Consider the following 144,179-nt stretch of genomic DNA (forward strand, 5'->3'; position numbering starts at 1 on the left):
CTAGGAATCCCTCTGGCTTTTTCCAAGTCGAACAGTGGAGCGGGGGGTTGAAGGGAATCACCAGAGAAGAGGAGGAATTAAGAACCTGAAGCAAGAGGGAGAAACCTTCCACTGAACCCTCTTTCTCTCCCAGTATCGTCCAGCTAAGATGCGGGGCCACGGGGAAGGCAAGAGTCTGGCGCTGTCCGCGGTGCTGAAGAGCCCGCCGCGCCCACTCACCGGCCACCATCGTGGCTCCCAGGAGGACAAGAAGCACAGCCGGCTGCATGGCCCGGCTCGCCGGAATCTGCGCGGAGAAGATGGGCAGCTGGTCCAGTGGAGAGAGATGCGGACCGAAGAAGAGATGAAGATGCTCCAGAAAGCAGTCGTGTGTCTGTGGTGCCCGCGGTGTGGCGCAGGCCCCCGCTCTTTTAAAGGGCAAGTCCGTTTGCTGGGCCGGGAGGGGCGGGCACCTAGGAGGCGGCGCCCCCTCGCTCAGCCATGACGTCACGAGGCAGCCCCGTGGGCGGTGGCACAAGTGGGCGGCAATTTGCGCCAGCCCAGTCGCCTGGATGCTCTGGGTCTGGAGCGGGGGTGGGGAGAAAGCCAGATGAAGGAATGGAAGGGTGAGGGGAAGTGATGCCAATCTGGGACCCGGGAGAGGCGAGGTCCCACTTAGATTGCCCAAGATTGCTCCTCATTACCCGCCCCCCAACCCCCTGCACTTCCAAGTCTAAAAAAGTGTGTTGGAGGCTGTGTATGGTGTGCGGTTCTGTTCAGAGTTTGTCTATGAATGACTAAGTCTGTTTTGTGTCTCCACTACCCAAGGAAGGAAGGATAAGACTCCTGCTAACAAGAGAGAACTAAACCGTGGTGAAAATGGAAAAAGGAGTGATGGCTTTAAAAACAAAAGGTGCAAAATAAAAATAAAAACAAAAGGTGCAGCTGGAGAATATGGAACCTGCTGTTTTTTCAAACTTTTGGTCTTAAATCTACTTACCCACGATTCATTCATTCTATCTATCTATCTATCTATCTATCTATTCTATCTATCTATTGATCTATCTAATCATCTATCTACTATTCTCCCAACACATTACATATACATATGATAAAAATGAAAAAAATCAGATGCTACAAAAGGGTTTACTATAAATGTTTCTCCTCCACCTCTAATTCCCCAAGTTCCCCAGTTCCCCTCTGCAGAGTCAAAATGACTTAACCACTTTCTGTTGTTAGGCTTGATTTACTTGGGGACCATATACAGTTGCATCTTCATTTGGATGGTTGCACAGTATTACATTAATTGTATACACTAGAATTTCTTCAGTCCTCTTTCTGATGGGCATTTATTTAGGTTGTTATCCTTTGGCCTCATTACTCCTTTACAGCAGAGTCATAGTCTCAGGGACTGGGAATGAAATGACCTGCTTGTAGGAACTAGTGCATCCTACATGCCATGTGTATCTCGATTTAAAATTGAAATAGGAAATTACTTTGTTGTAATGTATAAGAGGAAAGCGAAAACATCTTCCAGGATATTTTTTATTTCAGTTCTCTCAGTCTAATGAGGAATCAGGAAAGCAGCAGGCAAATGCCCTGCACAAAAGAGAAACAATTCAGAAACTCCTTCAATAACACAGGATTCGGGGAATAGAGTGAGCCTTCATTTGGGGTCTCTTTCTGGGAAAACAGCTGTCTGCATGCACAGCTAAAAGGAGGTTTCAGTGTCCTTTTCCTGAAAATCAATGAGGCTTAAATTATTTTGCATGTGCTGTGTGCAAGGCTACATCTTCCTAAAAAGGCTGAGAATTATTTCACCAAGATGACAGCCACAGAATATTTAAAAGAAGAATCTTAAAAAGAATATTAGCAGAATAATTGGAAAAATTTGAATAAGACCTGTAGATTACATAATAACTGTTGTATCAGTGTTAATTATCTGATCTTGAGAATTGTACTGTGATTATGTAAGAAAATGTCTTTGTTTTTAGAAAATACATTTTCAACTATCTAGAGATAAAAGGGTGCCACATGTACAACTGATTCTAAAATGTTTTAGAAAAAATATAAAGGTAGAGTTAGGGAAAGGAAAAGAAAGAATACTAAGGCGGGCAGGACAACATGATAACATTTGGGAAAAGTGTATGAAAAATTTTAATACTATTTTTGCACTTTTTCCAAAATCTGACATTATTTTAAAACAAACAAAAAATGTTCCTGGCACAAAAGAATCTGTTTAAAAATCTCTGAAAGCAGTGGGTTCAGAAAATAAAGGTGTTGCATTAAGGCCCTTCCTTGGGTACTGATCTGGGAGAAGTTCTTCCTTTACGGTTGAAATTTATATAACGGTTCCAACCGCTCTCTTTTTTCAAATATGTTTTTATTGATTTCAGAGAGAGGAAGAGAGGGGGAAAGAGAGATAGAAACATCAATGATGAGAGATAATCATTGATTGGTTGCCTCCTGTACATCCCCTCCTGGGGATGGAGCCTGCAACCCTGGAATGTGCCCTGACTGAGAATGGAACCTTGACCTCCTGGTTCATGGGTTGATGCTCAACCACTGAGCCACACTGACTGGGCCCAACTGCTCTTTTAAATACACTGATTTCCAGTAGGGCTTTGAAATTGTCATCTTCCAGGAGCATCTGCATTCCAGTTTTCTAATGGGATTTCCCTTGTTGCCTTGAAAAGCACAGGGTTTAAAATGTTAACATCATCTGTGGCTTCTCAGACTGAACTTGCTCTGAGTTCATTACTCATCAAGAAAAGTCTTTTCATTGTCAGTTGGCCCACAGCCATTTCCTATATTCAGACTTACCTTTCTTTTTTCTCATTATTTAATAACCTTCTTATTATTTTGCCTTCACATTTAGCTCTCCATGTACCAGGAGGAAAAGGGCTTTGTGGAGGAGCTTTTCTCAGGAATTTTATCAAACCAGGATGATGGAGGAAAACCAGTATTTTTCTTAGGAGCCAGGGTTTAGAAAAAACATGGTATGAGATAAGGATATAGTCAAGTTTAAAAAAAAAATTTTTTTTTTACCATATCACCACCTAATTACCTTGGTATTTTTTTAAATTGAAGTGATTATCCTTTCCCACCTGCTCTGCCATGTCACTTTGAAAAAAATCTAGTCCACCTGTGTACAGGTATGTTTCTGGACTCTTCCAGAATATTGATTCATTCCATTTCATTGGTCGATTTGTTTATCCTTGGAGCACTACCACACTTACCACACTTCCTCTATCACCATAACTTTTTAATGTCTTAATATCTGATGGAAAAGATTGCATCTTGTTTTTCTTCATGAGGGCATTGGTCATTCTTGGTTCCTTGCATTTTCATGTAAATTTTAAAATTAGTTGTCAGTTTCCCTGGGGGGAAAAAAAACTGGTTAGGATTTTAATAGGAATTGCATCAAATTATAGATTAATTTGAGAACAGGTGACAGCTTTAATCTGTAGATCAATCTGGGAACAGATGACATCTTTACAAGATTGAGCAAACTTGGCTTTTTGATTGCTGATAATATTCTGGGTATAATCTTATCTCAAGTAGCACACAATGCCATTACCACAGGAAAAGACAAAAAGCCATAGGGAAGAGAATGTCTCAGGAATGCTCTCAAAGAAGAATTGAGGAGGAAAACATATCTCCTTTAGGAGATTAACCATGATTTCGTACAAAACTCCTGAATAGATTATCCATCAGGGTCTGGCCAGGAAAATGAAACCACTAGAAGGAATTTAACACAGGAAATAATGTCCAGGGATTAGAAAAGTTAAAATAGGAGAAAATGAGGAAACCCAGAGATTAGTAACTACAGGCAGCTGCTGCACCCCTGGGAAAAGGAGAAATAAAAGAAGGATGTGTCCTTACTGAAACCCAGAAATGTGGGCCACTTACTAGGAGTGTAAAACTCTTCAGCTAGGAAGGTGGGATTCAGGGGCAGCTTTGGAGGAAGGTCTATTTGGTGGGCGCTGGGACCATGGAAGAGAAGCAGCCACTGCTAGAGATGTATCCCATCCTTCCAAGAAAAAGGGAGAGAATCACCCTGGCTTCTTCCTTTTTTTAGTGTCAGTGCCTCTTAGTGGCTGAATGTACCTGGAAATGACTGTCAGGGAAGACTGGGAAATAGCATTTGCAAAGGCCAGTCCGGCCAGTGAAACAGAACAGAGGAAGGAAGGAATCATCAGAGAGCAAACAGACAGATGAATGGCACATAAATCAAAACTACTTAGCAGTATAGGTACTGAATTTATATTTTTCTCTCAAAATTACTTTTATTTGCATATGTAAAAGCTTATTATGTGTCAAGCACTGTGGTAGACACATATCCTTTGTCTACAAGTCACATGGTCAATCCCAACATTAATGATGAAAGGAAACATACTCCATCTGCTCTAGCAGAGTTCACCAGCCAGTCAGGGAGTAAGGGTGGGAGAGGTGTGGGGTAGACCCCAGGTATACAGAGGAGGGTGAGAGACAGAATTATCTGTGTTTGAAGCCAATAAGACAATTATGTATTGCTTGGGACTTCAAGGTGTTTTTTTTTTGGTGTGTGTTTTTTTGTTTTTTTCCTAATCAATAGGACCAAGTCAACAAGTAATTTCCTTAGTAGTTTGGTCCTAGAATATATTTAGTACCTGGTTTCTTATGTCAGGTCAGATTCCTAATACACTTTGACAAAATTAAGAAATCACAATAAAATCTTCATCTTAAGAGAAGAGAGAAACTATTTTTTAATCCATTTAACTGTAGGTAATGTAACTACTTGTAGCTTGCAGGTAGATACATATTAGTGGGGCAAGGGCTGGGTGGCGGTGGTCAAAAGATGGAGGACATGGGGGATATCTATAATACTATCAATAATAAAAACACATGTTAAAATATAATAAATAATTTAAAATAAATAAATAAAAATTAACATTTCTCAAAAGAAGTCAAAAGATAGAGCCACAACCATTTAGGTTTGACAAAGCAGGGGCTACTCCTCTTCATTTTGGAGTTTGCAGAAAATTGGATGTGACAGATAAACAGATTCAATTATTTGTTTATATATTGGAGATAAAGCAAAGAATGGATTTTGAACTCTGTGGGATAACTGTGGTTGGGTCTGATGAGTTGATAAGACCAATTTTGACAAATCTATTCTAGTTAGTAACATGTCACAAGGTAAAGATCTAGAATGGATGAAGAGTGCCTCCTGATCTCTCATATGTCCCTCCTCTCCCTCCCCCTCCCCGCCCCCTTTCCCCACTGCAGTAAATGCTGCTGGTTTTCTGCTCATTTCCCTCATTCTTACCACTTCGGAGCACAGTGGTTTGATTTACAATGATCAAGACCAACATTCCTTTGCCCGATGGCTTTCTCTGGTCACCGGAGCTATGCTGAGGAAGTAAGGCCCCAGGAGCATCCCTCACTCACAGACTGCCAAGAGTTGGTGTATAAATACCCCAGATCCGCCCTGGCTGATGTAGCTCAGTTGGTTGGGCATTGTCCTGTGCACTGAGAGGTCACTGATTCGATTCCAGGTCAGGCCACATGCCTGGGTTTTGGGTTCGATCCCTGGTTCGGGACATGCAAGGGCAGCCATTAGATGTTCCTCTCTCACATAGATGTTTCTCTCCCTCTACCTAAAAAATCAATTTAAAAATATTTAAATACTCCAGATTCCCAGATTCCTCTGGGATGTGTGTTCTGCATAGGCTCTGAGAATTTCCCAGTGGCACTGCACTTTAGTTACCCACAGTGGAAACTTTCTTGATAGCAAGCTCTTTATGGCTGCCTTTCCTTCCCCAAATCGTTTCTCCACTCCCTATTGCTATTTCTTGGAATTATGTCCAAAATAAATTACTTGCAGTCAAATCTTTGCCTCAGGGTCTGCTTCTGGGAGAAATTGAACTATGACACATAGATTCACAAACCTATAACAGGCTGTTAAATAGAGTTTTTCTTATTATGTCTGAGTTTTGGCTGAGGCCTCAGAGCTAGAGAACATGGTTTTAAGTGCCCAACTGTTCCAAAGAGAAGAGCCAGTCTCTACAAGACTTATTAATATGGGGCTGAATTGGTTAGTGGCTCTCACTCACAACATCTGTGTAAGGCCAAATGCAAAAGGTCAAATTAGAGAAAGAATTTATTTGAAGGGAGTTTGTAGGGAGCTCTGTATTGTTTCATGATGCTTCTTCTTTTTTTTTTTTTTTTTTCCATTAATCCTCACCCGAGGATATTTTTCCATTGAATTTTAGGGAGAGTGGAAGAGAGAGGGAAAGACAGAGAGAAACATCAATGTGAGAGAAACACATCAATTGGTTGCCTCCTGCATGAGCCCTGACCAGGGTTCAGGCCTGGGAAGAGCCTGCAACCCGAGGCACATGCCATTGACTGGAATCGAACTCAGGACCCTTTTATCCGCAGGCTGACGTTCTATCCACTGAGCAAAACTGGGTAGGGCTCATGATGCTTCTTTCTAACTGCCAAGTGAGCGGTAAGAGAACAGCTCATAAAAAGTGGGGTTGTCTGCAGGAAAGCAGACTGATATCCCATTTCCTGGCTGGGTGCTTGCTGAGCTACAGAAATCCAAAGACACCCTGTAATTCTACTAGAGCAGTGGTTCTCAACCTTTCTAATGCCGCGACCCTTTAATACAGTTCCTCATGTTGTGGTGACCCCCAACCATAAAATTATTTTCATTGCTATTTCATAACTGTAATTTTGCTACTGTTATGAATCATAATATAAATATCTGTGTTTTCTGATGGTCTTAGGCGACCCTGCTAGCGGTTCTCAACCTGTGGGTCATGACCCATAGGTTGAGAACCGCTGATGTAGTTAACAGTAGCAAAATTACAGTTATGAAGTAGCAACGAAAATAATTTTATGGTTGGGGGTCACCACAACATGAGGAACTGTATTAAAGGGTCACGGCATTAGAAAGGTTGAGAACCACTGTACTAGAGGAAAGTAGGAAGGAGTCCATTGGGCAACTTAATTTGTATCCCCAAGGGTTGGAGGGTTAAGTGAAGAAGGTGGAGGTGGGTGGGAGGTCAGCTGGAGCAGCCTGCAATGAGCAGAGAAGACAGCAGCTGGAGTGTCCCCACGTCCAGAGTTTTCCCCTGGGCCAAGTGGGACTCCATGGAATGTTACTAGTCTCAAGTTATCCGAAAAGGTCCCTTCTTGATGGAGCAAGTGGACCCCTTGAATGTACTGACTGACGATGGTAGCTGAGCGGCTTTGTGAGAGACCAGACAGCATCACCCTTGTCAGGGATTGGTGGGGTGAGGAGGTTGGCATGGAGAACTCTGAAGAACTGGCAAAGGTCTCCTGTGAAAGGGCAAGCCAGAACCTAGAGGTATGCCTGACAGAGGGCATATGCTATTCAGGAGAGGATGGCAGAGGACACTGGCAGTGATGACCTCTGATCCCTCCTCTGTTTTCTCTGATCCTTGACCTTCTTCCAAACTAGAAGGAGCTAGGGGTGCAGCGGGGAGGGGGAGGAGATGGAGGTAAGAAAGAAACAAGGGAGCAAAAGAATGGGCAGAATTAGCCACCCCTTCCACCTTCCCCATGACTGGTTCGAGGTCAGACAGCATCTGGGAGTTGGAGGAGCTTTGAATTGGGTGAAAAATAAAAGTGTGAACTGTTGTAATGGTCCAGAGTGAATAAAAAGCTGGCATCTCTGCTTCAGATACTGTTTAAGGATCAGGGAGATTTGTCAGAACATGCTGGAAAGCAGTTATGAGAGAAGATGAAGTTGTCTCCTGAGTGTTACCTTCCAAGTTCAGCATGTTCAACTGGCATATGTGTAATATAGGATTGAAAAATGCCTGCAGTCCTGGCTGGTATGGCTCATTTGTTTGGAGCATCGTCCCATGCACCAAAAAGTGGTGGGTTTGATTCCCAGTCAGGGAACATACCCAGGTTGCAGGTTCAGTCCCCGGTCAGGGAACCTGCAGGAGGCACCCAATCAATGTTTTACTCTCATGTCCATGTTTCTCTCTCTCTCTCTCTCTCTCTCTCTCTCTCTCTCTCTCTCTCTCCTCTCCTCTCACTAAAAATTAAGAAAAAGAAAAGAAAAATGCTTACATATATGAGTGCTGCAATATGAGAGGGAATACTCTGGGACAGAAATCATAAGGAATCTCAAAGGGTAAAAGCAGATAGTTTCAGATTGAAGGAGAAAAATCACAGCCCATACAATAGGACTAATGAAAAAGATTGGAGGAGCTTTGGGATTCCTCCAAGCCCAGAAGCAGGAGGGAACCTGGGGGTGACTGTTGGGGACTTGAGTGGTACCTGGCAGAGGCACGCAGGTGGTGTGGCCCTCCCCTTCTTCAGCCCTTGTGCCAAGCAGTGGGTAGCAGAGATGTCGGGACCTGCATCCTGTTCTGTTGGGTTCCTTTCACCTCTTAGTAGTAACTTTTCTCCATCTCTGATGCTTTGATACCCACAGCCTCTTTCTCCATTTTCAGCCTTCTCTTGATGGCACTCTTCATAGAAAATTTTGAAATTTGGTCTCATTCCAAAATATGTATTTCCATTTGTGGAATTTCCAGTACCAAGCCAGAAATTGTGGTCATGACCTTGAAATCACAGCATGTTCAGATCGATATGGCTGATACTGGGAATCAGAAGCAGTGCACTGCTGGTTGTTTTGAGATCTCCCTCCTGTGTTCTGCCCGCTGAACTCCCCTGGCCTTTCTCTGTGTGTCATCCTCGGGAGTAATGAAATGTAACTTGGTTCTGCCTCTGTGATTCTGAAAGAGCTGGTGGACAGTAAGCTCCCTCTTCTCTGAAAGGAGGTATTCTGCTGCTGCTGACTTTTTAATTATTTAGGTGAACATTAGAGCATAACTTCCAGGCAGGCCTCTCCTCAACAAAAATGTATTCGTAGATGTAAACTCCAGGAAAACTCTGTAGGCTAATTTCAGTTTTACACTATGAGTATTTTATTTCCCAATAATCCATAATGGTCCTGGAGGAGCCATTATTGTTAAGTAAATATGCATAGCCTGAAACCTCCCAAGATGTCATGGCCCATATTTTTGATGTGGGTAACAAAGATATATATGTAAGTAGGCCACTTCTCATCAGTTTTATTAATGGATTGCTCTCTGTTTCTTTCTCCATCTCCCCTTGCTGCCTTTCCTTTCTTTTACATTCACTCACAAAGCTGAGAGAAGAACACCAACTAATACAACACTGCCAGACAAACATGGTACTGTTTATTTTTTAAATATATTTTTATTGATTTCAGAAGGAAGGGAAAGGGAGAGAGAGATAGAAACATCAATGATGAGAGAGAATCATTGATCAGCTGCCTCCTGCATACCCCACACTGGGGATCGAGCCTGCAACCTGGGGGCATGTGCATTGACCAGGAATCGAACTGTGACCTCCTGGTTCATAGGTCCATGCTCAATCACTGAGCCATGTCGGTCGGGCAACATGGTACTGTTTAAATTGTAAATTACCAATGGATGAGACAGTCTCAACTCAAATATTTTTGTCTTTTAGCAGACAAACCTGGTATTCTATCAGGTATGAAGAGAGATATTGGAAAACTTAGTAGATTTGGCACTTCTTCCCATAAGTACAGTGGATGCAGAATTCATAGCTAACTTAGGAAAGGAGAAAGTACCTTTGCAAGATATGACCCAATGGGCAAAGTGGTACCTCAGGTCCTGCAGACTAAAGCAGAAACCTCAGGATTCATCAGGCTCGAGTCTATTGGAATAAGGGGCAGCTTCTAGCTTAGAAGCAGATGAAGTAAAGGGGCATCCAAAAAACCCCACTGAATCTAAAGCCCAGAGAAAGATTAAAGAAAGCTCAGAGCAGCCAGGGGTGATGGGAGTGACCTAAAGGGAAATGGTTTAGTCACAGAAAGGTGAACCTAAATTACCCCCATTCCTGAATTCACCCAAGGACTCCGTGAAATGGATAGACAACATCGCCAAAAGCTGGAGCAATTTGCTTGCATAATTATTCAGTGCTTTATTGTGATCCTCTGAACACTGTTTTGACTGTGGGGATGTACAGAAAGAAAGGAAACAAAGAGTGTATAAGAGGCAGAGTGGCATACACACACGTAACGATTCTCTGCTCTCTCCCTCCCTTCCACTCTCTTGAAAAGTCAATGAAAAAAAAAAAAAGATCCTTGGGCAAGGATTAACAACAACAACAAAATAAATAAATAAAAATTAAAAAAATAAAGGAATCCACCGAGGGATCCATTAATAAGCAAGATCAGGAAAGGCTAGCAGCAGAGTTGAAGGGTGAGGGAAGGTTTCTGGGACCAAGACAGGAGCTGGCCACAGATGTCACACAGGGACTGGTCTGTGTGGCTTGTAGCTGTTGCCATGTTGTAAGGATATGTTCATGGTCCTGTATAGCAAGGCATTCTCCCAAACAAAATAAATATAAATAACTTTATAACTTTTTATGACATACTTTATGCAGATCCTAAGCGTGATGTTCCAAAAAATAACTTTTGGAAGCAAAATAAGTTCATTAATTAATGATTTTAAATTGTGATTTTTTGTGTGTAATGCCGTTAAACTTGCGAGGTTAGATTTGAATGTTAAATTATTCAAAACCATGTCCGCTGGAATTTTACATTTGGATATCTGCTATAGGGTACAGTTCTTTATAAATACTACTAAACTGTTATTTCTTATTTCTTGAAAATATTTTAATAAATCCATAATAATGAGTAAAGAATTTCTGATGTTTCACTTCCAAGTCCCAAAGATGCATATTTTTTGAGAATTTAGAAACACCGCAATGAATGAGAGTCTGCTTTGAAACTTTGCCTAGGGCCAGTCTTTTTCCTGCAAGAAAAATACTGGTCTCTAAGAGGCACAGTTCCTACAGGGAAGCGAAGTTATTTAGTAAATGTCACAGGCTGAAGAAGCCGCAGGGATTTGCTCTTATTTTGTCTTATCTCCCATGTTCTCAATTTCATCAAGAATCATCATGGTACCTTTGTCTTGGCCGAGAAGTCAGCTCATATGCTTAAGGAGGCTTCAATGAATGTGGCAACCTGAGCTGCTGTTTGGTCTGGAATCACAGGTCTTGTTAACTACTGTGAGGCCCAAAGAACCCAGGGCAAAACCACAACAGCACGTGTCAACTGCGTGTTTTCCAGCCCAGCCCAGTTCAGATGGAACAAGATGTGATCAAACCACATCAAGCTCTCAAAGAACAGTGATTGCTTCTCTGAGAATAAATTATTTTTATCACCATATCAGAGATAATTGGGCCTGCTTTCTGGTTCCGGGAGGCTGGCCAGCAAAGACAGGGCATGAATGAAATTCATCAGGCCCAGGCTTAACTTCTCACTTCAATTCATGTCCTTGGAAGTCAGAACGAAAAAGCTCATCCTCTTACACTTTAGGGAGTGTGATTAGCAGTGGTCAATCTCTGTTCCACTCACATTTTTGGATGTGGCCAGAGGAGGGGAGAATTACAATTAAATATTCACTTTAGATTAAATGTACTCCTCGTTCTGATGTAACGAACATTTGTGTATGTGGCTTGTGATATTATGATTTATAACAAATATGTATTTGGTCTTTGTCCCCGTTTCTGGCACAGAGCTCCTAAAACCCGTCAAATTTCTAAAGAGCGATGAAGGCGTCTTGATATTCACAACAGACCCCTTTCAATCACACCTGAATTTATGTTAAGAGGGTGACTTTTAGAAAGCACCAAAAATGGGGACTGGTTGCCAGAGGAAGCAACCATGTGATTGGAGGTTTGGAACTTTTAGTCCCATCCACCTGACCTCCGGGGAGGGGAGAGGGGCTGGAGGTTGAATAAATCACCAATGGCCAGTGATTTAATCCAGAGATTTTCAGCATTTTTTACCTTATGGCACACAAACTAATTACTGAAATTCTTTGGCACACCAAAACATAGGCATAATCTTGACTCATTCACGCTGACAGCTCTTGTGTTGGCTGTTGTCTTTTTTAATCTGACAATCTAAGGGGAAAGAGGTCAGTGCCCCTGACCAAATGGTCAGTTATTGCATGTCTCAAAAGTTCTTGTGGCACTCCCGTTGAAAATTGTTGATTAAATCAGCCAGGCCTATGCAATGGAGCCTCCCTAAACACCCAAGAGGAGGGCATTTGGGGAGCTTCCAGGTTGGTGAACCAGAATGCATCCACCTGCCACCATGCCAGGGCCCAGGCTCCATGAAGACAGAATCTCCTTTGTTTGGTACCTTGCGATATGTATCTCTTCATCTGGCTGTTGATTCATTTCCTTTGTAATAAATTGGCAATCTAGTGAATAAACGGCCCCCTGAGTTCTGTGAGTCACTCCAGCACCTTAATCAAACCTATGAAGGGGGTTGTGCGAACCTTTGATTTATAGCCAGTTGGTCAGAAGCAAAGGTAACAACCTGGGTTTGGGATTGATTTCTGAAGTGGAGGGCAGAGGAGGTGATGGGACGGAGCCCTCTACCTACAGGATCTGATGCTATCTCCAGGTAGATAGTGTCAGAATTGAGTTGAATTGTAGGACACCCAGCTGATGTCTAAGAATTGTTTGGTGATGAGGGGACCACCCTCCCACACCCCCAAATACACTGGAATTGGATGATCAGAATTGTTATGGTCAGATGAGGGAAGAATTAAAATTTAATTTTATATTAAATAGACCACTCATTCTGATGTAACACACATGCTCTGAGCTGCTAATTAGATATTCAGGTAGATGTAGATGTAATGTAGATGATGGACATGGTGAAGTAGATGATGTGGTTGATGTAGATCCTGCATTTGTTGTAGATGTAGCTGTCGGTGACACAGATGTAAAGGCAAATGTAGATGATGTAGATCTAAATACAGATGTAAGTAGATATCAATATAGAAGCAGATGTGCATGGCATAGTTGTAAACATGGATGCAGATGATGTACATGATATTGATTAGGGTTTCTCAATCTCAGCACTATTGATAATTTGGGCTAGATAATTCTTTGCTGTCAGAGGCCATCCTGTGCATTTTCCTAGATGCCAAGGGCACTCTCTGCACCGCAAGTTGTGATAATAAAAAATGTTTCTGGATGTTGCCAATGTCCAGGTGTAGATGATTGAAGAGTGCATACAATCATATAGCTCTAAACATAGATATTGATGACATTCTATGTAATAAAAGGCTAATATGCAAATTGTCCCCTCGACCGGAAGTTCAACCAGGAGTTCGACCAGGGGGCAGGGCCAGCTGGCCAACCACCCGTGGCCCCTCTCCCAGGCCAGCCTGGGCCGATCGGCCCCAATTGGGGCAGGCTGGCCGGCCCCCACCTATGCACAAATTCATGCACCAGGTCTCATTATCTACTTGATATAATGTAGATGGTATAAATGTCAATTTTATTATCTGGGCTGGAAGCTGTAGATGTTAATGATGCAGATGACATAGGTTAGATATCAGTTATGAAATAAATATCTAGACAGATCAATATGAAAATAATTTTCCCAACTTAAATTTAAGTTATTTGAAGGTAGGAACCATGACTCTATAGTCATATCTCCCAGAGCAATTTGGAAATATTCTTTAATGATCTGTTGGTTATTTAATTAGTTCTACCTCTTAAGAGCCAAAAAAGTTATCTTTTATATTTCAAGTATGTTTTCTATTAAGAAAAGGGATTGTCTTAGGAACGTTTGTGGTAATTTAAAATTTCAAGTTATAAATGTATGTGGGTAGATATTTAATACACTTAAAACCTATCCTGCATATATTTCCCCAACATTTTATTATGAAAAATGTCAAATATGCAAAAACTTGATAAAAATTTACAAATAAGACCTGCATCACCACCAGATTTTACCATTAACATCTACCATTAGCTCTTAAATATCCATCTACCCACCATCTATCCATTCATCAATCAACCTTATTTGTTAATGGGCACTGTTGAACTTGCATGGTGAGTTGTGTGTTGGCATTGGTCCATAACTGATTGGAAACTAAATAAGGGTCCTTCACTACTGATCACTGAAGAAGCTATGCTTTAACACACACACAAAGAGGAGAGGGGAATGATAACAAGAATGGCAGAAAGCTGATTGCTGTTGAACCTAGGTAATGGGTAGGTAGCACAATTCTCTCTACTTTTATGAAAGTTTTAAAATCCACATCCTTTGGTTTATTAAAAAGTAAAAAAAAAAAAAAAAACAAAAAACTCAGCCTGTCCATGGAGATATTTTAAATATACACATTTTCAATGCATATATTTATATCTAAACATAAAATGTATGTGTGTGTGTGTGTTTTGAATAAAATAATATAGAAATGACACATAGAATACATAGTTCACACAGGGATTTTATGTAATGGTTCAAGTAAAACTTTACAGAAGTCTTAGGTGGGTAAACAAACAGAAAGTAACTTGCTGGATCATGAGCTTGGTGAGCTTTTATTATATAATAAATTCTGCTTATGTAATAAACTCTTTGAGGCCAAGGATCCTGTGAGGTACCACTTCTGTGTCTCCACACCACTTAATCCAGGGTACTGCAGAGTAAATGGTACTTAATAAACATTGGCTGATGGGCTAAACTCAGGAAATGAATTGTGATGAACAGTAGTTTAATTCTCTATGCAATAACGCCACACGGCTCAATCAATTGGAAAATCAGTTTCCTGAATCCGCCCTCATGGAGATTTGCACAGAATGTTTGAGCCTGAGGGAGACTCGGAGCTTTGCTAATGTCCTCATTTTGCAGAAGGAAATGAGGCCCAGAGGGATTATATGAGCCTCACTGAACATCCCACTTGTTAATGGCCGAGTTGTTGCCTCTGACACCTACAATTGGACTCTTGCTTTTGCCATGATGTCTCTCAGAAGGTACCAATCCACCTCCCATCCCCACCCCTTGCTCCTGGCTTAAAATTCATGGCTTCGGTTACAGGAAAGAGAAAGAACTTGTCAAGCTGGCTCCACCAGGAGGCTGAACAGGAGACGTGACTGCAGAACAAGCTCATGATCAGTGTTGCCCAGCACTGTTCTGTGCCGAGCCTGGGGAAGATAAGCGCTCTGTCTATTGGAAGGAAGATGGACACATGTTTATAGAGGATGGCCCTGCTGTGTAGGATTAAAGCATACATTAGTAGAGCAGAGCCGTGGGGGCTGGAGAAAGGATGGAATGTTTTGGAGGCCATAGAGCTTGGATATAAGGTTCTAGGACTGAGGAGAGGGCAGGACAGCCAGGTTAGAATAGTGTGGACCGGGTCTGTGCTTCACCCTGTGGGTGTTAAGGAGCTTGGGAAGTTTCTGTGGGGGATGGGATGGGATCCAGTACTGACTGGATTTAGGAAGACCAGTGTGTGAGAGAGGCTGGCAACAGGGAGAACCTTGAGGAGGGCTTTCAGAAGATAAAAGCTTGGAGCAGGTGACAGCAATGGCAAGAGGAAGAAAACATGTAAGAAAAGATGTAGAAATGGTTTGCTCGGGCCAATGTTTCTCAAAAAGCAATGAGAGAATAAGGCCAGTGGGTTGCAAACAGGCAAACATGCCTGAGTCTGGTCCACAAGCTTCTTGGACTAAAGAATCATTTCTCCCAGAGGGCTGTTGTTTGGATCACCATAGCATGTTCTTTCTCTGAATGTGAACTTGTAGGGAACATTGAGTTCTCTGACCCATAGGGAGAGTGATGTATGTTCCCCTGGAGAAGAAAGTGGAGGGAGGCACCATTGCAACGTGACCTGAGAGAATGGAAATAGAGGGAGGAAAAGATGATTAAAACACCAATAGTGTCATCTGCAACTCTTATAGTCTTATTTTTTACATTTAGATCTTTAATCCATCTGGAATCTGTGTTTGTGTATAGTGTGATATGAGGATCTGTTGATTGACTGTTTAGGAATTCAAACTTTACGAGTGTTTTGAAATGTTATCCTTAACACATACTAAATTTCCATGAATATTTTCTTATTCTATTGCTTAAAACCCAGAAATCATTTCCCATGGTCTTTAGAATAAAATTCAAATTCCTCGCCCTGGCTTAAAAGGCCCTTGCCTGCTTCTGAAATTCACCTGCTAGTCTGCCCCTGCATGCTGTGCTCCAAACATGGACTTCCTTCTGTCCAGTTTGAGCTCGTTTCAGGCTGAGTTTCGCACCAACTCTACAAATGCTCGTTCCTCTTCCTGATGCTCCACTCCAGCCTTTGTGCAGCTGGTTCTTGTGAATCCTGCAGCTCTCGGCTCAAAGGCTACGTCTTCAGTCTTTCTCGGACCACCCAGCCTCAAGCGCCCACCCAGGCACTACCATCTCATCCTTGGTTACCCCAGAGCATCTACAATTCATTTTGATATCAGGAGTGAGGTGAGGAGTCAGGCTTTTTTATTCTCCCCTCCAGTGTGGGAAGCCAGTTACTTTAAGACCATTTGCAAAAAACAAACAAACAAACAAAAAAAAACAAAAAAAAAAACAAGAAAGAAAGGAATAGACCATTTGCTAAAAAACTTCATCTTTTCATTATGCATTTGAAATGCTAGCTTCATCATATACTCAATTTCCTCTTGCATTCATATCTATTTATGGACTGAACTCTTTTTCTTTTCTGTTTTATGGCTGCTTTAATTATTGTAGAGTTAAAATGTTTTCATATTTCATAAGGCTAGACATTGCTTTTTAATCTTCTGGCCATTCATGCATGCTTTGCTTTTTAAAAAGATTTGCACTATGGGTGCAAGGTAAAGAGAGGCAAATATAGATGTGGGTTCACTTGATGGAAGTTTCTCACAGTATTCCAGGAGAGAGATGGTGGGAGACTACAAGATAGAATAGCTTATCTAATCCATTGTATTCTGAATTTCAGTCATTTCCAGTATACCACTTTTATAATTTTTGACACATCTATATGTCACCTGAGCTATTATTAACTTAACACTTTCAGTAATTCAATTCAGTTTTATATTTTAAATATTTATATTAGGCTTATCCTATGTAATATCTGAAAAAGAACAGATTAGACATAGTAGTTATATTTCTCTAATATATTGAACTGAATAGATCACACTGAAAATAAACATTGTTTGTGCATGTACATTATTTTGTGTACTACCAGCAGTTTGAGAAACACTGGTCTGAGCAAACCAGTCTCCTCAGTTTTCCAGATGAAAATTTCCACTCAGAAGGGGACTAGCTGTTCATAGCTGTTGATTGCACAGGTGGGTTCAGTTTATGAAAATCATCAAGATGTTTACTTATAAACTCTTTCTACAAGATTATTGTAATCCAATAAAAAGTTTTCCAAGTAAGCTTTAAAGTTTTGAAAGTATTACTGTGTTGTTTTGGGTTAATAAGATCTATTACATGTGGCCTGACCAGTATGGCTCAGTGGTTGAGTGTGGACCCATGAAACTGGAGGTCATGGTTTGATTCCTGGTCAGGACACATACAGGGGTTTGGGGCTGAATCCCCAGTGGGAGGCATGCAGGAGGCAGCTGATCAATAATTCTCTCTCATCATTGATGTTTCTATCTCTCTATCCCACTCCCTTTCTCTCGGAAATAAATAAAAAAACATAACTTTAAAAAATCCATTACATGTGCCCTTACATAGGTCAAGCAAAGAAATAGACTAATGAAGTGAATAATAGTTTCATGAAGTTAAAACATGGCAGCAGTTCTTGTCTTTGGAGTTACTGCAAGCAAATCCATCCTCCCCAAGACCAAAGGGCCACAGGTGGTATCACAGGCCAGTCAGAACCTTGGCAGGATGATAATATGTCAGTGAGTGATGTGTAGGGCAGAAATAGATAATAATGCCAAAGGCCAGAGCCTCAATGCCGTTTCCTCTTAGTCTTTATTGAAGGTAAACAGAGATAAATGGAAAATGCCATCCTGACCCCACGAAGATCAAATTAAGGCACGAGATTGCAGGGAATCAGATATCTTGTTCTGACCTGTCACAAGCACTTACTCAGATACAAACAGGCCACACTCCTTTTTTTTTTTTTTTTTTTTACCATCAGGTGCTTCTGGCTTTTAGACTTGTTAATTCTCTGCTTTTAGAGTCTAACTGCTGGCTGAGAGCCCATAGCACTGATGAAATTAACAAAATTATTGATACTGAAATCTCACTGCCCAAGAGAAGCTGCTGCCTCCGGGTATGGAGATTCAAATAGCTTATATATTTTGTTCTTTAAAAACAGTATAAAAGAGCAGCTTGGGCGGCGGGAGACTGGGCAGCGGCCTGGCAGCCCAAGTTCACCCAGACACTTAGGGGTGCCCAAGCCCTCAGGCACCCAGCACACGCCCAGCCCGCCGCCACGATGCCCAAGAGAAGGTCAGGTCTGTGGAGGGGGCAGCCAAGGAGGAGCCCAAGAGGAGGTCGACCAGGTTGTCAGCCAAAACAGCTCCTGCAAAAGTGGAAACGAAGCCCAAAAAGGCGGCAGGAAAGGATAAATCTGCAGACAAAAAAGTGCAAAGGAAAGGGAAAAGGGGAGCAAAGGGAAAGCAGGCGGAAGTGGCTGACCAGGAATCTAAAGAAGATCTACCTGCGGAAAACAGAGAAACTAAAAATGAGGAGAGTCCAACTTCAGATGAAGCAGGAGAAAAAGAAGACAAGTCTGATTAATGTCATACACCATGTCTTATCAGTGGTCCCTGTCTCCCTTCTTATACAATCCAGAGGAATATTTTTATCAACTATTTTGTAAATGCAAGTTTTTTAGTAGCTCTAGAAACATTTTTAAGAAGAAAGGAATTCCATCTCATCCCATTTTTTAAAAAGTATAAATGCTTTTTTTAAGTGGTGAAATCATTTGCTGGTTGTTTATTTTTGGTACAACCAGAAAATAGTGGGATATTAAATATGAGAGACTTTGATTGTCTTGGGTGTCAGCTTAACATTCCATAGATGGGGTTAGTTTTTATATCCTACTAGAGGCCCAATGCACGAAGATTCGTGCAAGAATAGGCCTTCCTTCCCCTGGCTGCCAGCACTGGCTTCCCTCCGGCACCCGGGACCCAGGCCTTCCCTCTGGCCACTGCCTTCTGCCTTGGCTCCGGCCCTACCACCCTCCTGTAGCTCCCTCCACCCCCAGCCCCCACTCAAAGCAGGTGTCCCGCCCCGCCCCGCCCCGCCCCGGCCGCTCCGTGCCTGCGCTGTCACCGTCACCGTCGCCATGGCAACAACACAAGTGTCCTGGCCTGGCTGCTGCCATCTTTGTCACGTCAATTAGCATATTCCCTCCTTATTGGCTGTGGGCGCCACCATCTTTGTCGTGGAGTGACAATCAATTTGCATATTCTGTCTGTATTAGATAGGATAATACAAAGCATACTAAATGGCATTTTGGAGTCAGTCATGTGTTTGCTATGTCTTGAACATTTTAAATTACTTTGATTTACATGTTTTTGGTAGAATTGTTTCCTAAAGAAAACCACTCCTTGATTTTGGCTCTCCCTGTCAGAATTCTGTGCATCTGTAATATCTTTGGTGGTAGTCCAGTTTTCCTAGTAACTTTGTTAGTATGCTGTGAAAGATTGAAAATTTAATTATGTAGTATATATGATATTAAATTGTGAATTAGTGGGACTTTGATGTAACAGCATATCAACATTTGAAGATATTGGTACTTGATACTCTATTAAGGAAAGTTAGCCTCTAAATTTTAAGCTGGAAAGTCACTGAAATAACTGTTTAGGAAAGAATCACAACTACATGACTTTACATTTTTGGTATGTATGCTAAGAATTGTGTACAAATTGATATGTCTGTGTACTGATCCTCAAAACAAACAATAAAATCTCAATTATGAAAGAAAAAAATAAAAACAGTATAAAATAAGTCAGCTTCTTTCTGTTGGTAGCCATGGAAACTAATCTCCAATATTTCAGTGACTGCATGATACTGAGAACTACAGCATTCTTCAAGGGCATCTATTAATTTGCTTCACATTAAAAAACAATAAAACTAGGATGACCTTCAAATTAAAGCTGTAGATTTTCTATTGTAAGTCCCATTGGTTTCATGACTATGTGGGGACCAGTTGAATAGGAGAGGCCCATGGAGGAAGACTGCTGGTCGGAGGAAAATTGGGAGGCTTGTTTTTCCAAGTCTCTCAGAGGCCTGTTCATTTCCTGTTTCCTACCACTTAGGTCTCCTTCCCATGGTGCCTCTGCACGTCAATGTGGAACTGTTTCTTACGTCTGAAATGTTTCTTATGTCTGACCTTCCTGACCTTTAAAAGCCTTCTGTCTCCATCCAAGAGTCCCCAAGGAACCTGCCTGCAAGGACACATTCACTCTGAATGTACATGGTTAGGCTGATCTAGTTGCTTAATACGGAAAGCTTAGGGGATCTTATGCCAATTAAATTTCATCAGAAGTTTCTCCAAATCTAACTGCACAGCATTGCCAGCTTCTCTTCTTGGTCCCCCCGAAACAACTGATATAACCCTTTCCTGTCACTGCAATTTGTTTGGCGAACTGTCTAGGTAAGGATTACTGCGAGGCTTCCAATGACAGTTGCAGGGAGCTTAGTGCCAGGTGACGTCATCTACCAACTGAACTCTCAAATGGGGGTTCAGGACAGTCATGAAGCAGAGCACCTGCCAGCACAAGCCTGCATCGGAGATTTAAAGCCACAAGGAATATAGTCAATAATATTGTATGATGTCAGATGGGTATCACACTTATTGCGGGATCACTTCACAAGGTACATAAATGTTGCCCTCGCTGGTGTGGCTCAGTGGATAGAGCGTTGGCCTGTGGACTGAAGGGTCCCAGGTTCAGTTTCAGTCAAGGGCACATGCCCGGGTTTCGAGCTCAATCCCCAGTAGGGGGCAAGCAGGAGGCAGCCAATCAATGACTCCCTCTCATCATTGATGTTTCTATCTCTCTCTCCCTCTCTGAAATCAATAAAAAAAATATGTTTAAAAAAGGTACATAAATGTCTAATTACTGTTATATGCCTGAAATAATATAATATTGTATGTTAACTATAACTAAGAGATAAATTTAAAAAATAATCTAAAAAGCAAAGGTAAAGCCACTCCCTGGTGAAGTCAGGACAGGGTAGGGGTGAGGGGGTCGACCATTCAGAAAGTGGCAGAGGTGCTGGCGGCAGGCAGAAGGCAGAAACCACCAGAGGAAGGAGTGCACCTGGGCAAAGGATTCCTCTCTCTCTCCCACCACAAGCTGACGAGGCCACCGGCCTACCCAGCCTATCATAACTGAGCTTGCGCATACCTGGGTGTGTGGAGATGAAGAGACTTTATTTTTTTTTTTTAATTTGTGAATCCTAGCTGTTATTTTAGGAGGTCCACATGCCCCTTCCTCTCCCAGGTGGTGCTATAAAATAGGCAGTTCTGGATTTGGAGAGGCAAGGGTCTGACTAAGATGCGATGCACTTTTTTGGAAGCGTATTTAAATCTTTGTATTCTTCTGGAACATACGCGCTCAATCGCGTGGTCACAGTTTTACGACATGGTATAATTCTTTACTTGGTTCAGCATAGTTTTATTCCCTTCAAAAAAATTCACCTGATGCTAGCCTGTTCCCTTAGGTCTGGTTCTCCCAGAAGCAGACTCTGAGTCAAGGATTCAACTACAAGCGATTTATTGAGGAAAGGCTCACAGGTGGCACCAATAGGTGCATGAATGGAGGGACAGCATCGGCCTGATTCCGAGTGGAGCTCCAAAGAGTAAATTATGCCACAGAGCATGTCTTCCTTTGAGACAAGGAAGCTGGGCTTTCTGAACTCCCAAACCAGTCTGTCACTGGCCTCTGGCCAAAGGGAAAGGTAGGAGGGCGTGTGGCCATGGGGGCTGTAAAATTCCCAGGCATCGATGGCTCTCTACTTGGGCTGACCCAGCCTCTAATACTTGGTCACAGATGCCAGCTGTTGGCTGCAGAGCACTTAACTGGGGGCGTGGCACAAAGCTGGCAAGACAGACCTGAGGGGACCTGGGTGGTGCACTGACAGCGTCAGCCCCAGGGCTGCCCTCCAGATCCAGCCAGCCTGCTCTGGCCACCAGGCACCAGTTATGGGTCTTCCATCACATTCTGCTGTAAGAGGAAACGAATAATGTCTTTGGAAAGTCCTGGGGTCGGCTTTTCGTCATCCAGAGACTGACTTCCTTCTCCCAGAGGGTAGAACCGGGCGTCCCTGGAATACCTCTGTAACAATGAGCAGCCATCCCGGTTGAAAATGACCCGGGCCATTTGAAAACTGCGGAGGGCGTACTTCTGGCTCTCCTGGCCCTGCAGTTCGTGGATTTTCTGAGACAGGCACTGGCAGACAGATGCAGAGAGTGGGTTTCGAGAGGCTGGTTGTGGGTGGCCAAACATCTCATAGAGTCTATCCAGGGATTTCCGAAGTTCCTCATCCTCTGTCTTGGTCTCTGGTTGGCCATTCACAGAAGGGTCGAGCCAGAAGTTCTCAGAGGCCCAGGAATCACTTGGTGTAGTATTTAAGTGACCGCTGTCTGTAAGACAAACACATCCCAATACTCAAACACTTACTCAAAAATATCAGAAAGCCAGCCCAAAGTAGGTGATGTCTCTTTTTAACTCAACACACTTATTGCTCCCGGGTAACGGACAATGGGCAGAATCAGATGATTTCTGATTCTGTTCCCACCATCCTGGGGGTATGCCACTTGTTTGCCCAAAACAAGAACATGTTTCAGGGGTTCTTGAAAAGAAGTTCAAAGTGGCTGTGAACTTGGATGGGAAAAATATCCTATCTTTATTTTCACTAATCTCTACCTAAAATCAAGCATTTCCTTCCATGATGAATGTAGGCAATAAACCCATTAGCAGCAATACCTGTGACTTTATCACTAGTAGATCACAGCTATTTTTATATCACATTATAGTTTGTTGAACATGTTTTGAAATATCACGTATGCCCATCACTATGCTATGGACCGAACTGTGTTTCTCCAAAATTCATATGTTACAGTCCTAATCCTTAAAGGAGATGGGCCTTTTAGGAGGTTACTAAGGTTAATTGAGGTCATAAAGGTGGGGCCTCAATCATAAAAGATTGGTGGCCTTCTAAGAGGAGGAAGATCTCTCTCTTTTTTTCTTTCTCTCTCCCCTCTCTCTCTTCATGTGCAGGAACTGAGGAAAGGCCATTGAGGACACAACAAGAAGGCGGCCTTCTCCAAGCCAGGGAGAGAGTCCTCACCACACATGACCATGCTGGTTCCCTGACCTCGGACTTCCAGTGTCCAGAACTGTGAGAAAATAATTTCTTTTGTTTAAGCCATCCAGTTTACGGTATTTTATTATGGCAGCCCAAGTAGACTAAGGTCACTACTATGAAATCACCACAGTTATTAGTCCTGACACTAGATCTTATTATTTAAACATTAATTTAAAAAACACATATTCATTATAATATCACACATTTTGTTCTTTACGTATTTTAATAGCTACATTTCAGTGTTTTCCCTTGGTAAGCTTATATGTTTTACTTCATGCAGTTAAAACCTTTATTCTGCATTCATGGACTCCACCAGATGCCAAAGGGATGCACTGCACAAACACAGTGCAGACCCCCAATGCAGACAGTTCTGGGCATTCACACAGCTCAGATATTTCTTTATTTACTCCCTACTATAATCCCAAAGACTCTTTATCTCTAAATTAAAACCACCTTTTTGCTTTTTAAAGGAGGAGTAACAAATACACTAAGAGATTTAATAATAGACAGTAAGTAACCAGAATTGGAGCCAAATCCTAGTTCTTAATCTAACTTTCTGTACCTCTCTGGGCACCCTAATTCTTAACATAGGAATCTCTTAAGTCTTTTGAAACAAAGAACTTTCGTATCATTTTTTTTAGAAAAGATTTTAAACAAATAATTTGTAAGTTGCTGAATTCCTTATACAGCCACCAGCTTTATGCTTTAAACTTCTATACTTTAAATCAAAATAATATATTTTCCCTTTTTTGCTCTAATATATGCTGTAATTAATTACTAGTTTTAATTCTACACACCCACTCCCCAACCACTTACTCAATTAATAGTTATAATAAAAATATCTGTATCCTGGCCGGTGTGGCTCAGTGGTAGAGTGTTGGCCCATACACCAAAGGGTTTGGGTTTGATTCCCAGTCAAGGGCACGTACTTGGGTTGCAGGTTCAATCTCTCAGCCCCTGTTGTCCTGCCTTATGGCCCCCAGACCAATCATCTGTGTGGAAGCAGATGGGTAGGGACCCCTCACCCTGCCTAGCAGGACCCCTTCCCCACTCCCCTTGGCTCTCTAACAGCAGTACCATTTGTTAGGCGAGTACTATTTGCCAAGCCCTGAGCTAAGTCTTTTGTTTGTTTGTTTTTTGTTTGTTTTAATAATAAAGTAAGCCACCAAAAGAAATTTTATAATTACTCTCCAGAGGTTTGTTTTAATTTTTTTCTTGAAATGATTTCAATCTCATAGAAAACTTGCAAGTACAATACAAATAACTTTTTCTCATTAATTATTTGAAAGTTGCCAAACTGATGCCCACCCTGATTTTCCTACCAGCAAGGACATTCTTCTACATAACCCCAATGCAACCATCAAAATCAGGAAATTAAGAGGGACAACATTACTGCCATCTAATCCTAGCCCCCATCAAGTGGTCCCGATCATGTTCTTTATAGCAAAAAGATCTGGTTGTAAATCATGTGTTGTGTTTAGTTGTCAGTGGGAAGAATGAAAGAGAGAAGGAGATGCTCCATAGTAACACTGGGAAAGTTGGAGAGTTCCTGAAACTGCCCACCCAAGGCAGACATCTATACAGAACATTCCATGGAGCATAGCATGTACTTACTAAGTAACTGGTCAACAACTTTGATATGCGGAATTTTAAATTTTCATCAGAGTTTCATTAGTATATTTAATTTTTGAAATTAGGTGTCCTAAACTCAGTGTCCAAAAGAACCAAAAAAAATTAGCCTGTCTTCTCTATTTTTCTTGCAAATGTCAAGCAGACTGCAATTCATCTTCAAAGACACCCCCCTTCCCCCCAATCTCTTTCCAAAGAGCCAATAACAATATGGGTTGAATCATTCACTGCTTCAGTCAGTTCTTTTGAACCTGCCTCCAGCTCATTTCAGTCTTTGATTTCCTTTTGAAATTTGCATTACTGCCAACTACAAAGCCATCTCTTTAATCATGTGTCTGGTGTGGCCTTTTGGACATCACTGTTTCTTCACCAGCAAATAAAGCTAATTGCTTCTCTTTTCCTAATGCACTAAATGTAGACAGAAGGATGGATCTTTGATAACTTAGCCAGTTCCTGCTCATTGTTGCATTCTTACAGCTATGTTCAAGCCCCACCTATTCTACCTGTTGATATAGCCCTGACTTGTAGGGTTCTCAGTTTGGGACTATAATATCTATTCTAGGGAGAGACTGGGGATGTTTTTGTGTCAGTGATTGAAAGTGCTACTTGCATTTAGTGACCCATCCTTGGCTCTCTAACAGCAGTACCATTTGTTAGGCAAGTACTATTTGCCAAGCCCTGAGCTAAGTCTTTTGTTTGTTTGTTTTAATAATAAAGTAGGCCACCAAAAGAAAATTTACAATTACAAAATTTTACAAAATAATGGATATAAATATCCTACAATGTAGAATAGTGACTTTCAACCGGCATGCCAGGAGAATTTTTAAAACATGCAATACCTGACTATTTTAGTCAGGAGCACTGACCTCTTTTCCCTGAGATTGTCAAATATAAAAATGACAACAGTCAACACAGCAATAGTTGTCTGGTGTAAATGAATCCAAATTATACAATTTTTTGGTCAGATTGGCAAAAAATGTATTTTTTGGTGTTCTGCAGAATTTTAGTTATTAGTTTATGTGTGCCACGGGATGAAAAAGGTTGAAAATCACTGATGTAGAAGATAATTCCATAAACCAAGAATCATACTGTCCCCAAATTCCAGTAGTGCCCCTTACTCTCTCAGGAACTCTGGCTCAAGGATGGATTGTGGAAGGAGTGGGAAGTGAAGGCTGAATCCTACTGCATCGCAATATATTGATTTGCCCTGAACTTGCCTTTGCTGTTGATTCTTGCACAATGGATTTCTTGCTGGTACCCATTTGCACTATGCATTCCTGCCTTCTCAGACCTTGAGTTTTTTTGTGTTGTTTTTTTCCTAAGCAAGGGCCTAACCACCAATCCTAATTCTGGCATTACTTAAATTGGAACTTCCCTTTTCATTTCAACAGGCTTTCAATTACAAATAAAGTTTCTTTAGGAATTAATAAGAAGAAAAGGAGGACAGGGCTTCCTATGACAATGCTTTTGCATGCACTTTGTTAAGGCCACCTATCTACCAGAATATCTGTTTCTTAACTTTTCTTTTTTGTAATCCTCACCCAAGGACATGCTTTTATTGATTTTAGTGAGATAGGAGGGAAGAGGGGGGAGAGAGAGAGAGAGAGAGACATTGATGTGAGAGTGAAACACTGATTGGCTGCCTCCTGCAAGTGCTCCTACTGGGGACTGAACCCGCACCCTTCAGTGTGCAGCAAGCATGTCAAACTTGAGACCCGCGGGCCACATGTGGCCCACAACAAATATTTTTGTGGCCCAGCCAATATAACGGTATGAAAGAAATGTTTTAATAAAAATTTTGTAACTTAATTTTTATAATATCCTGTTATACATAATTATTAATAACGAACTACAATGTTTGCTAATGACTGACTACTATAATCCTGTTGCATTCATTTCCCTTATGTGCCTTAAGCGCAGGCACACCATTTCTCTCCACTAATACTAGCAGCGAGTATTTTAGCAGCCAATTGCCACGTCATTAGTCTTGGACTGACTTGTTTGGTGTGCGCAACAGGAGATATTTCGCTTTCGGAGAACAAGAAAAATAAGTTTATTTGCGTTATGATTATTTATTTGTACAGTTATTCAGTGTCTGGTAAGTTAATGTTCAAGAAAAAATATTAATTTTTATTAAAATGTCCTATTATTTTATGTTAATGATTACTCAGCCCTGTGTATTCAGCATGTCTCTATCGAAATAAACCTATGTTTCTATTGAAAAAATTGAAGCTTTTGTGTTTTTGTGGCCCACAGAAACTTAAACCTTGTTCATTTGGCCCGTGTTAGCCTTTGTGTACAGGACAATACTCCAACCAACTGAGCCACATTGGCCAGGGCTGTTAACTTTTCTTCTGACCAAAGAGAGAAAACATACAGATATTTGAGATTCTTATAGACCTATTTTTATATCTTTAGGAGTTATAGATGCTAATTTGAGTTCAATAATCTGAGACAACCAATTAGCATGGAGCATTTGAGATCAATGGTTGTGTTCTGCGAGAGACGCCATTAGCTTTTAGAAACCCAAGTGGCTAATACAGTAGGGGTTTCTTCCAGAGAATCTTCCTGGCTATTTCTGTGGCTGATACACACAGCAGGATTTTACCTCTGTGAAACATTTTAGCCTGCAACTCTAACAAGTTTCCCCTGCATAAATTTGATATTTAGAATTCTGTCTCCTTCTTGCATCAGCATCAATCACTGCCCACTCGGCCTTATTTGCCCAGAGTTTCTTTTACTAACAACTGCTAATTGGGAGCATCTGTGGTTTTAAGTCTGCACAGAGCTGAAAGAAACCTACGACTCGATTTTAAAACATGGAGAATTACCAGGATTTAAGGAAAGAAGTAATATGTGGCATGTGCAGTCTCCTATGTTGCTCAGAGGGGAAGCTGCCCCTTTTGCTGGGCACTGCCCAGCACACTTCTCAGACAAACCCTGCTGCCTTGGTTTGTCTGCTGGAGGTTGCCTGCATTCTGTGTGGCTCTGAGAAAAATTCATGGGCATGAGAAGAACAAAGTGAATGGGGGAGAGGGATGTTCTGGTTATCAATGGTCACTTATTAGTGCTCTTTGGATGCAAGGACTCACTTCCTTTATGGCAGTGGTCAAACTTCAGAGGCCTCATAAGTTCTCTACATGGTGACACCACCAGTTTAGTATATGAGGGGCTGTGGCCCATGGATCTGGGGGTCCTGCTCTCCTAGTCTGCATCTGCCTGCTCCAGATCTCACTTTCTTTTCCTTTATCCCCTCTTCTATTTCTCTCACTCCTGCCTTCCCACTCCATAAGAGGAGTGAACAGGATCAACAAGATTAAGCCCTATTTCCAGCCCTACAGGCTGTGCGAAAGTCTGACTGGTTGCTCACATTTCTGCGTCATTGCCTTGAAAAGTCTGGCTTCCTTCCAATCCTTGAATGCATCAAGAGAGCTCCCTCCCTTCCTGGGGGAATGTGGTAGGAGTCAGACATACTTGAACAGAGCAGATAGGTCAGGTGCAGAAGGTCACCAGGGCAGAACTTCCCGGGTGCCTAGCAACGCCCAAAACAAGGAAAACAAGGACCTCGCCCAAGGGTAACCTTCCCTCCCCTAGCATATCTATCAGGTCATGAGGTTCAGACTCCCCTGACCTTTCCTCCCCTGGCATGTTGCTAGTCATGACAGTTAGACCCCTTAGAGGGGGACCGAATAAAAGGGCCAGAGAATAACCCTTAAGCATTAAGCCCCCAGGACAGGACAATAGGTTCTGACCCACATCAAATACATCTAGGCCTCAGTTGTGTTTCAGCTCCAGGCCCAGAAAAGCAGCAGCATCAGACAAGTGATGCCATGGCCGCCTCAGGACCAGCTGCATTGACTAAAGACCCCCTGTGCTGGTGCCTACCTGTCAGTAGAGACCATGACTCTGAAAAGACACACCTGAAAAGCTGATGAATATTCTATTAAGATTCTCCCCTAAAACCCCCACCCTTAAAAGCTCTTAGGATGGAAACTGCCCCAGTCCCTGGCTTCTTCCCCCCAGGGTGTGTACCTTTACCTTTCTCTTTCTCCTAAGCTCCAAGGGCCTTTCTTTTGCCTCTGTAACTTGTTTCCTGAACCCATTTCTTCTACCTCTGTGACTTTTAAAGAAACTTTTGCTTATTTAAAAAAAAAAAGCAAGCTCCCTCTTTGGAACCTTTGCACTTGCTGTTCTCTGAGTGGAACGTGCTTTCTCCACGTATCTGCATGGCTGGTCTTCTCTCCTCCTTCAGGTGTCTGCTCAGATGTTACCTTCTCAGTGAGGCCAGGATGGGCTAGCTTATGACACATAGCAAGCAAGCCCCAAATCCCAGGGGCATAAAACAACAAAGGATTTTTCTCTCATCCTCCAGCTCAGTGTCATACAAGTAGATCCGAATCATCTCTGTCCTTAGCCTGGAACCCAAGCTGATGGGGCAGCCAGGGTCTCAACTACAACAGAGGGAAAAGAGTGTGGTAAAGGAGGCAGTGACTGGGAAAACCGTGTCACTCTGTTTACCTATCACTGGCAAATGTTAAATCATGTAGCCAAGCCTGATTACAAAAGAATGAGGAAGAAAAATTCTCCTACAGGAAGAAGGTTTACGTTGAAGCTCCTGCATTGGAGTGTTAAGACACTTTGCTTCCTACGTTATCAATACCATAAAATTAATGACCCCTCCCCCCCCCCCCCCACCAAAAATCAATAAGCTTAAGTTACCTTTTGCCTGATAGTAACCCTGCTGGTGTCTACATTTTAGAATGTGCAACTGTTCCTTTAAAGGATAGAATCCATATACTTACAAAGGGGGAAGGGAAAGGGTGTGGATATCAAGATATTTAATTCAACTTAACATTTCAAAAGGATGGAAGATCTGGTCAGATGCTTTTGAAACCACAGTCTCTGTCCTTGTTTACATCTGAAGCTAAAACTGAATGAATCACCCAAGGGGAGGTGGCATATGCTGTCACCTTCATCCTAATGACTAACAGATGCAATGGTCAGAGGACAGGGTCCTGCAAAATGCAACTGCTGAGAAACAAAATGAATGCTGGGGGGAAAAACAAAGATATGTGCGACAGCCCTAAAATTAGGTGCCTAGGCCAGTTATATAAGGCCAGGTTCCACTGTCTGATCTGTAAGCTATCTTACTTTTATCTTGGCATATTATACTTTTCTTCAGAAATGGAAATACTCTGAAATTTACAGGGAACCCTAATATCCAAACTTATACCACCTCAAATTGGCAAGTAAGATATCATATTTGCTTCTTTTTTCTTAGTAAAAAATTAAACATTTCAACTAAAGTTGACCACTTCTACAGAAACTTATTCCTTCCAGCCCATCTTTATAATATATATATATATATATCCATAAGCAATAGAATTGTTACTTTGTGTGTGGTGGTCATTTTAATTTTAAGTTCAATGAACAAACTTGCTTTTTTCACTCAACATGACTTTTTACTTCTAGCTAATTATTATGATCTCTGAACTGGCCACTCAGTGTATATCCTATATAATAAAAGGCTAATATGCAAATTGTCCCCTCAACCAGGAGTTCGACCAGCAGGCAGGCTGGCCAAGCACCCATGTCCCCTCCCCCTGGCCATGCTGGCTGGACCCCATCCATGCACGAATTCATGCACCGGGCCTCTAATATACATATACTAGGGGCCCGGTGCACGAAATTTGTGCACTGGGGGTGGGGGTTCCTCAGTCCAACCTGCCCCCTCTCACATACTGGGAGCCCTCAGGGGATGTCCTACTGATGACTTAGGCCCGATCCCCATGGGAAGCTGGCCTAAGCCGCAGTCTGGCCTCCCTTTGTGGGAGGCAACCAGACTGATCAGGGGAACGCACCAGCCCCATCACCCCGCTGCTGCAGCCACTGCCAGTCACCACAGCCACCAAGGTGTTTTCATCAACAGGACTCCAGTCCCTTCACCATAAAAAAATGACAACTTTTTTTAGGCATTTTCAAGATGTGTCTTTCATAGAATATGCCTTTCTTTCTTTCTTTCTTTCTTTCTTTCTTTCTTTCTTTCTTTCTTTCTTTCTTTCTTTCTTTCTTTCTTCTTTTCCTCGCCTAAGGATATGTTTCCATTGACTTTAGAGAATGTGGAAGAGAAAGGGAAAGACAGAGAGAAACATCAAAGTGAGAGGAACACTTTGATTGGTTGCCTCCTGCATGAGCCCTGATCTGGGACCCGGCCAGGGAGGAGCCTGCAACCTAGGTACATGCCCTTGATCAGAATCAACCCAGACCCTGCTGTCAGCAGGCCGAGGCTCTATCCACTGAGTCAAACCGGCTAGGGCAGGATATGACATTTCTTAGCCCTCCAGCAGCGGACCTTCGTTTTTATCTCCAGAAGTGTGGTGGAAAAACCCTAGGTCACCTTTTTGGATTCTTATTACCCAAGTTACTAAGAATATTACCAGTGGCATACAGGAAGCTTAGCCAATGTGCAGTCAGAAAAGGTGTTTCCTCTATAGTTCACACCAATCATGGGCTGTGCCCTGCCCAGGCCTAAAGCCTCTGGCCAAAGCTTTAGGCCTGGGCAGGGGACCTCCAGCTCCCTGTGATCGCAGACACCGCCCATTGGGCAGGGGACCCCAGCTCCCTGCAATCCACCACAGGAGCAGACCCCCTCGCAGGAGTGGACCCCCAGTTGCCTGCAATCCATCGCAGGCTCCCCGCTGGTGCCCAAGGCTGGAAAAGCCTCCAGCAGGATGGTTTCCTGGTGGGCGTGGCTTGTGGGTGTAGCGAAGGTATGGTCAATTTGCATATTACTCTTTTATTAGGTAGGATATACACTGAGTGGCCAGATTATTATGTGTTCAGAGATCATAATAATCTGGCCACTCAGTGTATATGAATCTGCCTTATATAGTATTCTAATATAGGAACATACTGTATTATTTTTCATCCATTCCCTTGCTGATGGGTATATAGCTTGTGTCTAATTTTTCATTATCACAGACAAGGCCTCAGTGAGTCCCTGGTGCCTGCCTCCTGGTGCACTTGTGTGAGACTTTCCCTGGAAACACAGCCAGAAGCGGAATTGCTGAGTCAAAGGGAATCTTATCAATTTCATTAGGATCCAAATTTACCTCATCCAAAGTGGCTATAGCATTTACACCCCCCCCCCACCCCCGCAGCAGAGCCTGGGTTTTCCTATTTCTCCACCACTTTGCCAAAACCTGATACTGTCAGACGTTTCAAATGGTATCTTCTCATCTGGGTTCTCATTTCCTTGATTCCTTGTATGTCTGAGCTGCTTTTCATACATGTGTTGGCCACTTGGGATTCTGATGCTGTGAACTGTCTACTCATATTCTTTACCATTTTTCTATTGGGTTTTGTCTCTTTTCTCTCTCTTTTTTAATGACCTGCAAAATGAATTACAAAGAAAGCAGTCTCTGACTTTTCTTTGCTTTATCTCAGTCTGAAGGGGATTAAAAAGAATGGGAGAGTGAAAAAAAGACTTCATGAGAAGCCTCAAGGTTTGTTTTGGTTTTGGTTTAATGGCAAATCTTCTCAAGCAAAAAAACCCAAAAAACCTCACAATGTCAGCTTATCACTTCCAAAATGTAATATTGTGTATGGGTGTGTGTGTGTTGTGGGGGTGTGTGGGTTGGGGGGGGTGGTGGTGGTGGAGAGGAGAGCATCCTGGCCTCATTCAGACAAGAAAACTGAGACAAAGGCCAAATTTCCAGAATCACTTGATGAAGGGATTGGCAAATAGAACCGGAAAAGGCTAATCTTATTAATTTTCTGAGTTAAAATTATCTCCATCTGGTTATCATTTGCCATAATTAGGACCAGCGATAGATTTGCATGTTGGTGATGATGAGCCAGGCAGGGATGCTCAGAGCCTCCCTAGCCAATTCAGATAAGTTTCAAATGGTATCTTCTCATCTGGGTTCTCATTTCCTTGATTCCTCGTATGTCAGAGGGGCTTTTCATGGATCCTAAAAATGCTTAACAATTCTTTCCTTTACCGTGAGATTGAGGCTTAGCCTGAGGCTGAATTTAAAACAGCTTCGTTTTGCACTTTGTTAAGTAGGAACCAGTTAAAGGATCAGAATCTGACCCCTTTACAGCTAGGAAAGCCATCGGGAATTATTTGCTCCAACTCACTTTCTGGAACAGAACCTTACAGCTGGAGCGGGAGCAAGAATAACGATCCCTGCTGACCCCATCAAGCCCTGAGAGGGGACAATGAGGAAGGCGAGGCTGACAGACAAGGAAACCCGATAGACCGTCCTCCTCAGCAGCCATTTGGAATTAGGAGCTTCGCCATAACCCCTAAAGTAATCATTTAAAATGTTTCCCCCAAAACGGCTTTTTTTTAACATTTCATTTTACATGGGAGGTCTCAGCAAATTTGTTTCATATCCTGGCCTAGATAGTAAGGAACGCTTGGGAGTAGAAAGGCAAAGCAAATGATTCAGATCTAGGTTTCTATAGCAACATTGCTTTTTATTTTTATTTTTTTTGAATGCCACTGTTTACTTCAGCAGAGTTAAGTTAAATGTGAGCAGCTAATTAAGATGATGCTGGAAACTTTGACCTTAACCTTCACTATAAGAAAAAATAAGCACAGTAAAAATGTTGCTTGGAGTGTTGCTGGAGACATACAGCAGGGAGATCATACTCCTTTGCTGGGAAAGCAGAAACCTCACAATCTGACCACATCCACAAGTCAATATTTCTTTTTTTTTAAGATTTAAAGAGGAATGGGACAGAACTACTATCCAACGTTGACCTCAGCAGTAAGACGTTTTTTCCATACACAGGATTTTTGTTAGATGCATATTTGTGTAAACAGATTTCACTCTACATCAAATTGATGATAAGTACACCTCTGAAGTAACAGATTGAATTGTATACCAAGACCAGAATGTAAATATATAGCTGACTGCTTCCTCTTCAAAATATTGGGGGGGGGGGGGGACTCTTATTTTGAAACCACTGCCATTGCTGAGAGCACATTGGAGTCTCTTAGGAAGTGACTTCATCCCCTCTGTCAGTGTCCGTCTGCTGGATGTCCTCATTAGTGGCAAATCGCCATCCTCAGAGGGCAGAATTACCTTTTTGGAAACTGTCAAGAGGCATTAGGAGTGAAATTTGATAAATAATGGAGGTGATCAAGCATGGGATAAAAAGCAAGGTTTGGAATATAAATGTCTAATGGCTATGCTTTTCACCTGAAACTAATATAATATTGTATGTCAACTGTGATTGAAAAATAAAAAGGTATTTTAAAAGAAAAAATATATAAAATCAAGGTTTGTCTCCAAAAGGAAATTGCTTTTCTTATGTTTTAAAAGTTGGTTCTGAAAGCATTTCTCATGAAGGAGTTCCTAAACCAGTTCTGTGCTAGGGCAGGCAGCACGGTTTCGATGTGTATATACTTTCAGATGTGTTACCTTAAAGGACAGACCTGACATGGATTTAAGTTCTGGCCTTTGTAAAAGGCTCAAAGCCATCAATCAGAACGTCGAATGCTTCTATCCTGACAGATGAAATGTGTGTGAGCATCGACTTTGCATTTAAAGGCTTGAGTTTGAGTCCCAGCTTGGCCTCTTACTGACTTAATATCGCTGAATTTCCAGGTCCTCACCTGTAAACTGGGGATGATAACAGCTCCTACTTCATAGGGCTGTTGTTAGAATTAAATGATTTGTTAGCATAAAGCCTAGCACATACTAGTAGTAAATAAATAAAATCTATTTAAAATCATTACCATGGTGACAAGAGTAGTATCGGCTGCAGAGTTGTCACAGGTGAAGTAGGTCTTTGTCATTTAACATCTGGGATTTTTAAGAGTGGATTGCAAATGCTCCTCTATGTCCACTATTCAGTAATAGACGCCTCATGAACAAGCATCCATTCCTGACTAGAAGGAACATCACTTTTGCCAATAGCTACTGCCCCATCCTGGCATCAGAGCGGATGGGATGAGTCACAGTGAACATTACCCATCTCACAGCAGTAGGGATATGACTACAGAGAGGTCCCAAGTGCACGCTCTGCAAAGCAAACATGATCCCAGTGTGGGTGGAAACAGCAGGTGGCTCCGTGTGTGGGAGAGTCAAACACAGAAGCCCAGGCTGCAGGGCCCTCCAGCTGTCCCCCGACGCGTGTCCCCAAGGGCGACCAGCACCGGAGTGTAGGTGGGACTGAAATGACTCAATCTCCAGGGAGCCTGATGCTGGTGGTGGTTTTTTGGAAATTGATAAAAACTGTAAATCAAGCAAAAAGCCTTAGGAAAAGTTTCGGTGAGTAAATATATTGAAGAAGGAGAAATAGGCTGCATAAAAAAAAAAAAAAAAGGTTGGGAAAATAGAAAAGGTCTAGGGTCACAAGATGACGGCTGGCTGAGTCAGAATTGCAGTGCTGAGTTAAACTTAAAAAGGTGATGTGAGCCTGGCAATAAAATGAGAACAGTTCTAGGAGATAAGTTTCGATCTCCTTTCCTCTCGCTCTCTTCCCCCATTTACAGCTGAATCTGAAGGAAGGCAAAGCTTTGAGCTTTCTCTCCTGGACCAAAATCTTCAGAGAACATGGAAAACTCAGAGAAAATGGAAAAGTCCACAAGCAAAATTTAAAATAGCATAATATGATACAACCTATGCAGAAAGGCCTATAACCAGCAGAGAAGTGGAAGCTGGGATTGACTGAACGACAGAAAACATGGGACATGAGGGATTTAGGATGTACTTGTATTGCAAGTGTTTCTAACATGGATTCATTATGAAGGCTAGAAGTGAGTGCAAACATGGAATTGAATTTCCACCTTTACAAAGGATACTTCTCGTAGGATTGCAGAGATAGCTGTATATTTTTGACGAAAGAGTATGGTTTACAAGATATTTTGAAAATCCTCACTTTTACCAAACATCTAAAAATGCTGGGTAAAATATTATTTTTAAAATCTTGAAAAATGCATGACTGAGCTGGAATAAAGTAAATAAAGTCCTTAGAGACCAAAAACAAAATGAGAGTAGGCATTCCAAGAGGCAAGTGAATATAGGAGACCTAGCACAGCAGCTTTAATGGCCACACAGGGGTCTGGACACAAAGTCTAGGGACATGGTAGGATGAGGTGCTCGAAAGATCACTGCATAAATCTGAGAGCCCTCTGAGAAAAAATGAACTAGAAAAAAATACTTGTGCCTTACAAAGGGTCACAGTAAGAAAACTTGTTTGTCTTGACTTTGGCTCAATTGGTAGGAGCGTCATCCCATGCACCCAAAGGTTTTGGGTTTGATTCCCGGTCAGGGCACAGACCTAGGTTTTGGGTTTGATCCCCCAGTTGGGGTGCATATGGAAGGCAATCCATCGATTTTTATCACATCGATGTCTCTCTCTCAAATCAAGAAAAACATATCCTCAGGTGAGGATAAAAAGGGAGAGAGAGAGAGAGAGAGAGAGAGAGAGAGAGAGAGAGAGAGAGAGAGAGAACATCTCTCCTAAGATTTAACCATAAGCCAAACCTCACATATGTTTGTAGCCTCAGTTGGGACTATTTTTGTGGTCTATAAACCTCAAAGCCAGGTATTTATTTTTATATGGTTCCAGATTGATGTGCCCTCCTATGTTTAGAGAAACCAAATGCAAATCCTCTTTAGAGAAGTATACTCGCAACCCAAACTTCAAAAGAAACCCTACACATAAAGTTCCATTGAAGATGACTCACAAAATACACACTGAACAGGACAGGACCCCTTTATTGCGAGTGAGAAAACAAAAAGAGCCAGCACCAAAAGAAGACTCGCAGAACATTAAGTATTGCAGAATATAAAACAAATGTGCTTAATATGTTAAAATATACAATAGGAAATAGAAGGTTTAAGTGAACAGGTGAATTAGAAAAAGAAATACAAATAACTAGAAAAATGAGAAATCATACTAGTGGGTAAAACAAGGTTAGACACTGCTAAAAAATCGAAAATCGAAATAAAATTTGAAGATACTATGTGGAATTTAGCACAGAGAGACAAGGAGATGGAGCAAACAAAACAGAAAAAAATAATAAGAGATGCAAGTCAAAGTGAGATGCTCTACTATGCATGTAACTTGAATTTCTCAGAGAGATAACAAAGAGAATAGGGGCAAGGCAACACACAATGAATTAATGGGTAAGAACTTCCTAGAACTGATGAAAGCATGAATACTCAAATTTAGCAATCACCATGTTTTAAAAGCAGGATAAATAAAAAGAACTCTATAGCTAGGCACAAGATAAAACTGCAGATCATCAAAGGCAAGAATAAAAAGTCTACAACCACCCAATAAGAAAATACAGATTACCTATGAGTAAATGATGATTAAGTTGGCTGCTAGCTCAATAGCAGCAATGTAAGCAGGAAGGCAGTGGAATAACATCTTGAAAGTTCTAATTGAAAAGAATGGCCAACTTAGGGCCATGCAGGAAGTGGTAAGGAAATTAAGATAGCAGTCTCTTAACTGGCCAGATTGACAAAATGATAAATGTCAGGGCCAGATTGCCTTCATATCAAATCCTTCCTGTTACCAAATATATAAAAATGCTGGGTAAAATATTTTTTTAAGATCTCTTAAAATGCATGACTGAGCTGAAATAAAGTAAATAAAGTCCAAAGTTCATCCTCTAAGACAGTGGTTCTCAACCTTTCTAATGCCGCGACCCTTTAATACAGTTCCTCATGTTGTGGTGACCCCCAACCATAAAATTATTTTCATTGCTACTTAATAACTGTAATTTTGCTACTGTTAATAAATTGTAATGTAAATATCTGTGTTTTCCGATGTTCTTAGGCTCTACAGCAGTGGTTCTCAACCTGTGGGTCGCGACCCACAAGTTAAGAACCACTAGCAGGGTCGCCTAAGACCATCGGAAAACACAGATATTTACATTACGATTCATAACAGTAGCAAAATTACAGTTATGAAGAAGCAATGAAAATAATTTTATGGTTGGGCGTCACCACAACATGAGGAACTGTATTAAAGGGTCGCGGCATTAGAAAGGTTGAGAACCATTGCTCTAAGAGTACTTAAAATGGACAATATTCATATCACCTAGGTTGATTTATGGAGATTTTGCCTGAAGACAGAGAAATGAATTTTCATGTTTTCTATCCCTTTGATGACATGAGTTGGTTTGATTTATTAATATGGCCCAGCTATCTTTTAACTGTATTCCAATACTAGACTTTGATCCCAAATCACATGTGATCATCTTAAAAGTATAGTTCATGTCCACCCTGTATTTTGCTTCTGAAAGTTTTATTCCATAAATCACCAATTATACAAAATCATTCAAAAATCAAAGTTGTTATAGTTGGTTTTATTTTTAAAAATAGGGAAGATGTGCTGAAACCGGTTTGGCTCAGTGGATAGAGCATCGGCCTGCAGACTCAAGGGTCCCAGGTTCGATTCCGGTCAAGGGCATGTACCTTGGTTGCGGGCACATCCCCAGTAGGGGGTGTGCAAGAGGTAGCTGATCGATGTTTCTCTCTCATTGATGTTTCTAACTCTCTATCCCTCTCTCTCTTCCTCTCTGTAAAAAAATCAATAAAATATATTTTTAAAAAATAGGGAAGATGCTTTTAATGTTTTGCAGATGATATTTTCTTTCTCTGCAACCAACTATTTCTATTTACTTTTCAAATAATTACAAACTTTATCTTCCTAACTCAGTTCATGACTGCCTCTCTGGTAGCCTCAGAATTACAATACTAATTGTGCAGCCAATGGCCCACAGAAGAAGATATCTGCTCCAAACACTCTTTTGGAAAAAAAGAGAAAAATAATTATTTTTACTCTCCCACGATAGTCACTCTCTTTGAAGAGATCACACAAAAGAAGCCATATAGCTTAGTATTAAGAAGGTAGCTAAATCTCTTTTAGCAAATAAACCAAGCCAATCATGAGAAGATAAACAGAGTCAAAGATTATTACTCACAAAGTTATTACTGGTAACATTTACTACCTTATTGGTATCTTAGAATTTTCTGTTACATAAGGTCCTCCTTAAATTCATTTTATTTCACATATAAATAAAACTGTCTTATTGCCTAGAAAGGAATACAAATTTGTAGGGTATTATGAAGAAGAAAAAAGAGAAAGATGACCTAATTATACTGGTTATTCCAGGTGACTACATTTTTTTGACCTTTGAGTGGCAAAACTTCAAACGCATTTGTAACTTTAGCTCCTAAAAGTAGTCCTTAATAACCCATGCACACAGTAAATCTTCCATGCACATTTCTGTTTTTCTGAATCTTGATCTGAACACTGGTTAACCGGGTATGTACATATAATCTACCAGGCTGTATATAACACTTAATATTTGTGTACTTTATATGAAAATTGTATCTCAATTTAAAAAATATCTACACACATACACACACTTCCTGTCTTCACTAAGTCTTGGATGTGGCATAGAAATTAAGTTTTCAAAAAAAGATTCCTGAGGGTTCTAATGTTCAGTTAGGTTGGTAATCACTACCCTAAGGCAACTAGAACTTGTCTTCATTAGAGTAGACATTCAGCAACTATTTCTTTTAATGAATGAATGATCAAATCAACAAACTAATATATACCTACTAGGGGCCTGGTGCACGAAATTTGTGCACTGGGGAGGGGTCCCTCAGCCCAGCCTGCCCCCTCTCACATACTGGGAGCCCTCAGGGGATGTCCTACTGATGGCTTAAGCCGCAGTCTGGCCTCCCTTTGCGGGAGGCGACTGGTCCTATCAGGGGAAGGTGCCAGCACCATCACACCGCTGCTGCAGCCACTGCCAATCACCACAGCCACCAAGGTATTTTCATCAACACGGACTCCAGTCCCTTCACCATGAAAAAATGACAACTTTCTTTAAGCATTTTCAAGATGTGTCTTTCATAGGATATGACATTTCTTTTTTTATTTTTATTTTTATCCTCACCTGAGGATATGTTTCCATTGATTTTTTCCCCTTCCCTATATTCCAGGCTCGGCCCCTTCCCAAGCCTATAGCCTCCGCCTCAGGCTTTAGGCTTGGGAAGGGGTTCCCCCTGGCACCTCAGATGCATTAGAATGATGGCTGTTTAACCTCTGCTTGGAAAGATGGCCATTATACAGCTCTTGTGGACTGGAAACTGTGAGACCAAACTTGATGTACCCTCTGTTATCTGAACTGTATTTCTACACACTCTTAGTGTAGTTTTGTTTATCTATCTATATATCTATCTATCTCCATTTATTCATCCACCCACCCACCCATCTCTCTATGAGAATGACCCAGATAGCAGAATAAAAACATTAACTGCATCCAAAATAAATATATCAGTAAGTACAGACTAAGGTTGATATGAGTGAGAAGGGTCAGTTCCAAATCAAAGGATGGAAATGTTAAAAGTTCCCCACAAAGGAGAATGTGTCAGCTATTTTTAAAAGACCATAATTTTGATCAGAGATCCTTCTGGGGGTAGGGGAAAGAGAAAATGCTTCATTTGACATGACAAGTTATGAACTGCAAACCTGCCAGTTTGGGAAGGGTAAATATTTGCTGAAGATTAAGTACATGGCAAAGGTACATCATTAAATCTAAAGTAATTAAAAAGCTCAATTTAGTATTGCATGCATCTCTCCATTTTTAATGAGCATACAGTCTCAACAGCCAGGAGCCATAGTCCAATCTATTTCCATGGTGTAGAAGGAAATGATAAATGTCTTCAGCATGACTTCCGATAAAGAGAGTCTGACTTAATTACTCCACGTGCAAGTGAAAGTGGATTTGGTTAAACAAATGAGCCTGCCAGTGGATTTAAAACAAATGAGCCTGCCAGCAAAGACATCAGTCATACTGCTGGACTACGTTTCAAATGTACATCAAATGGCATCAGTGACATGTGCACAGAAGAAGGGCTGCTGAACACTTACATTTTATTTATTTATTTTTTTTAAATATATTTTATTGATTTTTTACAGAGAGGAAGAGAGAGGGATAGAGAGTTAGAAACATCGATGAGAGAGAAACATCGATCAGCTGCCTCTTGCACACCCCTTACTGGGGATGTGCCAGCAACCAAGGTACATGCCCTTGACCAGAATCGAACCTGGGACCCTTGAGTCCGCAGGCCAACATTCTATCCACTGAGCCAAACCGGTTTCGGCAACACTTACATTTTAATTCCTAACTAATGTTTGTTTATCAAAGTAATATATGCTCATAGCTTTCAAAAGGGCAGATGAGGCTAAAAGTCTTACAATGAACAATGGTGCCCTGCCTCCTCCATCCTCTTTCCCATTTCTAAGTCTACATTTCAACTTGCCCTTCCTTCTGGTTTTTTAAATCGTATCTGTCTAATTGATATAATCACGTATGATAACTTATCAGCTTTAGACATTATATGTTGACATCCCTAGGCCTTATATATGCACAAGTACCTTCACCTATTCTCTACGGTTATGTCGATTTTTTTTATTAAGTCAACATTCAGTGTTTTTTATTATTGTAACTATATAAAGTTTATCACTGCTAAACATACTAAGAATGTTTCCTTTGTTTCTGTGATTAATAGTTATTTTTTCTGCTTGCTTTGCTTTGTAACTTTCTTTTTAAAAAATTTTTTTAAATTGATTTTAGAGAGGAAGGGAGAGAGATAGAAACATCAATGATGAGAGATAATCATTGATTGGCCGCCTCCTGCACATCTCTATGGCGGGGGGAGGGGGGTCGAGCCTGCAACCTGGGCATGTGCCCCTGGCCGGAATCGAACCTGGGACCCCCCAGTCCGCAGGCTCTATCCACTGAACCAAACCGGCTAGGGCTGCTTTGTAACTTTCTTTATCTGTATCCACACCCTCCAAGAGCCTCTCAGTATAATTCTCTACATGTCAAAATGACAGGATAGTCTCTCAAGTCCCCAGCTGTCCTGGTCACTTCCCTCTGAGAGCCCTCGGCCTCTTTTCCAGGTTGCTCTCCAGGCCTGCTCCATAGCTGTTGACCTGGGTCTTCCATCTGTTGCTCTACTAAATTTCTTGTATTATTTCTATGACAGTTCCTCTGCCCCATTTCCTTCCTTCCTTCCTTCCTTCCTTCCTTCCTTCCTTCCTTCCTTCCTTCCTTCCTCCCTTTCTTCCTTTCTTTTTCCTTCCCCCTTCCTCCCTCCCTCCCTTCCCATCCTCCCTCCCTCCCTCCCTCTCTCCCTTCCCTTCCCCTTCCTTCCTTCTTTCCTTCCTTCCTTCCTTCCTTCCTTCCTTCCTTCCTTCCTTCCTTCCTTCCTCCCTTTCTTTCTTCCTTTCTTTTTCCTTCCCCCTTCCTCCCTCCCTCCCTCCCTTCCCACCCTCTCTCCCTCCCTCTCTCCCTTCCCTTCCCCTTCCTTCCTTCCTTCCTTCCTTCCTTCCTTCCTTCCTTCCTTCCTTTCTTCCTCCCTTTCTTTCTTTCTTTTTCCTTCCCCCTTCCTCCCTCCCTCCCTCTCTCTCTTTCCTTTCCTTCCTTCCTCCCTTCCTTCCTTCCTTCCAGATTTTTTGTGCTCCATCTCAGTTTCTTTAGTTTTTATTAGTCTTGGTCTCTATATTTTCTGATGTAGGATTTCCACAAATATCTGGTGATCACTGGCTGTGAGTTCATAATTTAAGGGTGAGGCATTAAAAAGCTAATTTGGAAGCCTTTGCCATGGGTAGGGCTTATAGAGTGGTAGAATTAATATAGGGTGACTGATAATCATTCAGGTTTTCCAGAGGTGGCTCCTCTCATCTCTGCACTGGCCAGAGAAGGATGGATAAGGGTGCTGTTTTAGACAAGGAAGTGCAGAAAGTCCTCTTTGAGGGGGTGGCATTTAACTGGAGCCCTGAATGCAATGAGGGGAAAAGTGATGCAAATATCTGGGGCAGCCAGGTTCCAGAGAGAGGAAATGGCAAATGCAGAGTCCCTAAGTGTCTGATGTGGAGTGAAGGTACAGTGACCACTAAATCATGAAAGTATCTTGAGACCAGAAAACGATGCAGGCAATACCATAAATGATCACCGAATGTATTGTGGGGTAAGTTAATTTACAAGCGGTAGGATTAGAGGGAACAGGCAATGCAGCAGTCTATGTGCAGCTAATCTCTGCTAAATGCTTTATAGTATAGCTAAAGCATGAAGTGATTGACAAGACAGCAAGACAAAGAATGCAGTATGAGCCAGGAACCATACCTCCCAGAGGTCTTGTGATGGGTAACTGCTTGCAGTTGACACTAACACCTAGTTTGATATTTATCTCAGTTGCTGTGCCATTCTGGCGGTTACTGACAGGAATCTCTATGGTGACACTGTAAGCTTACAGCACACAGCTAATCATTAACGATAAGGCTTTGGTATGCTTGCTGAGAATAGTTAGGGTAGTCCGAGTTCACAGCATGAACACAAACAGAAAAGAAATTAAGGAGGTACAAAGTTGAAGTCAGCACCACACACAGAGATGGGAACAAGATTTAGTGAGGATGAGGACCAGCCAGAAGGCCACTGTGGCTACAGCAGAGTAAGCAAGGGGGAGACCGAAGGAGCCTGTGCATTTATCATTTACGGAAACAATTTTCACACAGGCCTTGTCAGAGACATTAAAAAACCAAATATTACAATATTTAGACATAGTTTATAAAAGTAAATCTGAATAAAACTATGTTCTAAGGTGTTACTTGTAGTGGAGTCACTGGTTTGCAGTAATAAGTCATGCCTTCCCACTTAAGCAGGGAGGGTCGTCATCCATGAGACCAGTTGTTAGAAGAATTCCTTGATCAGAACTTTTAGCTTTGAGTTTTGTTGTTCTATTTCTTGAAAATTACTTGGAGATGCTCCTGTGTTGTCAACTACCTCTTTGATTCCTTGGATCCCATCCATTCTTTCACTTTAAGAAAATACAAGTTGTCATTACAGAGGTCTCTGTATTTTACAGCTGCTCTTTTTTAAAAATATATTTTTTATTGATTTTAGAGAGAAAGGGAGAGGGGAGAGGAAGAGAGATAGAAACATCAATGATGATGATGATGAGAGAGAGAGAGAGAGAAGAGAGAGAGAGAATCATTGGTTGGCTGCCTCTTACACACCCTACACTGGGGATCGAGCCCACAATCTGGGCATGTGCTCTGACCAGGAATTGAACAGTGACCTCCTGGTTCATAGGTCAATGCTCAACCACTGAGCCACGCTGGCCGGGCACAGCTGTCATTTTTAACAAGCATGTTTCCTAAATAAAACCATTTTTTAAAAGTGAATCTGAATCATTTCTACAGTATTTGACATCAGACCAAAAAAATCACTACCACTTGCCTTTGTTTGGAGAATCAGGCAGGCTAACAGTAATGTGCAATTATCTATCTCTGTTCAACCCTGTGAAGACTCTAAAAATTAAAAAATCTATAAACATAAACACTTACACTAGAGACTCTCTGAATACGATCTACACACTTCTAAGCTAGTTCAAAAGGAAGCAGCTCACGTTGTTGAGAAAAATCAAAAGTTCGGAAAAAATCACTAGTTGCCAAGGCAATGAGAAAAAAATTAGACAGAAAATAGAGTTTCCATCTCAAGCACTACCACATTCAGAAGCTGAGTGTCTTCTGGGCCTGCTTCAGAAGTTGTATTTAACCTCCACTCAGTCATTTCTGGAGATAGGGCAAGACTCGAGAATCCAGTCTTGCCCTATCTCCAGAAAAATTAGACAGAAAATAGAGTTTCCATCTCAAGCACTACCACATTCAGAAGCTGAGTGTCTTCTGGGCCTGCTTCAGAAGTTGTATTTAACCTCCACTCAGTCATTTCTGGAGATAGGGCAAGACTCGAGAATCCACAGCACAGGGGCCTTTGTCAACGCTGGGCCATGGGCAACTCACTAGTAAAAAGCCTGCAAGAGGGTGAAAGTAAACCCTCTGCAGGCTAAGGCATCAGAACCATTTTTCTTTATTCTGCAGCTTTTCCTGTGTGACACTTTTACAGAGAACTTCCATTTATGAGCTAGATAGGAAATGGTTACTGAGAGATTAGAAGGTCAATTTGCTGGAGGGTTTCCAAACCCTTCTCCTTGAATTTCTATCATTTCATAGTGACTCAGAGCTGACTTTAAACACCATCTGTGCTCCTCCACTAGCACCCTGCTAAAAGCCATGCCATTTGCCAAAGTCGTTCTTGACCCTCCCCTCCCTGGCTTTCTCCACCTGGAGATTCTACTGCTCCTTGGGGACCCAGTGTCATGCCCCTATTCTGTGAGGCCTCCTCAGTCTTCCAGGTGGAGCTGGCTGTCCCCTACCCCAGGTCCTGCGCTCAGTACACGGTATTCAGCAGCATTTCCATCCTAGTGACTAGTGAAAGTTTGTGTGTGGCTGTTTTCTTATCCAACTGTGACTTCCTAGAAGCAGTGGCCCTGTCCTGTCTATGGTGGGACACCAGAGGGGCACAGTGCTGACGTAATTGGTTTTAGTGAATGAGGCAGAATGAATTAATACGCTGCTCTAGCTTTTAATGCTGAAGGACAATCCCAAGACATCACTAGCACAATTAGGGGGAAGAATCTGGAAAGCTGGCTGTGGGTTGAGGGAGGCAAGTGCGTCTGGTCCCAGCTCAGGCCCTGTGAGGCTGTGAGATGACTAAACCTCTCTCAGTTTCCAAGCTCTGTCATCCAGAAGGTAGCAGGTGTTCCATGTAAAGGGGGATTTGATTTTCCAATAAGTTCAAGGTGGCGGGGTTAAAAACATTAACTAGGCCTTTTTCCCAAAGGCCTTTGCATAGTAGAATCTCACCCACAGAACTGGATGGAATGAATGATGCAGTGAAGTTCTGCTGAGTGCTTGAGAAATGCTAGCTGCTGTTTCCTTATTGTTACTCTTCTCACCCATCTACACTCTGCAAGTTTTTCTCATAGATTTTCATGGATCTCACAGACTGCAGATTACTTAAAACTTAAAAAATGCTATTTTACTAAAGGAATTAGTCAAATTAGAATGCAACCCAGCTGGATGAGACTGTAATATTCATTTTCCTGTATTATTACAGAAACAATCTCTTTCCTAGTTTTCCCTCTGCATAGAGTTGCACACTGTTAATTTCTCTAAAAGTTTTGTGTGTTTTTTCTACTTTGGAAAGTTATGTTTGAAGGAAAGGACTCATGGGATAGGAGAACCACTCACCTAGAGGCAGAGCTCTATTCCCCGCCTCCAGGAGAAGGCTCAGACGTGAATGGTGGCTTTCTCAAAAATTGAGCATTGCCTTCCTGATAATGATAACATAAATATCACATCAATAAACTCACCCATAAGCAGATATCTGTATTCTAAGGTCACAACATTAAAGGGAATCAAATGTAAACACATATGAAGTGTTGTCTCCTCAATGCCAAACACAGCAGGTGCCTCCTAGATGAATGGAGTCCCAGGAGAGAGGAGTATAGGGCCACTCCAGGTAACTGAACATAGGCCAACGGTTCGACAAAATGGAAATGATGAAGATACAATCCAAGCTATATATCTCTTCCTCTTTTCTGGACAACTATTCTCTCTCTCTCTCTCTCTCTCTCTCACACACACACTCACTCTCTCTCTCTCTCTCACACACACACACACACACACACACAGAGTAGGGTACTCACTTTAGACAGACTCTGTTCAAGACAAACAATCATTTATAGCAACATGTTTAAGCAGAGCCTAGAGATAATGCAAAGGTCACATGGCCCCCAACCAGAGCAGAGTCGAACAAACAAAACAATACTCCCATTAAGGTATTTTAAAGGTCAAGAGAAATAGTATGTCTGTTTACAGGGGAGATTTTTCTTCTTACCAATGAATAATCTCACTTAAATGAATGTCATGTAAATTCTTAAGGAGTCTAAAGAGAAACTAGGGACAAAGCTCAAAGTAATCTGGGGGAAAAACCTGAAACAGGTCAAGGAGAAACAGGAGTCTATTTTAAGACTATTTTAGGAGGAAAGCAAGAGTACAAATACCGTATGGTATGTGCACCCAGGAGCATGACAGACCTGGAGCTCCAGGTCATAACAAGGAAGACAGCCATGGCAGCCACACAGCACTGGTGAAGGTAGTTACTGTGCAGTTCCAGAAACATCAAGAACAGCACAGCCTTGTGCAACCACCCAGAAATCTCAGCCCAGAGAGGCAAATCTTCTGTTAAAATTCTCAGGCAGAGAACTAGGATTAATGGGATTTTAAGGTCTAAAACATGTAACATCTAAGAATCTGAAAGATCTCACCTGCTTTCAGGATGTGATTGAGGACAATAATAGTAGTCAACACGATGGTCTATCCTAGAGGAACTCTTGGATCATGTCATGTTATATTATTTTTTAGCAAGGCATGAAAAGTCCAGCTCTTACTCTAAGTTACACCTTCACATATGGAGAGTAAAGAAAACTGAGGCAGTAACACATACGCTTTCTACCCTGCCAAAAAATCCTTTAAAAATTTGGAGAAGTTTCTCCCCTAGACTCACTTCCATCATTCTTAAGAAATAAAATAAAAACAAAAAACAGGGGAGTGGGAGAGGAGGACAGGGAGCATGCAAACAGTGGCATTCTAAGAAAAGCAGGGGGGAAATACAGCAAAATAATAAAAGTGTTGCTCTCTGAGTGGAAGGATTATGGGGGTTTATCTTCTACTTCTTTGTGCCTTTTCATATTTCCCAATCTTCTACAACAAACACGTGACCAAGAGAATTTTCAGAGAGAAGTGGAGAGAGATCAAAGGAATTAGAAAAATCAAATACAGACAGCTCAAAGGAACCAACCAGCACAACTATTGCCACTTAAAAGCAAATGCATGTTCTGCCTCAGGCAGAGCTTCTGTTCTTTCCTATTTCTTCAAGGGCAACAGTCATTTGTCAAATACATATTAAATGTCCACCAAATGCCTGACCCTGGATGGAGAAATGAAAGGTGGGGCCGTTGGCCTGGATCAACTTGCAGTCAAGAAAGAATCCAAAGAAATAAAAACCCTAGAGCACTATCAACTGCTAAAACATGTTCTGTTTCTGTTTTTGTTTTCAAAGTGGCTATAATCGGAGCTTGTGGAGAACAGAGGTCAGAGTGCCATGAAGATTTCACTGAACCGGAAAAAGAGCTGACCCCTAAGGGAGATGGGGGTTGGATGAGCTCCCATGGTCCTTCACAAAAGGATCACAGCTGAGTTGAGTGTCTCAGTAGTTTCTGTTGGTAGATAACATGGGCTGCTTAAAGACAGTGTAGTACTGCCCTAGCCGGTTTGGATCAGTGGATAGAGCATCGGCCCGAGGACTGAAGGGTCCCAGGTTCAATTCTGGTCAAGGGCATGTACCTCGGTTGCAGGCTCAATCTCTGGGCCTGGGTGCATGCGGGAGGCAACCAATCAATGTGTCTCTCTCACATTGATATTTCTCTCTCTGTCTCTCCCCCTCCCTTCCACTCTCTCTAAAAATCAATGGGAAAAATATCCTCGAGTGAGGATTAACAAGAGAAAAGACAGTGCAGTGCTCGTGTGCCTTTTAACCTTCAGTCAAAGTGTCAATGTAAACGTCTGCCTTTTCTAATGAGTCTGCGTGAAAATTATAGCAAGGACCTGTTTTTAAATTGATATATTTTTAACTCTTTGGAAAATTATAATATCCATATATGAAGGTGCCTAAATCATAGTTCTATTAACTTCCACAAACTGAACACACTCGAGTATAACCAGCACCCAGATCAAGAAACAGAAGAGCACTGGAGAACCCAGGAGCCCTTCCAGTGCCCCTCGAGGTTACTCCCACTACCCGCCAAGCGTTTCTGTTATTTTGACTTCTAACCTCTAGATTGCTTTGTCGTTTTTATGCTGAAAACAAGTGGAATCACAGTAGGTATTCTTTGGAATCTGGCTTCTTTCACTCAACCTTGTGAGAATCATCATTTTGTTGTGTAGAGTTGCAGTTTGTTCATTTGCAGTAATATATAGAATTCCATTGTATGAACACATAACCACTTATTTGTCCATTCTACTGGTGATGAGCATTTGAGTAGTTTCTAGTTATGGCTGCTATAACTGGTGCTGCTATGACTATCTCAGTGCATGTCTTTCCATGAAAATATGGATGCATTTCTCTCAGGGCTGTGCCTGGGAATGGAGCTGCTGGGTTGCAGGGTATACAAATGTTCAGCTTTTAGAGATACTGTAAGTACGTATAGGTTCATCTGAGGATTAAGGACCCATTTCTGTTTTTGCCTGTTCCTAGCTCTACTGATGGTATCATATACCACAGCGGGTCCAAATCTCATCTTCTATCACCCAAGATTGAGAGTCCCCAAACCATTCCATTTTCATCTACCTTAAAAATATTTTCTTCATAGATATTGTCTATGCTTTTGTGTGTGTTTTTCCTAAAGAAGAGGCTATAAACCAGAAGGGTAGAAGAAATTATGCTGTAGTTAAGGCAAATGATATTACAAGGGACAAGCTGTCTAGTAAAACACACTTATAATTATAATTATCCTCAAAATAAATCAAATTATCCATATAAATCCAACCACTCACTGGTAAATTAATGAAAAATATGACAGTGTTGAGCTTTTAATTGCTTCTATTGCAAAACCCCCAAACTTCAACTTCAGTTATCAGGCAGAAAAGAGGCAATTAGTTTGCAACAGATGTGTCAGTGAAAACCTGTTACAACATGGGCCCAGAATTAATATTCTCTAAGTTTTGAAGTCCATCTGTCCAATTTTGTTATGTTTTCATTTTAGACAATCCTACTTAGTCCTTCCAAATTAATTGCTTTTTGTTGTTTTTGTTGTTTTTTTTGGTCAGGATCTTTTTCAATCTTCATTATATAAGTTTCATAGGAGCCCTGTTATCTCAAATACCAAGTTTGATTTCCTTTTCAGAACATTTATTTTTTCAGAATATTAAACCTCAGAAAAATGGCAGATGAAAAGATGATTGAGCAATGGTAGGGCTTAAATAAATTATGGCTTCCAGGCTGTGTTGCTACTTCCTGTTTCTAAAAAGTAAAATCTTTTTTTGAGGATATTAAACATCATTTGTGACCTTTAAAAAGAACTCCCTGAAGTCATTAGTTCATAATAAAATCTGGTTAGACTATCACAATAGTGAGTAATATAAAATGATGCCAATTTTCAATTACAAGTCCCAACAATGCCTATTATACATTTTCAAAATGACTGAATAGATTTGAAATGGTCCAAATAACAATCAAATATATTTTGGTTGGCAGCATTTGGGAAAGAGAAATGAGAAATAGAATAATTTCAGATAAATATTTCCCCAAATATTATATTCCCTATGGTGACTCAAGGAAAAGGGAGTTTGTTTTTGGTCCAAGTCCTGCTCCCACACAAGTGGAAAGGGTGGCTGCTCTGATGATGGGCGAGCGGGGTCATGAAGAAACGACTCCTTTGAATGACAAGCAATGAATGACTTGGGAATGGAAAGGAACTTCCTGGGTCCTTCCATGGCATCTAGAATCTCCACTCTGCTGGCCTCCTGAGGTTGTGACATGCCACAGAGTATTGTGACCAATACATTTATTCATTCAACAGATATTTCTATTATGTGCCATATACTGCTCTAAGGTCTGGAGCCTTTGTGATGAATATCACAGATATATAGTCTCTATTCTCACGCAGATGAAGATTTGGAAGAGAAGGTAAAACAAGGAATAAATAACTACACAGATAAATTCTCACAGTCACACGTAGGGTGCCCCCACAGTGAATGTGACAGCAAGTAAATCTGGATGAGAGGGGAGGGTGTCAGGGAGTGACCTGGGTATGTACAACATGTGGTATAGTTAACCAGTGTTAAATGTGCTGAATCCATGATCATAACTAGCACCATCTTTAGCCAGGTAAGTGATATTTATCACATCTTTCCATTAGTCATTTCAATACAACTAATTTTTTTTTTCAGCACTCGTATTTATTTCAGCCACTTGAAGGTGCCACAAAAGAATGCCTAGATAACAGTGGTGGCTGAATGCAATGTGTACAACACAGCACCTCTTCTGTCATAAATACATACATACATACATACATACATACATACATACATGCCAAGATGAGTATGGTGTGGTCCGTCCTCAATAGTGGATGGTCTGGCCTACAGAGGAAGCAGTCCTACAAACAGGCCCCCAGACCACAACACGCAATGCAGCCTAATGAAGTACATGTAGAGTCAGCTGTCAGGGAACTAACAGGAGGCAGGGTATTTTGGGCTGGATCGTATGAATAGGTAGCATTCTCTAGGCCAAGACGGAGGGAAGGGGACTCTAGGGAAAGGGGATGGTCACAAAAAGTTGAAAAGAGGTGCAAATGTCAAGACGTGTTGGATGAGCAGCCTGCAGACTGGCTGAATGGTAGGGGAGGAGATCAGAGGGCAGAAATATGGCCGGGTGCCCTGGCCCTCTGTCTTGGAGTTGGGAACCACAGGGAGGCCTGGCAGGAGATGCAAGGAGGGAGAAAGGTGATGGACTATTTACTTCCCTGGCTCCTTTCCTGGGAGGTTGCCATATGGTGGCTGCATCCCTCCACAAGCTCACGGCTCTGGTCAGGCAGCCCACGCGACACAGCTCTTGTGGACGCGCCCGCTCCAGGTTTCTAGGCCCAGGTCCTGTGCTTCCCATGTGGTTTCCTCCCAGCTGCTCAGATCTCTGCACATACTCTATTTATTAAGCTTCCCTCAAATTACCTGGTTGGACTGTGTTATCTGTTCCCCACCAGAACCTGAACTGATACAGTCACGCAGCAAGGAAATCAGGGTGAGCTGATGAAGGCATTAGAGGCAAGTGCAGAGAGGGAGATGCCTGTGGGAGAAGGAAGGGGCAGGGGGTGGCACTATCCACAGGCTTTAACATCAATCCTTTCAAGGCAGCCCATTTAACAGATGAGGAAACTGAGACACAGAGAGATCTAGTGACTTTCTCAAAGTCCCAAGCTAGTAAGTGGTGAAGCTCAGATGCAAACCCAGGGAAGTCGAGTATCAGAGTCATGTTCTCAGCCTCTGTGCTAGACTGACTCTCTGGCAGGGGCAGAAAAGGAGCCTTCAGAATTCAAGACCTTGCAGGTGGCAAGGCACTGGTGATGACGCCTCTTGGGGAGGCCATGTGTGTAGATGCTGAAGTAAGGCTACTTGGAGAAAACCTTGTTACCTTATACAAACTCTGCCTTGGGGACAATGCAGAGCTCTGTGCAGGTATCAGAATGGCAGAAATCCTTTGAAAAATGACTGTCCAAATAAATTAGTTAGGTCTGCTGTAAAACCATAATTACATTTCTACAAAACCTCGTATTATCGAGAACATATCACAAGAGTCATTTCAATATGGGAAAAGAAGGATTGTGGTCACAGAGTCCATAAGACTAGATTATTTTTCCTGTAGGAGCTTACATATTATATTTTATTTTGTTAGCATCTACAAGAGTTCAATTATATTTTGTTATCATCTAAAAATACTAAACGGCTTGAACGGCACAGAAATATAACCTGCAGCCACGCTCCTATCCACTGACGGTAAAGAAAAACCCTTGGCGTCAGCTGGCCTCTGCGGGCGGCCGCTTCCTTCCGCCTGGCCCAGGGCTCCCTCTGACAGCGCTCACATCACAACCCACAGTGGTCCAGAAAATGCAAATTGTGCTTCCCACATGGTCAAAGGCCTAATAACCAGGTCTCTTGCAGCAGATAAGACCATGAAAACTACAGTGCTCTGGAAAATCAGGAGTGCTAGGGGCATCTCCCTTACTGTGACTTACTCTAAATGGCATCTCACTCCATTAGCTCAGGCTGTCTTCCTTTGGCCGGCAAAGCCATGACAACATGTTCCTATCAACATCAGAAATAACTTCCACAGCAATCACTTTCTTTCCTTAAGGAGAGAGAACAGGAAAACGCTCCCTAGTCAGACGCACATTTTCCGTTTGCACTGCGGGTTGCCAAGCGTGCCAGCCCAGCTGAGGCTGTAATGAGGAATCCAATATCGAGTTCTAGATGCGTCGGCTGGGGGCCTGCAGGCACCCAGTGGGAGTCTGATAATAGCTTCTGAGGGTGCTGACCTGCCTGCGCCTTATTCTGCTCATATCCTCAGGCCGGGTCCCACGCACAGTTAAAGATGGGACTACGGAGGCTGGTCCGTTTCTGCAGTTGTTCACTCAACACCAAAAGCAGGTTGCCGTGATCATAGGTACACGCTGGTTTTCCGTGCAAGAGCGGGCAGCCAGCAGATGATGCTTATCAGTCAGTGATGTTCCGTACATCTATATTAACAGGAGCCAAGAAAAACTGACACTAGTGTGAATATCCTCTGCTAATTTGTTTTAAAAGAGTACATCCTTGCCCTGGTTGGGTGGCTCAGTTGGTTGGAGCGTCATCCCGTACATCAACAAAAAGTTTGTGGGTTCGATTCCCGGTCAGGGCACATACCTACCTAAGTTTTGGGTTCGTAGCGGGGGTAACCAATCAATGTTTCTCTCTTTCTCTCTCCCTTCCTCTATCTCTAAAAAAATTAAAATCAATAGGCTTATTCCTGGGTGAGGATTAAAAAAAAAAGTATACCCTCTCTTTGGGTATAACAAGAGAGATCTCATAAAGTGTTTTGAAAGAGACATGGTTCAGCTAAGTGTATTGTCAATGTTGAAAACTTCAGATTTTCCTGATGACTCAGCATCCCCATAAATAAGGTGTGAGCGCCTGCCACGTGACTAGGTGCACTGGTGCCATAAGGCTGGTTCCTGCTATAGTTTGTTCCTCTTCTCACCCTCCCCTGTGACCAAGTGACAATTAAATACACCAATAAAATCCCCTCATGCCTTTTGCTTGTGTAGGGATTGTACCTGACCCAATAGAGGCACCTGCCCACGGGTATTCACTCTCTCAGCTCCCTTCCTGCTTGGTTGAGTCTGCTTCCTGGGTGCTCCTCCCATGCGCCTCCCTCCTCTAGGACCTGTGAGTACAGTAAATCCTTTCATTTCACATGCCTCTCCAAGTAAAATTTCTGCAGCTGTGTTGAAATCATCCTTAAAGACCCGACGAGGGGGACTTAATCCCATTTACAACATGCTAAGCCATCCAGTGGTTTCTAAAAGGAAGCTAAGGCCTCGGATGACCATAAAGGCCAAGGTCTGTACACTGAGTACCAGATTATTATAATCTCTGAATGCATAATAATCTGGCCACTCAGTGTATATCCTATATAATAAAAGGCTAATATGCAAATTGTCCCCTTGACCAGGAGTTCAACCAGCAGACAGGCCGGCCAACTGCCCATGTCCCCTGCCCCTGGCCAGGCTGTCCGGACCCCACCCATGCACAAATTCATGCACCGGGCCTCTAATATATATATCTTATCTAATAAAAGAGCAATATGCAAATTGACCATACCTCCTCTACACCCACAAGCCATGCCCTCCAGCCAATCAGGAGCAAGTATGCAAATTAACCCAACCAAGATGGCTGCAGCCACGGAGCAAGCAGGAGGCTTGGGTTTCCCTGGCAATGGAGGAAGCCAAGCTTTCCACACACCCTGGCGGGCCCAGGCCTCCACTCAAGGCTACAAAGTTTTAATTATAGAAGATAAATAAATCCCAACAAAAATGGCTGCAGCCATGGAGCAAGCAGGAGGCTTGGCTCCACTCAAGGCTACAAAGTTTCAATTATAGAAGATAAATAAATCCCAGATCCCAGGGCCTCCGCTTTGGTCACCGGGGGGCGTGGCTGGCCTGCAAACCACCACAGGCCCCTCGCCCAGGCTGCCCCATGCCCCAAGGGAACCCCCACCCTGATCCAGGACACCCTTCAGGGCAAACCAGCTGGCCCCACCCATACACCAGGCCTCTATCTTATCTAATAAGAGTAATATGCAGATTGACCATCACTCCAACACACAAGATGACTGCCCCCATGTGGTCAAAGATCCTGCCCCCATGTGGACACAAGATGGCCAGCAGGGGAGGGCAGTTGGGAGGGACCAGGCCTGCAAGGGAGGGCAGCTGTGGGTGATCAGGCCAGCAGGGGAGGGCAGTTGGAAGGCACCAGGCCTGCAAAAGAGGGCAGTTGAGAGGGACCAGGCCTGCAAGGGAGGGCAGTTGGGGGTGATCAACCCTGCAGGGGAGGGCAGTTAGGGGTGACTAGGCCGGCAGAGGAGGGAAGTTGGGGGCAAACAGGCTGGCAGGGGAGCAGTTAGGCATCAATCAGGCTGGCATGGGAGTGGTTATGGGGTGATCAGGCTGGCAGGCAGAAGCAGTTAGGGGCAATCAGGAAGGCAGGCAGGCGAGCAGTTGGGAGCCAGCAGTCCTGGATTGTGAGAGGGATGTCCGACTGCCGGTTTAGACCCGATCCCAGCTGCAGAAATTTTACTTGGAGGGGTCCCAGATTGGAGAGGGTGCAGGCTGGGCTGAGGGACACCCCCCTCCTGTGCACAAATTTCATGCACCAGGCCTCTAGTATATATATATATATATATATATATATATATTAGAGTGTGTCCAGATTATTAGTGTTCAGATATCATAATAATCTGGCCACTCAGTGTATATGGACCACAGTGTGTAACTGATCCATTTGGAAAATGCAACCTGAACATTAGGATTTGGAAAGGCAGTCTAAATTTAGGATCTTCAAATGAAATCAGGAAGACTCAGACTTCAATCTACATTGTAGAAAATTGGAGATTTTGTCATAAAATTGTTCCATGGGTGCATTTTCCCCTTAAAAATGCAACCTCATTACAACAAATGAACCAGCTGCATGTACCGGTATCTTAGGTGCAAGTTGTAAAGCAAAATATCTGTGTTCTAACCAATGATATAGAAGAAAATTACCTTCCTGAATAGCAACATTCATGGATATCACTAATAAAGAATTTAATCCTTTACATGAAACAAATTTCTAAAAAAGCAACCTCCATCTTCTAAAGTCAAGGTTGGGGGCCGGCTGCCGCAGGAAGCAAGCATTCTGGTCTGTTCCTCCAGTCTCTGACTACACAAAGGGCAGCCCCTCACTGGTGGGCAGGGCCTGCATTATTCAGAATCATCTCTGGTTCTGGAAATTCTTCAGTTCTGGTTGACATGGAGGAGAGGGAGCATTGCTTCCTGCCCCGTTCTGCTACAAGTAGCAGCTCTGAAAGGGTCCCCTTTTTCTCCTTTGCATTACCCTATCTGTCCCCAAGTCTGACTTCCCCTTCCATGAGCTCACAGGTGGGTGGCATTTGCCAGCTTCCCTGGCTACCAAGTGTGGCCATATGAGTAAGTCCATAACAACAGCAGTGGTGGAGTGTCTGGAGGGGTGGGTGGGAAGAGAGGAAAAAGGCTGGATCGGGTTGGAGAGAAACCAGGAAGGGAAGAATGGAGAAAGTGAGTATCGACAAATTAGATTCATCTTTCACAGCCCTTGGCCATAAAAAGGAAGAGAGAAATGGGGAAGCAGAGCATACTGAAGAGCAATATGGAATCAAGGGAGGATTTCTTTCTTTTTTAAGATGGGAGATATTACAGCATGTTGTCACTAAAAATGAGCCAGTCAAGAGGGAGAAATCAATTAATTCAGGAGAGAGGAGATAACTGGAGGTGTGAGGTCCGTGACTAGGAGAGAGGAGATGGGGATTACATACAAGGGGAGGGATCAGCCTTAAACAGAAGCAGGGGCAACTCATCCAAAGAAGAACTGGGAACCTATTTTATGGGGCTGCAGGGGAGCTGCCTTCCCAGCAGGTTCTCCCTGTGCAATCCGCTGCAACCCTCCGTGTGGCTCTAAGTCAGCTCCGGATCTAGGACAACACGTCAGGCTCTCAGGCACGGCCTGGCTGGCTTTGTCGTCCCTGGCCTCTTTCTCCAGAACACTGTAAATCAAAGGCCCGGGCTAAAGCTCAGACATCAAACCTGGAGATGAAAAGAAGACGAGCCCAAAGGAGACAGATAAAACCTTCCTCCTGTGAGACAGTGTGGCAGCTGGCCAGCCTATCAGCTAACATCAGCCCCAAGTATCATTTCCCCTTCTTTATTTCAGGAACTCTACCTGGTCTTTCACAGCTATTCTTTTTTAAACCTTCTCATGACAAACAACTCTCACTGTGGGAGGACGAATGTCTTCTATTCTGAACATTTCAGAGGCCAGTTTCTGGGGTTTTCTATCACTGGGAGGTAAATCCCAAGAGGGCAGAGACTGCATCTAGCTCTCATTTCATCACCCCAGGAGCTAGCACAGTGCCTGGCACATTGTAGGTGCTCAGTGAACATTGGATGAATAAATACAGTGAACTGACTTTCCATCTCTAGAGTCTATCAATCACTCAAAGGATACCTGTTGAGTGCCTATGTGTATAGCATGGTGCAAGGAGCTATGTAAGGGGCCATGAAACTTAACTTGGCATATGCCTGATGCACTTAGAAAGACAATCAAGTCCTTATTCTGTATCCACTGGGATCCAGGAGTTCTTTAGGCCTAAACACAAAGGTGTAACTGTTTCAGCCAGTGTGATGTTTTAAATATTCTATGTAGTTCCTATGGTGCCTGAAATTAATAAGCGTTCACTGAGTACTTGCCACATGTGATGAAGGCAAAGCAGTTATAAAGGTGAGCATTACCGTAAGCAAAGTTTGGGACTGGAAATAACAGATAAGGATAAGAAAGATTATAAGTGATTTTTTTTCCCTTCTAATATTCTGTATTTTCAAATTCTCCTACAATTAGCATGTATTGGTTTTAAAGCCAGAAGAAAATAAATGGTGCCCCTGAAGAGGTGGAATAAGGTGGGGAAAATATTAGGCAAGTCAACAAAAATGAGCCAGGAAGAGGCAACCCCCGTGGGAACCCACAATGGAAGAGCTTTGGAGCCTGCAGATCTGGCCAAGTCTCAGCACTGCAGCACATTAGCTGTTTCTCTGGGCCGTTAACGTTGCTTCTCTGCGCCTCCGTTTCCTGATCTGTACACTAAGGGTCAGAGTTTCTTCTTTAGGTAGAGAATGCAGATTAAATGAGATAATACAGCGAAGGCTCTCAGCACAGCGGTAAGGGAGAGTAAATAGTGGCTATTATTTCAGTATCTTATTAGGTGACAGACAGTGGCATCTGATGCACTCTTGGGATTATTATAGCTGTCCCAAATTTCTCTCCTAATATGCAGCTGCAGAGCCCCTACCCCATTCTTTTACCACCTTTTTTTTTACTGTCGTCTCTTTTGCTCCACTGCTTTTGTCTCTGCCAGGGTTACCAGTAACACCCACTGGTGTGCTCAGCTCTGCAGGTGGGATCTAGTTGAATGAGGCGAGGACCAGGTCACGTAATCCACGGTTCCTGCCATCCTGACAACTCCGTTTGTGATTTCAAGCGTCTTATTCACTCTTGACAACTCTGTGTCATCTAATCTATAAAGTGGGGACGGGATCCCTGCCTTTACTTACTGCAGAAAAATACCAAGAGAGAGAAAAAAAAATCTGAGTAAATAGCCTCGGGCAATGACAAAGTAACTGGTGCCCAACTTGCCCTCCTGCTGTGAACAATAAGAAAACCAGACAAAATGTATGGAACGACTGTTTTCAGGTACTAGACACAGGTAGTATAGGACTTTGCTCCCTGAGAGGAGGGGAACAGTAAGATGTCTGATTGCCCCAACTTTCTGCCTAGGGGTACTTTCTGGTCCACAGTGCACGGAGGAGGAAGCCAAGCAGAGGTCAGCGGTCTCCTCGCTGGGGAGACAGAGACTGGAGCCTGAGGTGCCTGGAATCTGTGAGGCAGAGTGCTGGAGGAGAGGGAGCTCACAGAGAAAGAGGGAAAGGGGGGTGGTTCTGTGCAGAGGAAGGTGTTTAAGGCATGCCTGGCCTCTGCCTCCTTGGTGCCAGTAGCACATCCATAGCTGTGACAACCAAACATGTCTCCAAACATTGCCAGATGTGCCCTGGGGGGCAAATTCATCCCTGGTTGAGAACCGCTGTTGTAGAGTAAATACTGAAGTTATCTACACAAAAGAGGAAGGATGGAGGCAGTTGTTATAAGATATACATATCATGCCGAAACCGGTTTGGCTCAGTGGATAGAGCGTCGGCCTGTGGACTGGAAGGTCCCAGGTTCGATTCCGGTCAAGGGCATGTACATTGGTTGCGGGCACATCCCCCGGTGGGGGGTGTGCAGGAGGCAGCTGGTCGATGTCTCTCTCTCATCGATGTTTCTAGCTCTCTATCCCTCTCCCTTCCTCTCCGTGAAAAATCAATAAAATATATTTAAAAAAAAAAAAAAAAAAAAAAAAGATTGATAAAAAAAAAAAAAAAAGATATACGTATCAGTAGTTAGAAGACAACTTGTCCTGGGCTGGAGCAGACCTGCCAAGGCCAGATGCACTGGGCCATTCTTTTGGCAGGGTGGCAGTTCCCTCTGGAATAAGCTGGGCTGTGACATTGGAGCCCACCTCCTACGAGGCAGATAGCTTTTTTTTTTTAAATGTTTTTACTGATTTGAGGAAGAGAGAGGGAGGGAGAAAGAGAAACAGAGAGAAAAACATCGATTAGCTGCCTCGCGCCCCCTACTGGGGATCGAGCCCTGACCGGAATCAAACCTTTGACCTCTGGGTGCATGGGACAATGCTCAACCAACTAAGCCACACGGGCCAGGGTGAGACAGATAACAGCGTTTTCCTGCATGGATGCCGCTAATCAGACACATGGCCGTGGGAATATGCCCATAAAGGGAAAATAGAGATTTAGCTGTGTACTCAGAGCAAATGAATCTGATTGTATGGGTTTATTTAAAAAGAGCCTTATCTATTAGTGCTATCAAGATTTACTCTAAACAGTAATTATTCATTGTCTAATATTGTGCAAACATGTACGTTCAGATGCTTTCTACTGTTTAGTCAGACATTTAGTTCTTAAGTGATTTTTTTTAAAGCCATCATTTAATCACTTATGAACACAGTTTTAGAAAGAAAAACACACCCCCAACATTTCTCACCTCCTCTTAGGAGAAATTATTCTTTTTAGTTTCACCTCTGGAAGTACACTCCAATGATGTACATGCCACAGCTCTGTATCTGCGACTATGGCAACTCATTAAAAAGGCCACCCCCATAAATTCCTTTATGGCATATAAATTTGATGTTCTAAAACAAATATTTTACCATGAATTAATTCTTAGCAAATAATAAGATTAACTTAACTCAAACTGATTTCCATAATACTTCCATCATCTGTAAATATTTCTTGCACATTTTTAAGAAAATCTTTTGTTATTTAATCATTAGGCTTCATCATAAATATTAACTAATATGTAATCCTCACCTGAGGATATGTTTTATTGATTTTTCGAGAGAGAGGAAGGGAAAGAGAGAAAGAGAAATATCAATTGGTTGTCTCCCATATGCACCTATGTGTGTTCTGATCAAGAATTGAACCTTACCACCTTCCGGTGCACGGGATGACACTCCAACCAACTGAGCCACCCAGCCAGGGAAATATTAACTAATATTTAAACAGCAATATAATTCTCAAGATATAATTCAACTAGTGAGACTATTCACTCACCAAATGCATTGGGTAAGATATGTACAAAGAGAGCCACAAGATTGAGAAAGAAAAGTGGCAACAACCTAAACAGACATCATGCTAAATAAATTATGGATCAGTGATAAAATGGAACACTATGCAGCCACTGAAAATATGAGAGATCTATATGTACTAGCTTGGCAAGATGCCTTGATATAGCATTAAGTGAAAAGAGCAAGATTTAAAAAATTGGTATATATGGTAAAATTCCATTTGTATTTCTAAAAAATAGATATATGTGCTGCTTGTGTGTGTGTAATATGTGCATATATATGTATATATATATATATATATATACACCTGTATGTATGCATATAATTATGTAGAAAAAATACCTGGAAAGATATACAGAAGTTATTTACATGGATTACCTCTAGGGAGAAGCACTATGGAGACAAGGCCTTTGCTTTTCACTTCATACCCTTCTAGTTATTTTTTTTAAAGAAAAGAGTGACTAATACTTTTATCACAAGTACCATAACTATCATACATATACCAAATTGGGGACCTCCCCCCAAGACTAGTTGTGGTAAATATACAAAAAGAACAAAGATGTACTTTGGGTTGTTCTCTATAGCTTGTTGCCTGAAATCACCAATGAATTCTAGAGAGCATGAATCCTGAGGCTTAGCAAAGAAAGGCTATGTCCTCAAAAAGGAAATCTAAGGAGTACCTTTTTTTTCAGCAAAGTTAAAATAATTCTAGGGTTTGCAACTTGCCAAATCAGAACATTCCACAGAAATAAGACTCTGCAACTTTGAAACTGCTTTGCATAACTAGAATGAGCACTATTTTCAGAAGTTGGGAGTTTAGATTGTATTTCTGGATTTATTTTTTTTAACCGAAGTGAAACCACTGTGCCGATTCTGAATCACAATTCAAGCACAGTCACATGTAGGCAAGAGCTGCCCTTGGCCCAGCACAGCAAGGGACACAAAGCAAAGGCCGACTGAGAAGAGGCACAGCTCTGCAGGGCTCCTGCGGAATGCTGAGGGCACTGTCCTGACCCTCGGCTGCTGGCCAACTGATTTCTAAGCCAGTGTGTTCATGAACAAAATGAGAATTTAAGGCAGAAAATTACAGGCAATGCTTACCAGGACACTCACTCTCAGGTGCTAAAAGCAAGTCTTCTCAGGGGAAAGATACATGTCATTCTAATAGAGAAGGTGGTGACAGATGGCTGGCAGCTATCACTGCCTCCACTCTGCACCTCCCCCCACGCCAGGATACTCAGGTCACACCCCCCAGGCGCACAGAAACAAAAACACGGGATGTAAACAAGGAATGTTGGGATCTTAACTGATCAGCATACCACGGGCAGGCGAGATGGCCAGGAAAGCCAACTTTTCCTCCCTTCGGCAGCGACATGGTGACGTTGACTTTGTCAGGGGCCAGAAGCCGATGCCAGGAGCCTCTCCAGCTCCTGGGACAACACCATGGCTTCTGTTAGGCCTAAAGCTAATCTCTCCAGAACTTGGGAAGTAGTTTATCAAAACGCATGCCTGACTGCGGAAGTGTGGAAATGGACACAGGGCACTTGCTGCAAATAATCCGCTTCCTCACAGTGAGTGAAAATGATCAGTGCTTTGTAACCTTCACAAGGTATTTGATATATGATAGAAGAAAAGAGATAAGCAAATGTTCTAATTTTCAACAGGGAGGAAGAAAGGTACAATTCATAAACCCATACATTATGCATCATTGAGCCTGGTGGTTAAACAGTGTGGGGGTGGAGACGGTCATTTGTGACACCTATTGTCTACCCAATTCCATTACTACCCTTATAAAACAGATGAAAAAAATGAGGCTCAGAGAAGTTCTTTAACACATCCGAGGACACTAAGTAGAAAGTGATAAAACCCCTCAAGCCCCAAAGGCTATGCTTTCTGCCTGGCCCAGCCCTCAGCCCTGTCACGTTGGGCCCACTGCTGTCTGGTCACAAATCTAGTACAGTTCAAGCATTTACATTCCTAGTTTGCTGTCTGCTCCGTAATAGCTACCTTTTACCCTTTCTAAGAAATTGAAAAATGTACCACTTGTATAAAGGTCTAATTTCTCAATTTAGAGAAACCAAAGGGGAGATTGGGGAACCGACTGAGAAAGGAGACTAAGAAATAGAAACCCAATCAGATTACTGCGGCTTCATGAGTGCTAGACCAAGAGTTGGGCATTAAGGTACAGCTTTCCTAGGTCAAGGCAATACTGTCTTCTGGGAGGGAAAAGGGCATTTGGGGTTAGGATTTTTGTTTTCCCCGCAGCTGATCACTGCGGAAGGTTGCCAGGCTTCCTGCTGCCTGGACGCCACCGAGATTTCCTGGGCAGGGCAAAGGCTTTATTTCACCCCCAGCGGCACACAGCCCGCTTCTCAGTAAACAAACTGCCGAGGAGTCTGAATACATAGAATTTCTCAGGTTGTTTTTTCTGCCCCTGCCTTCAAACATATCAAGTTTTCTGAGTCAACAGGAAACATCGCATGCAACATTGAACAAGATCCTGCTTCAGAAGGCCAGGTCCTGTCCGATGCACCAGCACATCTTTCCGTGCCAGTCACAAAATGTCAAGTGGCACTGGGATATATCGTTAGGTGACAGAAATGGCTGCTGGACACTTTCAGCAAGTGCAGCTTCTGCAATGGAATTCCTGGGGTACACCTTGGCCATAATTGCAGTGTCTTTGCACAGTCACAGATCACTCTAAGATAGTGAAAGAGGAAAGGATGTGGCAGACACTGAACCAACAAAACTGGCCTGCAGGTTAAAGTCACGTAAAAATAACATACAGGAGTTGGAGTGGTAGCTGGACTCTTTGTTTCTTGCTCTATACTGTTTGGCATTGGTTTATAGATCCAGCTATAGGAGCAGGCCGCTTCCTCTTTTGATAAGGAGGCAGGACACAGGTGCCCAAACTCTAGAGAGCAAGCCCACTACCACCTCCTCTTGTCGTTCTTGTTTTATTCCTTCAAATGTTAAATTCAGGTCTAGGATACAGGGGGAGGGAGTCCCTGAAACCTCACACTATATTTAACCCTTCCCCTTTTTTTCTGGGGATAGTTTTCATTCTATCAGATTCTCAAAGGGATCTGCAATCAAACAAGGTGAACAAATGCCTTCAAGCCTTCAGGAATGTCCTATTGAAACAGCCACACAAAAAGATGAAATACTGCCTTTTGAAACAATGTAAACTTTCATTATCTTGATGGTATCATGCTAAGTGAAATAAGGCAGACAGAAAGGACAAAAATCATATGATTTCACTCATCTATGGAATATAAATCAAAAAAGTAACAAATGAACTGACAAAACAAAACAAACAAACTCGCCCTGGCCAGTTTGGCTCAGTGGATAGAGCATCGGCCTGTGGATGGAAGGGTCCCAGGTTCGATTCCAGTCAAGGGCACATGCCTGGGTTGCAGGCTCGGTCCAACGTGCAGGAGGCAGCCAATCAATGATTCCCTCTCATCATTGATGTTTCTATCTCTCTCTTCCTCTCCCTTCCTCTCTGAAATCAATAAAAATATATTTAAAAAAACAACAACTCACAGATACAGACATCAGAATGGTGGTTACCAGAAGGAAAAGGGATGGGGGAGGGCAAATGGGGTTCAAATATAAGATGACAAAGGAAACTAGACTTTGGGCAGTGAGAACACAAGGGCGTATACAGATATCAAATTATAATGATGTACACCTGAAATTTACATAATGTTATTAACCAATATTATTATCTCAGTTAAAAAAAGGGACCGTCACCAATACTTTCCACCCACTAAACAATGGCCTTGAAATACAGTCCCTCTTGAGTTTTGAGTGTTGTGGGCTAATCAGGTGTATGCCAAGGAGGGTGAGAATAAACCCAGGACAGCGATAAGAGAAGGCCAGGGCTGGCAAACAAGCCAGATAGGAGCCAGAGCAAAATGTAACCCCTATTGCTTTGTCCTGGCCCTGGCCCTTAGAGTCACCCTCAGTCCATCAAGGACTGAGGGTGACTCTAAGGGCACTGAGGGTGACTCTAAGGGCACATAAAAGTTGACGAGACAGCATAAAATAAAGATTAAAATCAAGGAAGAAAAAAAACCCAAATCCATGGTGTAAGCGTTAGGAGAAACCTGGGGAAAGCAGTGGGCATTACAAGGCTGTGGCCGGGAGGACCCACTGGGTTAAGGCTCAGTATCGACTACAGTGGCCACTGACAAAGCTCTGGAGTTAGACTGTCTAGTCCCACCGAACCTTGCTTAAATAACCTCGCTGGGCCTGTTTCTCTGCTGTAAAATGGGGATAAAACAGAATGTCTCCCTTTGTTTATTCAAGGATTACCTGGAGAAAGGTCAAGTAAACATTCAGTAAATATCAGCTAATTTGTAAATGACTCCCTACTCCCTTTGTAATCACTTTTGTGTGTGACATTTGCAGTGAGTACTTGCTGAGGCTGAGAGATGTATTATGACCTCTATGCTAATTCTTGCATTTAAGAACTTGTGGCCACATGTGTTAAAAATATATTCTTAGCTTTGCTACTTAGCTATTTCAGAACTTCTCTCTTCAAAGGATCCAAACAAGTTTATCTCCTCCATATTTTTTTTATATCCCACTTTCTGGAGATATCACACAAAGTCTACAATAATTTGAACATTTCTAAACTCAACAGACATAATGACAGAAGGGACTTTCTAACATCTGCTACTGATAACACTTACTGGCTAAAAATGATGTATGATGCTTTGAACTTCTTTCACAGCGACTCTTTATTTTACTTACTAGAGGCCCAATGCACAAAATTCATGCATGGGTAGGGTCCCTAGACCTGGCTGGAGATCAGGGCTGATCTGTGGGGTGATCGGTGGGGCGATCGAGGGGGTGGCAGGGGGAAGGTAGGGGCAGGTAGCACCGGCCCGCTTGCCAGCTGCGGGGCAACTGGTGGGGTAGTCGGGGAAGGGGGGGGACCCACTGGCATCTGCCTTGGCTGGCCTGGGGCCTGCGGGCTGGGGGCAGCTCCTGCATTGAGCATCTGTCCCCTGGTGGTCACTGCACGTCATAGCTGGTTGTTCTGCCGTTTGGTCAATTTGCATATTAGGCTTTTATTATATAGGCTGTGTTTCTTTATTTATTTATAACTTTACCTTTCCCCATCAAGGACTGAGGGTGACTCTAAGGGCACATAAAAGTTGACGAGACAGCATAAAATAAAGATTAAAATCAAGGAAGAAAAAAAAAACAAATCCCTGGGAATTAGGAAGAAAAGGGTATTATTCCTGTTTCACAGAGAAAGAAACCAGGGCACAGAGCTAGTAAATGACTATTTGAAGCTATGTGGGTTAAAAGCTAGAAATAACCTGAGACTAAGCCAGCCCTAAAAATGACATCCTGGGACTCTGGAGTATTGGGAAATTACAAAACAAACTAATGTCAAAGAGACCACCATCCTGGTTGGCAAAGCTGGGCAGAGACATGGAGACTCCTCCTGGGAGAAGGAGCGGAGCTGATGTGGTTGGAGATTGGAGGGTTGGTGGTGCTGCTGGCAACAGTGTAACTCACACATTGGTCAGGTACTCACAAAGTGCCCGCACCATCCTAAGAATGTTCCAAGCATCACTTCATTTGATGCTCACCACAGTGCCTTATGATGTAGGTACCAGCATTATTCAAATTTTGCAAATGAGGTAAACAAGGCCCAGAAAGATGAAGTAACTTGCCCAAAGTCATAGAAGAAGTACATGACAGATTTTAACTCAAGATGGGTCTGACTCCAGAGCCCGCTCCTCACTTCTAGTATCTGCAAAGTCCCGATGCAGACAGGAAAGCTGGGTCTGGAGGAGTAGGGACATCTCTTTACAAAGCTAAGAAGGTGAGAGGGGCAGGATGGTGGGTGTGGGTCAAGGAAGTTGCAAAGGAAAATGAGGACTCTGCTAAAAAACAGAAAGTCATGAACTAATTCCCAAGCCTTTTATTTGGATTTTGCCAGCTTGTTGGGCAGGAAAACTTCCTTAAAGTGATTTCACAAGGGGTCAGGACACTGATCTGTTTCCAAAACCAATCTTAACTCTGAAATAGAATAACAGGATGATGATGATGATAATTTAAAAAAAGTGTTTGCTTTTTCCCACAGGAAGATTAGAGCTATCATTCAATTTAGTATTTACTGAGCACATACACTGAGTGGCCAGATTATTATGCTCTCTGAACGCATAATAATCTGGCCACTCAGTATATATATATATATATATATATATATATATATATATATATGGATATATATATCAGAGGCCCGGTGCATGAATTCGTGCATGGGTGGGGTCTGGCCAGCCTGGCCAGGGGCAGGGGACATGGGCGGTTGGCTGGCATGCCTGCTGGTTGAACTCCTGGTTGAGGGGACAATTTGCAATATTAGCCTTTTGTTATATAGGATATACACTGAGTGGCCAGATAATTATGCGTTCAGAGATCATAATAATCTGGCCACTCAGTGTATGTAACAGGCACTGTAGTAGGCACAATGATTTCGAACACAAGACTTTATAGGGAAGAATTTATATAATTTTCACAGCACATTAACAATTTTTTAATCAAAACTTGCTAAATTTTAAAATAGAGCACTTCTAATTCTTCCATATCTGGGATATACCTGGGTATCAATTTACCAGGCTATTCCTAGTACAGTACTCTAATAAATTACTATTGTTGGTTTTTTGTTGTTTTTTAAACCTTTAGTCTCCAGAACATTATATTTTTATTTTTTAAAATACGTTTTTATTGATTTTTTTAGAGAGAAGAAGGGAGAGGGATAGAGAGAAAGGAACATCAATCAGCAGTCATGTGCCCTGGCCGGGAATCAAACCAGTGACCTTTTGATTCATGGGCAGACGCTCAACCACTGAGCCACAAGGACCAGGCTAAATAACTGTTTTTTGAACAGCGTCCCTCCTGCTCTCCATATCTCCACCCTCCACAGTTCTTCCCTGTGCTCACTTCAAGCTGTGGCTTTTTCCTTCCATCAGATCCCCTGTACCCAGGCCTTTGAAGGAGTCAGTAAAGCTATCTGAGAACTATTTCCAGTTGTCCCCTCTCCAGGCCACTGACAGGATTGCACCTCCTGGCTACATTGTGGAAATGGGGCCATGTAAATAGTTCTGGGCAGGGGGGTGAGTGGGAAGAGATCAAGAGATCAACCAAAGAACTTGTGTGCACATATGCATAACCCGTGGACATAGACAATAGGGTGGTAATGGTCTGGGGGGGGGGGGGGGGCAGGCAGGGCGGGGCTAGAAGGGGTCAATGGGGAAAAAGAGGGGCATATGAAATATTTTCGACAATAAAGATTTAAAAAAAAATCAATGGAAAAAATATCCTCAGGTGAGGATAACAAAAAGAAATTTAAAATAAAAGAATAGTAAAAAATAATAATAATAAATAGTTCTAGGCAATGAATATGAGTAGGAATTTAACCTGAAGAATAATTTAACATTTATCAAATTTTTAATTCTATAATTTCCATTTGCTTCTTTTTTTAAAAAAAAATATATTTTATCGATTTTTTTACAGAGAGGAAGGGAGAGGGATAGAGAATTAAAAACATTAATGAGAGAGAAACATCAATCAGCTGCCTCCTGCACACCCCCTAACTGGGGATGTGCCCACAACCAAGGTACATGCCCTTAACCGGAATCGAACCTGGGACCCTTCAGTCCGCAGGCCGACGCTCTATCCACTGAGCCAAACCAGTTAGGGCTGCTTCTTTTCATAAGCTGTATTTCTTCGCTGAGGTTTTTCCATTTTTTCACTTGTTTCAAGAGAATTTGGAATTGATTGCTGAAGCATTTTCATGGTGGTTGCTTTAAAATACTTGTCAGATGATTCCAACATTTGACTCATCATGTTGATGTCTGTGACTGCTTTTTCATTTGTGTTGTGATCCTCCATTCTTGGTGTCAAGATAGGTGATCTTTGATTGTATCCTGAGCATTTTGTCTATTATGTTTAGAGAATATTACATTTGGAGAATTTTGGTCTTTTAGTTCAACACCCAAATACCCTGTTTAGGTTTAGCATGCAGTCCGTGGCCTACTTTTGTGGGCTGTGGTTCCAATGACAGTGTGATTTTCAGAGCCTTTGCTGTTTCTTTTGGTCTGCGTGATTTATCTGGCACTGCTGAGGCTCCCACAGGCCCCTGCTGGGGCTGCCTGAGGACTGGCCTGGTCCATGGGTGTCGCGTGGTGGAGGAGGGAGAGCTCAGACCTCCTGCGGGGAGGAGGCTCCCCAGGCTGGGCTGCTTATTTAGGTGGGATCCCCTTTTCAGTGTCCCCAGAGAATGTGCGAGGGGGCGGGCAGTCGCAGGCCCACCGGCATAAAGGCACTTTCCAGACCAGGTCACTGTTCATGCATCGGCAGAAACCCCTTGCTTGTGCCTTCTGGCTGCCAAAGTCTGGCTTAGCAGGGGATGTGAGTCTCAGGCCACTTCCTGTGGCCACTTCCTGTTGTGGGTCTTTTATCAATTCCCTCTTTCTGGGTGCTAAGCTAGCCTAGTGATGTTGGATGGACAACAGGTCAACCCCGGGAAGAAATGACTCCTTCCTGGGCCCCTTCTTGTTGCTAGATTTCAGCTCGGGATGCATGAGGTCCTGGTCATCTTATTTCATGTTGTTCCTTCAGTCTGGGGCTCCAAACCAACTCATCTTCTTACCCCTGCAAAATGTTCCCCTTTAGTTGCCTGTTGTGTTTCCAGGGTCTACAGTTGTACTTAGCAGGGAGAAGCAGATACTCCATCTTGTCAGATTAGAAATCCCAAAAGATTTTAAAATTTTCATTACCCTTTAAAGCTACTATAATTTTATCAGATAAAGTAAATTTAAACCCTTTGGTCTTATCCTTGCTTTGTTTCTTTTTTTAAAAGCACAACTTTCACTTGGCAAATGGGCAGAGAAAAACCAGACATCATTCTTTATGTCTGCATTAGCCTGTAATCAATCTAGCCGGATAAATGAAAAGGTATCCTCAGGTTACAGAATGCATGTCCAGTAAGTAGACCTAACATTGCTGGCCTTAAGACAAGTTAGCTTCTCAGATTTCAAGAGTAAAATAAGCTCCAACAACTTTTAGTCTGATTCCTAGTAGGCACAAAATTCTGCAAAGAATGAATTACAAAGGCTTAAGGCATGTTACATTTAAATTCTTTTTCTTGGTAAGGCTCAAGAATGTTTTAAAAAGTAGCCACTAGAGGGCAGTAGACTCACACTCTGCCCAATAGCAAGAGATTGCCAGGCACATCTCAGCTCTAGACTCAGAGCAGCTGTGTAGGTACTACCTAAAAACATGGGATATTATTTTAACCCATTTCCCCCCAAACTCTTATTTCTAACATGTCATTGGCTCATAGGTAACTTCCCCATTTTTTAATTCCTAGTATTCCCTAGTATTTTCCAAGAGTTCTGTGTAAAAAAATAAAATTCTGGATATAACTACTAAATATATTATACAGAAACTAGAGGCTCGGTGCATGAAATTCGTGCACGGGTAGGGTCCCTAGGTCTGGCCGGTGATCAGGGCCAATCTGTGGGGCAACCGGCAGGGCGATTGGGGGGATCCCTGCTGGCTCCCGCCTTGGCCAGCCTGGCGCCACCCACTCACCAGCCCTGCCCCCTGCCGCTGCCGCCGCCGGTCGCCACCCTCTGTGGGGCGACTGGTGGGGCAATCGGGGGGCCCCACTGGCACCCAACTTGGCTGGCCTGGGGGCAGCTCCTGCACTGAGCATCTGCCCCCTGGTGGTCAGTGCGCATCATAGTGACCAGTCGTTCTGCCATTCGGTCTATTTGCATATTAGGCTTTTATTATATAGGATGGGACTCAGTACCTGTGATTGTTTGTTTTTAAAATTTATTTAAATGTTCCACTCAATTGCATTATTTTGTAAGCAGAAAAAATCTTGTATGCTATTGAGTGTGATAGGAATACAGTTTTCTTAAGAAAACTGCTTAAAAAAAAAAAAGTCTTAGGTATCTTACAGCCATAAGCTTTCACTCTGTAATTAGAGAAATGTTTGCTGAATAAATTAAAGAAGCATCTCCACTAGTAACATGCTTTCTTCATGATGGAGAAATGTAGTGACAATTTTCAACCCTTAGTGGCATTTTGTCTCCTCACAGATGTTCATTTCTCTGCTGGTTATTTATTTATTTATTTATTTACTTACTTATTAAAGCTGGGGGCTTTAGAGAGACCAGTTCAAGCCAGCCTGAAGACTTTTTTTTTTTTTTTTTATATTTTATTGATTTTTTACAGAGAGGAAGAGAGAGGGATAGAGAGTTAGAAACATCGATGAGAGAGAAACATCTATCAGCTGCCTCCTGCACACCCCCCACTGGGGATGTGCCCGCAACCAAGGTACATGCCCTTGACCGGAATCGAACCTGGGACCCTTGAGTCCGCAGGCCGACACTCTATCCACTGAGCCAAACCGGTCTCGGCCAGCCTGAAGACTTTCCCATTGAGTTGAACAAATCTGCAGGGCTTATGTAAGAGTATATTCTATTTAACTTAGAAACTTTCTCATCCTTAATACACATAAGATCAATCACAGCTTAAATATAATAAAGTTATAAACTGGCAATCCAGGTACTGTGATACCTTATGTCTATTTTAAAATCATATCAAATTTCACTTATACGTGTTTTTTATTTATTCATTCAACCAGCCTTTGCTGACCACCTACTATGTGCCAGGTACTGTACCCTTATTCTCTACTCACATGTGAGGGTCTAGGTTTAGAAGGCAGCAGCTGCAGACATTGTGATTAGATAAGACAGAGAACAAAACACGAACCCTGACAGACAAAGAGGAATTAATTTAAAAGCATTTACCCTTAAAAGTTATGCTTCACCCAGCCAGCGTTGCTCAGTGGTTGAGCATCGACCTATGAACTGGGAGGTCAAGGTTTGATTCCTGGTCGGGGCACATGCCCAAGCTCAATTCCCAGTGTGGGGCATGCAGAAGGCAGCAATCAATGATTCTCTCTCATCATTGATGTTTCTAACTCTCTCTCCCTCACCCTTCCTCTCTGAAATCAATAAAAATATATATTTTTTAAAGTTATGCTTCAATAACCTGGGTTTTTCTAACATTAAGCATGTTAGCAAAACCCAGCTCTATCAAAAATTTCAGGGAGCTTGCTGGTCTGTAAAGGGCAGCCACTCAACAGACAAAAAGCATGATTTACAACTTCAAAGGGCAAAGAGCCAAGAATAAGAAGAGTTCCCAGGCCAGATGAGAACATTTCTTCTGAATAGAAAAAGTTATCAAGGGTTTCATTCATTCCAGCAAACAGAGTTAAAACTCCCAACTTGTTTTCTTCCCTTGTTTTTGTGGGTTTTTTCCCTTGGGTTTTAACATAAGAAGCTGGTGTGAAAAATTTAACTGAGAAGGCAATGCCTTCTCTCTGACCAGCCTGCAGGTAGGTAGAGTGTCTTCAACAATGGGAAGAAGAGAGGTTGTAAGAAAAACAGTGGGCAGTGGACACAACGCTGGACAAATGAACCCGAGTCCTGGTCACTCCTGAGAGGGTGCTGATATTGAAGGTATCCTGAGTTAGTAGAAAGAAGCTCGCAGAGACTGAAGGAGGTAGCTGTAAATGTTTAAGACTTAATACTACTTAGTACTTACTCATTCCTGGATGTTTGCAATTTCTTTCAAGTTCTGCCTTTGAAGTCAGCCTGACCCAGATTTGAGCCTCAACATTCCACCATTCCTTAGGTAACACATTAACACCGAACCTCACTCTAAAGCTCTATTTCCTCGTAGGTAACATGGCGATTATTTCTTGAGGGCAGAGGTGAGAATTAGAAGGAACAGTGTATATAAAATGCATAGCACAATGTCTGTCTTGTTTGTCCTATAAATATATAACAGTGAATGATAGTACTGATGGTGTGTATTTACCGACTTTAATCAAGCTGTTTTCCCATATTTTAAGAAGACATGGCTGAGTGGCAAGTCATGAATGCATGTTCACGTGGGGAAGCCCTGGAGGAGCTATCGGGTCAGACCAGTGGGCATTGCTGGACACCTGAACTGGGAAGATAAATGCCTGGAGGTGTGGCTCTCAGCAGGAACACAGCCTGCTTTTCAACTCAGCTGGGATTTCCTTTTAAAACTGTGTCTGCAGTAAAGTACAGAAGTAAACAAGTCTCTTCTCCCACAGCACATGCCCTTGAAACTCAAAAGTGAGCAGAGATGAGAGATGTCACGGTTAGCAAATAGCATTCTTGAGCCTTTAAAAAGAATTCTCTTAAACTATTATCATCTCTAATGACTGTTTACTGTTACCTACAGTTTAGCAGCCTAAACAGAGAAATATATGTATATTTTAAAAGGGACAGAAAAGTCACAGTTAGGAGAAGTCTGTACAGAGAGTCACCTAAGAAACAGGAGTTGCCAGGTTATTCTGTGACCTTGATGGTTTTCTTCATTTCCTGGGGTTCAACTTCCCTTTGCAGAAAATGAGACAACTAGGTGAGCTCGGTGGTTTTCAAACCCTTTTTGGCCCTGACATACTTTCTTTCAATGAATGCTTATCTGGAATACAATGAATGCTTATTTATACACAGTAAATAAGAAAAAATAACTTTCTTTCAATGAATGCTTATTTACACACAATAAATAAGCTGACATGGATGAGCAAGAGTGGAGAGTCCAGGGCCCCCATAAATTCACTACTTCCTCCCAATCTCGACCCTGTAGTCCCTACACAGGGACTTCTGCCTGAAGTCCAGTTTGAAAACCCCTGGCCCAGAAGCTATGCCATTCACTAACTCTATGGACCTTAATCAGATACACTTAATGGCTTATCCATCACTACTGGAGTCACATAATTAGGACATATTGCTGCCTTCGTAAGCACAGAGTTCAAAATCCCATTTTGGACCTGAAAATGAAGTCTAGGTGGCCGAATCCACATAACTCAATCCGGAAAGTGGTGACAAATGCCGAGATGCACTGTCATACAAAATACTCAGACTTTCCAAAAAACAAGACAGAACAAAAACCCGTCAACCTGACCAGTGACGGGAAGTACCAGGCTCTGTTGTATGATTTCGCAGAGACGTGGGTCCTCACTCTCCTTCCCCTTCCTCGGGATCTCATTTCCAGTTTAGAAGGTGCTGGGTCATGAGCCACTCGGTTGGATATTGTTTAATGTACCTATAAAAATGTATTTTAATTCAATGTAAAAGAAACTTTAATATGGAAATTGTCTGTTTTATGAGGTTTTATTTTCATTTTATTTCACTTTTAAATTCATCCATATTTTAAAAGTCAGTAAAACCCAAGGAGAAAAAGTTAATCTTTGTACCTGAAACTTAGCATTGCTCTTTTCTTTAAAGAAGGGAATCAATCATTACAATGAGAAAGTATTCTTCCGAAGGGCTTGCCTGCCATGTGCTTCACAAATGTATTTTGTATCTTCAAAGAATCACTCAGGAATATTGTTAAAGTGAATAATTTTCTATCTATTTTATTTCACTCTTTTCTTTCCTCTGAGTCATTTTCCCCATCCTATCTTAAAATTTATTTCTAATACGAAAAATGATAAGGAGAATTAAATATAATTATGATTTAAGATGTAACAGGATATTTTATATGTTGGTAAGTATTTTTGTTGTACTTTTATTATCCAAGTTTTTATGTATTACTTTTTGTTTACCACATTGTATTTTGAAACTTTTATTTTAAAAGTTTCTTATTGTAAATACTTGGATTTTGAATGCTCATAGAAATGTATTTTTATTGAACTATTTCTTTTTTCTTCTTCTAAAAAAACAAATGTCTTTAACATTATTCTCTGTCTAAAATATATCCTGCCACCTATTCAAAATGACAACACATCCAGAATTGTACAAATTCTATTTTGAGATTCTGGATTTAAGAGTTTATTATTTCTAATGAAAATAAAATTTTCTAGAATTACAAATAGATACCATATGATCATTAAAAGAAAATAAGGCATATTCATTCTACTCTTAAATATCAAATTTCTTGAGTGAAATGCCTAAATACACAGATTATAAAACAGTCTTTGAAGTTTGGGATGTTGACAGATTTCATAAGAAGAATAAGGAGGCATTAAAGCACTATTTACTTTAGACTATAGCTGTCTATCAGCTAGAGCCTTTAGTCATCAAAGACTTAATTGGGTTTAACATTCAACTTGCTGTGTAAATGCAACCAATTTCTCCAACAACTGACCTTAGAAGTTCAGGTTGGAGGAAAGGCCTGAGATTTTCCACCTCGTATTATAATGTCTGAGCACAACCCCAGAGAAACCCTTTGTCCTGTGCTAGTATGTATCTTGGGTGCTTTCCAGGACAAAGCCTTCAGAAGGCCCTGATGAGATATGCCACGTGAGCCACCCAGAGTTTGTCAAGCTGTCGTAATGCACACAGGACGGCCCCTCCAGGAAACCTTTGTGACCTGGCTTTTGAGAGGTTCATCCAAGACCATTTGCCATTTCACATGAGGCTTCTGTTCCGTTTACTCTGTGCTTTTCTTAAGCCCGGTAACAAAAGAGGAAGGAAAGAAGTGTCATAGAGGCAGGAGTTCATGTCCATCAGCAGCGATGTACTCAGGACTAATTGATGGGATTCAATTCAGCAGTCTCTGGAGTGGACTGGAATAGACCAGGGAGAAAGGGGCACACTTCAAGTTGGAGAACAGTGCAGCTCAGCTGTGGCATTAAGGTCTGAGTCAGCATAAAAACAGGCCCAACAGGAGTGGCAGGCCTGTGTTAATGAGTAGTTAGACACCAGGAGGGTCCTCTGCTCAGCTGGCGTGCACCAGTACAGCCTTGCCGTTTGTTAAAATATCGCAGTGCTGCCGAATTGCTTGTTAAATATTTTGAACAAACACCCTAGAGCTAGACACCAGATAACACAGAGTCCTGACAAGGAGGCGCAGGAGTTTTGACTGGAGTTGGCAGGAAAGTGGAGGTAGAAATCTCAAAGGCACTGAGAGGAAAGGGATGGAAACGGTGTTTCAGGAAGACCTTCTTGGGGTGTGGGGCGTTTGCCTTATCTCAGCAGGACGGGGAGAGGGAGGGCGTTTCGTAATCCTGTGCCTGGCTTAGGTGACAGGTTGTTTACTTCACCAGCACGTCATGAGAAGTGGCTCGCTGGTCATTTAAGGACAGCTGAGCTCTATTTACTTAAACAAATATAACCCGGCCTCGCCTACCTTTGGGTACCTAGGCTGAAATGACAAATGACTAAGGCTTCTGAGCTTTTCTGACTAATACTTTCAGGTTCTTATCAACCCACTAGTTTCTTAGAAAGTGCTATTAAGTCTCATGTCCCTTGCCACTAATGTCCTCCTCCAGGGCATGAACAGTAATGTGGCAGTGAGCATACAGATAAGGGCAGAAAAGTGTCCATTAGGCGTAGCTTCTGGTGAAGGTCACTGGCATCTGAGCAAGAGAAGGCTTAGTCTAGTGGGTACTGGGGATGGAGGTCACGTGCCCAGGAATGAGGAACAATCATAAGATGAAATACTAGAATGAAGGAGTGTAGGCAACTCCTTCAAAAAGACTGCCTGGCCCTGTCAGCATGGCTTGGCAGTTGAACGTGGACCTATGAACCAGAAGGTCACGATTAGATTCTGGTCAGGACACATGCCCAGGTTGCAGGATCGATCCCCAGTGTGGGGCGTGCAGGAGGCAACCAATCAATGATTCTCTCTCATCATTGATGTTTCTGTCTCTCTCTCCCTTTCCCTTCCTCTCTGAAATCAATATATTTAAAAAAAAAAATCCTGCCTGGAGTCTTCAGGGTTTTCTATGTACAATATCATGTCATCTGTAAATAATGACAGTTTTACTTCCTCCTTTCCAACTTGTATGCCTTTTATTTTTTCTTCTTGTCTGATCTCTGGGGCTAGGACTTCCAATACTGTGGTGAATAAGAGTGGAAGTGGACATCCCTGTCTTATTGCTGTTCTTAGGGAGAATGCTTTTAGTTTTTGCCCATTGAGTATAATGTTGGCTATAGGTTTGTCATACATGGACTTTATTATGTAGTAGGGGCCCAGTGCACGAATTCATGCACCTTGAAAGGAACTGTGGGCCACAAGGCTGTGGTGGGCACAGGGGTGGGTCTTGGCCCATTCTCCGTGCCCCCACCCTGCTCCTCCCACCGTAGCCCCCGGTCCCCTGTTTGTCAGCAGCCCTGCTCCTGCCGCCACTGCTCCCATGCACTGACGGCACCGGCCCCGCTCACACCGGCTGACGGCACGGAGCAATTGGGGCCAGCACCAGCAGTGGGTGCAAGTGGGGTCAGCACCATCAGCAGGTACAAGCGGTGGCTGCTGCCCTGATTGCCCCTCAGGAGCAGGGGGAGTTGGAGAAGCCCTCAGGGGCGATTGGGGCTGGCAGCTGCCGCTCACACACACTGATGGTGTCGAGCAATTGGGACTGGCGCTGGCAGTGGGTGCGAGCGGCAGCTTTGTCACCAGCAGCGGGTCCAAGAGACAGTTGCCGGCCCCAATCATCCCTCAGAAGCAGGGGGAGGTGGAGAAGCTGTGAGGGGCGATCAGGGCCGGCTCCGGCGCTGGCAGTGGGTGCGAGTGGGGCCAGCACCAGCAGCAGGTGCAAGCGCCCAGCGGGATCGTGGCACACGGGAGCAAAGAATTTTCAATACCCACCAGAGGCTCGCCCCGATGACAGCAACCGGCGCCCCACCTTGGTCTGGTGCCCCCGCTCCCCTGCTCCACCATCCCGCCACGGCCGATGCCCGCCATGTTCCATGCACGCCCCCTGGTGGTCAGTGCACCTCATAGCGACTGGTTGTTTGGTTGTTCGATTGTTCCGCCATTTGGTCTATTTGCATATTAGGGTTTTATATATATAGATGATCCCACTATTCCCACTTTGCTGAGAGTTTTTATAAAAAATGGGTGTTGGGCCCCAGCCAGTTTGGCTTAGTGAATGGAGCTTGGACTGTGGACCAAAGGGTCCCAGGTTTGATTCCAGTCAAGGACATGTACCTCGGTTGCAGGTTCCTTTCCGGCCCGAGCCCTGGTCAGGGCATATGCAGGATGATGTGTTCCAATTGATGTGTTTCTCTCACATTGATATTTCTCTCTGTCTTTCCCTATCTCTTCCACTCTCTCTGAAAATCAATGGAAAAATACCCTTGGGTGAGTATTTAAAAAATAAAATAAAAAGAAAAGAAAATCCTATATAATAAAAGCGTAATATGCAAATCGACTGAACAGCGGAACGACTGGTCACTATGATGAGCACTGACCGCCAGGGGGCAGATGCTCAACATAGGAGCTGCCCCCTGGTGGTCAGTGTGCTCCCACAAGGAGAGCGCCACTCAGCCAGAAGCCAGGCTCACGGCTGGCAAGCACAGTGGCGGTGGTGTGAGCCTCTCCCGCCTCTGCTGCAGGCAGTGGTAAGGAGCGAGGGGTCCTAGACTGCGAGAGCCCCGGACTGCAAGAGGGATGTCTGCCTAAACTGGCAGGCGGACATCCCCCGAGGGGTCCTGGACTGTAAGAGGGTGCAGGCTGGGCTGAGGGAATCCCGTTCCCCCCCCTCCTACTGCACAAATCTTGTGCACCAGGCCTCTAGTAATAAAATAAAATAAAATAAAATAAAATAAAATAAAATAAAATAAAATAAAATAAAATAAAATAAAATAAAATAAAATTTAATTTAATTTAATTTAAAAATGGGTATTGGGCCTGGCTGGTGTTGCTCAGCAGTTGAGTGCCAACCCATGAACCAGGAGGTCATAGTTGAATCCCAGTCAGGGCACATGCCTGGGTTTGGGGCTCAATCCCCAGTAGGGGGTATGCAGGAGGCAGCCAATCAATGATTATCTCTCATCATTGATGTTCCTATCTCTCTCCCTCTCCATCCCTCTCCCTGAAATCAATAAAAACATATTTTTTAAAAAATGGGTGTTGGGCCCTAGCCGGTTTGGCTCAGTGGTTAGAGTGTTGGCCTGCAGACTGAAGGATCTCAGGTTCAATTCCGGTCAAGGGCACATGCCTGGGTTGCGGACTTGATCCCCAGTAGAGGGTGTGCAGGAGGCAGCTGATCAATGATTCTCTCTCATCATTGATGTTTCTCTCTCTCTCTCCCTCTCCCTTCCTCTCTGAAATAAATAAAAAAAATATATATATATATTTTAAATGGGTATTGAATTTTGTCAAATGCTTTTTCTGTGTCTATTCTATGATCATGTGGTTTTTGTTTTTCAATTTATTTATGTGATGTATCACATTTATTGATTTATGAATATTGTACTAGCCTTGCATCCCTGGAATAAATATCCACTTGATCATGGTGTATGATCTTTTTAATATATTGTTGGATCCAATTTGCTAATATTTTGTTGAGGATTTTAGCATCTAAAACAAATGGGGCTACATCAACCTAAAAAGCTTATGCATAGCAAAACAAATCAGGATCAAATTGAAAAGGGAACCCACTGCATGGGAGAACATTTTGCCAACAGTACATCTTATAAAGGGTTAATCTCCAAAATATATAAAGCACTCATACAACTCAACAAAGGAAGACAAACAACCCAATTGAAAAATGGGCAGAGGACCTAAATAGACACTTCTCCAAAGAGGACATACAAAAGGCCAAGAGACATGAAAAAATGCTCAATGTCACTAATTATCTGAGAAATGCAAATTAAAATGACAATGAGGTACCACCTCACACCTGCCAGAATGGCTATCATCAATAAATCAACAACAAGTGCTGGCAAGGATGTGGAGAAAAAGGAATCCTAGTACACTGCTGGAAGGAATGCAGACTGGTACAACCATTATGGAAAACAGTGTGGAGTTTCCTCAAAAAATTAAAAATGGAACTGCCATTTGACCTAATGATCCCACTATTAGGAATATATCTAAGAAGTCTGAAACACCAATCAGAAAGAATATATGCACCTCTATGTTCACAGCAGTGTTACAGTAGCTAAGATATGGAAACAGCCCAAGTGCCCAACAGTAGGTGAATGGATTATAAAACTGTGGTACATTTACACAATGGAATGCAGCTGTAAAAAAGAAGGATCTCTTACCCTTTGAGACAGCACCGAGGATCCTGGAAAGTATTATGCTAAGCGAAATAAGCCAGTCAGAGATCTCAACTTATATGTGGAATATAATGAACAGAATAGAGCAAGAAGGATGAGGTTTGAGGAGTGTCCATTGGACTTAACAATGTGGAGGTCATCAGTGACCTTGACAAGAGCCATTTCCATGGAGTGATGGAGACAGAAGCCAGGTTGGAGGGTTTCAGAAGGAACTGGAAAAAGCAGTTTTTCTGTAGTAAAGAAGAAAGAAACAAGACTATAACTAGAGGAAAATTTTAGATCTAGGGTGGATATTTTATTGTTGTTGTTTTTTAAGTATATTTTTATTTATTTCAGAGAGGAATAGAGAGGGAGAGATAGAAACACGAATGATGAGAGAGCTAGGGTGGATGTTTTTTAAAGATGGGAAATATGATAGCTTGTTTTCGTGATCATGAAAATGACCAGTAGAGGGATCGGATGACACAAAAGACTGCCAGAGCCACGACCTTGAGTAGGCAAGAGAAGCCAGGATCTAGTGCAGAAGTGAAGGATAAAACAGGATAGGTCTGCCATGGATACAGGAGGAAAGGAAGCTGGTGGGTGTGCAGTGTGTGTGTGGTCATTCTCTTCTGATTGCTTCTGGTTTTTTGATAAAACAAAAATCAGCCATAGGTGGTTTGGCTCAGTGGATAGAGCATCAGCCTGTGGACTGAAGGGTCCCGGGTTCGACTCCGATCAAGGGCATGTGCCCGGGTTGTGGGCTTGATCCCCAGTATGGGGCATGCAGGAGGCAGGCGATTGGTGATTCTCTCTCATCATTGATGTTTCTATCTCTCCCTCTCCCTTCCTCTCTGAAATCAATACAAAATATGTATTATTTTTAATAAAAATCAGCTCACCAGATCACCAGCTAATCAGGTATCAGAGAGGCTGAAGGAGGAGGTCACGGAGGTTTGAAAAGACAGGAGAAGATACAAAACAGTCATCTAGGAGGCGGGAGAGTGAACTTTAGGAAAACAGTGTGTGATGGATAGGCAGCACGAAGGGTCCCCTGGAAGTGGGTGCCATAAAGGTAAAGGGAGCTTGGTCAGCGTGGTAGTGGGTTGTGTGGCCCAGATGCTGTGAGGTTATGAAGAGTAGGATTTCCAAGAGTCCACCATGGGCCAGTACCACATGCCTCACACATATTCATTCTCATGATCCCTCCCCACAACAAGGTAGGTGTTATTATCTCCATTTTACAAAGGAGGAAACCAAAACAGAGGCCAAGTGACTTGCCCAAGGTTAAACCACAGGAAGAAGCAAAACCTGAATTCAAGCCAGACCGCCTGACCCAGCACTATGCCACTGATACATGCAAAATGTTTGTCTTAGCACCTGAGCACGCCTTCCCATGTTTAGACCTCTCTCCGCACTTCTAAAAGAACCTTTTATTTATTTATTTTTGCATGAAATGTCTATATTATTAACAAATACTCCAATATAAATCTTTCAACATGCTTCTCCCTTTTAGAACTGTCAACCAAATTGGAAATGATAACAGTTGCTTTATGGTTTGTTCATCCAAAAGTCAATAAAAAATAAAAAACAGAGCCCACACCGAATTCTCTGGAAGAACAGAGCCAGGCTCTGAATCCAGGTCTGTGGACCTCCAGGTCTGAACTGGACAATGAATGGCGGGGAAGACGTGAGCTTTACAACCAGGGATGGTCACTACGTCAAGGAATTATCATTAAGCTTAAATAACAGACTTTTGGGTAAACTGAGTCAGAGAAGCTTATAGAAAAGTTGTTACCTAAATTCAGAGTACCCTTCATACGAGGAATATTAAAGTCCTTATTGCTATTGTCTATAACACATAACTGGCCCACATTGCTATTTTCTGAAGTTTTAAGAGAACAAAACCAAAAAACAATCCCACTCTCCCTGTTGAACCAAGTGTTCCCCTGCCTCTGATGCATTTGGATGGAGATCAGAAAGGGACGCAGACAAAAAAAAATAAAACAGCTTCCAGGAAACAGCTTTTTGTGGTCGTCACACCAGGGAGGCTGTCCTTTGAAGTGTCTCCCTGGTTTTGTTGAGACGTTTTTCTACCTGAGCCAATGAATCATTCCACAGAGAGAGAGAGAGAAACAAACTATTGCATCCCTGTATATGTTAGGGTTTTTGTTTTTTTTGTTGTTGTCTTTTTTAGTGTTAGTTTGTTTTAAACTCTGCTCCTTACCTGGATCCACCTCAGAAGAGGAAAGAATGGAAAGGCCTTCTGCAGAACTAACAGCCTCGCTGTGGGCCTCCTGGCTGGGTTCCCGCAGCACGTAATCTCTTAGGTCACAAGCCGATGGCAGCTCCAGAGTGTTGCTCTCCTCTGACTGGCTGTCTGGAGTGGCTTGCGGAGTTGCCATAGTCCTGCCATGGGAAAAATAAAACAATCAACACAAAAAGCTTTGCAAAGAGGAGCCTCCATTCAGACAGTCGTGACTTGAAGGACTGAAGTCCCAGAACCGTAAAGGCCAAAGCACAGTAGAACCAGGATAATCTGTCTTTACTTCCTTGTCTGTCCTTTAAACCCAGTATTTGTTTACCGTCTTTTCTTCCTCATGAGAAACAAATGTTCTCATTATGAAAGAAACCATGAACAATTCCAGCTGGAAAATAGGCTGTGTGACTGATGAGGATGAAATAATTCAAGGACTATAAGAACATTTAACGAGAAGGGAAACTGTTCATGAGATGTTCAATAAAAATAGATTTTAAAACAATACGTAGGATTTGATCCAGATTCTGTAAAATAAAATGTCATGTGTGAGATGCGTGCGTGTGAAATAAATAGACCTATAGCTAGAAAAACCAAATCCTGAAGAGTGTATCCCAAATTAATTTTACTGGTAACTAATCCAGTGGTTTAATTTCCGAGTAGTGAGATTATAGGTGATCTGCACTTTCCTCTGTGGCCTACTCAAACATGCATTTAGCCAATTGTTTGACATGCCAGGCCAGGTGCCAGGCTCTGAGGATATAAAGATGAATGTGGTGGGCTTTTCCTTCAAGTTGCTCAGTTTGGGGTGATCCAAACCCAGAAACATACCATGTCAACACAATGACAAAACAGAATGGAGCCCGGAAAGGGTAGGAAGTTTACTGGAGGTGATCCACGTGCATAAAGCAGACCAGGCCATGGCCAGGGGACAGTGTGAACACCAGGAGAACCAGCTTGGGCAACCACAGTGGCATGGGGTGTCAGGAGTTTAAAGGGAGAGTCAAGGAACAGTCATGCACTGTGTAACTGGAGAGACAAACCCTGTGGTCTTAGTTGGCACCCTCTCCCCGTCCTGTGCCAAGTCTGGGAAGGACATCAAGCCCGGCTGCTATCAGCAACTTGGATATCCAAAATCTTTTATTAAATATGTTTTTATTAATTTTTAAAATAGATTTTTATTAATTTCAGAGAGAGAGAGAGAGGGAGAGAGAAATAGAAACATCAATGATGAGAATCATCAATCAGCTGCCTCCTGAACACCCCCTGCTGTTCGTGCAAGAGGAGATCAAGCCCACAACCTGGGCATGTGCCCTGACTGGGAATTGAACCTGTGACCTCTTGGTGCACGGATCGATGTTCAACCACTGAATCACCAGCCAGGGAGATATACAAACGCTTTAGCTGAGCTCTGGGGACCGTGCAAGTGGCTTATTAGGTTCAGTGTTGGGACATTTCTTGTTAAAAATGAGTTGTTCCTGCCCTGGCCAATGTGACTCAGTTGGTTGAATGTCATCCCATGCACCAAGAGGTTGCCAGTTTGATTCCTGGTCAGGGTACATGCCAGGGTTCTGGGTTAGATCCCTGGTAGGGTGAGTGGAGGAAGCAGCCGATCTATGTGTGTGTGTCTCTCTCCCTCTCTGTTCTTCTCTCTTTAAAAATTAATAAAGGCATATTTTTTAAAAAGACAGGAATTATTATTTTTAATGAGTTGTGAAAAAAATAAATAAATAAAAATGAGTTGTTCCTTACTCCTCCTGAGGTTGGGTTCTCTAATTGAGTGTGTGTGTGTGTGTGCGTGTGTGTGTGTGTGTGTGTGTGGTGGGGGAGAGGCTCCTTGCAGTATATCCACCCCCCCCCCCCCCCCCCATCTCTCTGTAAAATAACTATGGGCCTGGGGAGATCCTGGATCCTCTGCTAGTCTCTGGCTCATAAGTTGTTGTCATCAATAAATCTTATTCTAGACAGCATGCATCATGACTGCCCTGAGCCACCGTGTACTATGCAGAGGAGTTACACAGCCAGATCTGTAGATATGGCAGCTGGGAAATAGGTGGCTTTGCAGGGCCTATGCCCAGTGGCAGGCAATCTCAAAAACAACAGGAATTTATTCACCTGCAGTGGTCCTGGTGAGAGAAGAAGAGTTTGTGAACAAGGGCAGAGCACTACCAGTCAGGAGCAGGGGCAGATTAAGAACATATTTAGGAGGGAAAATGAGAGTAGAACTAAATAACTGAATGAATAAAGGAACTAAGGAGAAATAGAGAGCCAATGAGGAATGGCACCTGGATTGTATTATCAACTGAGTTAGAGAAAGTAGAAGAAAGGGGTTTGGGAGGAGGCAGTATTCCAGGTTATGTAATATTCTGCAACTATTAAAATGATAGTCAGAACTTGAAAGACTTCAAAGATGTAGGTTTGGCCGAAACCGGTTTGGCTCAGTGGGTAGAGCGTCGGCCTGCGGACTCAAGGGTCCCAGGTTCGATTCCGGTCAAGGGCATGTACCTTGGTTGCGGGCACATCCCCAGTGGGAGGTGTGCAGGAGGCAGCTAATCGATGTTTCTCTCTCATCGATGTTTCTAACTCTCTATCCCTCTCTCTTCCTCTCTGTAAAAAATCAATAAAATATATTTAAAAAAAAAAAAAAAGATGTAGGTTTGAATAAATGAAAGAAGCAATTTCAGAATAACATGGACAGTCTATAATAATAAAAGGGTAATATGCTAATTAGACTGGACATCTTCTGGACGTCATTCTGGACGTCCTTCCTGACAAATCTCCATCTATCTATCTTCCATAATAATAAAAGGGTAATATGCTAATTAGACTGGACATCTTCCGGACGTCATTCTGGACGTCCTTCCTGACAAAGCTGGGGCCGAAGGGAAGCAGCCTGGGGCCCAGGTGCCTGCTGGCAGCCGGAGGAGGGAAGCCCAGGTCCCGGGTGCCAGAGGGAAGCCAGTGCTGGCAGCCTGGGTCCTGGGTGCCGGAGGGAAGTCGCTGCCAGCAGCCCAGGTCCCAGATGATGGAAGGAAGCTGGTGCCGGCAGCTGGGGGAAGGAAGGCCTACTCTTGCACGAATTTTTGTGCAATGGGCCTCTAGTATAATAATAAGAGTAGTTGGCCTGGCCAGTGTGGCTCAGTTGGTTGGGCATCGTCCCGTGCACCTAAAGTTTGTGGGGTTCAATTCCCAGTCAGGGCAAATGCCTGGGTTGTGGGTTTGATCCCCGGTTGGGGGGGTGTGCAGGAGGCAACCAATTAATGTCTCACTCTCACATCAGTATTTCTCTCTCTCTCTCCCTCTCCCTTCCTCTCTTTTTAAAAATCAATAAAAAAATCTTAAAAAAAAAAAAGAATAGTTATCATTTATCAAGTGTTAGTTGCATGCCAGATATTGTGCTAAGCTTTATCTGCAACCGCTCTATGAAGCAGGTAACCCAATTATTACCCTAATTTACAGTCAGTCAGACCCAGACACAGAGACAAGTATAGTAACTTGCCCAAGGAAACCCATCTAGAAAGTACCAAGCTAGGATGAACTCAGCACCAAGACCTCCCCGTCTCCTCTGTCTGCACAGCCTCCATACTGTGACCTAAGCAGGCACAGACAGGAGGAGGTGGATGGAAACAAATCAACAGAGAGACCTGGCAAGACCCTTCTTGTTTGAAGACATCAAGTCACATGCTGTTGTGAACATTTGCTCTAGCCGAGAGTGAGCCAAGAGATCAGCTGATTGCTTCTGAAAGGAGTGGAGTAATTAATGTTTCCAAAGAAGCAAGAACGTCCTGTCTTTTCACACGTGCTACATTAGCCAATCAGGCCTGAAGTCTCAGCAAACACCTCTGCTGCCAGCTATCAGTGGCTCCTCCTTCTCTCCTCATGTTACCAAACACTGCTCTGGAATCTTCTGGAAGGGGTCAAATAGGTAGGTCAATGAATGCCTGCCTACAAAGGTGCCTTGAAATCAACCATCAACTGAAGGTGTCGTTATCAACGTTAAAGCAAAAGGAATCCTTCTTTAAAACAAATAGTACATTGATGTGACATCTACCTTTTCTTTTAGAATAGCTTACATTAAACGTCAAATACATTCCATACTAGGTATGTGAACAAATAAGAACCTGTGCATGTAAAGCACAAAGCAAGTAATAGGTATAGAAGAGCCGCTTCTCATTATGGTCTGAAACCACGTAGGCTGGCAAGTAAAATACAATGATTATTTTTTGCCCCAAAACTTTTTATATCTTCACCCAAGGACATGCTTAGAGAGAGGAAGGGAGAGATGCCTTTGCACATGCCCAGGCTGGGACCAAACCCACAACCCAAGTACGTGCCCTGACCGGGAATCGACCTGGAAACCCTTCAGTGCACAGGAAGATGCTCAACCAACTGAGCCACTCTGGCCAGGCTGCCCCCAAATTTTTGATATGCGGTTCAACTTCCTTCTCCAGAATTGCATATTTTCCTTTCTTAAAAGAGCTTGAATTACAAGGGGCCAGCCTGGGCCTTAGATGCCACTCTTTGGATCTGTCCATAGCCTTCAGAGACAATAATCCCCTCTCTCACTTCTGTTCCACTGGACTGTCACTTAGACTTTTCAACATGCCTAAATTGCTCCCTCCCGTTTTCAACAAAACCTGGTGTATAAGGGAATGACCTTATTCTTTAGAAATGCCTCTTCAATATATATTGGTAGGGGGACATGATGTCTACAACATACTCTCAAATGGTTCTAAAAATGTGTATATGCACACGCGCGCGCGCGCACACACACACGTAAAGAAGAGGAGAGAACCTGGGGTTAACCCTCAAGAAAGTTCAATTGGAGACAAAGGTTGAGCTGCAAAACTTATTTATTTATTTTAAAAAATATCTTTATTGATTTCAGAGAAGAAGGGAGAGGGGAAGAGATAGAAACATCAATGATGAGAGAGAATACTTGATCGGCTGCCTCCTGCATGCCCCAGTAGGGGGATCAAGCCCACAACCCAGGCACGTGCCCCGACTGGGAATCAAACTGTGACCTCCTGGTTCATAGGTTGATACTCAACCACTAAGCAACACTGGCCAGGTGGAACTCACATATTTATATACATTAGCAAGAAATAGTTAAATTGAAATTAAAAGAACACAATTCCATTTACAATAGCATCAAAAAATAAAATATTTAGGAAATATTTAATAAAAATGTGTAAGGCATATACACTGAAAACTACAAAATAAATGTTGAAAGAGACTGGAGAGCTAAATGAATGGAAAGACATCGTATGTTCATGGAAGACCTGACATTTTATTGCCCAAATTGATCTATAGATCAAGGCAATTCTTATCAAAATCTCAGTTGCCTTTCTTTTTGGTTGACATTTGACAAAATTCTTTCAAAAATTCATATGGAAATGCAATACCCAGAATGGCCAAAACAATTATGAAAAAGAACAAAGTTAGAAGACTCATATTTTCCAATTTCAAAACTTACTGAAAAGTTACAATAATCAAAACTGTATAGTATTGGCAAAAGATTGAACATATAGATCAACGAAATAGAAGTGAGAGTCCAGTTGTAAAATCTTACATTTATGGTCAATTGATTTTTTTTTTTTAAATTGAAGTATAGGTGATATACAATATTATATTAGTTTCAGGTATACAACATAGTGATTCAATATTTATATACCTTATGAAATTATCACCACAATAAGTCTTATAACCATCCATTACCATAGGAAGTAATTACAATATTATTGACTATATTCCCTATGCTTTACATTATATCCTGGTGACTTATTTATTTTATAATTGAAAGTTTGTATCTATTAATGCGCTTCACCTATTTTTCCAATCCTCCCACCCCCCCCCCCCCCCACCTTTGGCAGTCATCAGTTTGTTCTCTGTATCTATGAGTCTATTTCTGTCTTGTTTTTTTTTTTAGATTCCACATATAAGTGAAATGATATGGTATTTTTTTTCTGACTTATTTCATTTAGTATAATACCCTCTAGATTCATCCATGTTGTCACAAATGGCAAGATTTCATTCTTTTTAAAATATATTTAAAATTATTTTCATTCTTTTTAAAATATATTTTTATTGTTTCAGAGAGGAAGGGAGAGGGAGAGAGAGATAGAAATATCATTGATGAGAATCATTGATCTACTGCCTCCTGCAATCCCTACACTGGGGATTGAGCCCAAAACCCAGGCATGTGCCCTGACCAGGAATCAAAACGTGACCTCCTCCAGAGATGGAAGACGCTGATGATGCCTTGCCATACTAGCAGTCAGCAGATATGCGTCACTGCAGATTGCCCAGGACCAAACCAGAGAGGGCCGGACCTGCATTACCACCATTTGTCCACCACCCAGAACTGAAATATCATTGCTGTTATGAACACATAAACAACTGTTGGACATAGAAACCGGGACTCAAAAGAACTGTTGGCCCAGAAAGAAACTCACTATAGACTGATTCATTTGCCTCTCAGCATAACTATTATTGCTTGTCTCATTTTCGGTTCCTATAAGTGTATTCCTAGTATCACATGAGCTCACTCATCTAGGGGAAAAGATGAACAACATAGACTGAAAAACAAGAACAGCATTGATCAGACTGTCAGACCTCAGAGGGAAGGTAGGGGAGGGTGGGGACAAGGGAGATAGATCAACCAAAGGACTTGTGTGCTTGCATATGAGCCTAACCAGTGATCATGGACAACAGGGGGAGGGGAGCATGCGTGTGGGGGGGTTTGGGAAGGGAATGGGGGGAGGGGGTTGATGACAAATATGTGATACCTTAATCAATAAAGTAATTTAAAAAAAAAAAAAACAAAAACGTGACCTCCTAGTTCATAGGTCAACACTCAACCACTAAGCCATGCTGGCTGGGCCAAGACTTCATTCTTTTTATGGCTGAGTAATAGTCCATTCTATATACACTAGAGGCCTGGTGCATGAAATTTGTGCACTTAGTGCGGGGTCCCTCAGCCTGGCCTGCACTCTCTCACAGTCTGGGAGCCTCAAGGAATGTCCAACTGACGACTTAGGACCACAGCAGGCCTAACCTGGAAGTTGGACATCCTTGGCATTGCTGCAGAGGCGGGAGAGGCTCCCACCACTGCCACTCAGGGCTTCTGGCTGAGCGGCGCTCCCCCTGTGGGAGTGAACTGACCACCAGGAGGCAGCTCCTGTGTTGAGTGTTTGCCCCCTGGTGGTCAGTTCATGTCATAGCAACCAGTTGTTCTACTGTTCGGTTGATTTGCATATTAGCCTTTTATTATATAGGATACCACGTTCTTTATCTATTTATCTATCGATGAACACAGGTTGCTTTTGTATCTTGACAATCTATACTAATAAAAGGGTAATATGCAAATTGGTCAGGACACCCTCACAATAACAATCGAACAGCAGGCTTCATGGGGCAACAATGTTGGCAGGGGGACGGGGGGGGGGGGGGGAGAGTTAGTGAGGGATGACCAAACGACTGAACAAGCAGGCTGTGTGGGGTGACCAGGCCAGCAGGGGGGACAGTTGGGAGCAACCAGGCCAGCAGGGGGGGCAGTGAGGGGCAACCAGGCTGGTGTGGGAGGGGGGCAGTTAGGGGCAACCAGGCCAGCAGAGGGGGGCAGTGAGGGGTGACCAGGCTGGCAGGGGGGGGCAGTTAGGGTCTACCAGGCCAGTGGGTGGGGGGCAGTTGGGGGCAACCGGGCTGGCAGTTAGGGGGCAATCAGGCCAGCAGGCAGAGGCAGTTAGGAGTGATTAGGCCAGCGGGGGGTGGGGGGAGGGGGGCAGTTAGGGGTGATCAGGCAGGCAGGCAGGTGAGCAGTTAGGAGCCAGCAGTCTTGGATTGTGAGAGGGATGTCCAACTGCCAGTTTAGGCCTGATCCCTGGTATCGGGCCTAAACCGGCAGTCAAGCATCCCCGGAGGGGTCCTGGATTGGAGAAGGTGCAGGCTGGGCTGAGGGAACTCCCCTCCACCCCCTATGCACGAATTTTGTGCACCGAGCCTCTAGTTGTAAATAATGCTTCAATAAGCATAAGGTATATCTTTTTTACTTAGTGTTTTTGTTTTCTTTGGATAAATACCCAGAAGTGGAATTGCTGAATTGTTCATTTTTTATTGTTGTTTTGTTTTGTTTTTTTTGTTAATCCTCACCCAAGGATATTTTTCCATTGATCTTTTAGAGTGGAAGAGAGGGAAAGACAGAGAGAAACATTGAAGAGAGAAACACATTGATTGGTTGCCTCCTGCATGAGCTCTGACCAGGGCCTGGGCCCGAGGAGGAGCCTACAACTATGTGCCCTTGACAGGAATCAAATCTGGGACCCTTTGGTCCACAGGCCAACATTCTATCCACTGAGCCATACCAGCTAGGGCTGAATCGTTCATTTTTTGAGGAACCTCCATACTGTTTTCCATAGTGGCTACACCACTTTACATTCCCACCAACAGTGCATGCGAGTTCCCTTTTCTCCACATCCTCACCAACACTTGGTATTTATTGTCTTTTTGGTAATAGCTATTCTAACAGGTATGAGTTGATATCTGATTGTGTTTTGATTTGCGTTTCCCTGATGATTAGTGATGTTGGGCATCTTTTCATGTGTCTGTAGCCATCTGTATGTCTTCTATAGAAATATGTCTATTCCTCAACTGATTTTCCACAGGGTGTCAAGACAGTTCTACAGGGAAAAGACTGCCTTTCAACACTGAGATAACTGGATAGTCACATAAAAATAAAAAGGTAAAATGGTGCAGGCACTTTGGAAAACAGTTTGGCAGTGTCTCAAAGGATAAATAGTTACACTTTGTCCAGGCAATTCCACTTGTAGGTACATGCTCAAGAAATAGAAACGTGTTCACACAAACCTTCACAAATATTCATTGCAGCTTTATTCATAATAGACGGAAAGTGAAAATCCAAATGTCCATCAACTAATGAATGGATAAGTAAAATTTGGTATATTCATACTTGGAATATTTTTCAGCAATAAAGGAATGAGGTTCTGGCACATGCTACAAGGACAAATTTTGAAAACATTAATTTTAAAAAGCTAGTGTTAAAAAAAAAAAAAAGACAACAGCTCAAATAAACTCGTAAGACTTTTCTAGAGTCTCATGTCACCAAACCTTTAAAAACGTGAATTTTATTTTATGTGAATTATAGCTCAACAAAGCTGGGTTTTTATGGGTTTTGTTTTTTAAAGAAGAAAAACCTAAGCTCATGCAGACACACTGCCTGCAGACTCCGGGGATCCCCAAAGCTAAGGCTGCGGAAGCTGCAGAGGCTGCACACTGGGGTGGAGGAGGGGGTGCATGGGCAGGAAATTGGAAGTGTGCCAGGAGAAGCGGCCATAACTTCCCAATCGTGAGATAACGATCTAAAGCATTGTGAGCACCCCCTCCCCTCTCTACCCCCAGTCCCACGGCACTCCTGAATTAACCCAGACAACCCGCCCAAAATATTCGTCAATTACACTCACCATCAGGCAGCAGCGGCAAGCTGGAATCCGGAAGCGGAAGAGCCATGTTTGTTAAGGGAAAAGTGAGTTTAAAAGGAAGTCGCTGGAGCCATCTTTGCTGAGGGCAAGCAAGGGCAATGGAAGAAAGCTGCGGCCATCTTGGCTAAGGGCATTCGCCCAAGCTTTGCAGGGGCACATGGCTAGAGGTTTATTAATAAAATGCACTTGGTGGACACTAAAGAGAACAGAAAAACTATTTAAAAAATTTTAAAATGTGAATGTCTGCAATGAAAAACTAAAGTAGAGAGAAATCAACAAAGAATGAAAATAGTTTACCATGTTTTGTTTTGTTTTTAATCCTCACCCAAGCATGGCGGGGATTGGATTACAGAACAATTAACAAGATTATGTGTTCTCTCAAGGGTGGTTACCCTTCAGATGGATCTGAAAGAGGCATGTCAAAGGTGTGTTAACTTAGATGCACACGGCTTCCTTAAACTGAAGACAATCCTTTTATAGGCTTGAGAATGACTACCCACCCTGACTTGCCCAGTTAGGAATTTATGATCAGATAATCTTGTGAGGTTACTTTTGGTTAGATTAATTATATTTTCATACAGAGTATTTATAATGAACATAAACTTGGACCTTAGTATCTGAAATCAACACTTGCACAATGGTAGGCAAATGGTGAAGACCTTAAAAAAACAGTTGGATGGACATCCCTCAATACTAGGGAAAAACATCCATTTTCTGTATCTCCAGCTTATTTACATGATATGATGAATACCTGACTTGTCACCAAGAACCACTCTGGATTGTCTGTACTCAATGTTGGATCAACAAACGGCTTGAATACGGAGTTAGGAGAGTGCGCTTTAATCCCAGTTCTCTTACTAATCAATTTTATGACAGTAGCCTTTTAACCTCTGTGAGCCTTATTTTTTTCATCTGTAAAAAGGGAACAATAAATGCCTTCCAGGACTACTTAAAAAACCCTGCTTGATGGAATAAGTGATGGATTGGTGGCCAGCAATTATAAAATCACTTCTCTCACAAATTTATGATGTGAATGTTAGGTTTAATGAAAGTATTCCATGTCAGCAGCAAACAAATGCAACTTGAAGACTCTAGCTACAGACACTGATAATGCTTCTGAATACTAAAAAAATAATTTGATTATTACCCATTTACTGGAATGTGATGCTGCGAATCTTCTGGAAACTACTACAAAGCTTAGAAATCAGCAGGTACAATATGGTAATGAAGAGTTTTATATGCTTACTGGAGGCCCAGTGCACGAATTCATGCATGGATGGAGTCCCTCTGGGTGGCCTGCAGGAATCGGGCCAAATCCCATAGTCTAAGGCTGCCTGCAGCTCCTACCTGCCGCTTCCGCTCATCCTGACCCCACTGAGCCTGCCATGGGCTGGCGCCCAATCAGTCCTGATCAGAGAGGCTCGTGTTCCACAGCAGTGCTTGCCAGCCATGAGCCCAGCATCTGGCACCCTCCCAAGGGAAGTGGCCTGTGGGATGGGGCTGAAACCAGCTCTCCAACATCCCCTGAGAGGTCCTGGATTGCGAGAGGGCACAGGTCAGGCTGAGGGACCCCACACATGCACGATCTGGCCGGGGAGGGACTGAAGGAGGGCTCCAGAGCATGTCTGGCCCACCTCGCTTAGTTCTGATCAGCCAGACCCCAGCAGTAAGCTAACCTACCAGTCGGAGCATCTGCCCCCTGGTGATCAATGCACATCATAGCGACTGGTTGACCAGTTGACTCTCTGCCCCCTGGTGGTCAGTGCAAGTCATAGCGAGCAGTTGAGCAGCCTTAGCATATCATTAGCATATTACGCTTTGATTGGTTGTTCAGTTGTTCTGCCATTCAGTCTATTTGCATATTACCCTTTTATTATATAGGATATTCTACTGCTTCTAATAATTATTAAAACAACAATAATCATTTTGTATTTGAGGGTCATTATCTTTTATAGTTTCTGTGGGTCAGTTATTGGGCACTGGCTTGGCTAGATGGATGGTTCTGGCTCAGTGTCTTTCAGGAGGAGACAGGCTAATATTGGCTGAGGCAGAAATCCTCTGGCGACTTGGGTGGGAGTTGGAGACTACTTTCAAAGTGACGCACGCATGGCTAGCACATGTGTGTTTGCTGTGGGTGGGAGGCCTCAGTTCCTCTCCATATTGGCCTCTCCACAGGGCTACATGCGTGTCCTTATAGCAGGTGCCTGGATTCCTCAGAGCTGGCGTGGCAACTTTATTTCTGTAAAAGACCAGATAGTAAATTTATAAAGCTTTGTGGGTCACATCCAGTCTTTGTCACTTCTTCTTCTTTTAAAAAACATATTTTAAAAAAAATAAAAATCAATCTTGTCTTGCAGGTCATACAAAAACAGTCTGCGGGATGGATTTTGCCCATGAGCCCTAATTTGCCAGACCCTGCCCTAGAGTAAGCAAGCCAAGAGACCAAGATGGAAACTGCCATTCTTTTTTTCACATTATAAGAGAAAGTCTATTTAGAAAGTTACAGAGGTAGTAGAAGTGAGCCAGATGGATTGCTTAGGCTCAGGAAACAAGTTACAGAAGCAAAAGAAGGGCCGTTCGAGCTTAGGAGAGGTAATGTGCCTGGGAGGAAGAGAAGGGGGAGGGGAAAGGCAGGGTTGTGCTCCCACGAGGGAGAGCATCTAAACTACCATTCTTTAAAGATCTATCCTGGGAAGTCACACACTGTCCTTTCCACTGTATTCTATTGGCTATTGTGGGAGAGGACTGCAAAAGAGTTTGAACACTATGTCAAAGGCAAGGGTCATCCTAGCCCTCCTGGAGGCTTTAAATATAATAGCAGTGTCAGAGGGGCATCCCAATTGATTAACATGGTAAACCACACAGATAATTATCTTTGCCATAAAATATAAAATATTCTGCTCCTAATTGCTTGGTATTCTTCTAATTATTTCCCTGAAAAGGTACAGAAAATAGTAAAAAATATAAATAACTAGATTATGAGCAAAAACTACCCATTTTATCTTTAAAACCCCACAACTAATGAAAGTATTTTGAAATAGTAGGCATTAAATAAATATTTGTTGAATTTAAATATATATGCATATATATTGGTGTCTATAGGCTTCAAAATAGCCCTTTTAAAAATTGGTCCATCCAATGAGTTGGCATTCTGTAAATAAAATACTAAAGATTAATTAATTATCTATTTCTCAGCCAATTGTACTGACTTTATATAGACACAGTATTTTTTTTCTGAGAAGAATAATGTAGGGAAAAGCATGAGTAATAAGATATTCATAGAAATACCTTACTGTCAAAAATGTAACAATCACACTCTCTGGGGGAGGGGAGAAGGGATGGGACCCCTCACCCCTGAGTGTTACAGCCCCCTCTGAGTGTTACAGCCATATTGGCCTCTCACCACCACCTCCCCTCTCCCCAGCAGCACTCGCTGAATCCCTGGGCCAAAGGAGCCAAATAAAAAACTATATTTTTTTAAATGTAACAATCACATTTTTTTCTTTTAAATATTCACTTGTCTTTTTGACAAATACTTTTGTGTGATGTTCTCAGAGAGAGAGTCTCAAGTATGTGTAGGACTTCATGGAACTTGACAAGAACTACTGGCTTCAACTTGGCTTTATCAGTAATTTTTGAGTCTCCAAATTATTTTTTCTGTTATTATCTTTGACAGTGACCTTCTGAAATAAGGAAATAAGGTAAAACCATCTGCTTACACTCCATGCTGGTTAGACCACAGGAGCACCAAATTATTGACCTTCTTTCCGGGCTCCCCCCCCCCCACCACCCAACACACACACCATGACCTACAGGAAGCCCGTGGGGTGCAAGGAAGAGACCTGTGCAAGTTGTGGGATGTCCTCATGCCTGCATTTGTCATCATTAGCTGAGGGTAGCATTCCCCACAACACCTAAAAGGGTTTCAGTCATTTGAATTCCTCCACTAAAAAGCAAAACACACTCACACTAATGAATCACAACATTAATGTATGTTCCAAAAGTTCTCTTGAGCTGTGCAAGTCTTTGTTTTCTGATCCTGGGAAGTGTATTTCTAAATGCTGGCAACTGGGAAGGTCTTTCTAAGCATTATACGAACCCCAATAGTTTAAAGAAAAGAGTGAGGCCTTGACTACATAGAACTGTGAAAGTTGCCCTGATCACATACTGGAGCCACATACAAATCAGGCAAGAAGCTAATATCCATATTATGTAAAGAGGTGGCTCCAGGAGACCTGCTCTGAATGGATATCCAGGATCAGTTGTTAGAGGAGATAAGCAAAGTTCTAAGATAGTTTCATGAATAAGCATAGAAAAATTGGGTCAACATACAGTGGCTGTCTCTCAGAGGTAGAATTAGGAGGGGCTGGATGAAGAGTAGATATTATCATTTTTTACTTTATAAACCTCTATATTATGTGGATCTTTTACATTTATTTTTACAACTAACATATATTACTTTTGTAATTCAAAACAATTATAATATGCTAATGATAGCTAAGTTTGGTAGAGTGCTCTATACTGTCCTAAGGGCATTAAAGACCTGGATTTCCTCATTTAATCTTTATAACAATGCTGTGAGTAAGGTACTATTATTATGCCCATTTTACAGATGAGGAAACAGAGGCACCGAGGATGTAGGTAACTTGTGACAGAGCTCATAAGTGGCTGATGAAACACACATTAAAATATATAAACTGCAAAATATGCTATTTTTTAATTTTTATTTTATTTTTCTTTTAGTTTTTGAGCAGGGGGGGATAGTTTCCTAGGAGCCCTCAGGCTGCCGTGTGCAGGCCCCAACCGGTGTCCCACCCATCAAATGTGAATTACAGGGGCACCTCACAACCAACTCAGATGTTAGGTGGAACAGGACGGGGCCATGAGCAGTTGAGGGCTGAGACAGCTGTGCCCACTGAGCTGACTGAGAAGAGGAAGTGAAGGGAGAGGGTTTCAACCCTCTATTGTTCTTGGCCACTTTCTTTGGAGGTGACCTTGGGACCGGTGTCCCATAGGTACTGAAGGCCGTAGACAAAGCGTGTAGAAAAAGAAAATAGCAGAAAGCACAAAGAACCCCACAATTAGTGTAATGGGAAGAGAAGGAATGATAGCAGTTGGCAGTCAGAGGAATGGAAAGAGGGCCAAGCTGGAGAGGGTGGTGGCCCAAGGGGAGGAGAGGGTGTGGCCTGCAGCCTGGGTTCTCCAAGAAAGCCACTGAAGACTTTGGAGAATGGACACAGAGGCCAGATTTCAGAGCCAAATGGGTAGAGGGGACCTGCAGTGGGGAGGGGTTTGGGGGTGTAAGGTGGGTGAGGAGTTGGCAGTGCCTGAGAGGGTTAGGGGAGAGGCAGAGGGAGGGTTGATTCCAAAGACCCTCCCATGTACCCACTGGATCTTCATGCCACAACCATGGCTAGACACGCCCATGAGAGAAGCATGGGGCAGAGGGGTGTGGGGCAGGGAAGCAGCCCCACCCTTTGAGCATAGTCCCCAGGAGTGAAGCCATCCCAAACCATTTTTAAGATGATGTGTTGACGTGACAGCTGTTGTCGCTGTAATAAACAGATGCTGCAGGGAGCGGTGGGAAAGCAAGGCTCAGGACTTGGAGGAGGAGATGGTCAGAGGTGGCTCTGCAGCCAGGGCCCTGGCCCTCCTTGCTCTTGGGCCCCTCCCCTGCTCTTGCAAAATATGCTATTACCCTAAAAGGAATCAAAGTTACTATTCCTCAGTCAGGATAGTAAGAAGCTAGGGAAATTCCTTGAAAATTGAAATAAGGGAAACGGAGACAACATTAAACAAAGCCAAACAATTTGAGCAATTTATAGCCAGCTAATTTATCTTTCCTAAACAAGGACACTTAGGAACAAATGAATTACACATTCCATACCATCCATCCCAGGACAGCCCAGGATGTTCTTTAAAAATGAAATTAATCAGCCTCGCTGGAGTGGCTCAGTGGTGTTGACCTATGAACCAGGAAGTCATGGTTTGATTCTGGGTCAGGGCACATGCCCGGGCGTGGGTTCGATCCCTAGTAAGGGGTGTGCAGGAGGCAGCTGATCAATGATTCTCTGTCATCATTGATGTTTCTATCTCTTTCTCCCTCTCCCTACCTCTCTAAAATCAATAACAATATATATATTTTTTTTAAAAAAAAGAAAGAAAAAAACTAACCAGCCCTGGCTGGTGTGGCTCAGTTGGTTGAGTATCACCCCATGCACTGAAAGATGGCTGGCTGGATTCCCAGTCAGGGCACATTCTTGGGGTGCACGTGTGTGTGTGTGTGTGGGGGGGTGGTGGGGATATATTAATGTTTCTCTCTCTCCCTTCTTCTTTCTTTAAAAATCAATAAAAACATATTTAAAATAAATAAATAAAATAAAAATGAAACTAACCATTGAAACACCCTGATTGCTCCTGTTTCTAAAAACAAAAAAAACAACAACAACAACAAAAAAACTAACCAGAAAAGAATCCTGACCCCTCTTTATGCACGTTTAGCTTAATCAACACATTGAAGGACACACCTGGAAAACTAATGAAGATTCTGTTAAGACCCTCCCCTGAGACCTCCCCTAGGATTTCCACCAGCTAATGAAAGATAAAGAGCCTCAAGACAAAGGACGCAGGGGCTCTCTTTCTAGAGCACACCCACGTCTTTCTCCTTTAGGCGTGTATCTCTGCTCTCTTTCTCCTAAACTCTAAGGGTCCACACAAGACTTGCAACCAGGGGAGCAGTGGGCAGTAGCTGCTCAGCCTGGGTTAACTGCCTGAACCTGTCTCCCAGGGCCCTTTTTCTCTGACTTTGAAGTGAGCTCGCAGCAGTCCCGTGTTGGCACACTTCTGTCACTGTGATTTTACTTCTCAGTGAGTTCATGCAGCCCACGTGGCCCACTTCTTTCCTATAAAGTTTTTTTAAAGCTAAAGCAGCCCCACCTAGGCTGTCTCCTGTTGATTTTTCTATTCTAAGCCCTTCCCTCATTTCACCATCCCCAGCTGTAGTAAACGTACTCTCAAAATCACCTGGACTTGTATTGAAATCTTTCCTGCACAGAGTCAGGAACCCACACACTGCTGCTGGGCCCAAGGCAGACCCACTCCAGGCCTGGGTGCCATCTGGTTACAATCTTAGCATTAGAAAATAATTTGAAGGTAACTTTTAATTTTTAAAAATTGAAAATAAGTTTTAATTTTAAAACGTCGAAGTCATAAATTATTTTTTTAATTGTATTAAAATAGAACAGACACAGCCCCGTACTGGATATCTACGACCCAAATCTCTGTGTTTTAGAAGCATCCCTCCTGTGTGCTATAAAAACTCCACGTCAAAGTGCCTCGTTGCTAAAGTGGCTTGTGTAAAGGCCTAGAGAGGGAAAAATTATTAACAAAGGCATACATGAAGAGCAATGTGTAACTACAAAGCTCCAATGCGCCAAACCGATTGATGTAAAAAATGAAAGTGTGAAGACATGCCTTTCATTGGGCTTATTATTTTACGTTTGGCTCCCTCCTTTGTTGTGGATGGCCTGACAGACTCATTAGGAAGGGAGTGCTCACTGCTTGTCTGCGGTGACACTCCAGGAGTCAGCAGCCTCACATTTCCTGCTGTTCTTGTTTTATAAAAAGGAGGCAATAAAACTCATCTCCCCCAAGCACCTGAGCGTGTGTGAACATACTTGGCCTTTGCTATCACAGTGACCATCATAGCTCACTCCCTGTTCTCCGAGAGAAGCAATTGCCTACTGTCCACTGATAAAGACAAGTTATAAGGACCCATTATCAGTAAGTCCTTGGAGCTGACTGAAATCCATCAGAAATCCAAGGACAACAATGAGCCAGATGTTTCTGAAGGTCCAAAGGGCAGAGTCAACCTCTCAGGACAGTGAAGTGGGAGGCTACCTATTAGGTCATTTGAATAACAGAAGGTAGAACATCCTGCCTCATGGGATCTTTGTCAAGCTTAGTACTTGAAGTTCCACCATTAGAAATGCACTCCTTATTAGAGTCTTCCTTCAGAATGAAAATACCTTCACATCAGCTTTCCATATGGGCAGTGAATTCAAAGTTGGGTCGTTGGGAATAATGCCTAGAAGCACCTGCCTGCACACCCCCGTCCACCTTGAGTCAGGGGGTGTGAATGGATTGCCCAGGAGAGACACAGACCATCCTAGGACTCTGAGGGCTCTAGAACTTCCTGGTTCATCTGTTCCACATAAACAGAACCAGGCTGACAACCTACTTTCCAATTGCAAGGAAACCTCAAGCTTTGGCTGGGTTCCCTCTTGTGGATGAAAATGGGGTTCTATGGAAAGGTTACTGATAATAAATTCCTAACTGGGCAGGTCATGGTGGATAATCCCTCTCCAGGCATACAATTTATTTAGTAAAAGGCTTATCTTTGCCTTAAGCAAGTCTTGTCCACCATTTTTGTGCATCAGGATTAACCCACCTTTGAAATGCCTCTTTTCAAATCCCCTCTTCTGAAGCTGACCACCCTCAAAACCATCCTGTAATCCAATCACTGCCTTGCTTTCTCCCACCGTCATGTAATCTTCCTTACACCCCCTCCCTAATTCCAACGTCAAAAGAAACTGCAAACTGTCATTTTTGGAAGCATTTTGCTAGGTCTGCTGAGATCTTGCTTCCAGGTGTATCTTCTGTTTAACTCAAATAAACTCATTAAAATTCTTTACAGCCCTGGCCAACGTGGTTTAGTTGGTTGGACGTCATCCTGTTAGGAGCAAAATAGAATATTGGGGACTAGATATGGTTATGAGAAGTAGTAATCATGCTCTGTTAACCATGATTGTCTTGTGTTGGTTAAAGAAAGGACATTCTAACCTGACTGAGAGTTGTATGCCCACAGGACCTGGGATCTGGGAATCGTAATCCCCACTTCCCCATGTAATCCTTGTCCTACCCTATATAAGCAGTTGGTTTATGGGGGCTGAAGAGCAGGTTTTAGTGGATGACCTGCTGCTCTCCCATACTGTTGGCATTATTGGAATAAATGCTCATATATGATTCAACCCTGTCTCTGCTGAATTGGCTCAAGTAGTGACAGGCAGCCCGGACCTATTGGTTGTCTGGTTTCAGTCCTGTGTACTGAAAGCTTGTGGGGCAACATTTCTTTCTTCTCGCCTGAGGCCCTATGGACCCACACAGCTGTGCTCTGGCAGTACTTAGATGTAGACATGAGCTTTCCAGGCACCTCACTGAGGAGACATTTTCTTCGTCTGAACTCCAGAAGACTGGCTTTTTTTGCTTTTTCTTTGAAATTGCTTTGTCATTACAGATTATCTCACCTTTTCCATGGGGAATGAGTCAGTATTCTGCTCTGATTAAGGATCCCCAGGTCCTAATCACTTTTCCCCTTTGAAAAAAGAACTCACTATGTCCACATTCTTTCTCTTAGCATGTAACCTAAGCTCTAAACTGTACTCTATGCTCCAACATTTAACTAAGGGCCATTCCCATCAGCCCTGGACACGAAGAGGTTTTCAAATAGAAAACAGTTAATGTATATTTAATCTACAAACTGCATGGGGCAGAGGGTAAAGGGCAAGGAAGAAACCAGCAAATTGCAAATGCTTAGATGTCTAACACACCCACAGTCAATCAGTTGAGAGGCAGATACACCCATTTATCAGCCTTCAGAGAATCATCTCAGAGATTAATAGCGTTAAGAAGCAGTAGGACTTTGAACTGGGAGCAAGGGTTTACTCACCCAACCAGGTTACAAAAGGCAGTGAGAGTATGCTTTGAATGAAGGTGATTAGATACATTTAATGCTAGCCTTCTAACAGTAGTCCCTAAAATTTCTCAAAATTATCTGAGTTTCTTTGTCTCATTCAGTGTCTAACATTGCCCACTGTTTTACTTGGCACACTTAATGAGCTGGATATATATATTTTTAAATATTTTATTGACTTTTTAACAGAGAGGAAGGGAGACGGATAGAGAGAAACAACGATGAGAGAAACATCGATCAGCTGCCTCCTGCACACCCCACACTGGGGATGTCCCCACAATAGAGGTACATGCCCTTGACCGGAATCAAACCTGGGACCCTTCAGTCCCCAGGCCGACGCTCTATCCACTGAGCCAAACCGGTTAGGGGCGAATATAATATTTTTAATATAAATTCAACTGCTTCTTGCTGACCTTTCCTTCATTTACTCCCTCCTCTTAGATCTGTAGGAAAAATATTCCCACAAAGATAGAGTCAAGTTAGAAGACAATAGAAAGTCAAGTAACTCAGTTTTCAAGGACTGCCAGGGGAAAGTCACCCATGGAGCCACAATGGCTCCTTTGTAAATTCACCCTCACCAACTACACTCACTCAACAGGCTCTGGTCTTTCGGTGGCATTTCTCTGGTCAGTGCAGGCTTTTCTCCTCCATCAGGATTATTTCACATTTCCTCCTCTCCCTCTTGGCTGCTAACTTGCTTCCTAATGCCATCAAATATCCAACCCCATCCAGATTCCGACCACCTGAGCCTCTTTCCCTCCATTTCACACAGAAGTTGCTGACAGTTCCTGTGTCTGTCTGTGCCCTGTCCTCTGTCCCAGCACATTCACAGAACACTCATACTATTGATCTTCCCTTCCCTTCTCCAGCTAATTGTTCCCTCTCAACTGGTTCTTTACATCTACATCCATATGTCCATTTCCTTACTTATTATACACATAATATATAAAACACATGTTACAGCCCTAGCCAGTTTGGCTCAGTGCATAGACCATCAACCTGCGGACTGAAGGGTCTGGGTTCAATTCCCGTCAAGGGCACATGCTGTCCTGGTTGCAGTCTCAATCCCCACCGGAGCATGCAGGAGGCAGCCAATCAATGATTCTCTCTCATCATCGATGTTTCTATCTCTCTCTCTCCCTCTCCCTTCCTCTCCAAAATCAATAAAAATATATTTTAAAAATAAAATACATGTTGCAAATTTGTCACTTGTCTTTTTACCTCTTTTATACTTTTTTGTTTGTTTGTTTGCTTGTTGTGTTTTTAGCCATGCAAATGTTTCTTCTTTTTAAACAATCACATTTATCAATCTTTTATTGCAGCTAGATTTTCCGTTAGAAATACCTTTTCCTACCCTCAAGAAGTAAAGGAATTCACACATGTTTTCTTATAGAATTTAAATGGTTTCATTTTCACATTTAGATATCCAATCCACTTGGAATTTATTCTTTTATATAATGTGAGATATGAATCCAATTTCACAATTTCTCCGTGGCTATTTAAGGCATCGCAATACCACTTGTTAAAAAGTCTTAGCCCCAGAGATTTGAGGTGCCACCTTTATCATGTTCTAAATTTCCATGTGTAGTTGAGTGTATTTATGGACTTCCTGTTTGCTCTATTTGTGTGTCTGTCATTAAAAAAAAAGTACCCTCCATCAAATCCTACATGTTTCTCTAGCATTTGTTCTAACTCTCCCCTCTCCTATACAATTTTTCAAAAAGAGTTTTCTATACTCTGTGCTTCCATTTTCTTACCATTTACTCTTGAATTTCCTTCAATCTGTTTTTCACCCTGATTATTCCATCAAAATATTTTGAGCTTGAGTCATTGCCATGGGCAGTTTTCAGGCTTCATCTATGTCAGTGATGGCGAACCTATGACATGCGTGTCAGCACTGACACGCGTAGCCATTTCTGATGACACGTGGCCGCATGCCGAGGATGAAACATTTGCTGCTCCTGAGGATGAAACATTTGTGACTAGAGTCTTGGAGTTCGTTTTTTCCTCAAAGTGACACACTACCCGAGTTATGCTCAGTTTTTTGGCGAAGTTTGACACACCGAGCTCAAAAGGTTGCCCACCACTGATCTATGTGTTCCCTCAGAAGGTTTTTAAAAAAGTATATATATATATATATATATATATATATATATATATATATATATATATTGATTTCAGAGTGGAAAGGAGAGGGAGGGAGATATAGAAACATCAAGGGTGAGAATCATCAATCAGCTGCCTCCTGCACACCCCCTACTGGGGATCAAGCCTGCAATCTGGGCATGTGCCCTGATCAGGATTGGATCCTGTGACCTCCTGGTTCCTGGAGTGACGCTGGTATTCTCCCCTATTACTAGGCTACCCTCCTTCTTCCTCCCCCAGCCTAGCCCCATCCATGCTCTCTCTATCTAGGAATAATGCTCTCATTATATCCTCTCTGGGTACTATGTACTGCTCCTTGGAAATTTAAAAATAATAGTTAGCATTTTATTTAGCATTTACATGGGAAATTTATTTTTAATATCTATGAGGACAGGACCACGTCAGTCATTTGTTTCCATTTATCCCAACATGTGCCTCTGGGCCTGACATCTATATATATAAAAGGGTAATATGCAAAGTGTCCCCTTGGGAGTTTGACCAGGAGAAGAGGAATTCGATCGCTCGCTATGACATGCACTGACCACCAGGAGGCGGCATGGAACATGGAGGGTGACCAGCGGTGGCTGTGGGGTGCTGAGGGAGCAAGGGAAGGAAGAGGTGGGGAGGTGGGGAGGCGGGGAGGCGGGGAGGCAGGCAACCTGATCGGCCCTGATCGCTGGCCAGGTCTAGGGACCTTACCCGTGCACAAATTTTGTGCACCGGGCCTCTAGTATGGTAAATAAATGAGTAAACTTAAACCATCTCCTTCTTCTTTCAAAGTCCTAATTTTCTATACTTTAAACTTTCAAATAAATATGATTTTGTTTCTCAAGAAGATGTGCTTATGAAACATGGGATAGCAATGAAGTATGAAATCTGATATCATGACTAGAATATTGGGAATCAGGAAAGTTTAGTTCTAATTCCAGTCTTAAAAATTACATTGGTGGGGCAGGGGGCAGAGGTGGGCTGGAGGGGGTCAATGGGGGGGGAGGGGGATGCATGTAATACTTTTAACAATAAAGAATTATTTAAAAATAAAAATCACTACTGTAAAAATTTACAGTGGTGAATTGAGAAAAAGATTTTAAATACTGCATACTTCCCCAAGCATGCAAAATTTAGCTGCCTCACTTCTATTTTTATTATCATAGTTGCTTTTGTATTCCTCTTTTCCACTGAATTGTCAAATTTTTTATGGAATACCCCATATTTTACTGACTTTTGTGTCTCCATGGTGTCCATCACTTCAAAGTACTAGAAGGTATTCAACCAATGCCAAACAAATGTGTAACACATGATTGTATAGTTATTAACAGCACTGTGAAAATAATGCAATATTACAAATAGTTGCGCCCTAACTGGTTTGGCTCAGTGGATAGAGCATCAGCCTGTGGACTAAGGGGTCCCGGGTTCGATTCTGGCCAAGGGCACATGCCTGGGTTGTGGGCTTGATCCCCATTGGGGGATGTGAAGGAGGCAGCCAATCAATGATTCTCTCTCACTATTGATGTTTCTATCTCTCTTTCCCTCTCCCTTCCTCTCTGAAATCAGTAAGATATTTTTTTAAAAGTATTTTAAAAAATAGTTGAGGAAGAATTGAGGGGATTCTTTTTACTGCAATTTAATCAGAAGTATAATACAAGCAGAAGTACCCCAAATATGATAAGCCTTTGGTCAGAGATATAAATAAGCAGAGCTGATGTCAGACAAACCATAGATAGTTGCTCAGAAAGAGGTGAGAGAATGCTTACACAGGCAGCTAAGGAAGACATAGGCATCTGGAATTGACAGCATATCAATCAGGGAAGGCTCTCTAAGACAGCATTGGGTGCGGAAATTTTAGAATTAGCTTCAGTTAGATATAACAAAAAATTTACTTAAACATAATAGGAGGTTTTTCTTTATGTAAATAAAGTCCAGAAGCAGCTGGTCTAGTGTTGATATATTGGCTCCGTGATCATCTGGAACCCAGATACCTTTGATCTTGTTGCTTTGACAATGAACTGTGTGGCTTTTTTCCCATGATCTAAAATAATTGCTTGGGTTCAAGCCATTGTATCTGCATTCCAGCCAGGGAGAAACAGGGACAGAGAAAGATGGCCATACCCAGTCCTTTAAGGACATTTACTGGCACTCATATGCCATTGGTCATAACTTAATCACATTGCCACATCTAACTGCAAGGGAAACTTGGAAATGTAATCTTTGCTTAGGGAAGCCACATGCCCAGTTAAAAGTTATGGAGAATGAATAATGGGGGTCAAATTACTGTCTTTGTGCTACCATTTAGTCAGAAGAATTGAGAAAGGAGTTTGTGTTGCAGAGAATGAAATTTGGAGAAAATTGTGGATTGAGCCAGTTTTCACATTTCTAATTCCTACACACAGACTGCTGGGCACTACACCACTGCACAGGTAGTGGCCAAATGAGTGATCATCAAGCCTCAGGTGGACCTCAGCACCCCTGTTAATCCACATTGGTGCCTAGTCAGCTCCCTCCTCCACTCCCATAGAGGCTGTTCCAAACCTTCACCATTATTCTATAGCCACAGTCCTCCTGCCTCCCTGAACTCTGACACCCCAGAAGAGATGGACAGTTTCAAGTACAGGTACCTCAATTTCCCATCCCCATATCTACAGGGCTTTTTTTTCTATCATTTATCCCCACAACACCTATCCTCAATTTTGTTGTTGTTTGCTTTTTTTTTTTTTTTGCTTTATGGTGCCCTTTCTCCTGGTTAAGATAAATCCTGCTTCTCAGAAACCAAGACTCAATGATTATTATGACTTCTATATCTGCTCTATCCCAACACTTTCTAAATATTTTCAAGTCCCCCCAACCCCCTGCTTAAAAGAAAAAAAGAAGGCCAGGTCGGTGTGGTTCAGTGGTTGAGCGTCAACCCATGAACCAAGAGGTCCCCAGTTTGATTCCCAGTCAGGGCACATGCTTGGGTTGTGGGCTCGATCCCCAGTGTGGGGTGTGCAGGAGGCAGTCGATCAATGTTTCTCTCTCATTGATGTTTCTATCTCTCTATCCCAATTCCTTCCTCTCTCTAAAATCAGTAAACACATACATACATACATACATACATACATACATACATAGGAAAAAGAAGGTTCAGCACCTCTTTGGTCATGTGCTTTTATTTAGCTACCACCCTCCTTTCAATATTTGCCTAATAGCCCAAACTTCTAGGTGAAATGTTCTACTTCCCTGTCTCCACTTACTCTTCAACTCATTGTAATCCTATTGCAACCTGACTTGTGGCCCCTATTGTCTACTCAAATTGCTCTGGCCAAATCCCTGATGACCTACTAATTGCCAAACCCAATGTTCTCTTTTTCATCTCCATCTTTCCTAACACTTCTGTAGCACATGACACTGTTGATACTTTTCTTCTTCTGCAGATTCCTCATGTGGCCTCTGATGAGCTGTATGCCTATTCCTTTTCATTTTACTTTCTGCCTCTCATTGGTGTTACTGAACTTGCCTGAGGGCAATCTTGTCCCTTTTCACAACTTCAAATACTCCCTATGTGCTAATAATTCCAAAATCTCTATCTCCAGCTTCAGATATAAAAAGAAAATTAGTTAGCTTCTGGACATTTCTACCAGGATGTTGATTTGCTCACAATTCTGTGAGGAGCAATTTGGGCTGGACTCAGCTGGGCAGTTCTGCTGATCTCACTGGAATCCACTCCTGCACCTGCAGTCACCCGCTGCCTCATCTGATGCTCAGTGGTTTAAAATGGCCTCACTCCCATATCTAATGGGTGGTGCTGGCTCTTGGCTGGGGCACTACAGTACTCCTTTGTATAGCTCACCACGCTTATGCACATCATTGTTTCCGTGTTCCAACTCTGGCCAAAAGAGAGCAAGCCTCAGTGTGTACGTGCTTTTCAGGGCTCTGCCCTGGGACACCCTTGCTAATATCTCACTGGCCAAAGGAAGTCACAGACCCAAGTCCCAATTCAAAGGGTGGAGGAATTAATTCTATTTCTTGATGGCAGAAGCGGCAGTCACACAGCAGAGAGTCATGTATACAATGATGGATGGTATTATTGCAGTAGACAACCGGACCACAACGTTCTTCTCAATTCACACTTGTTTATGCTCATGTCTTTTCTATCTTAGGGAATGGTGCCAGTGTCCCCATTCACTCAAGCCAGAGTCATTCTAGTTTTCCCCTTCCTCACCTGCAGATACTGTAAGTTAGAAGGCTCCATACCAATTCCCAGCCTCTTTCTCTACTATGGAGATGTTGATGCTAAGTACTTTCTCACATTACTTTGTATAAGTAGTCATGTGACACAGTTTTGGCCAATAAGTAGAAGTCTGTAAGTGGTTTTGCAAAAATGTTTGCTTTCTTATTAAAAGGAATAGACCCTGTCTTCTTATTTCTTCCTTCTGTCCCTGAACAAGGTATCTGGAGAAGCACAAACCATCTTGTGACCTTGAGGTAACACATTTTAAGTAAAGGCCAAGAGAATCACAGAGACACACATCAAATTTGATATTGCTGAATCACTGAACCAAAGGTAGTAGTTGTTTCAGTCTAAACTTCTTGGTATCGAAGAAAAATAAACTGTTTGTTTAAGCCACTCTAAATTGTGATTTTTTTTTTTTTGGTTACTTCAGTCAAAAGAATTTCTGACACATATTCATTCACTAAGCCAATCAGCCATCACATCCTAAATGCTCTTTCTCTTGAGGTTTTCTCACCTGTACTTCCTTCATTCTATCCCTGCTGCCTCCGTTATTGGGGAGCAGCAGTACTCTGACCAAAAGTATCCTCTTTCTACCAGCGTACTTAAATTCATAAAATTCTCATTATTGTGCTCACTTCGGCAGCACATATACTAAAATTGGAATGATACAGAGAAGATTAGCATGGTCCCTGCGCAAGGATGACATGCAAATTCGTGAAGCATTCTATATTAAAAAAAAAAAAAAGAGCCCTTGCCGGTTTGGCTCAGTGGATAGAGCATTGGCCTGTGGACTGAAGGGTCCTGGGTTCGATTCCGGACAAGGGCACATACCTGGGTTGCAGGCTAGATCCCCAGTAGGGGGCGTGCAGGAGACAGCTGATCCATGATTCTCTCATCATTGATGTTTCTCTCTCCCTTCCTCTCTGAAATCAATAAAAAAGAAGAAGAAGAAAAAATAAAATTCTCATTATTGAGTTATGCTTTTGGTTAAGATATAATTTCCAAAATGTCACTGCTAAAGCACAGATGTACTATAAAAGTACAGAAAAAAGACTAGAAATAGTCATTACTGACTGGGCTCTGCCATCGTCTGTGTTTGAACAAGCCCGCCAAAAGATTCTGATGCAGACTAATGTTTGAGAATCACTAAATGAAGCAATGAAGAAATCTATCATTACAAACTGAGACAGTGCTCTGAAGGAAAGGAAATCTACCAATGTTATTCAAAGCATGGTTCTGCCCACTGTTGGTAGCATCAGCATCATCAGAGAACTTATTAGAAATACAAATTCCTGAGTCTCATCCTAGACCTACTGAATCATGGGGAGGCAAGTAAGGGCCAGATCAAGAAACCATTGGGAGCCATTCTAAGTAATTAACACTTTACATGATAGGAAAGTGAGGATCTCTGAAAAATTCAAATTCCAGCAATAAATAGAATTAGGTTGGAGAAAATATTAAATTCTGGAAATTATATGTTAACCAAAAGCACAACTCTATAATGAGAATTTTATGAATTTTGACAGGCTGGTAGAAAGAGGATACTTTTGGACAGGGTGCTGCTGCTCCCTAGTAACAGCATCGCCTGGGAAGCTGCCTATAAACACCCACACATTCCGGTGGCCCAATAGTATAGACAGGGAAGCTGAGAATGCAGAACCCTGGCAGGCAGCAAGTAGGCGTTGGGGAGCTTGCAGAATTGGTGTCAGTCCGTTCTTGCTCCTGCATATTTGACTTCCTCCGACTCCTGCCACATATCTCTAAATCTGGGGCAGTTTGGTGAGCTTGCACTACTCCAGCTCGAGTAATTAGGGATTAAATTGTTCATTTCAGGTTATCTTGGACCACAAACACATTGCTCTGTGTAACAGCCAGGTCTTCGGGCCAAGTTCTGTGAATACCGCGGGGTGGTTGAAGACGTGCTCATTCACCTGTGGGGAAATAAGCCATCATTGTGCTTTTAGGGCTGCGAGAAGGAAATTCTCACAGGGAGTGTAGTGGAGCAGAACTTTTTGAGAGTGTGCGTGTAATTTTATTATGCTTTTCTGGATTAATTGACTCTTTAATAGTATGTTATAGAAGTTACTTGAGCTAGCTTGAGAGATTAGGGGAAATGTATACCTACATTATACCTATATTGGCATATTTCACAGACCAGGAGCCAGATGTAGGAGGGCTTTAGGAAGGGAGGGAGCCTGGAACAGGAGGCCATCTCTCTTCTCTGGTTCTGCGGCCTAACCTCCTCTCCTCTGCCTCTCTCTGTGTGTCTCTCCTGTCTCACTCTCCACCCTCCCACCCAGTTCTTCAGACTGGCTTTCTCGGCTTCTCCTATACATGCGATATACTATGACCATTCTGATCAACATCCTCTCTATTTTAATACAAGATTCCCAAAAAAGAGAATCTGATGGGTGCAACTTGCGTACAGTCAGCTACAATTGGTACAAGCAAGACTGTGGAGGCCCATCCCTGATGCTCCCATGGTTAGATGAGTTAACGCTTCCTAGTGTTTCATGAGCCAAAAATGTCCACACTTTCTCTCTAAGCAGTTTGAGTTAGGTTTCTATCACTAGCTCCCAAAATAATCCTGATTAATATTTGTATACATAACTATTACTTATACAAGAAACAGATCAACGCTATTTCTATTCTTATGTTCAGTAGGACATAATCTATTTTGGTTATCTATTGTTATAAAACAAATCACCCCAAAATTAGCTGCTGAAAATAACAACCATTTTATTATCTCTCATGGATCTGCTGGTTGACTTGGATAAGCTCAGTGGTTCTTCTGCTGGTTTCCTTCGGGGACTCCCAGGTGACTGGGAAGAGTCATCTGAAGGCTCAATTATCTGGAACATCCAAAGTGGCTTCTTTAGTGACATATTTGGCATCTCAGGGCTCTTCCACGTGGCCTTTATCTCCACAAGGTAGCTTCTCATCCTAGGCCTGTCCGTAGTTCCTCTCTTTCTAACAGGATGGCGTATATGGTGGCTCAGGGGTCCCATGAGCGTGTTCTCAGACATTAAATCTCTTTATGACTCAGGCTTGGAAACCACATAGTATCACTTTTTCTGCATTCTATTGATCAAGCCAGACTCAAGGTCATTCCAGTGTCTAGGAGAGGCAATGAGACTCAACTTCTTTTTTTAAAAAAAAATGGTTTTATTGACTTTTAAAGAGAGAGGGAGAGAGTGAGAGCAAGAGAGAGAGAGAGAACGAGAGAGAGAGAGAGAGAGAGAGAGAGAGAGAGAGAGAGAGAAGAAACATCAATCGGCTGCCTCCTGCTGGGGATCAAGCCCGCAACCTGGGCATGTGCCCTGACTGGGAATCGAACCGTGATCTCTTGGTTCATGGGCTGACACTCAACCACTGAGCCATACAAGCCAGCTGAGATTATAAAGTACAGCCATTTTACCCTACCTGAATAACTTGCTGATTTTTACAGATGTTATTTAAATTTCAGTTTCTCAGCATGTCATATTTGGAGATTCAAAGAATAAGAAAATCTAAACTTTAAAAAATGTCAAAGGCTAATAAAAATAATTCTCCTGACAGCCTGGTATTTCCATGTCTATGGGTTTTATTCTAGAACTGGCAGTTGCTTGAAAAGGTCATTCAGATATTCTGTGCAATGTAACTTTCCCAAAAGAGTGAGTTATGTAATTGCATGCTTAAAGTTGGCCTCCCTCACTAGACTAGCAAGTTTGAAAAAGCAAGTACCACATCCCATTGGCACATGGATCTCACATGCCCCAAGGCATGTTATCTGAACATGATGAATGCTCCTTAAATACTTCTTAAATAAATGAATGCAGTGGTTCTTAACCAGAAGTGGTTTTGCTCCCAGGGAACAATCGAAAAAGTCTAGAGGTCTGGAGACATTTTTGGTTGTTACAACTGGATGGGGTGTTGCTAAACATCCTACAATGCATAGGACTGCAATAACATGGGTATATCTTACAGGCATCATATTGAGCAAAAAAAGCCAGGTACAAAATGATGATATGCAGAATTATTTCATTTATATAAAATTTAAGAACAGGAACAATTTATCAATGATGATAAAAATTATAATAGCTTCGGTTGTAACTCTCAAAAACTAATTTTCCAACAATTTACCAGGGAGAACATACTTTGAAATTTCAAACTCTGCCTTGTGTCAAAGGCTTTAAAGCAACTGCATTCAACTCACCTATGGGGACACTCTGAGTTCCACAGGAGACTGGAGTCTTGCCTGTTGTCTCCGATGTGCTTGGTGAACATGGTATTCCCTCTGGGACTCCTGGGACTTGCAGATATGGGTCTGTCCTCTGTTCCCTGCCTCGCCTCCTCTACAGGGCAGGCTAATTCCCAGGATCTCTCCAGCTCTAGTCTACCACATGCTGCAATATGAACTGGCACAACCAGGAACCAGAACATAACAACTGCTACCATAGTACTTAGGAATAAAGGACAACCTGCAGGTCTGAATACCTGTGGGCATAACTTTAGGTTCAAATCACTGATGATTCAAAATATTGTCTCAGTTTGAGTTCTCCCAAAGCAGACCCTGAAACAAAGTCTTGGGTGCAGGTCATATATTTGGGAGGTGGCTCCAGGAAGCTCCGTGAGCGGGGATGGAGAAAAGCCATGATGAGATAGATTAAGAAGCAAGCCACAATTTAGGGCAACTTGGGCTCAGTCACACTGGGCACCCTCTGAGAAACTGTGTAGAAACTGTCTCAGAAACATCACTCTGAGGGATGGGGAAGCTGGGGGCTTTATGCACTGTTATGGACTGAATGTCTGTGCCCTTCCCCTTCTACCCCCCAATTCATAGGTTGAAGCCCAAAATCCTGAGTGTGACTGTATTTGGAGATGGGGCCTTTAAGGAAGTAATTAAGGCTAGATGAGGTCATAAGGATGGGGCCCTGATTTGATAGGATTAGTGTCATTATAGGCAGAGACATCAGAGCTCATTATCACACTCTCTCTCCTTCTCCCTCTGGTACACACTTCCTCAGAAAGGCCATGTGAGGACATATGAAAAAGGCAGCCATCTGCAAGTCAGAAAGAGAGCCCTAACCAAAAACGGAATCGTCCAGAACCTTGCTCTTGGCCTTTAGCATGCAGAATTGTGAGAAAATTAATTTCTGTGTTTGTTTGTTTTTTAAGCTATACATTCTGTGATGTTTTGTTTTGACAGCCCAAGCAGGCTAAGTTATTCACTATATTTCGTTCTCAGTGACTGAGTGTTGCCCTTGAGGGCATTGCAGGTAGCTGGAGGTGAGAAGTTGTGCCAGTACATACAGAACTTTCCATCTTGCCTGCAGGTGAAATCAGAGGTGAGCAAAGGGAATCTGGCAAGCCTCTACAGTGTCTGCTATACCATTATTTCCCATCTTACAAAAAACACTCCTGCATTGACTATCCTTGTATAAATGCCATTTTGTACATGTTGAAGCATCAACTAGGGATACATTTACTCAATCAAATGGGATGGTCATGTAAATTATGATAGATATGACCAAATTGTTCTCCTAAAGAATTATATCAATTTGCATTCCACCTGCAATGTCTGCTTCTCTGTGTCTTTCTGACACACTTATCAGACATTTGATCTTGCCAACATAATAGGTAGACAGGGTGTCTCATTGTGATTTCCATTTGTAAACTTCTTTTGAATAAGTGTAGTAGAGTGTAAGACAAAGGTGAGGGCAAGGAAGTTTTCCTGCTTCATTGGCAACCTCGGCTCATAAATCAATTCTTCACCAAGGGCATGAATGCACCAGCAGCTTCAAAGGTTGTAGTGCCTTTGGCCTGGCTGGGGCAGGAAGGAAATTCCCTTAAGTATAATGTGGTCCAGGTATCACTTGATCTTAGTGTTAGCCATGGCAACAATAGTGGCAGCAACAGAGGGAGCAGAAGTAGTTTCAAAGCATCAAAGGCTTTGGAGCAGATTAAAGCCCAGGAAACCACAATGAGGGTGGAGTTAGGGGGGGATAGTATATACTACATGGTAGCTATGTTTGTGAGTTAACCTAAGTTACCCCTGCCCACTTTCAGAAGAGGGGGGATCAGAGAAAAAGAAATGTTGTGTGTACTAGTATAGGGTACCTGTATTTTTATCTCTGCATTGGGCCCACAGTTATTTTGCTAGACTTCATAAAAAACCGGATACCCGTATGTCTCTAGAAGAGAGAAGGACCATGACATGCACGCAATTGAAAACATTATTTGCTGTTACCACCACTATTTGTAGAGACAAATCACGAAGGAGATAACTGTGTGGAATGCTGGAGAGAAGTCAGAGGCCATGCTGGCCCTTTGGGGAGAGCTGACACCAGCTCTCAGTGGCATTCTGAGCCAGCTGCTTGCTTATTCCTGGAAGTCTCCGCAGGGTTGCCAGCCAATGGTATCTTCTTCTCTCTGTCCTCCCCTCCCTGATGCAGAGCCTTTGTTCCATGCTGATCACATTACTAGGGTGCTCTATTTTAAGCTAACCTTGAATGACTTGAGTTCTTTTGCTAATACAGAATCGAATAATTGGTTTGCGTACAGCAGGCCTGTTGATTTATCTGCTCCATCAATGGGACAGACTGTCAAAAGGACACCTACAGCATATGGTAGAAAAGCCAAAAAGACCCCTCTGTTTTTAGGAAAGGCAGCTACGTACCAACCAATACAGCACAGATGCCAGCATCCCCCAAATTTGCACCTGCTATAGTTAAAAATGATTGCACATTTCCTTTTTCAATCTACTAAGTTGATTCCAGGCAAATATCACCTGACTGGGAGTAACTGCTGCAAAGAAAAGAGTGAGTTACTCTTGCAGCTCAGCCACATAAGGGAGTAGAATTCTCCAGTTCCCAAGCCTTCCAGAGCATCCCTCCACCGTGTTGGGACAGGTGGCTTCACAATCTTTCCTGCCCTTGGCCTTTTCACTCTGAGCGTATGAGGCGACCCACGTGCCCACAGCCACTTAGCCAAGACTTCTAGCTACAGATTGTCAACACTGTAAAGAAGGGAATAAAGGTTTATTCAACTTGGAATCTTCCCCGGATCTTGTAAAAGATTCAGGCTCTTGATATTTCTCATGTGGATTATTGCATCCACTTCCTACCTGCTACTTTACCTATCTTCTTCTTCTTTTTTTCTGTAAAGCCCCCAGCTTTACTGATTTTTGTTTCTCCAAATCCCAGGTGCTTCCAGATACAAAGAAGGCATTTCGTGCTTACTGAATGGAATGACCAGTTGACTGACTTGATACAGTCATACCAGAGTAAATAAGGCTCATACTTTATCTTTGTTGAATCAGTCCAGGTTGTAGCTGAATGCCCAGTGCAGAGCCTCAGTGAGCTCAGTGATCACTTGTTGAATGTCAATGAAGACAGAGCTGTGAAACCTGAGCCCTACCCTACCTGAGCCCTAACACCCGCTTCTCCAGTCCTCTCCACAGCCAGCCCTACTTTGGTGACTTCATTCCCCACATGCTTAGTCATTGCAGTGCAATTCAACAAGATTTATTTCCTGTGCTTTTTAGAAAATATATTTTTATTGATTTCAGAGAGGAAGGGAGAGAAAGATAGAAACAGCAATGATGAGAGAGAATCATTGATTGGCTGCCTCCTGCATGCCCCACGTTGGGATCCAGCCTACAAGTAATCAAACTGTGACCCCCTGGTCCATAGGTTGACGCTCAACCTCTGAGCCACGCCAGCTGGGCTCCTGGGCTTTGCTGGAGACGTTAAAGAAAAATATAGCAATGCCCACACCTTTATGCAGTTCAGTTTACAACCTGCACAAAATAGTTCAACTCCAACCAGCTAATGACACTGCAGCTGTGTCCTGGTCCACTTCAGGCATTCCTGCTCTCAAAAACTCTCTTAGAGCAAGAGATATAGGCATAACAAAGAAACAAAGACAAGAGCAAAACAAGGAATGAGGACATCTGAAAGTGAGAAAATTCTACAGAGCTAGGGATTAACCTGGAATTGAAAGGGGGAAGAGAACACGTGCTTTCTTCTTAAATCCAGAGTTAGAAAATGTTTTTTAAAAAACCGGAGCTACAGAAAGGATTGTCCATCTGTGATTTGGGAAGATCACAATGAAAAGAGAAGAGGCTTCTTGAGTGTTAGAATCCAGGGCTCTCTGACATCATTGGAGCTAATTCTAAGCTGCTTCGAGATAAAGTCATGATTTCTCAGCTGGCCATACAGATGCCTCCTGGCTGGGTGGCCTTGGGTGAGTTACTTTACTTCTCTATTTTTGCCCCTACATACATTACAGAGTTGTGAGGACAAATGAATTGTTGACTGAGCATCAATGAATCGGGAGGCTTCGCTAAAATTTACAACAGCAAAGATTTATTCAAGGTCTCAGAAGTTGCTGCTTTTATTCAGATAAGGGAAGCTTGGGGAGGCTTTTTTCTGTATCTGTTGAATCTCAAATGTCTTCAGCTTAAAATCATCTTTATGCTAATTCAGGCATTCCAAGTGGATCCCCACAACGTATGCACACAAACACACACAAAGTTAATGAATACTTGGAATAAGATTTGTTGTTGTTGTTTTTGCTTTTATTTTTATAAGATTTTTTTCCTTTTTTTTTGAGATTATAATGAACATGGTCACAACACACGTGAAGTCAGAAGTAGGAGAGAGAATGCTCTGAAGGCATGTTTGGTCACCCAAAATCATTAAGCAAGACTATAAAAAACATAAAGTGTAAAAAATACCAGAAAAGCCCTAGCCGGTTTGGCTCAGTGGATAGAGCATCAGCCCATGGACTGAAGGGTCCCAAGTTTGATTCTGGTCAAGGGCACATTGCAAGCTCGATCCCCAACCCTGGTTTGGGCTAAGCGGGAGGCAACCGATTGATATTTCTTTCTCACATCGATGTTTCTCTCTGTGTGTCTCTCCCTCTCCCTTCCACTCTCTCTTAAAAAAAAAAAAATCAATGGAAAAATATTCTTGGGTGAGGATTAATAAAACAAATACTGGAAAAACCCTCACATCTTTTTCAAAGTACTTTTAAGGGGGGGGGGGGGGGGGGAAGCAGGCCCTTGAAACGTTCGGTTCTTTTTATTTTCCCCGGTGCAAATTCACATTGTGGTTTTGGCTAGGTGGTAGAGAGCGAGTGTCACCTGTGGTGGCCCTGCCCACAGTGGGCAGATAGGAGGGAATCCACACCAAGATGACTACCTTTAGATTCTGAGAAACAAGTGGAAGGTGAATAGGTAGGTGGGTCAAAGTGGCTTCTCTCTCTCTCTCTCTCTCTCTCTCTCTCTCTCTCTCGTTTAACTTTTCCTTTTCTGCTGCCGAGTCATCCTCAGCAATGAAAATAACATCATCCTGTTTGCCTGTAGCTGTTTCAGCCTCCTCACCTTTATCTCCATTTTCTCCCTCACCATCACTTTTTTCCTCTTCCTCTGTCGGTGGTCAGCCTCCTGCTCCCGGTTTTCCTTGTACGCATTCACATTAGCAGGGGTGTGTCTCCCATTCTCTGGCTCCTGTACAACTTCTTCTAGCTGATGCAGTGGATTAAAAAGAAGTATGAGGTTGGGGACTCTGGCAACTAAGCTATGGGTGTCTGCAGTGGCTGTGGGACTGATACCCAGGGGCATTGCCAAGACAGAACATCTGGTCTAATACAACTATTTCTTAGGGACAAACAGGATAACATAATTGCCAGACCTCATACCAGTCTGAAGTTTATACATGAACTTCTTATTATTTGTTTGTTTATGTATTTATTTATTGTTAATCCTCACCTGAGGATGTTTTTCCATTGATCTTTCAGAGACAGTAGAAGGGAGGGAGAGGGAGAAAGAGCAAGTGAGAGAGAAACATCCATGTGAAAGAGAGACATAAATTGGTTGCCTCTGGAACACACCTGCAACCTAGGTATGTGCCCTTGACTGGGAATCAAACCCATGACCCTTCAGTGCATGGGCCGATGCTCTATCCACTGAGCTATACCAGCCCGGGCTTAATTAAGAGTTTTATGGTCAGTGATTTTTGTTTGTTTGTTTGTTTGTTTTTTTTTAATTCTCTCATTGTAGTTTTATTTATTTTCTCTATATATTTTTTATTTATTAATGTATTACATATGTGACCTTAGGCCCCCATTGCCCCCCCCCACCTCCCTGCTCATGCCCTCACCCCCCCCCCCAGTGTCTGTGTCCATTGGTTATGCTTATATGAATGCATACAAGTCTTTTGGTTGATCTGTCCCCCTTCCCCCAACCCTTCCCTGCCTTCCCCCTGAAGTTTGACGGTCTGATCTATGCTTCTTTGTCTCTGAATCTGTTTTTGTTCATCAGTTTATGTTGTTCATTATATTCCACAAATGAGTGAGATCATGTAATATTTACTTTCTCCAACTGACTTATTTCGCTTAGCATAATGCTCTCCAGGTCCATCCATGCTGTTGCAAATGGTAGGAGTTCCTTCCTTTTTACAGCAGCATAGTATTCCATTGTGTAGATGTACCACCGTTTTCTAATCCACTCATCTGCTGATGGGCACTTAGGCTGTTTCCACATCTTACCGGTAGCTGTGGTAAATTGTGCTGCTATGAGCATAGGGGTGCATATATCCTTTATGATTGGTGTTTCTAGTTTCTTAGGATATTGTCCTAGAAGTGGGATCACTGGGTCAAATGGGAATTCCATTTTTAGTCTATGGTCAGTGTTTTTGCCTTAAAGGCTCAGCACATAATGCCCAGGGAAGAAAGCCCAGTGTGTATAAGGTCAACGCAACATTTTCTATTTCCAGGGAAGGCTGGGGTCACACAAAGATGGTTGTGGGATGTGAGTGCCTTTGAGAGACCAAGGGTAGGGGGCAGTAGTACAGGGTGAAATGGATGCTCTGGCATCTTGCCAGATTCCCCTCTTCAAGACCAAGACACTCATCCCCTCAGCTGCCAGGAGGGTTGGCATCTGGTGGCTGCCTTAACCAAGGCCACATGCCCTTCCTGGTGGTAGCCTGTGTCCAAAGTCTGGTTGCTTCAATTCAGGACTACTCTGAAGGGCCACCCCATTGCCAGAACTCAGGTGGGATCAGTTAAGGTCTATATAGTGACAGCATCATGGCCCAACTTCCCCCTTTGCTGACACGTGGAAGGAATCTGTGCTAGGGGTGCTCGGAGTGCTAGACCCCATTCTCAGCTCTCTGCTAGCACCTGGGGGAGAGGGCAGGATTTTATTAGAGAATGGCTTCATACCACAGAGAGGTGATAAAAGTCTGCTTGATGCTTGTTCCTTCGCCTTCTACCTGATCTCCCTCTAATACATAAATCAAATGATGTCCGTATTGGCTGACAAACAATGTCTGACCCCTCTCAAAAGTCACCAGACATTTGTTGTGACTACGACAAGGCCCTGGTGTCTTCCTTTGGGTTCGTGCCTGCTGTCGTGTGTGCCTTGGAGCACATTCTTTCTGGAGTCCACTGTCCTCATGTTTCCCTTGGCACCCAAATGAATTCCCAGGGTTATTGCCAGAATTCAAATAAACAACCCTGACCTCAGCCTGAACTGAAGGGGGAAAAAAAAGGACAACCTCAAATAACCCTTTTTCTTCATTTTAGGTACACAAACCTTTTTAGCACATGGCCCACTGGGATTGCATCTTAAGATATTTATATTCTCTCCTACATATCTTGAACTAGAACCTTGTAACCAAGCAAGAAGAACATGTCAGGGACAGCCATTCATGTTCGGTGCTGACAGACTTCGTTAGTGGCAGATGACCTGTGTGGCACGGGCACCAACCAACCAAATGGATGCCAGCCAGTCAGCTCAGATGCCTGTGAACAAGGTGTACTGGTTTGTACTGGTAGAGGTCTACTCTGCAGAGACCTGCAGCATTAACTCGCCATAAAATATCAGTGGTAAGTGCTGTTTTAGTTGGGTTCCCTCAAAAGCAAAATCTGAGAGAAGGACATGGGTGCAGGTAGTCTATTTGGTAGGTGATCCCAGGAGGCAGAAGGGAGGGAATGGGAGAGAAAAGACAACACTGGTATGCTATGAGCTGGTTACCACTGTGGGCAACTGAGGCTCAATTCTGCTGGGACAGTCTGAAGAACCATGGAGAAAGCACACATCAGAAGTGTTCCACCAGAGGATGGCGGTTGGGGCATTTTACCACTGATCCCATCCCTCATTAGATGAATATCGCTCCCTGGGGGTGTTAACTCTCTTGCCCTTCCTTCCTTCCTTCCTTCCTTCCTTCCTTCCTTCCTTCCTTCCTTCCTTCCTTCCTTCCTTCCTTCCTTCCTTCCTTTTTTCCTTCCTTCCTTTCTTTTTCCTTCTTTCTTTTTTTGTTTGTTTATAAAGGAAATCCTATATAATAAAAGGGTAATATGCAAATTGTCCCTTCGACCAGGAGTTCCACTGAGTTCGACCAAGGGGCAGGGCTGGCCCACCAACCGCCCTGGGGTCCCTCCCTGACCCGCAGCCAGACCCTACCCATGCACGAATTCATGCACTATGCCTCTAGTGTTAATAATAAGTGTTTATTTTTTTAAATTTTTTATTTATTGCTTTGAAAGAGAGTGAAACATCAATTTGTTGTTCCATTTACTTATTCATTCATTGATTGATTCTTGTATGTGCCCTGACAGGGGATCAAATCTATAACCTTGGACAATGTTTTAACCAACTGAGCTACCCTGACAGGGCCCCTTGTACTTTCAAGTTACCTGAATTTGGTTAAGGCATCTTCTGCTGCCTTAGAGAAAGCAGAGAGCTGTTTCCATGTGTGCTTTATGAAGGATGCTGGTAAAGTGTGGGAACTGACTGCCAACGATGCACTAAAGTCAGGTGAGTTGAGAGGATGTGATGTAACATAGTACAAATGTCTGCTACAAATGCTTACTAAAATATAAATAAAAGGCACCTAAATGGATGCATGCACCCCCTTAAATCTTAAATTATTGTAGAGGACATGTTTTTTGTCTGCCCAGTATGACTTCCTTTGTGGAAACACCGTTCTCCTCATCCTATCTAATAAAAGGGTAATATGCAAATTAACCATCACTCCGTCACAAAGATGGTGGTGCCCATAGCCACAAGATGGTGGTGCCCAGTCCTCTCAGCCCCACCAGAGTCCCCCAGTCCTGGGGAGGCGGCCCCTGAGAGCGGGCAGGATGAGCGGCCTGGTGGAATGCTTGCTTCATCACCGTGGTGACGTGGCAAGCATTCCACGCCTGGTTGCGGATAGGCCTCTAGGCCACGGAGAGCCTCTGGGCAGCGGGCACAGAGTGGCCAGGCCCCACAGAGAGCTACTGGCACATGGATTCATGCGCAGGGCTACTAGTCTCATTATAATTGTGTTTGTTCTATGTGGTATGCTAAATAATATAGCCCCCCAAAGATGCCATAATCCCCAGAACCTGTAAAATATGTCACATTTCATGGCAAATGGGAATTAAGTTTTCAGAAGGAATTAAGATTGTCAGTCAGCTGACCTTGACGTGAGAGATTATCCTAGATTATCTGGTGGGCCCAATGTAATCAGGGCCCTCATAAGTGCAAGAGGGAGACAGAACTCGAACCAGGAGGGGGACAGCATGAATTAGATGTTACTGGGTTTGGAAGTGGGGAGTTTTCAAAGGCCTCACCTGGAAGTGACACACTTCCCATCCACTAACCTTTCATTAACCAGAACACAGTCCCCTGGCTCTGCCCAACTCAAGGCAGCTGGGAAATGTGGTTTATAGGTCCCTTATAGGTCCCAGGAGAAAGAAGAAAAGGATTTCAAGAACAGCTGGGCATTTCAGCCTCATAAGTTTGGCTGTGAAATTCTTCCCCTTTTAATCTAACTGGAATTTATATCCATGCCAACAGATTCACCATGAATATAATCACTTATTTGCCGAAACCGGTTTGGCTCAGTGGATAGAGTGTCGGCCTGGGGACTGAAGGGTCCCAGGTTCGATTCCGGTCAAGGGCATGTACCTTGGTTTCGGGCACATCCCCAGTGAGGGTTGTGCAGGAGACAGCTGATCGATGTCTCTCTCTCATCGATGTTTCTAACTCTCTATCCCTCTCTCTTCCTCTCTGTAAAAAATCAATAAAAAAAAATATATATATATATATAATCACGTATTTAAACGCTGCTCAAATTCTACTTTTACAGAAAGAGCACATGATGACCACCTTCTCTTCTTTTTTCTTTGTTAACCCTTTAAAACAAGTCATGCTCTTCTAGAAGTATATGGGGACTTAGGTGAAAAATGATGACCATCTTCTCTTGAGCTCCTAGACCTTAGAGTATTGCATATCAATATTTTTGTTTCCCAGTGTTTAACAAGATAGAGAGAAGGGAAACCAACTGAGGGTGATGAGAATACTATCAGAAACCCTGGGGGACTTTTTCCACCCATACATGCATTCCCCCACAGATAGAAATCTGTTTCCAAGGAAATCTGGCTCTGGCTCACAAAAGCTCAGTTCAGTAGTATTAAGTACATTCATATTATTGTGCAATCATCACCGGCATCCACCTCATAGCTTTTTTTTTTCTTAACATTTTTTATTGATTTTTTTTAGAGTTAGAGGAAGGGAAAAGGAGAGAAACACTGATGTGAATGAAACATTGATCAGTTGCCTCCTACATGCTACCTACCAGGGATCTAGCCTGTAACCCAGGCATGTGCCTTGACTCAGGAATAGAACTGGCAACCTTTTGTGCACGGAACAATGCCCAACCAACTGAGCCATACCGGTCAGGGCGCCCTGTAGCTTTTTTCATCTTGTAAAACTGAAACTCTGTACCCATTAAACAATACATTTTCTTCCCCCTCTCACTTCACACCCCTCCACCCTTGACAACCAGCATTCTACTTCCGTCTCTGTGATTTTGACTACTCCAGGGACCTCGTATATATGAACTCAAATAATACTTGTCTTTTGTAACTGCCTTATTTCACTTAGCATACTGTCCTCAAGTTTTATGTTGTAGCATGTCAGAATTTCCTACCTTTTTTAAGCTGAATAATATTTCATTGTATGTATATATCATAATTTGCTTATCCATTCATTTGTCAATGGGCTTTCGGGTTGCTTTCATCTTTTGGCTATTGTGAATAATAATGCTACGAACATGAGTGTACAAATATCTCTTTTAGACCTTGTTTTCAGTTACTTGAGGTACATATGCAGAAATGGAATTGTTGGATCCTATGGTAATTCTACATTTAATTTTTTGGAGGAACCACCGTACTATTTCCACAACCACTATACATCCCCACCAATAGGGCATAAAGATTCCAATTTCTCTACATCTTCACCAACTCTTGTAATTTTCTGGGTTGTTGTGTGTGTGTGTGTGTATTTTATAGAATCCATACTAAATGGGCATGAAGTGGCATCTCATTGCAGTGTTGATTTGCATTTCTCTAATGATTAGTGATTAGCATCTTTTCATGTGCTTGTTGGCCATTCTTTGAAACATGTCTATTCAAGTCCTGTGCCCATTTTTGAATAGTTTTGTTGTTGTTGTTGTTGTTGAAGTTTAAAAGCTCTTTATACATTCTATATATTAATCCCTTATCAAATGGATGATTTGAAAATATTTTCTCCCATTACACAGGATGCCTTTTTACTTTGTTGATAGTGTTCTAGATGCACAAAAGTTTTTATGGAATTCAATATGTCTATTTTTTGCTTTTGTTTTCTATGCCTTTGGTGTCACTTTCAAGAAATAATTCTCAAATCTAGTGTCATGAAGCTTTTGCTCTATGTTTTCTTTGAAGAGTGTTGTAGTTTTAGCTCTTATATTTAGATCTTCTACTCATTTTGAGTTAATTTTTGTATGGGTGTTAGGTAAGGGTCCACCAACACCTTTTAAAACATTATCTAATTTAATCCTGTGACAACCCAGTGAGGTAGGTACATATAATCCCCGTTGAACAGATAACACAAAGATCAATGACGTTATTTGCCCAAGGTGACACAACTAGCGAGCAGGTGGAACCAGGATTCAAACCCCTGTTTGTCTGACTGCAGACCCCACTCCACTAACCCCTTCACAACATTCTTTTCATGTTTTTTGTGCCTCTGTGTGCACACCTGTTTTCTGCTGCGTGGTAAACCCTCACCGCTTGCAGCAGGTGCTATAGGTGTTCCACCCATATCCTGTTGGCCCCCACCAGTTTAGTTCATGTCAGCCAGACTTCCAACTGCCAGCACCTGCAACTTTTTGCCTGAGAGCTTTCTGAAGTGCTGGTGCCTGCTCTGCACATGTGACGGGCCAGAAGTGCCAGAAAATTAATGCCCCAGGAGACACTTTCAACCAATGATGATAGCAGTGGTCATCCCCCTGCACTCTTGTCCCTTGAATATGATCGTTCTAAGGCATGGTCTACACTGTTTCCCAGCATCCGTCAGCAGGATTAAGCTCCATTTGTTTATAATGGTTAACTTGCTTGATAATTCATTTATGTTGACTTCTTTCCTTTCCCTGTCTCACTTTCTCACTCCTCTACTGGTATTTCCTGGGATTATCACCTAAAACAACTACTTGGGGTTGTCTTCTGGGGGAATCTGACCTAAGACACTGCTCCTTCAAAACCCAGCTCAAACTCCTTCTTCTCCGGGAAGTCTTTTCCACTTTCATCCTCTGCTCATTGCTGGGCACACTCCTTGAAGATCACATCGGCTCACATTGCCTTGCAGGGGTCAGTTTACAAGTCGGTGTTAGGTTTTCTATTGCTGCTGTAACAAATTATCACATAGTAGCTTAAAACAACACCCTTTTATTATCTCACAGTTCTGTAGGTCAGAAGTCCAGGTATAGCCTGGTTGAGCTGAGTGCTCTGCTTAAGGTCTCCTGAGGTTGTAGTCAAGGTGACGGATGGCAAGGCTTTGCTCCTTTCTGGAGGGCCTGAGAATGGATCAGCTTCCAAGCCCATCAAGGTTGTTGGCTGAATTCAGTTTCCTGTGGTTGTAGGACTGAGGTCTCGGTTTATTTTCTGGTTGTCCACCAAGGGCCAGTGCTTTGAGACTTCCTGCACTACTCTTCATGCTTTCCAAGTGGCCCCCTCCAGCACAAGCAGGTCCAGCTGGAGAAAGTTTTCTGCTTATAAAGGCTTATGTAATTAGATTGGGCCCAGATAATCCAGGATAATCTCCCTATTTTAAGGTTCTTAACCTTAATTCCACTTGCAAAGTCCCTTTTATCATGTAATATAACATACTTACAGAGTCCAGGAAGTAAGAAGTAAACATCTTACCTGGCTGGCGTGGCTCAGTGGTTGAGTGTCGACCTATGAACCAGGAGGTCACTATTTGATTCCCAGTCAGGCACATACCCAGGTTGCAGGCTCGATCCCCAGTAGGGGGTGTGCAGGAGGCAGCCAATCAATAATTCTCTCTCATCATTGATGTTTCCATCTCTCTCCCTCTCCCTTTCTCTTTGAAATCAATAAAAATATATTTTTTTAAATAAATGAACATCTTTGGGGACCATTTTGCTTGCCCCATTCATCTTCCCCACTGTGTCAGTTACCTATTTCTTTGTAAAGAAACCAACCCAAAATTCAGTGGCTTAAACCAACAACCAGTTTGTGTCCTCAGGATTCCACAGTTGGGACTGGGCTCAGCTTGGCATTTCTTCTGCTGGAGTCACCAGAGGAACCAAGCCTCAGTTGCCTACAACAGAAAACCAGGCCTGAAAGCTCTCTTCTCCCCTGTCTCACCCTCCCCGCCTCCTCACTCTGGCTTTCTGTAATTGCCTCCCAAAGAAAGGCCTTGAACCCAAGTCTTTATCAGAGGACTGTTACCATCACAGATTTAACCTTTTCCTTATTATTCTTATTTAGTTTTTAGGATTGTCTTCTTATGTTGTTTCTACGTGGTCCCAATCTATCTGAATGTATGTTAGCATTGCAAAATGTTTTCTACCATTATTAAAAATACAGACCCCACTTCCACTTCACTTGCTGGTCCACACTCCAGGTCTTCCTATGATCAGAAATCAATTTTTCCCAGTAGATTTGTCCTGCTCCAGCCCTTTGCTTCCTCACAGTTTGAGAAAAATAGTCCAATTATCTAAATAAGCTTCATGCTGAGGCTATAGATTTTCATTTCCTCATTTTCTCTACTACATTCTGTAACTTCCTATTTTCCCCCCCAAACTCCTGCTCTGAACTCAAAAGCACTTGTTGGTAACCAATTTCTGTTCCTTGACAAAGAAAGACCTTTTTACAATTTGTCTCCTCTGTTACATAAGGCCCAGCAGTCACGTTTCCTCCTTGTGGTGTACAAGCAGTTTATATTGGGCTGCACGTATAGAGAGCATAGAATAATCACAGAAATCTTAGGATCATAGTCCTTCTGCATAGCTAGTGTCTAAATACAGAATGTTCTCACTTATCAGTGGAGTCAAGAATCAAAAAGAAAAAGATTAGATTTGTGGTTGCCAGAGTGGAAGATGGGGATGAAGGCGGTCAAAAGGTACAAACTTCCCGCTGTAAGGTAAGTACTGGGCAGGTAGTGTACAACGGAGTGACAACAGTTAACACTAGTGTATGGTATATATGAAAGTTAAGAGAGTAGATCCTAAGAGTTCTCATTACAAGGATTAAAAAAACACACACACACAATTCTTTCAAAGAAAATATTCCTGAGAGGTGGAATGATGGGTAATTAAATAATTTTCTGTCTACTTTTCTATAGTTTTCAAGATTTTATAATGATCATGTTTCACTTTTATAGTCAGATAAAAAATGAGTTTATTTTTTAAAGTAATTATCCAATTATCTCCTTTCCAGATAGAAACTGAGGTCCAGAGTGGTTACCTGAGGACAACAGGTCATTTAATGGTTGACTAGAGCCACCAACTCCTGGGATGACCCTGCATATAGGTCTCATCTTAATGTGGAAACCCCCAGAAGCTGACTTGGAGTCACAGCTAATGTGGGAGATGACCCCAGGAAAACACCAGTGGGAGGAAGGGTGGCAGGCGGAGACGTGAGAAGAGAGAGGTGAATTATCAGCCAGTCAAGGTGAATTATCAAGTGAACTACCACTCAGAGAAAGGGATCTGTGTCCACAGAAACCCCTGGGAGTCATGGCAGAACACACCACACAGCGCCCCACTTGGGGAGAGGGAGCTGGGGTGTTGAATATGCCACCGCCTGTCAGACATCAAGGACCACTCCCAGGGTGGTGACAATTCCTGAGCACTCTGGCCTGTCACATGGTTGGGCAAAGTCGGCTCTGGCAGCTAGAAGTGGGTCCTGCCCACTTAAAGGGTCAGATTGAGAGCATGTGGGTGAGTAGCAACAGCATCTACCACAAGTGTAACAGGGAGGAAAGAAAATTGTGAACTTTGAGGGGCATCTAGATCCCTAAGTACCAAAACCATAAGCATACTCTGGAGGTCACAGGGCCCCAAACTTACCACCTTTCGAAACTTCATTTAGGTTAACGTTACCTCCAGGAAATTGTCTGTGGAGGCAGCACATTAGTTCATGACACCCAGTAATGTCTATGTCAGTAAGTACTCTTTGGTTGCAAGTGACAAAATCAAACTCCAATCAGTGTAGATACAAAAGTGGGAGTTGAGGGTGTGAGGGGGATGTCACTTCCTTGTGAAGGCAGGACAGAGTGCAAACTTATTGCAATTCATCCATAGAGTGAGCACAAATCTTGCAATTAGCCCACCCAGATGAGATGCCTTATACTGGTAAAACCTTTGCACTAAAACAACTTATATGCTAGCAGCCACCTAGCTACCCCCAGAAGAAGGGAGGGATGCTGGGCACAAAGATGAAAGAATGTCCTCCTCAATACTGTGACAAACAAAGTAGCCACCACCCAGCAGAACATAGAACTGTGAGGGAATGTGACTCTTGTGTGTTAAATTGTGAACTTATTTGGAAATAGGATCTTTGCAAATATGATCAATTTAAGATGAATTCATGCTGGATTAGGATGAGCCTCATTCAACATGGCTGGTGTCCTTTTAGGAAGAGAGGAGTCAGACACACAGGGAAGTGCCATAGAATGATGGAGACAGAAGTTGGAGCCATGCATCTACAAACCGAGGACCTCCAAGGATTGCTGGCAACTCCAGAAGCTGAAAGAAAGGCATGGAGCAGATTATCCCTTAGAGTTTCAGAGACAGCATGGCACTGCTGACATCTTGATGTTGGACTTCTAGCCTTAGAGCTATGACAGAATAAATGCTTATCTCACACAGTTTGTGGTATTTTGTTATGGCAGCAGCTTTGTTCTGAATGTTTGTGTCCCCGAGAGTTTATATGTTGAAGTTCTACCCCCAAGGTAATGGAAGAAAGACCTTGGGAGGTGATTAGGTCATGAGGATGGAGCCCTCATGAATGCAATTGGTGCCCTTATAAAAGAGGCCTGAGGAAGCTCCCTTGCCCTTTCTGCCATGTGAGGACAGAAAAGATAGTCATCTATGAACCAGAAAGAGGGTCCTCACCAGACACCCAATCTGCTGGCACCTTTATCTCAGACTTGCCGGCCTCGAGGACTATGAGAAATAAAGTTTGTTTGTGTCCGGCCAGTGTGGCCCAGTGTTTGAGCATCGACCTATGAACCAGGAGGTCGTGTTTCGATTCCTGGTCAGGGCACATGCCCAGGTTGCAGGTTCGATCCCCAGTAGGGAGTGTGTAGGAGGCAGCTGATCAATGATTCTCTCTCATCATTGATGTATTTATCTCCCTCTCTCTCCCTCTCCCTTCCTCTCTGAAATCAATAAACATATATATATATACTAGAGGCCTGATGCATGAAAATTCATGCAAGAGTAGGCCTTCCTTTCCCTGGCTGCCGGCACCAGCTTCCCTCTGGCACCTGGGACCCAGGCTTCCCTCCTCCAGCCACCAGCAGGCACCTGGGACCCAGGCTGGCTTCCCTCAGGCCACCCGCAGGCACCTGGGACCCGGGCTGGCTTCCCTCCGGCCCCAACTTCATCAGGAAGGACGTCCAGAATGACGTCTGGAAGACATCCGGTCTAATTAGCATATTACCCTTTTATTATTATAGATAAAGTTTGTTTGTAAGCCAGCCAGTCTGTGGTATTTTGTTACAGCTGCCCAAACGGGCTATGACAGCAGCCTTAGGAAGCTAACGCAGTGATTGACAGCACGGAGATCTGGCTGGCAGGGAGGACCAAGCCCCAGGCAGGACAAGGATATGTCAGAACAAGGACACTGGGCAACTAGGGATGAAAAGGGAACAAATGCCAGTCACAGTCCTGGCTGGTGTGGCTCCAGTTGGTTGGGTCATCATCCCTGTACACTAGAAGTTTGTGGATTTGATTCCCAGTCAGGGCACATACCTAGGTTCTCTCTCTCTCTCTCTCTCTCTCTCTCTCTCTCTCTCTCTCTCTCTCTCTCTCCCTCTCCCCTCCACCTCATTCCTCTCTAAAAATCAATTTAAATTTTATTTATTTTTTTGTTAATCCTCATTGAGGATATTTTTTCCCATTGATTTTTAGAGAAAGTGGAAGGGAGGAGGAAAGATAGAGCGAGAGAAACATTGATGTGATGTTGCCTCCTGCACACGCCCTGGCGAGCCTGCAACTGAGGTATGTGCTCTTGACCAGAATTGAACCTGAGACCCTTCAGTGCCATGGCCAATGCTCTATTCACTCAGTCAAACTGTCTAGGGCTAAAAAAAATTTTGTTTTTTTGTTTTTGTTTTGTTTTTATTAATCCTAACTGGAGGATATTTTTCCATTGATTTTTTTAACACCATTTTCATATATATACACACATATTCTCTATAATAATAGAGGAATATGCAAATTATCCAGGATGCCCTCATGGGTAAGGGCTGGCAGGAGCGGGTGGGCGTGGCTGCGTGCCCCACGAGGCCGGGGGACGTGGGGCTGCGTCAAATAAAATAAAATGCATTCACATGCCCTAAAGCACAAACATCCCAGCAGGTAACTCAATGCAGGTTATTGTGTAATCACAATGATCACACAATAAATAACAGCGATTACACAATATTGATTCCACAATAAACTTATTTTCACCAAAAAAAATAATAAAATAACATCTTCATTTAAAGATGCCCCAGTAAGGCTGCTGAGGCTTTCATCTGACCAAAGACGACAGGGTCAAGGAGGAAGGGCTCCGGTTTAGTTTTCTCAGCGCCCAGCTAGGAGGTCTCCCTGGGGCGGCTCTCCCCTCCGAGCCCTGCGCAGGACGGGCACTCCACTCTGGCCCGGGAGCCCCGAAGGGAGGTGGAGTGAAGTGCTTTCCCTCCGGGACCCCGCTCTCCCTGGGACCCCGGGGGGGGGGGGGGGGGGCGGGGGGTTAGTTTGGGGGGGGGTGGGGTGTTCTCTCTGGGAACCCAGAAATCCACCTCCCGGGGTGACTGCGCAGCAGCCAGGCCTGGCGAGCCGAGGAGAGGGCGACCTACCCATGCGGATGTGTACACTGGCAGAGGCCGCGCAGCTGCCATAGTTGAAGTCGTCCTGGATGGAGGACCAGGGGTAGTGGGGATCAGAGTCGGCCATGTCAGCAATGGAACCCCAGCTCCCCACCGAATGACTAGAGCACACAGACCTCAACGGTCCTCGGTCACTTCCTGAGCAGCAGTCAGCCCCGACCGGGGATCAAACCCGAAACCTAAGTAGGTGCCCTGACAGAAGGGAACCCACACCTTTGCTGTGGCAGAGGAGCTCGGGCCCACAGCAGAGGCCAGGGCAGCCGGAGGGGTTTTGTTGAGGGGCCCTGACAGGCAGCCCACAGCGCAGTGGGTTAGAACCTCCTCCTGATACAGCAAGGTTGCAGGTTGGATCCCTGGTCAGGGCACAGACAAGAGCAACCAAAGAGAGCATAATAAGTGGAACAACACACTGGTGTTTCTCTCGCTCCCTTCCTTCCTCTAAAATAATCAATCAATAAAAATTAAAATAAAAAATAAGCCCTCTGGCTTGCAGAGTTGCTAAAACAGTTAGAAAGCAAAGTCCCATCCCTTCCCTTTCATTCAACAAATACTTCATATGCTCCTTCAATAATCACACTGGGGATGGGTGTTTGTTTGTTTGTTTTGGTTAATCCTCACCTGAGGACTTTTTTGCATTGATTTTTTTTTTTTCTTACTGAGAGTAGAAGGGAGGGAGAAAGACAGAAACTAATGTGAGAGACATCAATTGGTTGCCTCTTGCTGAATCCCCGACCAGGGCCCCAGATTGAGCCTGCAACCCAGGTATGTGCCCTTGATCAGAATTCAACCCAGTACCCTTCAGTCTGCCTGCAGAAGCTATCCACTGAACCAAACCAGCATTTTTTTTTCTTTTTAAGTCTTCCTCTAAGGATATTTTTTTTTTTCATTGATTCTAGAGAGAGAGGAAGGGAGAGGGAAAGAGAAAGAGAAAGATCGATCAGTTACCCAAGCTATCCGACAGGGATGGAACCCACAACCCGTGTATGTGCCCTCACCTGGAATCGAACCCATGACCCTTTGGTGCATGGGAGGACACTCTGACTACTGATCCTCACCAATCAGGGCCTGGAGGTACATTAAAAAATTTTTTTTCAGATCTGCCCTGGCCAGGTGGCTCAATTGGTTGGAGTCTCAACCTGAACAACAAAGGATTTCCTGTTGGATTCTAGGTTAGGGCACATACTTAGGTTTAGGTTAGAACCCGGTGGGTCAGTAGGTGCAGAGACAGCCTACTGGTATTTCTCTGTCACATGGATGTTTCTCTCTCTAAAAATCAATTTTAAAAACATCCTCAGGTGAGAATTAAATATATATATATATATATATATATATATATATATATATATATTAAAATTTTTTCAGATCTAAAATTTTATTTGGTTATTTTTTAAATTTTATTTTTCATTTATAGTTCACATTCAATATCCTATTCTATATAATAAAACCCTAATATGCAAATCGACCGAATGGTGGAATGACTGTTCACTATGAACTGACCACCAGGGAGCAGACACTCAATGTAGTAGCTGCCCCCTGGTGGTCAGTGCGCTCCCACAGGGGGAGTGCTGCTCAGCCAGAAGCTGGGCTCACAGCTGGCGAGTGCAGCGGCAGTGGCAGGAGCCTCCACGACAGCACTAAGGAGCAGCAAGCCGAGCAGTAGGGAACAGCAAGCAAGAGGGCAGTAAGGAGTGAGGGGTCCTGGACTGCAAGAGGGCACAGGCCGGGCTGAGGGACTCCCCACCCCCACCCCCAGTGCATGAATTTCATGCACCAGGCCTCTAGTATATATATACTAGTATATTGATTTCAAAGATGAAGGGAGAGGGAGAGAGAGATAGAAACATCAATGATGAGAGAAAATCATTGATTGGCTGCCTCCTGCATGCCCCCCCTACTGGGGATCAAGTCCGAAACCCGGGCATGTGCCCTCAGCTGTAATCGAACCTGGGACCCTTCAGTCCTCAGGCTGATGCTCTATCCACTGAGCCAAACAGGCTAGGGCACCATTGATTTTTAGAGAGAGTGGAAGAGAGAGGGAATGACAGAGAGAAATATCGATGTGAGAGAAACACATCAATTGAACCCTAACCAGGGCCTGGGCCAGGGAAGATCCTGCAACCGAGGTACATGCCCTTGACTGGAATCACACCCGGGACCCTTTGGTCCACAGGCCAACGCTCTATCTGCTGAGCCAAACTGGCTAGGGCTAAAAAAAAAATTATTTTTAAATGCTGAGCCACAGAGGACTGGAAGCTGAGGTGAATGCTCACTCATACGCCTTCCGTGATGGGCTGTTGCCTAAGTTGTTGTCTCTATGTAAGGAGTGACCTTTTATACCCAGGCAAAGGTGACCAAAAGAATTGTGGTTCCCAATTTCTTCTTCAAATGGTTGTAGATCTTCTCTATGAAGCCATTACCCAAAGGTAAAGTGAAGGGACATTTCTCTAATGGAGAACATTCCCTCTAGTCCAAGCCTTCTCTCTTTTTCCCTGACTCCTGGGGCTCATTCTCCTTTGCTCTACTTGGCTATAATGATTTGATACCTAGAACTAACCCTTGTTGGGTGTTCACTATGTGTTATGCAGTTTTTTATTTATTGGTTGATTTTTTACAGAGAGAGACAAAGGGAGACAGACAGACAGACATTGATTTCTTATTCCACTTACTTATGCACTCATTGGTTGATTCTTGTATGTGCCCTGACCAGGGATTGAACCCACAATCCTGGCATATCAGGATGATGCTCCAAACAACTGAGCAGTTTGGTATGCAGTTTTCTAAATCTTCATTGTCTGATGCAATAGCTACTAGCCACGTGGGGCTATGTAAATTAAAATGAATTACAATGAAATAAAATGAATAATTTCAGTTCCTCAGTCGCACTAGTTATATTCCAAGCACTCAATTGCCACCTGTGGCTAGTGGCTACCCCATCAGTTAGATATAGAACATTTCCATCACCTCAGAAAGTTCTCCTGGACAGTGCTGTACTTACGTGTGTATCTTATTTAATCATCACAACCCCTGTAAGGTGGGTTCTACTATTATCTTTATTTTACAGTTGAGGAAGCTGAGGCTCAGGTCCTCAAATAAATAAGCGAACTGTGACTCATGCTGGCCAATGAATAGAGCAAAGGCCATTGGGCCACTTCCTGAGCTCCTTTCTCTCTGTCATGATGACCAGCGTGTGGGTGCTCCATTGGCCTGGGTTCTGGAGGAAGGCTGACAGGATGTGGCATGGAGCCCTGGCTGACCTATGATGGACATGGTGTTTCAAACAATGGCTCTGAGGTTTTAACCACAGCATAACTCAGCCCATACTAACCAATATGTATGTGTGGGCAAAAAAAAAAGGCAGTTTTGAGACAATTAACCTCACAGATGTGATCAGTAGAAATTTAGAAATAAAAACTCATGATTTCAACTCTTCTTTCTGAAAGTAGGAAATTTGTTTTTATTACCACTAAAGCCCTGCAATTTGGTAAGATGCTCACACACCGAGGATACTTACCATAGGTCTTCAATGAACTTCTCAGGAAATTTTAATTTAATGCTGTAACTATTTTTTGGTTTCAGGTAATATTTTTCAGTTTAATGTGGAGTCCAATATTTGACAATGCAGATATTGAGTTATTATTTTTTTTTTAGAGATAAATAAAACAAATCACACCAGCTGGCATGGCTCAGTGGTTGAATGGCAACCTATAGTCACGGTTCAATTGCCGGTCAGGGTGCATGTCCGGGTTGTGGGCTTGATTACCAGTGTGGGTCGTGCAGGAGGCAGCTGATCAATGATTCTCTATCAACACTGATGTTTCTATCTCTTTCTCCCTCTTCCTTCCTCTCTGAAATCAATAAAAATATATTTTTTAAAAATACACAAATCACATCATCTTGGAATTCATGAAATACCAGTAAGAGAAACAGTAATATTGGGAATAAAAATTTTAAGATAGTATAAATCCACACATCAAGAGGGACTTATTTCAGGCAAATTTAGTGAATTCAACTATTTATTAGGAATAGTGCTTTTACCTGCTGTGATTATAGAAGACAGCAGTTATTTCTGAAAGGAATGATATCATACCTGGTACCTTATTTATAGTTCCGATTCCCTGAGTCCATTATTTTTTTAAAATACTTTTATTGATTTCAGAGAGGAAAGGAGAAGGAGAAATAGAAACATCAATGATGAGAGAGAATCTTTGATTGGTTGCCTCCTGCACACCTCCCACTGGGGATCAAGCCTGCAACCCAGGCATGTGCCCTGACTAGGAATCGAACTGTGACTTCCTGGTTCATAGGTCGATGCTCATCCACTGAGCCACCATGGCCAGGCCTGAGTCCATTATTAACAATCAGTTAATTTGTTAATTAGCTAATATGAGCCAAAGCATGGCAGAGGTCGCAGAAGACATGCAGAACATAGCCCTGTTCACAAATAACTTACAATCTATGTCAACAGATCAAAATACAATTGATGAAATAATAAGATGCATGATGGTAAAACAAAAAATAGATGCTCACCTCTTTTCTGCATGTCCCTTGCTAGAATCACAGCCAATTATTTCTAATTTTTTTCATTTTTAATTTCTTTATTGATTAAGGTATCACATATTTGTCCTCATCCCCCCATTCCCATCCCACACCCCTCCCCACACATGCCCCCACCCTCCTGTTGTCCTCAACCGCTGGTTAGGTGCATATGCTTGTACACAAGTCCTTTGGTTGATCTCTCCCCTTTACCCCACCCTTCCCTACCCTCCCTCTGAGGCCCGACAGTCTGATCCATGCCTCCTTGTTTCTGGCTGTCTTCTTGTTCATCAGTCTATGTTGTTCATTATTTCCCCTAGATGAGTGAGATCATGTGCTATTAGAAATACACTTATAAGAACCGAAAATGAGACAAGCAATAATGGTTATGGTGACAGGCAAACGAATCAGTCTGTAGTGAGTTTCTTTCTGGGCCAACAGTTATTTTGAGACCCAATTTCAATGTCCAACAGTTCCTTATGTGTACATGTCAGCACTGACATTACAGTTCTGGATGGTGGACAAATGGTGGTAATGCAGGTCCGACTCTGTCTGGTTTGGTCCTGGGCAACCTGCAGTGATGCACAGCTGCTAACTGCTAGTATGGGAAGGCCACATCAGCGTCTTCCATCTCTGGACTGCTTCTCTTCTGTCTTCATGGCACAGCCAATTATTTCTCACTCAGGACCCCTCTCTGATATATTATATTAATCGCCCAAATAGTTTATGCCTCCCTTATTCATGTCATTTTTCTGAGTAAATTTGTAGTTCTTCCCTACAAATGGATGGAGTCTATTATTTCCCAACTCTTTAACTTTGGGTTCAGCCACATGATTTACTTTGGCCAACGGAATATGGGAAGAAGTGACAGTGGCCAATTAGTGTCTAGGCCTTAAGCCATGTGAATTCTTGCTTGTTTCTATGCCATCAGAATAATAAAAAAAAAAAAATGTGCAGATTAGCCTATTCATTCCAGAGGAGGATGAGGGGTGTATGGAGCTGAGTAGAGTCACCCCAGCTGAGCCAACCTAGATCAGCTGACACTGAGACAACTCTCAGACTCATGAGCAAAATAAATAATTAGTGTTGTATGCGATGGAGAGTTTGGGGCTGTTTGTTACACAATAAGAGCAAACTGACACTCTGGTGGATGCAGCTGACTCTCACAGCTCCTATAGTGCTTATTGCACTAGGTTACCCATACGCTATATCTCTTCTATTGTGTTGTAAAATTCCATTGGGCAGGTAATGGGTTTTGTTTTTTTTTTTGCTCTTTCTATTTTCATTACCTAACCTGTGCCTAACACACAGGGTACACTCAATATACACCGTTGAGTAAATGACTAGATGAAAGAATGAGCAAATGAATAACATTTTCTGCATGATTTTGTTTTTAAAATTATCTTTGAAAGTCCAAAAGATCTTGTTATGCAGTCTATGAAACTGCTTTCAAAATTTAAAAACTGCATAATATTTATGTCTATAAGTATATTAACTAAACGGTATATAAAGTAATCATCATTAGCATATCTATTGTTATAATACCTTTACATCACCTCCCCCCCCCCAAAAAAAAAAAAAGAAAAACACTCAACAAGCTAATAGACAATTTACCCCCCAAAACAAAACAACTTCTTCAGGTATTGATTAATCAAAAAAATATTTTTTAAAATATTCAGAACTCAGGAAATCTTTTTTTATTGTTTTGTTTTAAATATATTTTATTGATTTCAGAGACAAACAGAGAGGTAGAGAGAGATAGAAACATCAATGATGAGAGAGCATCATTGGTCGGCTGCCTCATGCACCCCCCTCACTTGGGGATCGGGCCTGCAACCCGAGCATGTGCCCCAACTGGGAATCAAACCCAATCATTCAGCCACGCTGGCCAGGCCAGAACATAGGAATTCTTTATTTGAGCCCATAAGGAAAGAGGTTTGATTGATTTGGATAGTTGCTTTGCTCCAAGGAAAATGTCACTCATATGAGAACGTCTCTTCTCCAGACACCAGGGCTCCCCCAGAGCCGAGCACTAATAGCACCACCGGGAGGTCCTGCTGGGACAGCAGCAGAGGATAAAGTAGTCAGGAGTGAAGATACTCAGGATGACAAGACAACCTGTTGTCTACGCAGGTAAACATGGCAGAGATATGGGAGGAATGTTCAACGAATTTTTTTCTTAAATAAAAATAGATTTCAACCATAGCACAGACTCACTGCTATCTGTCCTGTCCGATAGATGGAAAAGTAAATTGCCCAGCTTTCCTGAAATGAAAGCATGAAGTTGGCCTAAGGTTTTCTAAGCAGTTTTGCAACACCTTGACAGCTGTTTGCCCTTCTTTTCCAGGCTGTTAAAAACTGGCCTCCATCCATGACTAACTTTTAAACTGAAAAAAATAATGTGGATTGTTTGTAGGAAAAAGGAAATATCTGGTGGTGAAGAAGAAATATGTCAAAGTGTTGACATTTCTGTTTCACAATTTTAGAGCGTTAACTTCCCTTTCATTTAGCTCTGTATTTCATTATTCACTTAATAGCAGGTGAAAACAAAATTATTTGTGATGAAAAAATGTCATAAATTTGTACTTCAATCAGATCAGATTCTCTGGTTGGTTGGTTTGGAGGAGGCAATACAAAGAAAAACGAAGGTTATCAATAGTGCTATAATGGAAACTGGATCTATTTCTCACCCAAAGCCTGAAATTTTCAGTCTCCTCCCCAGCGGCAACCATTTCTTGTTTCTAGACTATTGTCCCTACAACATTCCATGCGTACTTAAGCGTTTTATATATTTGAATTTTTTTTGTTTTGTTAAGCCTCACCTGAGGATATTACTCCATTGATTTTTAGAGATAGTGGAAGGGAAGGGGAGACAGAAAGAGAAACATTGATGTGAGAGTGGCATTGATTGGTTGCCTCCTGCACTCGCCCCACACTAGGGATTGAGCCCACAACCCCGGCATGTGCCCTGACCAGGAGTCAAACGTGACCTCCTGGTTCATAGGTTGCTGCTCAACCACTGAGCCACGCCAGTGGGGCCTTTGAAATTTTTTAACAAATGCCAACTTTCTAACACCTGTTGTTTCACATCTTGCCTTTTTCACGTGGAAAAAATCTTAGAGCTCATTTCATAAGTGATTTGCATTTCAACAGGATCCCTCTAAAGTGACAAGAAAACATGGGGAACCAAGATGGTTTTGAATTGTTTACTAGCAAAATAAATTAGCAAGCAGTCCTTATGAAAGCACCCAGCAAGTGCTCTGGCATTCATGAGCTGTGTGCATGGGAAACTCAATACAAGATGGCGAGAAACCAGCTGAAGATGTAGGTTGTACATCTTCATGGTCAATTACATTACCATGTAATTAATAGCATTAACATGTGCCTCATGACAATAATCAGTTTCATGGCTTCGATGTCACTTTGGGATTATGAGGCATAGGAAGGGGCACTCTTTAGCAAGAAAATGCACATTCAGATAACAATAAGCTATGATTTCAGAGCCATTATTTTAGCAATGTTTTAAATTCTGCTAATATCACCTGTGGTGAGAATGGAGCATCAGTGGCTTTCATACTTGGTCTGTGGGAGGAAAAATTGGAATAATTACAACAGATAGCAATTTTGCAATACTTAGTAAAGTTAAGATGTATATAATCTCAGCTCAGCAAGCACACGTCCATGTACGTACCCAAGCAAGGTTCTTGCACATATGAGTCGGCCATGTGTACCTAAGCCTGTTTAATGCAGCATTTCTCGTGATAGTAAAATGATAGACTACTATAGGGCCATAAAATAAATGCATGAATTAGAGCTACACTTTTTTTCAGCATAGATAAATGTCAAAAATACAATGGCAAATGAACAAAAGCAAGCTGCAAAAGCACATGTAAAAATACGACACCATTTAAGTAAATTTGTAAAACATACAAACAATGCTTTGTTTTGTTTTTCAATGGTCAGACCCACCTGCCAGCCTTCTCTATGACGCTCTAGCCCTGGGAGGCTTTATGGATTTCATCTTTCAACTCTCTTCCCTCTGGCTTTAGTTGGGTTCGTCTAATAGGAGGCACCAGTAGGAGTCTGAGGGGATGGGGGTGGGGGCTGGGTATCATACCCCCACCCCCTGCAGAGGCTGCGTTTGTTCACTGAAGGCCACAGCTGCTGTCAGGTAGCCTGCACCTATGGTGGCAGGTCCTTCTGGGCCTGTAGTGATTACTTCCCTCCAAGCCTAGGCATGATAACGATTCCCTTCAGTTTCTACCTCCCAGGCGCTTCACCATCCCTTGCTCATCTCCGTTACCACAGCCTATACCTTTGCAAATAGAACCTCTAATAGACGACCTCAATTACCTGCCAAGGTTCTGAATGATGCACATATTTATGTGGGGAGATTTAAAACTATGCCTGCTAATGTTATACACTCAATTCAGGAGACTGGTTATCATTGTGAAAGGAAGTATAATTGCAGATGGGGTGAAGGAGGAGGAGAAGGCTTTAGCTATATATTTGCGACGGTTTTTTATTTTATTTTTATTTTTCGTTAATCCTCACCAGAGGATATTTTTCCATTGAATTTTTAGGGAGAGTGGAAGAGAGAGGGAAAGACAGAAAGAAACATTGATGTGAGAGAAATACATCAATTGGTTGCCTTCTGCATGAGCCCTGACCAGGGCCTAGGCGGGGGAGGAGCCTGCAACCAAGGTACATGCCTTTAACTGGAATCGAACCCAGGACCCTTTGGTCCTTAGGCCGGTACTCTATCCACTGAGCCAAACTGGCTAGGGCAAAGGTTTTTTGTTTTGTTTTTTTATAATTTTCTTTTCTTTAAAAAATATATTTTATTGATTTTTTTTTTTACAGAGAGGAAGGGAGAGGGACAGAGTTAGAAACATCGATGAGAGAGAAACATTGATCAGCTGCCTCCTGCACATCCCCTATTGGGGATGTGCCACAACCAAGATACATGCCCTTGACCAGAATCGAACCCGGGACCCTTCAGTCCCCAGGCCGACACTCTATCCACCAAGCCAAACCGGGTAGGGCAAGGTTTTTTAAATAAAAGTTTTAAAATCACAGAAGCTATTATGTAAAAATGTTTAAATCAATTAAACCTGGGTTGGTTAATAAATGGGTGTTGTATAATGCTTGGAATGAAACATTTCTTAAAATATTTTCTTATAATAACAAGCTTTAGAAAGTGAATTTCCTCCTCGTTCAGGGTGACACAAGAGTGTCACATGAAGCCCTAGACACATTGCATCTGATGAAAGTGCTTCTCCCTCCCCCTGATCCTTTCTTCACTAGCACTTCTTCCAAAGACCTGAGGTATTTCTGCACAATGGGGTGAGGCGTTCCACCCTCTTTACTTGGAATTTGTGTGGAAATGCAGAAGTGCAATTAGAACTATGACACCCGAGGAAAGCGAGGTAAAACTGGCCCCCAATCAACTCTGGGAGGCACCATGGCAGGTGACAGCCAGCATATAAACAGAACAAATGATTGTTAACCAAGGCCTCAATTCATTTGTTTCCATGTTACTGAGGAAGCTGCTAGTGTCACCAAAATAGACACAAACCAGGATCGAAAATTGCACAGTCATTCAACTTGCTTGAGAAAAACATTTGTTACACTAAATCTTGGAGCTTAGAATCAAAGCCTGTATTGCCTTGCCTTTGGTACAGCAGTGTGTGTGTACACATATACACGAGGTTGTGGTTTTAAGGTTTTTAAATATTTTATTGCTTTCTCTGATATTTACACAAGTTACATTTACTTCAGCAGCCAAGTAATCAGTACGAAGTATAAAGTTACCAGGACAAATCCCCATGGCTGTTCCAGTTCCTCCCTTCCCCAGAAAGAAATACTGTTATTAATGAGGTATGTTCTCCTGGACCATTTTCTATGCATGTGTGGGCATGTGCATATGGGAATATTATCTTTAATATTAAAGCTTTGAGACCTTGTATGCATATAAGCATAACCCACGGACATAGACAAGAGGGTGGTGAAGGCCTGGGGCGGGGAGCGGAGGTGGGTTTGAGGGAGTCAATGCGGAGGGGCATAGATGTAATATTTTCAACAACAACAACAAAAACAAACAAACAAACAAAAAATATATATATATATATATTAAAGCTTTGATACTCTTCTTGGTGTTCTACAACTTACTTTTCTCATCTAATACTATGTGCTCTAGTAATGCTTGATATATTTCTATGAGACAGGTGCAATTAATACTCATTAAAAAAAAATACCTAGGAGGCACATACTATTATTTCCCCCATTTTAAAAATGGGAAAGCAGCCGAAACCAGTTTGGCTCAGTGGATAGAGCGTTGGCCTGCGGACTCAAGGGTCCCAGGTTCGATTCCGGTCAAGGGCATGTACCTTGGTTGCGGGCACATCCCCAGTAGGGAGTGTGCAGGAGGCAGCTGATCGATGTTTCTAACTCTCTATCCCTCTCTCTTCATCTCTGTAAAAAATCAATAAAATATATTTTTTAAATAAATAAAAAATAAAAATAAAAATGGGAAAGCAGAAGCATAGAAAGCGTATCTGAGCATGGATAGCCAGGAAGTGCCAGCAACAGGATTGGAATCCATACAGGCTGGTGCTAGAGCCCTCATTGGTTCCCCCTGTGCTATATTATCCTTGTCTTTAAGACCTTGTCATGTCATACATATAGTCTTCCTAGATCTTTTTAGATGCTACAGGGTTTTCTTTTTCTTTTCTTTTTTTTTTAAAATATATTTTTATTGATTTCGAAGAGGAAGGAGAGAGATAGAAACATCAGTGATGAGAGAGAATCATTGATCCGCTGCCTCCTGCATGCTCCACACTGGGGTTTGAGCCAGTAACCCGAGCATGTGCCCTGACTGTGACCTCCTGGTTCATAGATTGATGCTCAACCACTGAGCCATGCTGTCCAGGCTGGTTTTCAATAGAATGGATGAACTACAGTTTACATAACCATGACTCATGCCTCTTCTCATACATACCCCTTCAGGCACTTGGGTAACTATTTATTTGGACTAGATACCTAAAATTAGAATGCAGGGTGTATACATTTAAGAGTGTTGACTTATACTTCTAAATTATTCTTAGAAAGGGCTCTGCCCAATTTTCAATAGTACATGTCCCCATAAACACTGGGTACCATTAGCCTTTCACATTTGTGAAGAGAATTCACAACTGCACAAACTTTATATATTAACATTTTTGGAAATGTTTCCTAAGCTGATAAGCAAAAAAAATTTTCATCACTGCTTGTAACTTCTATTTCCTTATTGTTGTTTTTTAATGAGGTTGAGATTTGTTTATGTTTATTGGACATTATTTTTGGTAAATATATTTTTATTGATTTCAGAGAGGAAAGGAGAGGGAGAGATAGAAACATCAATGATGAGAGAGAATCATTGATTGGCTGCCTCCTGCACTGGGACCGAGCCTGAAACCTGGGCATGTGCCCTGACTGAGAATCGAACTGTGACCTCCTCCTGGTTCAAAGGTCGATGCTCAACCACTGAACCATGCCGGCCAGGCTTTATTGTACATTTTTATTTAAACTTCCATAAATTGCTGTTATCTTGGTCCAATTTTTATTGGATTCTTTTTCTTATTGATTTGTATGATATATGTGTGTAATGATTAAACTTCTTTTTCCACTCTACATATTGCAATTATTTTTTCTCAGTCTATCCCTTTTCTTTTAAGTTTATTTTTGGTTTCTAATATTTATAAAGACAAGTTCATCAGTCTTCTTTTTGGTTTCTGAGGTTGAATCTTTCTCACCTCTCTCACTTTTAGAAATAGCCTATCTAATAAAAGAGTAATATGCAAATTAACCATCACTCCACTACACCCACAAGCCATGCCCACCAGCCACGCCCACCAGCCAATCAGGAGCAAGTATGCAAATTAACCCAACGAAGATGGCTGCAGCCACAGAGAGAGCAGGAGGGAGGCTTGGGTTTCCCCGGCGATAGAGAAAGCCAAGCTTTCCACACACCCTGGCCTCCCCAGGCCTCCGCTTAAGGCTACAAAGTTTCAATGATAGAAGATACATAAATCCCAACAGAAATGGTGGCAGACACAGAGCAAGCAGAAGGCTTGGCTCCCCTACAGGCTACAAAGTTTCAATTGCAGAAGATAAATAAATCCCAGATACCAGGGCCTCCGCTTGGGTTGCTGGGGGGCATGGCCGGCCTGCAACCCACCACAGGCCCCTCGCCCAGGCTTCCCCATGCCCCAAGGGAATGCCCACCCTGATCTGGGACACCCTTCAGGGAAAACCAGCTGGCCCCCACCCATGCACCAGGCCTCTATCCTATCTAATAAAAGAGTAATATGCAGATTGACCATCACTCCAACACACAAGATGGCTGCCCCCATGTGGTCAAAGATTCTGCCCCCATGTGGACACAAAATGGCCACCATAAGATGGCCAGCAGGGGAGGGCAGTTGGGAGGGACCAGGCCTGCAAGGGAGGGCAGTTGTGGACGATCTGGCCAGCAGGAGAGGGCAGTTGGGAGGGACCAGGCCTGCAAGGGAGGGCAGTTGGGGACGATCAAGCCTGAAGGGGAGGGCAGTTAGGGGTGACCAGGCAGGCAGAGGAGGGAAGTTGGGGGCAAACAGGCTGGCAGGGGAGCAGTTAGACATCAATCAGGCTGGCAGGGGAGTGGTTAGGGGGTGATCAGGCTGGCAGGCAGAAGTGGTTAGGGGCAATCAGGAAGGCAGGTAGGTGAGCAGTTGGGAGCCAGCAGTCCTGGATTGTGAGAGGGATGTCCGACTGCCCGTTTAGGCCCGATCCTCCTGGAATCGGGCCTAAACGGGCAGTCAGACATCCCTCGAGGGGTCCCAGATTGGAGACAGTGCAGGCTGGGCTGAGGGACACCCCCCCCCATGCACGAATTTCGTGCACCGGGCCTCTAGTAAAACATATAATACATGGTTATTATGTAAAATATAGGCACTACAAATAAATAAAAATTAAAAGTAAAAATGGCTGAAACCAGTTTGGCTCAATGAATAGAGCGTTGGCCTGCTGACCGAAACGTCCCAGGTTCGATTCCGGTCAAGGGCATGTACCTTGGTTGCGGGCACATCCCCAGTGGAGGGTGTGCAGGAGGCGGCTGATCAATGTTTCTCCCTCATCGATGTTTCTAGCTCTCTGTCCCTCTCCCTTCCTCTCTGTAAAAATTCAATAAAATGTTAAAAAAAAAAAAAAAAGTAAAAATGACACAATCCTATCCCCAAGATACAAACAAAAATTGTGTATTTATTCCTAATATTTTATTTCTTGTTTTAAAGAGGTCAGTGCCCCTGACAAAATAGTCAGGTATTGAATGTTGTTTTTTTAAAATATATATTTTTATTGATTTTTAAAGAAAGAGGAAGGGAGAAGGGGAGAGGAAGAGAAGCACTGATGTGAAAGTGGAACATCAATCGGCTGCCTACTGCATGCCCCCTCCCTGGGATAGAACCCGAAGCTGGGGCTTGTGCCCTGACACCGCCCAACCAACCGAGCCCACCAGCCAGGGCTGTTCTTAATATTGTAAACATAAGAACACATCTGTATTTTTCCCTTCAACAGTGTGGGGGATTAGGGACACTGACCGCCACTCCACGCAGTTGAAAATTTACATATAACTTGACTCTTAAAAAAAGCAAACTTAACTACTAATAGTCTACTGTTGACCAGAAGCCTTACTGATATCATAAACAGTTGATTAATATATATTTTGCATATGTATTATATACTGTATTGTTACAATAAACTAGAGAAAAGAAAATATTAAGAAAATCATAAGGAAGAAAAAATACATTTATAGTATTTATTGGAAAAAAATTCATATATAAGTGGACTTATGCAGTTCAAACCCAAGCTGTTCAAGGGTTAATTGTAGTTACTTAAAAAAAAAAAAAAGAAAAAAGAAAAACAGAGTCATTTTTAAAAAAAAGCATCTGATGTAACTATCTTTTAATGTCTG

At 42.7% G+C, this 144,179-nt stretch overlaps 3 protein-coding genes and 1 non-coding gene across 6 annotated transcripts in view; 2 read left to right on the top strand and 2 right to left on the bottom strand.

Annotated features, from left to right (window-relative positions):
* CHGB (chromogranin B) overlaps window positions 1-392 on the bottom strand; it is an 11,650-nt gene extending 11,258 nt beyond the window's left edge. The window contains exon 1 of the mRNA XM_008141070.3: window positions 220-392. Within this exon, the coding sequence (XP_008139292.2) occupies window positions 220-268 (49 nt within the window). The 5' untranslated portion in view covers window positions 269-392. The remainder of the gene's footprint in view (window positions 1-219) is intronic.
* Window positions 393-7,204: 6,812 nt separating this feature from the next.
* LOC103285852 (non-histone chromosomal protein HMG-14-like) lies at window positions 7,205-18,583 on the top strand. Its single transcript, XM_054724264.1, has 2 exons — window positions 7,205-7,339; window positions 18,248-18,583. The coding sequence occupies exons 1-2, from the start codon at window positions 7,205-7,207 to the stop codon at window positions 18,581-18,583; spliced, it is 471 nt and encodes a 156-aa protein (XP_054580239.1).
* Window positions 18,584-21,559: 2,976 nt separating this feature from the next.
* On the bottom strand, window positions 21,560-116,704 carry SHLD1 (shieldin complex subunit 1). Of its 3 annotated transcripts, none has more exons than XM_054724450.1 (3): window positions 116,603-116,704; window positions 81,603-81,784; window positions 21,560-22,439 (listed from the first exon to the last, which is right to left on the bottom strand). In XM_054724450.1, exons 2-3 carry the CDS (start codon window positions 81,778-81,780, stop codon window positions 21,997-21,999), a joined length of 621 nt encoding a protein of 206 aa, XP_054580425.1. In that variant the 5' UTR covers window positions 81,781-81,784; window positions 116,603-116,704; the 3' UTR covers window positions 21,560-21,996. The 3 variants fall into 3 exon arrangements, with proteins under 3 accessions (XP_054580425.1, XP_054580426.1, XP_054580427.1); XM_054724451.1 differs by lacking the exon at window positions 116,603-116,704 and adding an exon at window positions 91,112-91,162; XM_054724452.1 differs by lacking the exon at window positions 116,603-116,704 and adding an exon at window positions 82,464-82,482.
* Window positions 107,863-107,969, top strand: LOC114231446 (U6 spliceosomal RNA). The gene has a single exon (XR_003617406.2). It is a non-coding gene; the product is annotated as a U6 spliceosomal RNA (small nuclear RNA).
* Window positions 116,705-144,179: the final 27,475 nt, after the last annotated feature.

This window comes from Eptesicus fuscus, chromosome 12 (genome assembly GCF_027574615.1).
Source record: "Eptesicus fuscus isolate TK198812 chromosome 12, DD_ASM_mEF_20220401, whole genome shotgun sequence".
Classification (NCBI taxonomy): Eukaryota; Metazoa; Chordata; class Mammalia; order Chiroptera; family Vespertilionidae; genus Eptesicus; species Eptesicus fuscus.

What these genes read in the sequence shown, in the direction of transcription:
- LOC103285852 (XM_054724264.1), top strand. Translation starts at nt 7,205, where the DNA reads ATGGTAGCTGAGCGGCTTTGTGAGAGACCAGACAGCATCACCCTTGTC. An exon ending in GGGCAAGCCAGAACCTAGAG is followed by an intron (nt 7,340 to 18,247) that starts GTATGCCTGACA and finishes CCAAGCCCTCAG; the next exon opens with GCACCCAGCACACGCCCAGC.
- SHLD1 (XM_054724450.1), bottom strand. Translation starts at nt 81,780, where the DNA reads ATGGCAACTCCGCAAGCCACTCCAGACAGCCAGTCAGAGGAGAGCAAC. An exon ending in CTCTTCTGAGGTGGATCCAG is followed by an intron (nt 22,440 to 81,602) that starts GTAAGGAGCAGA and finishes TTTGTCTTACAG; the next exon opens with ACAGCGGTCACTTAAATACT.